At 32.4% G+C, this 144,179-nt stretch overlaps 4 protein-coding genes across 4 annotated transcripts; 3 read left to right on the plus strand and 1 right to left on the minus strand.

Annotated features, from left to right (window-relative positions):
* Positions 1–1,182: 1,182 nt before the first annotated feature.
* On the plus strand, positions 1,183–3,145 carry LOC143065199 (alpha-L-fucosidase-like). Its single transcript, XM_076238623.1, has one exon. It carries the CDS (start codon positions 1,212–1,214, stop codon positions 2,592–2,594), a length of 1,383 nt encoding a protein of 460 aa, XP_076094738.1. The 5' UTR covers positions 1,183–1,211; the 3' UTR covers positions 2,595–3,145.
* A 42,724-nt stretch (positions 3,146–45,869) lies between these two features.
* Positions 45,870–47,304, plus strand: LOC143065209 (alpha-L-fucosidase-like). The gene has a single exon (XM_076238634.1). The coding sequence runs from the start codon at positions 45,876–45,878 to the stop codon at positions 47,244–47,246; it is 1,371 nt and encodes a 456-aa protein (XP_076094749.1). The 5' UTR covers positions 45,870–45,875; the 3' UTR covers positions 47,247–47,304.
* A 10,048-nt stretch (positions 47,305–57,352) lies between these two features.
* Positions 57,353–99,033, minus strand: LOC143065213 (brefeldin A-inhibited guanine nucleotide-exchange protein 1-like). Its single transcript, XM_076238646.1, has 41 exons — positions 98,789–99,033; positions 96,422–96,452; positions 92,650–92,788; positions 91,980–92,126; positions 89,970–90,149; positions 88,416–88,496; positions 88,058–88,130; positions 87,481–87,561; positions 85,741–85,995; positions 83,775–83,940; positions 82,265–82,499; positions 81,730–81,829; positions 81,285–81,407; positions 80,648–80,773; positions 80,028–80,217; positions 79,632–79,743; positions 78,877–78,911; positions 78,046–78,216; positions 77,252–77,336; positions 76,726–76,891; positions 75,755–75,909; positions 75,284–75,412; positions 74,721–74,879; positions 74,227–74,353; positions 73,923–74,060; positions 73,516–73,685; positions 72,826–72,977; positions 72,381–72,553; positions 71,531–71,581; positions 70,582–70,742; positions 70,171–70,301; positions 69,175–69,319; positions 64,981–65,004; positions 63,620–63,894; positions 62,999–63,080; positions 62,591–62,708; positions 62,092–62,234; positions 59,543–59,717; positions 58,878–59,016; positions 58,337–58,454; positions 57,353–57,710 (listed from the first exon to the last, which is right to left on the minus strand). The coding sequence occupies exons 1-41, from the start codon at positions 98,910–98,912 to the stop codon at positions 57,576–57,578; spliced, it is 5,520 nt and encodes a 1,839-aa protein (XP_076094761.1). The 5' UTR covers positions 98,913–99,033; the 3' UTR covers positions 57,353–57,575.
* Positions 99,034–101,533: 2,500 nt separating this feature from the next.
* Positions 101,534–111,098, plus strand: LOC143065220 (COP9 signalosome complex subunit 5). The gene is made up of 8 exons (XM_076238661.1): positions 101,534–101,742; positions 104,358–104,592; positions 105,214–105,342; positions 105,979–106,044; positions 106,847–106,932; positions 107,641–107,752; positions 108,166–108,314; positions 110,768–111,098. The coding sequence occupies exons 1-8, from the start codon at positions 101,609–101,611 to the stop codon at positions 110,853–110,855; spliced, it is 999 nt and encodes a 332-aa protein (XP_076094776.1). The 5' UTR covers positions 101,534–101,608; the 3' UTR covers positions 110,856–111,098.
* The last annotated feature ends 33,081 nt before the right edge of the window (positions 111,099–144,179 follow it).

Below are 144,179 nucleotides of genomic sequence, written 5' to 3' on the forward strand. Positions count from 1 at the left end.
AAAAAAATTTGAGGAAATAAAAATTGATGAAAAAAAAAATTGAGGAAAAAAAATTTTGAGGAAAAAAAAATTTTGAGGAAAAAAAAAATTTGAGGAAAAAACAATTTTGAGGAAAAAAAAATTTTGAGGAAAAAAAATTTTGAAGGAAAAAAAAAATTCAGTTTGGACTTGTAATATTTTCAAAATTTGAATATCGAAAAAGGAAAAAGGAAAAAGGAACCAACTTGTGTCTGGTGGGACTGGTATGCTCGAAATATGAGCTTTAACACCTGTTCCGAGACTGGTACTAATTTCATGGAATTGTAATATAGAGTGCACTGACGACGCAGGGGTCGATCCAGCCATCTTCAAACTGGGATTCCAACCCAAGATAAAGGGTGGAATCAGACCATATGGGCCAATTCAAAAGCATTGAAGAAAAGGGGTGTTTTAACCCCCGGAACAGCCCATGATCTCTCAATGCGACGTTGTTTATCTATTATCTATCTGTTCAATTGATTGTTAGGAATAAACAATGCAATTAGGGTAGCAGGCGAGAAGAAATTGTTAAAAAAAAATCACAATCTATTTAAGTCGGCAAGGCAATAGTTGCGGATACAAAGTTGTAATCGTGCATAACAAAAACGACACCAACATTACTATTTCAAATGAAACAGTTTGTAGAGTATCCGTGACATTTTTTTTTGCTGGTTTTTGTATACTAACCATTGCATTAAAAGTACCCTGTTTCGCTTGGAAAGTCTGTTGCTCCTGCTTATAATATATATATCATACATCTATCTACACCTTTTGTCCTTATAAATCCTTGTCTTCAAATATTCGTCGTTGTGCGGTCCTGATGGTAACTCCAGAAAAGCGGCGCTTCGGACACATGAAATTTAACGTGTTGCCTGGAACTTTTATACTAGTATAATAGTTAATAGTCCCACTATTATACTAGTATAATAGTCCTAAGTATAATAGTCCCAGGTGTTGCTTACATCTTCTTTTTTATGTTATATAGAAGACAACGTTTTCTATTTTGTATCTGTATTTTTGGTTTGTTTTTGTATTTTGAGATGGCCCCTTGTTTTTGTAACCTGTAACCGTAAGTCTAAAGTGTAATCCTAGGTATAGACCTAGTTTCCGCAAATGTCTAATATTACAAGCATAGAACATACACATACACACCGGTTCGTTGACTTTACGGGTCGATAACTTCATTTCATAACATGAATTTAAACATGGCTGCTCTATATTTGTTCCTGCTATTTCATTGCACTTTGTCAACGTTCGGCCAGAGATATCAACCAACCTGGGAATCTCTAGAAAGCCGACCCCTTCCGGACTGGTACGACGAAGCAAAGCTTGGCATATTTATGCACTGGGGAGTTTTCTCTGTTCCCAGTTACAGTGCAGTATGGTTCTGGAATTATTGGAAAAATGGACACCGAGACATTGTCAACTTTATGAAGCGGAACTATCGCCCTGATTTTACATATGCGGACTTTGCAGCAGACTTCAAAGCAGAATTTTATGATCCCAAAAGATGGGCAGCAACATTAGAAGCATCTGGAGCTAAATATGTTGTTTTAGTTTCTAAACATCACGAAGGATTTACCAATTGGCCGTCTAATTATTCATGGAACTGGAATTCATATGACGTCGGTCCACACAGGGACCTGGTGGGGGAACTTGCTGATGCTATTCGCAATACAACAAACCTGCGATTTGGACTGTATCATTCTCTGTTAGAATGGTATAACCCGTTATATCTTAGAGACAAAGCAAACAATTTTACAACACAAGATTTTGTGAAATTTAAATCAATGCCAGAACTATACGAGCTTGTGAATAGATATAAACCCGAAGTAGTTTGGTCGGACGGGGAGTGGGAAGCACCGGACACATATTGGACGTCAAAGGAATTCTTAGCTTGGCTGTACAATGACAGCCCAGTGAAGGACACGGTTGTCACTAATGATCGTTGGGGCAAAGGCGACATGTGTCATCATGGCGGGTACTTCACGTGTCATGATAAATACCTTCCTACAACTCTCCAGAAAAGGAAGTTCGAAAATTCATGGACAATAGACAAAAACCATTGGGGGTTTCGAAGAGATGCTCGAATAGAGGACTTTTATTCAACACGAGAACTTATTGCAACGTTTGCACAAACTGTAAGTTGTGGAGGTAATATGCTTATGAACGTTGGACCAACTAGTTATGGGACTATACAACCAGTTTATGAAGAAAGACTTCTACAGTTTGGAAAATGGATGAGAATAAATGGCGAAGCCATCTATAGTTCTAAACCGTGGACAGTTCAACAAGACAATGCTACTCAGACATGTTGGTATACAATGAAAAAGACTGAAACTGGTACAAATGTTTATGCAATTATACTGGAGTGGCCAGATACAAATTATTTGTATTTAAAGGCACCGATCTCAAGTAGCAGCACATTGATAACAATGCTAGGGTATCAAGATTATAACTTTAGTTATTCAAAGGTGCAGCCGTCTGGTGTGAATGTAACAATGCCAAATATTTCTTTTTCGAAGATACCAAGCACTGATGCTTGGGTTTTCAAGATGACTGATATAGCGAATTAGTATGGTTTATGCAATTGAAATAGTAGTAATACTCATGTACGAATCAACTTCATCAGAGGAAATTGTGCAAACAAACGCGTTCGTGTCAGAACAGACTGATAAAACGAAGTTAATCACATGACTTTATTTTTATACTTTTTTATTTCAAAAATGTTATTTTGAACCATTGACATTCATATTTTTGTGCTATGCTTGAAGTGAATCACATTTTTTGTACATGAGACTGATTATTGACATTGTGTAATAGTGGTCACAGCTGGGGACGACAAACCAAGAACTAGAGTAGTGTAAAATGAATCAATTGTTGTTTGAATAACTATAATTTCTTTAACTGTTTTCACTGTATAAGTAAATAATCATAATGTTATAAACGTGTTGATCGGAAATGTAACTTACTTTTACAATGTTTTTTCGATGATTATATTTTCCATCCAATCATATATACATGTTGTACATGAATTCATTTATATATATATATTTTTTTTTACCTTGGTTTACATTATAAACATTTGTTTAATATAACTAATAAAGTGTCACAATTCTGTTAATAATACCAACCTGTATCACTCAACCGGACATTTCTGTCATATTTGATTTTCGTTTATTGTTTTGTTATAACTCCAGCCGTTGTTTTTTTCGTTTGTTATTTTGTCATGTCGCGGTGTCTTTTATATCCGACCACACGGTATGGACTTTACCTATCAACGAAAGCCATACAATGTCTTGACGTAGCTTATAGCAACGTCATTTGCTTTATTCTGATATTATTTGATTGGCAATTAACCATATCGGTATCTCCGTATTTTTATATTCTATTTCACTTGTACTTTTTGACAAAACTACTTGTATTGGTTGCCCTTTATGAATTAGGCATCGATATCAGATCTTTGTTAATATCCATTGGATTCATTCGGAATTGTCTAGATAACCTAGTGTTTAATTGATTGTTGTGCTTGCTTTACGCATATCGCTTAACCGTTCCGGAGCACCTGAGATCACCCCAATTTTTTGGTAGGTTTCACGTTGATTAGTCTTTAGTTTTCTATGTTGTGTCTTCTGTACTATTATTTGTCTTTTTCATTTTGCCATGGCGTTGTCAGTTTATTTTATATCTATGAGTTTGACTCTCCATATGGCATCTTTCGTCCCTCTTTTGCAAGTGGTCGAGGATGAGAAAATATCAAAAATTTGAATAAAAAAGGAATTTGGACAATTCTGTCGAGATAAAGGCCAGAAATTGTGACTGTCACTTGTGAGTGAGGGTATAATGGTTAGGGCAAATATTTTCCTTTGGAACAGGTCACTTTAAATGTTATGGTCCATACAAGAACTGTTGCAATAATTCTGATACTTTATTCTTGATGCGACTAATCATAGGATATTGGATGTTATTTGCAACACGACGGGTGTTACTAGTGGAACAAGAAATGTTAACCGTTACAGTGCAGCTAATGTATTTATAATTTAAGTTTAATTTGCGTTGATTTTGTGCTGTTTGTATGTTACATTTTCCATGCACTGATGTTTCATATATTCACTAATTTATTTCGGGACTTACAAGCCTGAAACATCTTCCTATCCACTCCAGGATGAAGTCTCGTCACCGACCTACTATACTTGAACCTGATAAACACGACATGTGTCTGGTTGAACAGTGTTTGCGTCCGCTATTCGTAAATAGCCTTCGGAGCTGATAATGTAGTCGAAATGTAAGATACCATATAGGAAAAACTCCATAACTCACCATCCTCATCAACCTAAATCACACATATGTACCAAAAGAGAGTCGAAAGATACCAGAGGGACAGTCAAACTCCTAGATCGAAAAAAACTGACAACACCTTAGCAAAAAATAAAAAAAGACAAAAGTACAAATAATAGTACACATGACACAACATAGAAAACTAAAGACTAAGCAAAACGAACCCCATCAAAACTGGGGATGATCTCAGGTGCTTCGTGTTGCTCATGTTATAACACCCCGGTAAATAGTATAATTCGATTGGTCACATTCATGGAAAGGGACGGGGATTAAAGTTTCGACGTGAGGAACATATCCGATATCATCTGTGGAACGGTTATTCCATAACGGTAAACCAACTCGTGATGGCGTCCGTAAAATTGACGACGGGATGATATCAACTTCACCATTTGGAACTCTTGGTTTAATAGCTCCCTTGTGAGCAGATACCCTCTATCAAGGAAATCATTGTAGGAAATACACGCACAGGAATATCGTATCAATTTGGAGATATACTAGTATACTCCGTATACAGGCGCTGCTGGAATGTTGCTACTTATAGAAAGGGAAAGTTCACAATTGGGAAGCTGAAATCATCTATTTTGTCATAAAGTCAGTTTGTTTTCAACCGACCATCATTGCCTATTTCTAAATCGAAATATGAGGTCGACGTAACTGTATTTCGTAACTAATGCCCTTTAATCCGCGTAAAATACTGTTAATAATATATCTAGCCAATTGTGTAGGGTTCACCGTAGGGCACTTTGATTTTGTTCTTATTCGATATTCAAGAGCTTGCAGCTCCTACTCAGACTAAAAAATTCTGTTGTATCCTTTATCTCTAGTTCAATGGGATAAATGCGTTCAACAGTGTCACCAAATATTGAATTATTTATTGAGAGAACACGGTCTATGTATCGGAAAGTAAAATTAAAGGATATTGCTAACTTCTTATCTTTCTTCCTAAGAAGTTCATGTATGAAGTCAGCCGCATAAAAATAAAGAAACAAGTCGACAAGAAGAGGGCACAATTGGATCCCATTGGAATGCCGACAGTCTCTTGATAATGTCAGTTTCAGAGAACTTTTTGTTTAAATCAGAGTGAGCCTTCAAAAAGTAGGACACGAAATTTGTATCTACGTTTGCCATTCATTTTTATGAAACAGAGCAATACCAACTCTTTCAATTTGTCTTTTAGTTTGGGGAATACTTGCGTAAAGTGTAAAAAAGTCAAACGTTTTAATACTATTGCAAGATGACAGAGTCTTAGATTGTATGTACTCTGAAAGATATTTGGAATTTTTTAGTCTCCACATCTGATTCATTTTCTTATCCCAGGAATATATTACCGTAGCCGTATTTGGCACAACTTATTGGAATTTTGGGTCCTCAATGCTCTTCAACTTTGTACATGGTTTGGTTTTATACCTTTTTTGACCTGTATGTTACGGATCAGTCTCATGTAGACGAAACGCGCGTCTGGCGTACTAAATTATAATACTGGTACCTTTGATAACTATAATCACGACACCTCTAGAATAGGCAGTTTCACAATAACTTTGAAGCCCGGCTTTGATTGCTGATAAACAGATGTTAATAATTTGGAAAGAGGTTTCGTGGAGCACTTGGAAAACCCAGTACTATGCCGTTGTTTGTAAGGACACTTATGTAGTTTAGATATCCAACACAGTGATTGAATCCAATACACCAACATGGTGCTACAGTACATAAATTCTGGGACACATTAAAAAAAATGTATGCCAACTTGAATTAGTGTCTTAAATGTTTTTTTACAACAACTGGTTCGATGCTACAGCTGGTGGACGCTTCGTCGACCAAGGTATCCCTAGCCCAGTAGTCAGCAGTTTTGTTTGCCTTATTATAAAATATGAAATTTGAACCATGTAGATTTTCTACCCCTCCCATAACTTATATTAGTCGTATTTTACTACGGTATTAGGTACACAGAATTGTGTTCCTCAATCACGTATTTGATTTGACTTTTGATTCGTGTGTCACAGGTGGGTATTACGTATACGAAACGTGCCTCCGACATACAAATTTATAAGCCTGGTATCTTTGAAGATTTTTTTTATATCATAAAAACTCATCTGCTCTAAATAAAGGCAACAGTAGTATACCGATGTTTAAAGGGAGCCTCTCAAAAGTCATAAATCGATTGAGAGAGAGAAAATCTGGGTTACAAACGAAAACCGAGGGAAACACATCAACTAGAAGAGGAACACAGCGAAACAAAAGAAACACCGACGTACACAAAATAAGACATTGCAACATACATAGAAACGAACCATTAGATAACTACTGCCATATTCCTGACTTAGTTCATGACATTTTAAGAAAAAAGTTATTGGTTGAACCTGTTTATGTGGCTAGCCAAACCTCGAGCTTTTTGACAATGTTAAATTTACCGCTAAAATGACAACATTACATGACAGGCATATGCATACAGTACAAATAAATGCAAGAACACCCAGGACAGAGAAATACATATAAATAAAATAGTACATTTTGACATGTGAGTCACAGAATAACAACGAATACGTAAAATGATTTAGGACACTACACAAAAACAACATAATAGAAATACGAACTGTCCGTTACACGAGGGTATCAACGCAACAAAAAGTTGCTTTGGATATAAATCAAGATTAGGTTTCTAATTATGTTATTTGATGTATTATACAAGAATATTAATTATAGAATTGTATAAGTGATTAGATAATTAATTGTATTATCTAGCTATGTCGATATTTCTTCTAAATCAAACTGTAAAACAAATAAATCGTGAACATATAGTTGCTTCAAACAAAACCATCAATCGAAATCAACGAATTAAACATCGTATAAATTATGCATCGTATAGATTACGGACGCCATCACGAGTTCGTTGACCGTTATGGAATAACCGTTTCACAAATGATATCGGATATGTTCCTTACGTCGTAACTACAATCCCCTTCCCTTTCATGAATGTGAGTCTGACCTACCGAATTAGACTATTTACCGGATTTGTTATCACATAAGCAACACGACGGGTGCCACATGTGGAGCAGGATCTGCTTACCCTTCCGGAGCACCTGAGATCACCCCTAGTTTTTGGTGGGGTTCGTGTTGCTTATTCTTCAGTTTTCTATGTTGTGTCATGTGTTCTATTGTTTGTCTGTTTGTCTTCTTTCATTTTTAGCCAGGCGTTGTCAGTTTATTTTCTATTTATGAGTTTGACTGTCCTTTTGGTATGTTTCGACCCTCTTTTATACACTTGGTAACCTCCTATCTATATTTAAAAATAATGGTAGCTATATATAGGCGTCCTTTATTTTGTAAACTGGGTCAATTACCAATTAGTAAATTACATGATATTTTCAAGGAGTGTGACATCATCTCTTTCTTCACCCCATTTTATGAATATTCGTGTACAGCTTTTTGTTACCATAGACTGTCTCCGCGTATCGACGATCTGAAGATCATATAAACGGCACTTTCTGAAAATTAAATATATTTACAGAGAAATGGATTTTATTAACTTATCGAGCATTTTTAATGACTATACCGTTCAAATTTTATACCGCCCTATTTTGATAACACAGACCCACCTTTTATTTCGTACACATACAAACAAAACACAGCAGAAGTTTAATTTTTAATTGTACGTCGGTAACAATAGACGTCAATGTAGAAAATAATACTCCTTTAACTTGTAACTGTGAATCGTCGAAGTTTAGATATGATCCCTATGACCGTGTTATTACGGGGGACATCAATATCGTCCAGGACAGAGAGGTTTAAAAAAAAAAAGGAAAAAAAGGATCAAAACATCGTTCTCCATCTAAAATAGATTTGAAACAGTGTCGTCAGGTCACTAAATACGCAATTTCCTCGTTTTGTAAACATTGGTGTAATCGGGAAAAATCTGATAAAAATCTCTTAAATAAATGTATGAATGTTGTAGATAATATAATATAACATTTTGAAAAGAATGCTAATACGCCTATTTTTAGAATAAGAAATTAACTTCCAAGAATTTTCAAAGCGGTTTGTGTTTGTACCAGCCGACAAAGCAGCCAACAATGTAGTCCAAATAATTATGACGTCTTGAAAGAATAATTATGACGTCTTGAAAGACGTCATAATTATTTGGACTACCAACAATGTTGTGGTGATATGCCGTAAATACTACACGGACGGTCTTAAGAATGAAATTTTAAATTCATCTACATTCAAGTCCGTGCGCTCAATAGAGAGTCATAGAGTAAACAAACATATCATAATCACATCACAGCTTGAGGCTTCTTCTGAACATTTGAAGGTCCCTACTATTTATTGGTTACCTAAACTACACAAAAAAGACCAGAAACATATCGTTTCATATCGGCCTCTAGAAAGTGTGCTACAACTAATCTTTCAGTGCTTTCAACAATTTCCTAAACTACTATCAAAGAACTTATCATACACTATTGTAATAAAAATGAAAATAATGGAATTAACATTTTTTGGAGTGTAAACAATTCTTTGGATGTTTTACATGAATAACGGGCTTCTGATGATCTTCTTGATTCTACTCTTTACACTACACTTCCACATAATCTTATCAAACAAAAGTTTTCCTATTTAATTAAATGGTCGTTTGGAAAATCTGAATGCAAATATATCTGCTACAATTCATTTAAAGACTTCTTCTCTAATGAAAAGCTAAATATGCTAGATATACTTACTGGAGGTGTGATGAGATGATTGAAGCTGTTAATTTTCTCCTTGATAATATCTATGTACGTTTCGGCAACTAACTTTATCGACAGGTTGTAGGTATCTCAAGAGCCATTTTAATATCAGACTTGTATTTGTATTGTTATGAATCACAGTTTATGACCAAACTTAGTAAAGACCCGTCTATATTGTATTTAATTGATGAATTCAACAAACCTTACCGTTATCTAGATGATTGTTTTTCGTTAAGTACAGCTCTTTGTAAGAACCAGGCAGGGTATCATATACATATGATTTATGAGGGTTTCAGATTTTATCTATAAATGGCCTAGAAGAAGCAGTAACTGAATACTGCTCAAAAAATTAATATGAGTGGGGAAATACGAGTGGTTGCCATGGTAACGGACACTCTATTTTTTGGTTGTGAAGCATAGTAAAATCTTCCAAAAATCAGCTAAATCACTACAATTCAGAGCATGATTAGGAATAGAATCAAGCATTTTTCATTAATTTTCAGATGTAACATTGATACAACTTGGTTTTAGAATCATTTTAGTTCAGATTGCATGTAAACCAAAGTTGTGAAAAAAATTTAAAAAAAATTGCCAAAAAATGCATATTTTCAACTTTTCTGAATTTTGGATTTTTGCGAAATTATCAAATTTTCTGTGGTGTTTTTCAGAAAAAAAACAACTGTGTATAGCATAGTTAGCACTTTAGTTATGAAGTTTGGATACTACTTTACCAAATTAAATAGAAAAAAGCGTGGGACTTTCTTTATTTTTTTCACCATAGCAACCGATTTTTTCCTTGGAAAGGGAGTTATTATTTGCAGAATATTGCAGTTTTAGAGCTTTAATGTACTGAATTGTTCCATAACTGATAAAAAATACATTTAAGCATAAGCTTACTCTAAATTACCATCGTTAATAGTTGCTGACTTCAATAGTTACCATGGAAATACATGTTACCCATAGTAACATCTATTTTAAAATGTATCAATAGAAATTTATGTAAAAAAATACATATATTATATATAGACGGTGTTTATATTCATATTGGAATATGACTGCATGCTTTACTTCACTCACAGTCTTGTCTGTATATAATATATAATGAAACATTGAGGTTAGAACCGAAGGGAAGGGAAAAAAAGGGGGTAGGTTTATTTAAAAAAATTCATACATGTAGATTCTTGAAAAGATAACGTTTGGTCGGAGAGCCTGATTATGAATAGAATAATGATAATGAATAGAATCAATTTTATTTTCAGAAATTTCATATGCATGTATAACATCGGTATAACATGGTTTTAGCTTCAGAGCTTAGTTAGTATTGGAGTTCAACCCCGACTTTTAGATTTTTTGCTAAAAAATACTAAAATACATTCATTTTTTTCAAAATCATGAAGTATTGTGAAATTATCAAATTTTCTCGTGTGTTTTTCCAAAAATTGAAAATATGTAAATCATAGCTAGCATTGTAGTAACAAAGTTTTAATACTACCTGACCAGAATAAATAAAACATTGCGTTGTGCTCTCTTGAATTTTATCACCATGTTAACGTATTTTCCCCTTGGAAACAGAGTTATTATTTATTGAATTCTGCGGTATGGGGGAATTCAATGTTCTCAATTGTTTCCAAACCTTTATGAAAAGACATGCATTGAAGCATATATAAACTCTAAACTGCAATCGTTAAGTATTATTACAACAGTTGTCATGGTGACATATATCACCCATAACAGTCAATCAAATGATATATAATATATAGTTTATGTAAAAAATTACATATAATTATGTTTATAATGTTCATTTTTCTAATGGGAATATAACTGCATGCTTTGCTTTGTTTCACTCTCAGTACTGTCATGACTTTCTTCGCTCATTGAAAAGACTCAACAAATTTAAATATATACACTGTTGTATTTTGGGGGAGGAGTAGAGGTTGGGTAGTTTTTGTTTGAATCTTTCATAGATCAGGATCATGCACAGCTAAGGTGTGCATTAACTACCTCAGATATACTGCAAAGTTCAAATGTACTCCTAACTGATCATAGACTTTGAAAGGGGTGTAAATCCATAAAAAAAAATAGTTATGATTTTGCATACACATTTATGAAAGTACACCAAAATGGAACTAAAACTGTAGGAGATGTAGGTTATACGTCAATAACACAGCAATAAAACGAAAAAAAACCAACTAATGACATTTAGCAGGCAACATTAAGATTTCAACAATACTAGTAGTTATACATGTTTTTTATAATAAGATTAATTTTTGAGTTTGTCCTTTGGCATTATGAGGCTTGTCTCAGGGGAGTCCAGGCGAAGTTTGACTTTTAATAAGCCAATATACCGTATCATGTGTTTTGTAACCATGCCGTTTGTAATAACTTCAGATTGAAAAATGAAAAAAAAAATCTTGATCTCGTCGAATTGAAAATGTCTGAAACCGATGATTCTTTCATTTTCTCTATATGTAAATAATTTGCAGTGTTTCAATTTGCAATGATTGAGCTTGTTACTCGTACCATCAACTATTATAAATATATACGTTGATTTGCATTTCATATTTTTTTTAGTTTTTCGTTTAAAGTCGGACAAATCCTTGCACGATGGAGGTTGCATATTCAGATGCAAGTCTCCGCAATATAGGTCAAAAATAAAACAATGAAGTCAATCGTAAAATTTAATCGGAAATTACGGATTTGAAGTACCTGTGTAAAAAAACATGTTTTATTAATTATTTTTACTTTATTCGTACCCGAACTGATATACAGATTCTAATTAATTTATGGTTTTTTTTTATTAACAATAGCAATCAATAAGTATCAAAAGGCTATTAGAAATAAATGCTGAGTGTGACGAAATTATAATTATTTGGACTAACACAATATTTTATCCATGCAATGTGAAAATTGACTCGACTGTACTGACAACTAAGACATAATGTGAAAAATACCGCAAAAACAGAATTCAAACCACAAACAATCAGACATAACACAATATCCAAGCCAATCCAAAATAGAAATAACTAAATACATGAATGTTGGATCTATTACATTGTAATACAGAGAGACGCCGTATAGCATTTGTAAAGTCACACACGACAAAACAGTCATATTCGGGAATAGGTCAGACAGACGATATAGATGTTAAACCACTATTTAAGACGCGATTAAAATGTCGCTAGTTAGTTTAGACACAAACAAAGAATAAGTAGTAACCTTAATTTCAATTTCAATGGGATATATGAGATGTAAGTACTGACTGAAATATAGGGTTTTCAGTGATAGCACATCGTCAATATGAAAACAAAATTAAAGAACTTCTCAATGTGCTTTTTTCATTTTGTCATTTGGATGGTTGTAAATATATTACCAGTTTATTCGCTATGCGTGTGAATAAAGTTCTAGTTTTAAATCAACGCAATCATACAAAATTTTTAAGACAGGGATTGGTTACCACACTATTAGTTACATAGTGTGCTAGTGACCTAATACGGTATATATGGGGTCAGTAAATTCCATATGGGGTGAGAGCGAAGCTCGAATCCCCATATGGAATTTACTGACCCCATATATACCGTATTACGTCACTAGCACACTATGTAACGAATTTATCTTACCGACTATCTTAACGTGTGAAATTAAGACTAGTCATTTTCAAAATGAGCAAGTCTTCAACACTGTAAGCATTAAGAAAATACTTCCATTGATCATATGAAAACAGATGACAACAATAACGACTTGCATAAACGTTTAAATATGTTTTATGAATTTATTTCAATCTTAATCGTCAATTTCTTCGTCTGTTGGAACTTTTAAGATTTTTTCTCAGTACCGTTTGTTTTTATAGAGGGACATAACACCATTACTAACCGTGTATGAAATAAGCGCCGCCCCTTCTTACCTAATATGGAATATAAAGGGACTTAACTCCACTACTAACCGTGTATGAGATAAGCCCCGCCTCCCTACTAACCTAATATCAAATATACACGGTTTGCACGCGGACGCTTTTAACCAATCATATTCCTGGAAATGTATAGGAGGTAAGATAAATGACTTTACACTCCCAGGCATAGATTACCTAAGCCGTATTTGGCACAACTTTTTGGAATTTTGAATCCTCAATGCTCTTCAACTTTGTACTTGTTTGGCTTTATCACTTTTTTTATCTGAGCGCCACTGATGAGTCGTATGTAGACAGAACGCGCGTCTGACGTACTTAATTTTAATCCTAGTACCTTTGGTAATTATCTACAACCTTTGTATATTCTCTCAAAGATACAAAGATTAAGTTTGGATATTCGATTGTATGTGTAGAAATTTTACAACAAATGGAAAATTGCATCCTAATTTTTGCGGTGATTTTGTTTATACATTCATAAATAAAGTTACGATTCGTTTAGATCTATTATTTCTTAGAATACAGCCAATCGTTAAGTGTATTTTTTTTTAATTGAAGTAAGATCTTTTAACAATGATGGGAGTGTTCAGTATTCATATTGGTTTCATATTTCATAGTCAATAAAAATAACAAATACGTTTTGCTATATATAAAAATGAAGATATCCACGTATTTTAAACACTTTTATTTTATAGATACTAACATTTTGTCATTGCATGTTATAAAGTCGTTTGACTAAACCTTTTAAATGGTTTACTCTGAAACCCTTTGTTCCGCTTGAAAACGACGCGAAACTCAACCCATTACAATTGTTTTTTTAAGTATCATGCTCAATCTTGTCCACTTTTAATCCAATGCCTTTATTATGTACATTAATCATTACTTTAATGTGCATGGAATTTATTTGTGCTAGAATAAGAAGTTATAAAGTCATTTTATTGCTCAATTCAAAAGGCATCTTATTAAAGGATCGTGCGTATAAGACAGTCTCCAGTCAAAACAATACTCTAAAATGACATATAAGATCAACAAAAAGATTGTATCACCAGAAAGGTGTTTATTCAAAAACACAGCATCTTATATCGAAACATATCTTCCAACATTCGAAGGAACACGGTAAGATTAGACAATAGGTGTGACTGAATGACACGTTGAGAAACGAACAACAAGAATTCTTGTAGAAAACAAACACGATACCATGGATATAAAAGCAGGACATCAATAATAACACAAATTATATATTTAACATGTGTGCAGGTACTAAAACCTGACTAGAAATCGAAAATATACCGTCATACATCAACATAAGTATATGTATACACTTACAGGTCGTTGCACATAACACTTACCTTTAATTTGAATTCGAAAACTCGAAATTGATCTCTTAATTATAAGCGAACGCTAATAAATCGATAACAGATTTTTCTGTTCAACTACAAAGTTTTATTTTTAATGAAATACCAGATGGAAAGGATAAGAGGTTAAGAAATTCCGGAAATGTTAAAATGATAAATCCTGATGAATCGAAGACTGAAAAATCACGACTGAATCAAATCTACAATAAATATTGAAAAGGATACTTTAAAATACCGAGAAATACGACCGGATAAAATCTGATAATATCAGTACCTAGAACTCGACACATGTCGATTGATTACATCTACAACTGTTGCATATACCCTTTTACTTAAGTGGTATGCATAAAGCATCTATGATTGATTCATATGTATATCACCATAAAATGTATGCTAAAAACATGAATGACCGATTCATAAAAGTATTATATATATATTAACTTAAGTGGTATATATAAATAATCTAAAACTACATGTATGTACTTCCTTAGTTATGCCCGTGTATCTTAGTGGTATGCATAACATCCTTTCAACCTAGAAAATACTCAAGGGAATACGTTGTATCCCCTTGCCTTTTATGAATGTGACCTACCGAATTAGACTATTTACAGGATTTGCAATCTCATAAGCAACACGATGGGTGCCACATGTGGAACAGGATCTGCTTACCCTTCCGGAGCACCTGAGATCACCCCTAGTTTTTGGTGGGGTTCGTGTTGTTTATTCTTTAGTTTTCTATATCGTATCATGTGTACTATGGTTTGTCTTTTTGTCCTTTCCATTTAGCCATGGCGTTGTCAGTTTATTTTCGATTTATGAGTTTGACTGTCCCTCTGGTATCTTTCGTCCCTCTTTTTTTTTTATTTATTATGTTCATGTAATAAAAAAAATAATAAAAAAAATCCTATAGAATTCAGTGGTATTCCTGTTGTATATTGCATTTTTATAAAATGGTCGTTTTCTAAACCATTACGTATAATTAACAATGTCTTAGATTGCTGGCTTGTGATTGTTTCGTTCTGCATTATATCGATTTGTCTCATACTCGACAATTATATAAGAAATTTTGCTAAGCTGATAAGTTAGCTTATATTTTAAAATTAGTAAGATATACAATAAAGTAAATAAGATATTTTATATAAGTTGTTGTCAAAAAACGTTTGGTTATGTTTCTATAACTCTCTTCTTTTCAAGACTGTTTCTAAAGAAAGTGCTACAAATAAGGCAGTATTACTATTCTTTAAAGTTATAGTATTCATAACCTTATAAATGGATCAACTTTAATCCTAAATCAAAATAAAACCAGTTTTTTTTAAACCCTCTCAAAATGGCGATAAATATACTTACCTATGGGTTTTAAAATATCTTTCGATATAGTTAAACACTTTTCATTTTATATATAGATCGTATATATTCATCAGGTTGAACGGATATTCATAAGGTAGATGTGAATTGCCATCAATGCACATATATTTAAAATCCCAGTATCATCAGTATCATCACCATATAAGAACATAGAAAGAAAAAAAGAATATTTAGATAAGATGGAAGTTTAGTAGCTTGTCTGATTTCGCCAGCTTCAGAAATTCTCATGTTGATAATATTTCTGCCATAACATTAATAAGTTAGTAAACAAATATTTCAATTGAATTGGTTTGAAAAAAAAGTGTTTACACCCATAGCTGCATTAACATATTAATCATATAACCTACTACTAAACATCGTTCTTCTATTTCTTATTTTAACTATTCTGTGTACTACGTTGTATTAGGGTTATAAACATCACAGTCTAGATTCAAATATGTTAATGATAACTCTATTTAATGAATAAATGTAATATTTTTCTGTCTATGAAGAAATAAAATAAAAAATGAGGTGCACACTGAATAACCTGCAAAGAGGGTTATTCTAAAGTGTGCACCACACTTTTTATGTTATTTCGAATAGACAGAAAAAAATATTACAGTCATTTCTTATAATTCAATTCTTAATTCCATTTTAAAACGGAGTAAACGATGAAAAAACGTTGATAACGGCATGGTTACATGACAAAATTGTGTCTATGGGCTGATAAACATGACGACGTCAGCCAATCAGAAGACGCGTTACATCCAAAATTAAATTATTGAAATATTACGCTTGTTTAATGGAGTCTTTTAAACTTTTTTGTAAAGCCTTTCAATCTTTGTAGCATATGTCAAACGTATATTTTAAAATGAAACAAGCCTTTCGGACAGTACACAATTCAAAGTGATTACTGCATTTTGTAAACTGATGCTAATCATACTGACCTCAGCATCATGACCTTACGCAATAGATAACATAATTGTTGATCTAGTACTATTAATTTTTGTTAGATACGATCAGGGTTTACTTATCGAACATTTAAATAAAATTGTTCAAAAGTATTACTTTGAATGAGATCTTTTTTTTTACAACTGAATGAGATCTTTGTATATTATTGGTATGAACATTTGTGTTTGTATCACTGAATTAAAACGTCACTTAATATTATTGATATATATAACTCGTCTAAACATCAACCCAACAATGTTAGATCTGTTAATTTGCTTTCGCAATTTTTTTGTTCTTCCCTGGACGGGATTCAAACCCATGCTACTGAGATGTCGTGACACCAAATCGCCTGCACTGCCTCGTGCCGTCCCGCTAGACCACACGACCACCTTGGCTTCATAAAAATGAAGCTTTCGGTGGCCGGGTGTTTTCTTTCCTCGTCAGTTTTAATCTAGCGTCGTAATACAGTACATGATTTATAAGGCATGGAGATGTTATAGTTACAGATCAGCTCAATTATCTATAGTAAAGGACTCTACAAATTAATGCAAGATACCGTCACATATATGAAAGGATTCAAGAACAAATATAATACTCATTAAAAGTGTCTATCTAGCTGGGTTACTCAGTCAAAACTATATTGCTTTTGCTGATATTAAACTGGAATGCAAGACATGTATTGACTGGTTCAACCTTTTGTTGTTCGGTATCAATTACCAGATTACGGTGTTGTTCAAAAAGATATGTTGAATATTCGAGTCTCTCAATTTTGTGTCGATTTCTTACTTAGCTTGCTAAAATTCATTAACCCGCGGTTGATCTCATCCTCGAATTGCGATTCTCGATTAAGCTGTCGTAAAATTTATTTCTTTTTATTACATTTTTGTCATCGCCTTATACATTAATAGTACCTTTAAAACAATGACGTAAGCAACGTTATAATTAAAACAAAAACAAACAAAAAAACAGAAATGAAGCAAAATATTTTTTTCATTTTGAAAGTCCATTTAAAGGTTTGAGGCTAAAACGTAGAACTTGAGTTCCCTTTTTCATTCTTGTAATCTCAATTCATTGTCCTTTAATGCATCTTAAAAATTCAAAAGATCTTATAGAGTACATACAAACTAAGACTCTTTCTTCATCTTGCAATAGTATTTAATATTTGACTTCTCTACACTTCACACAAGCATTCCCCATTCTAAACTGAAATACAAAATGAGTTGGTATTGCTTTGTTTCATAAAAAAAAAAAATAGCCAACGTCAATACAGGTATCTTGGCTTTAGGAGGGATGAATCCTACTATGTAAAGAATTACTCTGATTCAAACACATTTTTTTCTGAAACTGAAATTATCAAGATGCTTGATTTCTTGATTGACAACATATTTGTAACGTTTGGAGGACTGTCGGCATTGCAACGGGAACCATTTGTGCCCCTCTTCTTGTCGACTTGTTCCTTTAAAGTTAAGAGGCTAAATTTATTTCGGAAAAAAGATAAGAATATGGCAATGTTCTTTAACTTTATTTCCACTATCTAAATGATTTTCTCTCACAAAATATGCAAATGTTGGTGACTATATAGAACGCATCTATCCCACCGAAATAGTAATAATTGAAACAACAGATACAGGTAAGTCTGCCTCATACATTGGCTTACATTTTGACAATGACAATAATGGTCGTTTGAAAACAAAATTTTACGACAATAGAGATGATTTCTGCTTCCAAATTGTGAACTTTCCATTTCCATGTAACAACATTCCAGCAGCGTCTGCATACGGACTATATATCTCCCAATTGATACGATATTCCCGGAATTGTAAATATTATCATAATTTCCTTGATAGAGGGTTGCTGCTCACAAGGAAGCTGTGAAACCAAGAGTTCCAAATGGTGAAGTTGCGATTAGTGCTCCCTTCGTAAATTTTACGGACGCTATCACGAGTTTGTTGACCGTAATGGAATAACCGTTTCACAGATGATATCGAATATTTTCCTTATGTCGTAACTACAATCCTCTGCCTTTTCACGAATTTGACCTACCGAATTACACTATTTACCAAATGTGTAATTACATGAGCATAACGACGGATGCCACATGTGGAGGCAGGATCTGCTTGCCCTTCCTGAGCATCTGAGATCATTCTCAGTATTTAGTGGGTTTTGTGTTGATCAGTCATTAGTTTTCTATGTTTATTATTTGTATATTTGTCTTGTTATTTTTTATCCATGTCAGTTTATTTCCAATCTATGAGTTTGACAGTCCACTTGGTATCTTCGCCCCTTTTTAAAGTATCGATTTTTAATTTATCTTAAATAGAGCGTAACATTTCCAAAAAATTGTCACCCTCTGAGCCATGGGATAGAGTAAATTATCTCCCCGTACTAGCCAATCAATATTTTGCGTTTAAAAGTGAAGTTTTATAAATTACAATGTAACTTTAAATATGTACAAACGTTACGGTCTCGCGTGTCCGTTTAATTGGTGAATTTAAATATATAAATACAAGACCTTTTGTTTCACTTTTGTATATTTTATATTTGTTTCACTGTATAGGCTGATTCATTATGTTTCCTTTTCCCATTATCAAGCCTCATTCGTTATCCTCGGAATGACTGGTAGTCATTTTTGCTCCACTTGCTTGGTTCCTTTTTGATCTAATTTGTGTCAGATAACTAATGATAATGAATTTTGAATTCAAATTAGAGTTTCCATAAGCGAAAAAGATTAAGATTAAGATATTATTTTTCATAATACACTAGCTACTTTTAGGAGAATAAATTTTAGCAAAGTGGAAAGAATCTTCTTTTGAATGGAAGACAGTGGCTCATTGAACCAGGTTATGCTGCGTGTAAACCCTCCCGATGGTATGACAGTAATTTTTATTTCAATATATAACATAGATTGAAATTAATATCTCAAGGATTCTAAACGTAACGAAAAAGATGTGCGTGATTTGCCATTTATACATTTTGCAGGGTAAAATTAATTAATTAAACATCTACAGTTAATTTGGACTTGGTTGTGTATTCATACATCCCGCATAGCCAAACACACCTTCATTGGCAATAATAGTTGTAAAGTACATGTACAGTCTCGAATTATATTTTTTTCGTTTTTAAATAGAAAACAAACATTTACTCAAAACAAAATATCACAACGTCTACATTCATTTGCGACTGTCATACTAGTGAGAGGTTTAGCTAGCTATAAAACCAGGTTCAATCCACCATTTTCTGCATAAGAAAATGCCTGTACCAAGTCAGGAATGTGACAGTTGTTATCCATTTGTTTGATGTGTTTGAGCTTTTGAGTTTACCATTTGATTAAGGACATTTGGTGTTGAATTTTCCTTGGAGTTCAGTATTTTTTGTGATTTTCGTTTTTCAATGAAAAAAATATTTTCTAAATTACTTTAAAAGAGGGACGAAAGATACCAGAGGGACGGTCAAACTCATAAGTCAAAAATAAAGTGACAACGCCATGGCTAAATATGAAAAAGACAAACTTTATACTTAAAGTGATCATACAAATAATAATAATTTTATTTTCAAAATACACCCATATGGGTCAAGCAAACACAAATACAAATATATATATTACAGATAGACAAGTAAAAAACTACAAATGTAAACATAAAACAATACAAAAATAAATGGTAATGTAATTTTTGATGGACATGGACATCACGTTCGCAAATCTAAAGATTGCTTTATAAAGTCGCCAACTTCTACCAAAGGCTCATCTTTAGGAATCAAGAGTTGTTGCTTAAACGTTTAAAGTGGATGATAATTTATACGATATATATCAGTAATGTACAGAATTATTTTCATACAACAACTAAAGGGTGCTTCAATAGGACTTAACACAAACTTTCATCAAAATCATCGATGCAAAAACATCTGCATTTCTCATGTTTTTATTATATTTCTGAGAAGATTTCTCTCCGTTATACAATAACTTGATAATTTTGTTTTATTTCATTTGTTTTATTTTAGACGTATATTTTTTCTATTTAACTGGTTGCCAAATTTGACGATCTCGTTTCCTAAAGAATCTCTTATAATATTACTGTTAGTCTGTTTTATTGATATCCATTTGACGTGACTGTGTACCGTCATTGTGTTTTTGTTCTTTAATTTTTGTATACTTATTTTTATTTTTTGCTAATTTTCTTTGTTTATACCACTTTTTGTGTTTCTTTGATGCATAATACGTGGCTCTGTACGTATGGATCCCGCCATTATGTTATTGTTATATGATATTTTTTGTGTTCTTGTCTTTCATATCTGATAATGCTTTGTATTTATGCACTTTTGTGTTACTTTGATAAATAATGACGTGGCTCTTTTGTTTTAGAAGAAATTCACAATAAGCATACAGACAAGTGAAAGAAGGACAAGGACACTTTTTATTTAGATTCTGCAGAGACTATGCCTTTAAGCTGGGGTCACACATTCACGATTTTTACTGCCGTCCTTGACAGGACCATTCCCGATTAAAATTTGTCAAAAGTCTGATCAAGATCCTGTGAATCGTGGATGGAAATTCGATTTGTATCTTTCGCCAGGTAAAATTCGACCGAGTCTGTCACGACTGCGTCCCGATTCTACCGAATGTAATCCGACAGAGATCAGATAGTGACAAGACAGTGAACCGACGCTGACGGAAGTTATCCGTTCGAAAACTGTCGGCATAATCGGGATGATCAGGTACTGTCGGAACGTGATCCTATCACGGTCCGCTCTATCGCATTGCAAACGGCTTTGTCTGGTCTCAGTCGTATTGTATTCTGTTATTGTCGGGACTTCTCCGGATCATTCCCGTTTCACAGGACACCGTCCCGAATACACAGACCATTGTTAGGAATTCGATCCGATACAGCAGAATCTGTCACGACATAGGCACGATTGTAATCCGACTAGACAAAATCGGCTGAGTTTCCCCGAATGTTACGGGACGCACCTAACTGTCGGGGTGCTTTGCCGAACTATTCGGACCCTTCCCGACCAGTAGGAATTTGTTACGAACTAAAACGACTGCGTTCAGACAATAATAGGACATTCCAGATAATTGAGGATACTAATCCGACTTTTTCACTTTTCGTGTCGTATCGCTGTCTGATCTCAAACGGGAGCAATAATCGGCAATGTGTGAACCCCGCATTGCCTATGTCGTGACAGATTCTGCTGTATCGGATCGAATTCCTAACAATGTTCTGTGTATTCGGGACGGTGTCCTGTGGAATGGGAATGATCTGGAGAAGTCCCGACAATAACAGAATACAATACGACTGAGACCAGACAAAGCCGTTTGCAATGCGATAGAGCGGACCGTGATAGGATTACGTTCCGACAGTACCTGATCATCCCGATTATGCCGACAGTTTTCGAACGGATAACTTCCGTCAGCGTCGGTTCACTGTCTTGTCACTATCTGATCTCTGTCGGATTACATTCGGTAGAATCGGGACGCAGTCGTGACAGACTCGGTCGAATTTTACCTGGCGAAAGATACAAATCGAATTTCCATCCACGATTCACAGGATCTTGATCAGACTTTTGACAAATTTTAATCGGGAATGGTCCTGTCAAGGACGGCAGTAAAAATCGTGAATGTGTGACCCCAGCTTTAATAACTATATATTATATTCTGTTCAAGTTTGAACGACAAAATTATTTTATATCTACCTGTGAGACGTTTAAATGCTGATCCACTGATTAACGTTAAACGAGCGATTCTACGACAGAGTCTAAGTTCTTAAAATCTTTCAATCCTTTATGGGTGGATTTCACATAGATAAATAAAATCGTATTATGAAAAAAAGTTGTTAATTTTTATATATGCCTTTTTTCTTTATTTTTTGTTACATATTTGTTTGTTTTTGAAGTGATTAAGATTATAACTCAATATTGACTGCTGTTCCCCTATTTTTGCCATTTTTTTATAAAGCGAGACTACAACTGTTCGTTAAGACTGAAATAAAATGAATGTAAGCAATTAAAGCCAACTTAATAACATTCATCAAAGAGAAAATGCTATTCCGCATTGATGGTTAATTAAGCACCAAACATAAATGAAACATGAAGAAAACTAAAGGTCTTATTTATAACAAAACAATTTTAGAAACACAAGTATTTCAGACACGAAAAAGAGTCCTGGAGGTCGTCAATTTGATTCCAGCCCGGGTGGATATAAATTTTCTGTATCCTTGAAGTTTTAATCTAAATACTTGCAGTGACAATTATTTTTTTTTTAATTGACTCGTGTTTACAGCATTTTTTCAATTCCCTTTTCAATTTTACATCAAAATAACAATAAATAAAAGGATTAACCATGTGATTAATAAAAAATAGCCGTGCTATATAAAACCAAGCAAATGTTTCTCCTCTCGATAAAGTTATAAGGTTAAAACTACCAATTGCGAATCTAAGAATTATACAGACAATCGTAGGAATATAAGAAACAACGTAAACAAAAATTATAACAAAAAACATAGTTCTTATTCTTCCTTTCACTGAACTACTCTTTGATTTGGAAGACTCCTTTAAGCTTTCTTCATTTTCTTCTTGTTCAGTACTTGAATTATCCGTTGCAGAAGATATTTGCACTGCATAAGTAAGAGGACCCTTATTTCTATTTGCATATTCGAGTTCTTGATTCGAAACAATATTATGAGTGTTACTATTTCCGGTCATTTTACTGTTAGCTGGTGTTTTAATAACAGATAATACCTCAATACTTGATGTCTTTTTCAAGCTTATTTCCAAAACTTCTTGACCAGATATGTTTTGTTCCTTATTATTAGGAAAGGCAATCTGAATCTTTTTCAAGATTGGTATGCACAGGACTGTGGTAATACCAAGATTTAACAGTATTATTAGAGCAAGAAGACCAAAGTAAATAGTTGTCGGTATTGAGTGTACTGTCGACAATCTACAGGTTGTTGTATTTATTGTATGATTTAGAAAAACGTCTTCGGATGTATTTGTTCCTGATATTCCTAAAAGTGGACAGGAATACAATACTGTAAATAAACAGGCACCAGCAACCAAAACTCTTTTCCAGAAAATTGTCATCTTTGGTCCGAAAGGTTTGCATACTAAAAGGTATCTTTGAACACTGATGATCAAGATAATGTGGGCCGACAGTCCGGTAGCAAACATTTGCAAGAATGTTGTGACACAACAAAAGGTGTTACTGGGAAAATCAAATAAATATATATTATTCATAACATGTTTTGTCGAAATAATTAAACAAGCTATGAGATCTACGATTGCTAATATAGGAATGAAATAACGTTCTCCTCGTTCCTTAATCCGACAGAAGTAAAAGGCGATAGTTGCACAATTTCCTATAACCCCTATTACTGTTCCAATAACAATCAGAACTGTTTGACTGAGAAAAATGTCGGAATGTCTGTCTTTCAGAACTTCATTGTAGTCTATAACGGTTGCCATTCTGCAATTTAAATTACAAAATAAGAACTGCATGGTATCAATTAGGATATTCATGATACAATTTATAATAAAGAACATTAAAATTTCGATGTTTTTAATTATTAACTTAAATCTTTACTATCTAACCTTATAATATAAACCTTAGTAGCATTGGTTGTTTTCCTTTTTAAATGTATATTTTTTTTAAGTTCGAAAACAATTATTCACAAAAAAAAGAAAGTCACATTTTATTGCGATTTAACAACAGTCTTTACCTCCTAAAAACTCTACGACAGAGCTAAAATGATAGACAAATGTTTCCTCTTTCCATGTGTAGATTTTTCATAGTGATGCAAATCAGTCCATTAAACTCTTAAAATGCATTTTTTTTTAATTTGTCACTGCAGTATTTGAAATTTACCTTTAAATAACTTCTAGTTCACACGTGGGCATTTATTTTATGTCCATTATATCATGATTTTTAATCAAATTTTAATACGATTGCTTTTAGGTAAATTTCTTCATCAAAATTATATATAAGTGTAATATACGTTCGTCAACACCAGAAAAGTGTCGATTCATATTTTCAAAATTCGAAGGAGGAAGCTAACATGTTTGAATGGAAATAGCACGTGCAGAAAATACCATAAAATTCCGTTTAGAAAACAAACACAGTTTCTTATAATCAAACCGGTTAAATAAAAAAAAAAAACATCGATATAAAAAGAAATCGTTTAAAGATATTCAGAATAAAAGCTGAAAGTGTACCTTTTAACACTTAAATAAATATGTTCATACACTGCAAATTGTTCACAATTTACCTTAAATTCGAATTAAAATTCCTCTTTACTCGAACAACAACGAACCAATATTAGATTATTTACGTACCGCTGCACAGTTTGTTTGATGACACATTGAAAGGAAGGGATAACGAGTTAATGAAATATTCAACTTATTAAACAACTTACAAAATAATCCTAAGCATGTTCAGTATAAGCCGTGGGAAAACCGATCAGAACAATAGGGAAAAAAATCCGATGACGCGATAACAATTTCAACAATAGAAAGGAAACTCTTCATATGAAAAACTCGACAAAAAAATAATATAAAGGATATGCCTGTAACCATTCAAAAATTATTTCGGGACAACAATTTTAAAGGAAGTATTTGTTAAACACTGTTTGTTTCATTTTTAGATAATTGAGTTTAAAGTTTATAAATCTTGGGTGAATTCTATAAAAAAAATTGACAAACTATGTTACATACAAAATCTAAAACGCTCTCGAGTCACTTATGTGTGGAGTATTCTTTCTAGTACTTAGCATATTACAAATTCCCAAGGTATTATACCGTATAGTGGGTTATTTTCGCAGGGTGTAACTTTTCGTTTATTTTCGTGGACAGAACATAATCGGCAAAATAAATCTCGCCAATTAAAAGTCAACATGCAAAGGCATTGATAAATGTTCTGAATTCTCCAAAAAAAATTTGCGAAATGTACAACCTCGAAAATAACCTTTATACGGTACCTAATTCATAAAACTTAATTTAGGAATACGCCAATCTACTCATTGTCACGTGTACTTTCAACATAGAACTATTATTTTTCCATAAATACATGAATATAACGAATTACACTTTGTGAATTTGCCTATTACGAAATTCAAGACACATATTTATATACATGGTAGGTTGTTCGTTAGAAGCTTTTAAATAATTTATTTACAATTCTATAAGCACAGGTCGTCTCAATTGTGGTATTCTCAATGTATTCTCATTCAATGTGTACACCAGAGTAGGTATGTTTGAATTTGTATAGTATAAGTTGCTTAATTTAAAAAAAGTTAATCTTTGCGTCATATTAATCGATTCTGTAAGCATGTTTTCCTTAGCTTCTTTGATCTACTTACATTCATATATACGAATTACTGTCAACTTAGTTTTTAGCACTTCGGTCAATTCATTTCCACAAGCACTTTGATTATGCAAATATAGGCTTTGCGGATATTTGATAAGACTGTCATACAAGTGAGAGGTTTAGCGCTATAAAATCAGGTTCAATCCACCACATTTTACATTTAAAAATGCCTGTACCAAGTCAAGATTATTACATTCGTTTGATGTGTTTCGTCATTTGATTTTGCCATTTGATTAGGGACTTTCCGTTTTAAATTTTCCTCGGAGTTCAGTATTTTTGAGATTTACTTTTATATAACGATTTGAAAGTTATATTAGTTCGGGTTCAAACAATAAAGGAAACTATTTTTTACTTATTTTCACGGGTGGACATTGGATGTGGGAGACAACTCTGCCACGTGTATTTGAAGTCACTTTTGCATCATTTCACATGGAATGCCTTAAATAACACTATTTAGTAATGCACTGAGGAGTTCTGAAACGGATATAATGTCATGTGACATAATTTAGATAATATCTTTAAAGGATTTGAAAAATATAATAAAAAATAATAAATTGAATAATAAAATATATGGTTTCAGTGATAAGCTATTGCATGTATTGGTAAATAGGCTAAACTTATATGGGCGTTGCTCATTGTTGATTGTTGAAGGCCGTACGGTGACATATATTTGTTAATTTCTGTGTCATTTTGGTCTCTTGCGGAGAGTTGTCTCATTGAAAATCATACCGCATCATCTTTTTTTATAAACTGTATATCTGTGGTTTTAATGATCTGAACATCCGTCCTAGAACAAGCTAGTGTTAATATATATTCTTCATTAGCACAAAGCTAGTTCGTAGACTGTCATAACATTTAATTATGATAGAATCTGTTTTTTGAAGACAGGGCATGCTGTTTTGTAGTCTGGGGTGAGAAACGAATACATGAAGATGATATGTAAATTTGTGTCAAGAACTTCGTCTCATACTGTTTTTCCTCATAAACTTCATAACAATTCTTATTGAGACAATACAATTTTGACTTGTGCGCATGAAAAGAATACAACGACAGCTTGTAGAACGTTTATTTGAACTACTTCTACTAGTTTTACTTTTTTTTATTGTTATATCCAGACACTCGGCGAATTTCTCTTAAAGAAGACAAATAAACGTGTTTCCATCTTGCTTAGAATTGTTTAATAAGACGGACTCTCTTTTTTGCTTGATCATTCATAGTTTAATGATTGTTTGTAAAATCAGTCCTATAACAGTCTCTATCATTTGTATGTAATGGATACCGGAAATATTTAATTTGTCTTCCATATAATAGATTCGACGAAATAAGCGGCTCTAGATCGGCAATGTCCGACGATATATAGGCGGTCTTTTGTTAAGGTTAGCTTCTATTTCCACAACTAAAGTCAGTACTAGAGTTAAATCTATACATGCGCGACCAAGAACCACATTTATGCAATTCGTCGTGAGTACAACAGTCTTCCCCCAAAACGCCGTACCATGGGGCACGTTATTGCATGAATTTTCATGTGGTTCTAAATTTTCTGAATTTGTCATGTAAACATTCAGAGTCAGTTAGCTTACGTATTTCATCCACGGCGGCAAACACATATTATAGCATTGTCTGATATCAATGAATATGAATCTTTGGAAAGCTAGCATGAACGATTTTTTAGTCATATCTGGAACTCTTTCAAGATGAATAGCTCGAATATTGGCACATGTAAACAAGCATATATACACTTTACAAAATAGTCCATTGTCTCTGTATGTTACAAGTGCACCACTGAAATTGACGCTGATATAGTAAATGGTTTTTCGGACGATAATCTATCTTTTGGTAGTGGTGGAGGATCTGTTGCTTTGTTGGCAACTCTATTTTTCGACAACCTAAGCATTTTCGAATTACGCATCCAACTTGATCACGTATCTTAGCGATATGCATAAAATCCATTCGACCTCGAAAATACTAGTTGTTGAATAAAATATTCAAAACATATGTCTCCCGCTGACATATGGGATACATTGGATATAGTAGATTATCTCCTGAGTATTAGCTCTTTATTAGATAAATAGTTTACGTTTTAGCGTGAAGTTTAATATGCTCAATAAATTACAATGTTACTTCTAAAATATTTCAAAAGTAACGTTGTCGCGTGTCATGTTTTATTGTTTTTAACTGTCTAGGTTAATTCCTCAGAACGAATGGTGCTCATGTTTGCTACACGGGCTTGATCCCTGTTTGAAATAATTTGTGACAGATAACTAATGATAATTAAACTGAAATTCAAATAAGAGTACCTAAAAACGTATTGATAGAATTAAAAAAAACTAAAACTAATATACGTTTACTTTTCTACATTGGGTAGAGACATAGGGGAGGGTTGAGATCTCATAAAAATGTTTAATCCCGCCTCATTTTTTCGCCTGTCCCAAGTCAGAAGCCTCTGGCCATTGTTAGTTTTGTATTATTCTTAGTTTTAGTTTTTTGTGTATACTTTGGAGTTTAGTATGGCGTTCATACTCATTATCACTGAACTAGTATATATATTTGTTTAGGGTCAGCTGAAGGACGCCTCCGGGTGCGGGAATTTGTCAATTCGTTGAAGACCATATTGGTGACTTTCTGCTGTTGTCTTTTCTATTGTCGGGTTGTTGTCTCTTTGACACATTCCCCATTTCCATTCACAATTTTACTAGTAACTATACACTTGTTATTTTTGGGGGAATATTTCAAGCAATGCTTATAGAAACAGCTGACGATTAACAGTCAAAATACTGAATTTTGGTAGCTGATTGAACCAGGTTATGCAGCGTGTAAAACTCTCCGATTGTATAAAATAAATGTGATTGTGCAGTTATACATCTTCCTGCAGGGTAAAATTGCGGCCTACGAGCAAGCGTAGGTATTGGGCTTTCCTCATCTAGATTGCCTGGAATTCGCCCACACATTAGTTGATTACACATCTATAATTTGTTCGGAAGTGGATGTATATTTACACATCATACAAAGCCAAACCCCCCGTTCTATTGTCAAAAGTAGTTTTAAGGTACTGTTTCGAACATTTCCTTGTAATGTCTAGTACGAAATATTAAAAAACCGTTGCTATGTGGAAAACTGTTATTGAAAACAAAAATATAGCAAAGTCTAACTTCACTTCATTAATTTTATTGTTAAAAGATATTTCTCAATTTGTCATTAAATTGATAAGTAATAAAGCAAACTTGATGTTACTATTCAGAAAAACATTTCATATATTTCTTTTATATTTACGGTATTATCGTTGTTCATCAAAAAGTAAAACAAAAAAATACCTACCGAACTCTGGGGATAATTCAAAACGGAAGTCCCTTATCAAACGTACAAATCAAAAGCTCAAACACATTAAACGATCATATTCCTGACATTTTAAGATTGTCAACTTTCTGCTAAGAAGCTGGTTATGTTTTATAAAATCTTAGTAGCAGCTGCAAACACTTTCTAATCAGTTATCAAATATATTTCTCATATGCAGAGGAAGTTAAAGTTGGTATATTGCTGCTAAAGATAAGGTAGGGGTTTATAGCTTCAAGATTGAATTCGTCTCGTTTGTTATAGATTCTGGTTCTGCGATGACCGGTTATATCAAATTGGAAGTATATATCTAAAAAGGAGACAGAGACACATTTGCCGAGTATGTCCTAAGGATCAACTAAGATCAGGAAATTTAATTAAAAAAGAACACAGAAAAAAAAATTATCATCAAAATATTTCACAAATTAAATGAGATTATGATTACCATGCTAACGAATAAACATAAGATCGAATGGTGAATTTTTTGTCAAGATTGCTGAATTTAGCTGAATAATTTTCTCTATCTAAAAACGTTTCCAACGAAACCTTAATTCTTTATTTTTGGCCCGTGTGTAAAGCACGTTTTCAATTCCCTTTTCAATTTTACATCAAAAGAACAATAACTAAAAGGATTTGCAAGGTGATTAAAAAAAAACGTCCTATAAAAAAACAAGCAAACATTTCACCTCTAGATGAAGTTGTAAGGTTAAAACTACCAATTGTGTACCTCTATATTACACAGACAAGCATTGGTATATAAGAAATAACGTAAAAAGTTATTATAGCGAGGAACATAATCCTTATTCTTCCTTTTACTGAACTACTCTTTGACTTTGTAGACTCAGTTAAGCTTTCTTCATTTTCTTCCTGTTTAGAACTTGAATTGTTGTAGAAGATTTTTGCAATGCATAAGTAAGAGGACCCTTATTTCGATTTGAACCATATGCGACTTCTTTGAAGACTAATGATCAATATGATGTGTTCTGACATTCCGGAAGCAAACCTTGACAAAAATGTAATAACATAACAAACGGTTAAAAAAATGATTGCTAATAAAGGAATAAAATAACGTTCTCCTCGTTCCTTAATCCGACAAGAATAAAACACAATAGATGCAATATTACCTAGAACCCCTATAACTGTTCCAATAATAACGAAGACTGTATGACAGAGTAAAATATCGGAATATCTGTCTTTCAGAAATTGATTGTTATCATTTACGGATACCATGCTACAATTTAAGATTAAAAAGAAAATAAGAAATGCATAGTTTTCATAACTGTTTTCATGCCAAAAAACAATTAAGATTCGATGTTTATGAATAGACTAAAATGCTGTTTATACAATAACTATCATTGTGTTCCTACTACTCAATATTCAAAATAATACCAGATTCTACGTTATGTGTGTTGTTTGTTTGTTTTCTCTTCAACAAACACACCATTACTCTCCGTATCCAAATGTTTTACGATATTTTGCGAATTTTCCTATTTTGGCCAGTGGTGTTCCGTTGGTACTTTTTTTACGTGAATATATTTAACAACGTGTTTGCTTAGGAGTATGATTTCAGACATTGTAGTAAACTCTATGAACTTTTTAATACTCAGTAGGTTATTATTACTGACATCGCATTTATTGTTCAAAGTAAATAAGTTAACACGAATAAGTTTAGGTAATAATTATTGTTATCCATGTATTTACACTCATGTTCCTACATTCTGTCGATGCCTATATGTTGCTAATAGATAAAGATTCTTTATAAAAAAAAGAGGTAAATGCATGTCTAAAAACTCAAACTCATATATGCTCATAACAAACAGTGTAATGAAATAGAGAAAACAATGCTTTGGAAACATTTTTCAATCCGGAGTCACAATCTGACAGAAATATTTTTTACCCACATAGATCCACATCATTCAAAATTTGAAGAGAGCCACCATTCCATACAAAAAATCCTGTTAACATCACGTTTTATTTTAGTTTCATAAGATGTTGGTGGATGAAATGATTTGTTCAGGTATTTGAAGTGATTTTAATTTAGAGTTACAATTTTACGGAACAAAGACACGTTTGTGATCTCTTATACTTTAATAATTGATTGCATTTTTCTATGCATGTATCTAAATTAAGAAATAATTCATGGAAGCCGTAGATTTGTTTTCATTTAACCATAGATTGGGCATTTATATTCGACTATTTACCATGAGCGTAAAATAACAAAAATTATCAAACTCAAAATTTAAGTCGTTTCATTATGGAATAAATGGTGGATTAAAACCGGTTTCAAAGCTAGCTAAACCTCTTACTTGTATAACTGTCGCATAAGATTATATTGACAGTAATTTGAAAACAAAACAAAATGACATAAAAATTCAAAAAGTCAAAAATTTGGCACAGCAGTCAATATTTCAATACAATCTTAATCACTATAAAATGATAAAAGAAACATATACGTAAACATCGAAAAAAAAAATGACATATGGACAAAGATCATATCAAACAAAAATCAAAGACTAGCACAATAGGTGAAATGTACAAAAACCTATCGACGCCAAAAGGATATTACCAAACATGAATTTTAAAGTAAGGCTAGTGATTCACGAAGACAAATAAATGATCACCATAACAGCGATATTATGATGATAAACAACGTCAGTATTTTGAATCCAAACTTTAAGCCCATCTTGTATTATTCATGCGTTATTTGTAAATATATCCTCCAAAGAACCTTTGTTAGAAAAAGAACATAACCCTGGTTCATCAAACTTTTGCTTTGACAGTGACAACGTTGTATTAAGTGTTTGTAGCAGGTGTTACATGTTGAACACAAATTGAATTTGGAAATGTATATCTCATATGTATTGAAAGTTTGTATATTGCTGCTATAGCTAAGGTGATGGATATTAATAATTTCAAAATTAAATCCTAACAAAAAAATATGCAGGTATGCTGGTTTAAAGTTAAAAAGTAAAATCACAAAAATACCGAACTCGAGAAGAATTCAAAACTGAAAGTCCCTTATCAATGGCAAAATCAAAAGCTTGAACACACAAAACTAATGGATAACAACTGTCATATTAAGGACTTGGTACAGACATTTTCTTATTTAGAACATGAGGAATTAAACCTTGTTTTAATACAATGTTTATAATTAAGTTTGTTTTTCAGATGGGGTCAGTGATAGATTAAATATGTGTGGTTTATTGGATGTAAATGTATGCCTGTTTTCTCATTTTCTAGTTTGAAAGTACGGACTTCAACACCGAACAGCACGCTATAACGGTCCCCAGATGTGATAAGTGTAGAAGATTAGTTTTCTTGAGAAGGTTTATATCTCGGATAGTAATAGCAAACAGTTGACTGTATTTTATGTATAAATGAAAGACAGGGTATATATGTATCTAATATGGTTCTTATAACATACACCTCATTGCGATAGTTCCCGGGCCTGTATTCCCGATCATGATTTCCTTGATAGATGGTTGTTGCTCATAAGGAAGCTATAAGACCAAGATTTCCAAATGGGGAAGTTAAAATCATTCCCTTCGTAAACTTTACAGACGCCATCACGAGTTGGTTGACCGTTATGGAATATCCGTTTCACAGATGATATCGGATATGTGCCTTATGTCGTAATAGCATTCCCGTTTTCTTTTCACGAATGTGACCTACCAAATTATACTATTCACTGGGTTTGCAATAACATGAGCAACACGATGGGTTCCACATGTGGAGTAGGATCTGCTTACCCTATTTGAACACCTGAGATCCCTCCTAGTTTTAGGCTGGGTTCGTGTTGCTCAGTCTTTAGTTTTCTATGTTGTGTCTTCTGTTCTACTATTTGTCTGTTTGTCTTTTTCCTTTAAGCCACGTCATTGCCAGTTTTTTTTCGATCTATGAGTTTGACCGTACCTCTAGTATTTTTCGCCACTCCCTTCGCTTATGTTATACCAGTTGTGTAACTCTTTTCCTAAAACAATTTATCATATGAACCGATGACGTTGGGGTTGTCTGTTTATTTTCGACATATATGAGTTTAAATGTCCATATGGTATCTTTTGTCCCGCTTTGACATGTTTAACCTACTGTTTTTGATTCTTTTGGAAGATACCTGATACTGCCTGGTTATATTGCATCCGTACCCAAAGTATGTGTACTAAGAAACCAACTAACATATGTCGTCTGTCAATGAATATCATTTCATGTCAAAGAAAAACAAACTATACTTCAATGAGACGAAAACTGAACGGAACACAGTCACGTCTCCTTGTTTCCGATGGCGCTTTCGCGAGACCATCAACTGTATCAAAGTTCACACAAAGGTACGAAAAACTAAGTACGAAAATACCGACCGGGTAGAATACATGTTAAGAGAAAACTTTGTAATAATGGCACAAAGTAATAATGCAATGCCATGTTTCATAACGGTTAACCAACTCGTGATGGCGTCCGTATCAAACTACATTAGCGGACTAAATGCAAGATCTAGAAGAAAACGGTCCGTCCTCAAATTAAAAATGTAAATATTTTTTTTTGTTCAAATCAAACCAAATAAAATTGAGAAAGGAAATGGGGAATGTGTCAAAGCGACAACAACCCGACCATAGAACAGACAACAGCCGAAGGCCACCAACGGGTCTCCAATGTAGCGAGAAACTCCCGCACCCGTAGGAGTCCTTCAGCTGGCCCCTTAAAAAATATGTATACTAGAACAGTGATAATGGACGTCATACTAAACTCCGAATTATACAAAAGAAACTAAAATTAAAAATGATACAAGACTAACAAAGGCCAGAGGCTCCTGACTTGGGACAGGCGCAAAATTGCGGCAGGGTTAAGCATGTTTATGAGATCTCAACCCTCCCCTTATACCTCTAGCTAATGTAGAAAAGTAAACACTTAACAATAAGCACATTAAAATTCAGTATAAGAGAAGTCCGAGTCCGATGTCAGAAGATGTAACTAAAGAAAATAAATAAAAAGACAATAATACATAAATAGCAACAGACTCCTAGCAGTTAACTGACATGCCAGCTCCAGACCTCAATTAAACTGATTGAAAGATTATGTCTTCATCATATGAATATCAGGCACAATCCCTCCCGTTAGAGGTTTAGTATCATACCATCATAACATATATGAAAAGAACACAACCGGTGTCATTCCAACAACTGTTTTTTTTTTAAATAAATGTGTTTAGTTTTTTAAATTTTGATTTTTTAAATGTAATTTTAAATTTGCAAATTCTCCTATTATCACGCAGTAGAATGTCCAAGGGCGAAATGGGAGAGAAAAATTTAGCGAGTATGTCTATATGATAACATTTAGCAGGGTTTATTTCAGTTTATAAAATGTTATGACAAAACATAGAAATAGATCAAAACAATTATTCCAATGTATTATTTTAGGAAGTACACGTAGGAAGCAGTCAGGTTAATTTCGACCTACCATGTTGCAGACAATTAACACTGTAACCGCAATAAAATAAGACTAGCGCGACGATGTTCTTTCAAATCAGGATTTATCTCGGAATTATAAAAGATTATTTACTTGATCAAGAAAACATTGCTAATGCTCTCAATTATAATTTTCTATTAATTTTTTTTTACATAAAATCACGTGAAGCTTACTTAAAGATAAATTAACGTTAATATCAAAAATATATCAGTATACTTTATTTCAGTTGTATTTATCGTGCAACAAGTTTGCGGCATAATTCCGAACACTGTATTGCGCATTTGCTGACTACGTTCAAGTTTTAGTCTCGATGCTCTCCCTTATTTACTGCCTGACATGGTTAAAAAAAATGTAACTTCCACATGTAATGCTCAAAACTGTTTGGGACTTGAATTGTTCGTTTCGTTCTTTTCCCCTTCAATGCCTTTGTGAGCATGAAACTTTCATCTAAAAATAAATATCTTTCTGCTCGCAAATCAATGTTGTATATAAGTTATATTGGAAAACGTCACAGTATTCGAACGTCATGTAAAACCATCGCACTTCGCCGTAAACCTTCGCACTTCGACGTAAACCTTCGCACTTCAGCGTGACCATCGCACTTCAGAGAGACCATCGCACTTTAGCGTCCCCATTGAACCTCCGAGTCCTACATATATTTGTTTGTTTGTATAGTGATTACGATTATAACCCGATGTTGATTGATTTACCCCTGTTGTTACATTTTTACCTTTTATATCTGTTTGTTTTGTTCACACATAGTCGTCAATATAATGGAATTTGTTGCTTGCGCCTCTCATTCAAGTGAGGAGTTTAGCTAGCTGCTTTAAAAACAGATTTAGTCCACAATTTTCTACATTAGAAAATGCCTGCACCAAATCAGGAATACGACAGTTGTTATCCATTCGTTTGGTGTTTTTTGAGCTTTTGATTTTGACATTTGATTTTGACTTTCCTTTTTGAATTTTCTTCGGAGTCAGTATTTTGGTGATTTCACGTTTTACATATCATTTGTTTCAAAGTAAACACAACACTGTTAAATCTGATAATTAACGATATCAAATCTGTGCGTCACGGATGAGTTTCATGTAGACGAAACGCGCGTCTGGCGTACTAAATTATAATACTGGTACCTTTGATAACTATAACCACGACACCTCTAGAATAGGCAGTTTCACAATAACTTTGAAGCCCGGCTTTGATTGCTGATAAAATAGATGTTAATAATTTGGAAAGAGGTTTCGTGGAGCACTTGGAAGACCCAGTTCTATACCGTTGTTTGTAAGGACACTTATGTAGTTTAGATATCCAACACAGTGATTGAATCCAATACACCAACATGGTGCTACAGTACATAAATTCTGGGACACATTAAAAAAATGTATGCCAACTTGAATTAGTGTCTTTAATGTTCTTCACAACAACTGGTTCGATGCTACAGCTGGTGGACGCTTTGTCGACCAAGGTATCCCTAGCCCAGTAGTCAGCAGTTTTGTTTGCCTTATTATAAAATATTAAATTTGAACCATGTAGATTTTTTACCCCTCGCATAACTTTCATCAGTCGTATCTAACTACGGTATTAGGTACACAGAATGTTCGTTTTTTTGTGTTCCTCATTCACGTATTTGATTTGACCTTTGATTCGTGTGTCACAGGTGGGTATTACGTAGACGAAACGTGCCTCCGACATACAAATTTATAAGCCTGGTATCTTTGAAGATTTTTTTTATATCATAAAAACTCATCTGCTCTAAATAAAGGCAACAGTAGTATACCGCTGTTCAAAGGGAGCCTCTCAAAAGTCATAAATCGATGGAGAGAAAAAAATCCGGGTTACAAACTACAACCGAGGGAAACACATCAACTAGAAGAGGAACACAGCGAAACAAAAGAAACACCGACGTACAAAAAAAAGACATTGCAACATACATAGAAACGAACTATTAGATAACTACTGCCATATTCCTGACTTAGTTCATGACATTTTAAGAAAAAAGTTATTGGTTGAACCTGTTTTTGTGGCTAGCCAAACCTCGAGCTTTATGACAATGTTAAATTTACCGCTAAAATGACAACATTACACGACAGGCATACCGTACTGTCCGTTACACGAGGGTATCAACACAACAAAAAGTTGCTTTGGATATAAATCAAGATTAGGTTTCTAATTATGTTATTTGATGTATTATACAAGAATATTAATTATAGAATCGTATAAGTGATTAGATAATTAATTGTATTATCTAGCTATGTCGATATTTCTTCTAAATCAAATTGTAAAACAAATAAATCGTGAACATATAGTTGCTTAAAACAAAACCATCAATCGAAATCAGCGAATTAAACATCGTATAAATTATGCATCGTATAGATTACGGACGCCATCACGAGTTCGTTATGGAATAACCGTTTCACAAATGATATCGGATATGTTCCTCACGTCGTAACTACAATCCCCTTCCCTTTCATGAATGTGACCTACGAAATTAGACTATTTACCGGATTTGTTATCACATAAGCAACACGACGGGTGCCACATGTGGAGCAGGATCAGCTTACCCTTCCGGAGCACCTGAGATCACCTCTAGTGTTTGATGGGGTTCGTGTTGCTTATTCTTTAGTTTTCTATGTTGTGTCATGTGTTCTATTGTTTGTCTGTTTGTCTTCTTTCATTTTTAGCCAGGCGTTGTCAGTTTATTTTTGATTTATGAGTTTGACTGTCCCTTTGGTATCTTTCATCCCTCTTTTATACACTTAGTAATCTCCTATCTATATTTAAAAACAATGGTAGCTATATAGGCATCCTTTATTTTGTAAACTGGGTCAATTACCAATTAGTAAATTACATGATATTTTCAAGGAGTGTGACATCATCTCTTTCTTCACCCCATTCTATGAATATTCGTGTACAGCTTTTTGCCACCATAGACTGTCTCCGCGTATCGACAATCTGATGATAAACGACACTTTCTGAAAATTAAATATATTAACAGAGGTATGGATTTTATTAACTTATCGAGCATTTCTAATGACTATACCGTTCACATTTTATACCGCCCTATTTTGATAACACAGAACCACCTTTTATTTCGTACACATACAAAAAAAAACACAGCAGAAGTTTAATTTTTAATTGTACGTCGGTAACAATAGACGTCAATGAAGAAAATAATACTCCTTTAACTTGTAACTGTGAATCGTCGAAGTTAAGATATGATCCCTATGACCATGTTAATACGGGGGACATCAATATCGTCCAGGACAGAGAGGTTAAAAAAAAAGGGAAAAAAAGGAACAAAACATCGTTCTCCATTTGAAATTGAAACAGTGTCGTCAGGTCACTAAATACGCAATTCCCTCGTTTTGTAAACATTGGTGTAATCGGGAAAAATCTGATAAAAATCTCTTGATTTTTTATTCAAATAAATGTATGAATGTTGTAGATAATATAATATAACATTTTGAAAAGAGTGCATAATACGCCTATTTTTAGAATAAGAAATTAACTTCAAGAATTTTCAAAGCGGTTTGTGTTTGTACCAGCCGACAAAGCAACCAACAATGTAGTCCAAATAATTATGACGTCTTGAAAGGCTATTATAATTTTTTAAAGCGTCAAAGAAAAAAATTATAATAGCCTTTCAAGACGTCATAATTATTTGGACTACCAACAATGTTGTGGTGATATGCCGTAAATACTACACGGACGGTCTTAAGAATGAAATTTTAAATTCATCTACATTCAAGTCCGTGCGCTCAATAGAGAGTCATAGAGTAAACAAACATATCATAATCACATCACAGCTTGAGGCTTCTTCTGAACATTTGAAGGTCCCTACTATTTATTGGTTACCTAAACTACACAAAAAAGACCAGAAACATATCGTTTCATATCGGCCTCTAGAAAGTGTGCTACAACTAATCTTTCAGTGCTTTCAACAATTTCCTAAACTACTATCAAAGAACTTATCATACACTATTGTAATAAAAATGAAAATAATGGAATTAACATTTTTTGGAGTGTAAACAATTCTTTGGATGTTTTACATGAATAACGGGCTTCTGATGATCTTCTTGATTCTACTCTTTACACTACACTTCCACATAATCTTATCAAACAAAAGTTTTCCTATTTAATTAAATGGTCGTTTGGAAAATCTGAATGCAAATAATTATATTTGCTGCAATTCATTTAAAGCTTTCTTCTCTAATGAAAAGCTAAATATGCTAGATATACTTACTGGAGGTGTGATGAGATGATTGAAGCTGTTAATTTTCTCCTTGATAATATCTATGTACGTTTCGTCAACGAACTTTATCGACAGAATGTAGGCATCCCAATGATCCCCTTTAATATCAGACTTGTTTTTGTATTGTTATGAATCACAGTTTATGACTAAACTTAGTAACGACCCGTCTAAATTGTGTTTAATTGATGAATTCAACAACACTTACCGTTATTTCGATGATATTTTTCGTTAAATTATCAAGAATTTTCTAAATATATTGTCAACAATTACCCAGAACAACTTACTTTAAATTAATCAAATTTAAACAGAAATAACTGTCCTTTCCTAGTTTTAGATATTCGGTTTTACACGGGGAACTCCACACTAAAAATACCGTCAAAAGGGACGATTTTTCGTTCCCTATTATTAATTTTCTCTTTTCGGGTGGTAATGTTCCTTTGGCATCATCTTTCGATGTTTATATTTCAAAATTAGTTTGCTATGTCTATGTCTGTTGTGACGTTTTTTTATTTTGACGAACGTAATCCATGTATTACTGGTAAATAGTTATCAAAGGTACCATGGTTATAATTTAGTACGCCAGACGCGTTTCGTCTGCATAATACTCATCAGTGACGCTCATATCAAAATAATTATAAAGCCAAACAAGTACAAAGTTGAAGAGCATTGAGGATCCAAAATTCCAAAAGTTTTGCCAAATACGATTAAGGTAATCCATTCCTGGGATAAGAATTGTTCACACTATACGGACTTCATATACAGGAGTGTGCTACTTACGCAGAAACTTCTCCAACAAAGTTATGAGGAGGACAGATTAAAATTGACACTCCCTAAATTTTATGGACACCATCACGAATTGGTGGATCCATACGATGTGTGTTTAACCAAACTAGCTAAGGACATTTTTACCACATGGTAGATTGTGGTTTGTCATTATGTCGTCTAATCTTTTAATTACCAAACGTGACTTATTCCCGATTGTGACTGTTTTGCTGAGTGTGAATTCGCATTACTATAAGACGTGTTACGGTACTTGTCTATCCCAAACTCATGTATTTAGTTTAAATGTTTAATGTTATATTTGTAATTCTCATTGGATTTTGTCAAATGTGTTGACGTCTTTTCTATTATATTTATGTGTTATGGAAACAAAAATTAATCACCGCCGTCATTTATTAGATTTAATTTTGGTCAACATAATCTGTACGATAATTTAAGTTTGAAGTTGGATTCATAACAAACTGCACATATACATATTATAGTTAATTGCTATTAATAAGTATTGCAATATGCATTGTGTTTAAATGCAATATCAGTATTTAGTTCTATTTTAATCTTTAATCAATCCTAATTCTATCTTACTTTTGAGATATAGTTTTTCATATGTGACGTAATTTTTCTGCTGTTTCAGAAATTTCATATGTTCAAATTTTTAATGCCTTTTAACCATCGTATGTGACGTAATTTTCAATGCCTTTTCACCGTCGTATGTGACGTCATTTTCATATTTACTGCGTTGAGGCCTGAGGTTGAAGTCATAAAACTTTTCTCGGTGCTCGGAGCACAAAAATCATGCTCGAAACATGAAATCCAGCATTTTGATTGGTTGATTCTTGAGTCTGAGTACAAAAATCGTGGTCGAAAGTTTTATGACCGCAAGGCCAGGACTGAGTCGGGTGTGTCTATTCTGTGTTGGTCATTCATTATGTATTCGTGTTTGTTTTATGTAATGAGTTAATACTTCAGTTTCATTATGTATATCTGTTATATTCATTTGATAAAATTTACTGTTTGCAATAGCATTAATTGTTCTAAATAATTAGGATGTTCTTATCCCAAGCATACAAACTTAGCCGTATTTGGCACAACCTTTTTCAACTTTTGATCTTCAGTGCTGTACAACTTTGTACTTTTTTTCGCTTTCGATCTTTTATATCTGGGCGTCACTGGTGGGACTTGTGTGGACGAGGCGCGTTTTTGGCGTATTAAATTTTAAACCTGATGCTTTTTGTTATTCATTAATCATGTGTTTCTTTGTCTAATATGTTTTCCTATTTATTTGTATTGTAGTCCTGTAATATTATGTTGTCATTTCTATGTTATATTTAACATTGCCATTAAAGTGCGAGGTTTGGCATGCCACAAACCAGGTTCAACCCACCATTTTTTCCTTAAAAAATGTCCTGTACCAAGTCAGGAATATGGCCATTGTTATATTATAGTTCGTTTCTGTGTGTGTTACAATTTAACGTTGCGTCGTTTGTTTTCTCTTATTTTTGAGTGTAAATTGACATTGCGATAAGACGTGTCACGGTACTTGTCTATCCCAAATTCATGTATTTGGTTTTGATGTTATATTTGTTATTCTCGTGGGATTTTGTCTGATGCTTGGTCCGTTTCTGTGTGTGTTAGTTACATTGTAGTGTTGTGTCGTTGTTCTCCTCTTATATTTATGCGTTTCCGTCAGTTTTAGTTTGTTACCCCGATTTTGTTTTTTGTCCATGGATTTATGAGTTTGAACAGCGGTATACTACTGTTGCCTTTATTTATAAGAAAATCTTAGTTTTTCGATAAATTCAAAGTTTTGCAAACAGGAAATTTATAAAAATGACCACATGATTGATATGCATGTCAACACCGAAGTGTTGACTACTGGGCTGGTGATACCCTCGGGGACGAAACGTCCACCAGCAATGACATGGACCCAGTGGTGTAAATAGTTAGCAAAGGTACCAGGGTTATAATTTAGTACTCCAGACGCGTTTCGTCTACATAAGACTCATCAGTGACGCTCATATCAAAATAATAATAAAGGCAAACAAGTACAAAGTTGAAGAGCATTGAGGATCTAAAATTCCAAAAGTTATGCCAAATACGATTAAGATAATCCATTCCTTGGACTAGAAAATCTTTGTTTTTCGATAAATTCAAAGTTTTGTAAACAGGAAATTTATAAAAATGACCACATTATTGATATTCATGTGGTAAATTATTAAGCCAGATATTTCGTTATACAAATTTTTAAAACTTTCACTGATTTCTTCCATAGAAATAACGATTTAGTTTTGAAGTTTGGTTGTACCTGTAGAAATCTTAATTCAAACAGGATATATAGCACATCCTCATTTTTACGGAAATGTTGTTTACCGTTCCCGGAAATTTAGAAACGAACTTAGGAAACTTATCGATTCTTTAAATAAACTTTTTCTAAAATTCAACACTCTAATAAGATCATTGATTGGTATTATTATCAATTGGTTATCAGTAAATTAAAAGCAAACTAAATATTATTGTTATATACATATACACATTCATGGATCTACAATCTGTCGATACCAGCTGTATCTTGGCATTGTATAAGGTCATGTTTTTCTCTGACTGTTTATGATGTTTTTATACTAAATCCATTGGATGTTGGATGTTTTCTGATTGATAATTTAGTCTTAGATGCATGATTTTTTAACAGTTGTTAGTGGCTTTGAACAAGCTGTCAGTAACTTCGAGTATTCTCAGATCAGTACTTAGCGTCTTTTTGTTGTTGGGATATACAAGTTGCCGGTCACGTCCACTCTGTCTTTTTGTTAGATGTATTTCTAGTTGTGTCCATCTGATGAGTTCAGCCTTTTTCAACTGTTTTTTTATAGTTCGCTCTTATGTTGTACTGTTAAATCATTGTCCTAGGTTAGGGGAGGGTTGGGATCCCGCTAAAATGTTAACCCCGCAACATTTTGTATATATGTGCCTATCCCAAGTCAGGAGCCTGAAATTCAATGGTTGCCGTTTGTTGACGTGTTACATATTTGGTGTTTGTTCATTTGTTGTACATAAATAAGGCTGTTGGTTTACTCGACGTTTTAATTGTTTTGCATTTGTCATTTCGGGGCCTTTTGTAGTTAACTACGTGGTATGGGCTTTTCTCATTGTTAAAGGCTGTACGGTGACCTATAGTTGTTAACTTCTGTGTCATTTGGTCTCTTGTGGAAAGTTGTCTCATTGGCAATCATATCACATGTTCTTTTTTTATACAGTCTATCAATACACAACGAAATCAAGACTACAGAGAAAGCTAACAGGCATGCTTAAACTATGGATAATACATAAAAATGGCATGTGAAAGCTTAACTTTACTTGGAGAATCGTAACTAGTAATGTCTCCAATAGCGTATTTTTATACTGTATTTATGCTACGAATAGCACTATTCTAACCAACACTTTATCTTGGAATATTGGCGTTTTTCAATAAAAGCGTTCCTTTCAGACCTATAAAAAATGGAAAATCAACTAGTCTAAAATTTATTTTCAAGAGTTATTTTGAATACCTCTATTATAGAACTGTTTGTAAACAAAAGTGCAATCTTAAATACTCTTTAAAATGATATTTTTTTCATAATTTGTGTACTGTTTCGTAGGGGACAAAAACGAAACTGCTTCTTAACACACATATCTTTGCAATTTTAAATGTTTCCTATAGACATTCCAGTTTGTTTACTTTATATACTAGAAAAATCTCATTTTTTTCTGAATTGGAGAACCATTTTTTATCAATAAAGATTAGACAGTACTTCACATATGAAGGTACAACTCATGTTACGTAGTGGACGGACATTTTGATGCGTTTCGTAGTTGACAAAACCGTTTCGTAGTGGACAAAAAGTTTTGTAGTTGACATCAACCCTATTCTATGTTAATAAAAACATAATAAAAATTACATGAAACTAACCATTGTTATTTGCTTTGCACGAATATAATTAAAAAAAAGAGTAAAAAAAGACTGCATGGTAGTGTTAGTGTCCCCTACGCAACGTTCTCCCAAACTTGTTTCGTAGGTGACCGTTTCGTAGGGGACATATTCACATGTTTTATTTTTTTCTCACAACCCCTATATTGCAATAGTAACAAGACTGACTGTATTCATCAAAGCATTATTAAGCTGTACACTGATATTTTTTTCATAATTCTAAAACCAGTTACTGAAGGAGATTTGACCCGTTTCGTAGTGGACATTTACAAAAATACGGTATAACTCTGGTCCATTTGATGTGCTCAATTTTTCTTACCAACAATTTAATTGCCGTTATAAAAGCATCACTTCTTTTGTAAGACCCTAATGTTTATATTTCTTGCTAACAAAAAATTACATTGATTTTATAAAACTGTTTATAAGCAAGTTTTAATGACTTCGTTTCGTAGTAAACATTGTGTTAGGGTCACACCTTCTGAAATAAAAAATCCTATGTTAAAAGCTGTTTATTTAAATATGTTGGCTCTAAACATACTTTTGAATTATTAAAGAACTTATATTAAGTAAAATTAATATTTATTTCTACATTTTTTTACGATATTTTAGAGTATGAATGTTGAACAGGCGGTCTAGGGACATGCCATTTTGTTGTTTTGGACCATTCAGGAATCAATATCTTATCAATCCCTCTAAAAAAATAAACTGTTTCTTTGCTTAAAAATGTTATATATAATTCAATGTACTGACTGCACAAAAAATTACTTGCAAAGATCAAACATATTTTTTTTTAAAGCGGCTGGGACAAGAAAGTACGTTTTTATTGAAAAACGCCCATATATCAGTTGATACGAAGTGTATGCTTTATGGATTTCCTTAATGAAGGCTTCATTGTTGCTAACATGACCGATACTGAACAATTGATGTTTTTTTTTTGTGGTTTAATTTTGTTTTCGCTTAAATTGAATCAATTTATCTTACCATTATTGAAAATACATGCAGGTGCTGTTTGGTATGGTCAACAATTTGCATATCCCTCTAATTTTGTCCCTCTGGATCGGGTAAAACAAACCTGATGTTATTAGTATGCAAGCCACTCATATATACAACGTTGTAAACAGGCTTAAATGAATGTCAATTGCCCTGGTCAGAGATTGCGTCACCACAAATTAACTAAAATTTACTAAATTCTTTCATAGACGGAAAGATTTCGCTAGAAAGTTTGGCTGTTCCTAAAGAATTCTTATTTAAACAGAATATCACATCCAAATTCTTACGATGTTAACTCATTCATCCCTTTAAATAAACACACCAACCCTTCTCGAGCTAAAACATTTATAGACACACCATCGAATTACACCTTATACAAGCTCAACAAGGAAGTGCCTGTAAAAAACTTTATCGTTTAACCATTTGCTCGAGATTTAATGGTTTACCAGATGTAGTTACCAGATCTTCAGAATCCATACTCTCAAAGTCCATATTACGTTTGGTTAGAATATTTTTTTTGCCATTTTCGTAATATTTAAAATCTGTCAAGATATGAAATGGTAATCGTGTTTATTAATCTTAAAATCATTTGGACACATGTAAAATACACGTACTCAAAACTTCAAGTCTGTCAAAATTGTACAAAATATAATGAAATGGTAGTCCTATTGGGTAATCTTTAAATCATTTGGACATTTGTATATCTTGTTTACTACACGTAATCAAAACATAAATTCTGTCAAAATTGCATAGGCCATTGAATTCAAATTAGGTCGATTTTGTAAAAATAGATTTAAAATGAATTAAAAGGAAATAATACAGCATATAATTTCTGTTAACGACCTGTGCATATAAATAAGCGGTCACTTTGCATCCAGAAAAGCGCTTCGGACGCAAGAAATTATTAAACGTGTTGTTTTCAACTTTTTGCATCACCACACTGCAGTGGTCTTTTAGAACTAGTTACATGATATTATAATAAACTTATCATCAATGACAGAGACATTATTTGCAAACATTTGTTTTTATTACTACCTGTTTATTTCAAGAAAAGAACATACACATACACATCGGGTTCGTTGACTATACGGGTCGATAACTTCATTTCATAACATGAATTTAAAAATGGCTGCTCTATATCTGTTCCTGCTATTTTATTGCACTTTATTAACGTTCGGCCAGAGATATCAACCAACCTGGGACTCCCTAGAAAGCCGACCCCTTCCGGACTGGTACGACGAAGCAAAACTTGGCATATTTATGCACTGGGGAGTTTTCTCTGTTCCTAGTTACAATGCAGTATGGTTCTGGAATAATTGGAAAAATGGAAACCGAGACATTGTCAATTTTATGAAGCGGAACTATCGCCCTAATTTTACATATGCCGACTTTGCAGCAGACTTCAAAGCAGAATTTTATGATCCTAAAAGATGGGCTGCAATACTAGAAGCCTCTGGTGCTAAATATGTTGTTTTAGTTTCAAAACATCACGAAGGATTTACCAATTGGCCGTCTAATTATTCTTGGAACTGGAATTCTTATGACGTCGGTCCATACAGGGACCTGGTGGGGGAACTTGCTGATGCTATTCGCAATACAACAAATCTGCGATTTGGACTGTATCATTCTCTGTTTGAATGGTACAACCCACTATATCTTAGAGACAAAGCAAACAATTTTACAACACAAGATTTTGTGAAATTTAAATCGATGCCTGAATTATATGAGCTTGTGAATAGATATAAACCCGAAGTAGTTTGGTCGGACGGAGCATGGGAAGCACCGGACACCTATTGGACGTCAAAGGAATTCTTAGCTTGGCTGTACAATGACAGCCCAGTAAAGGACACGGTTGTCACTAATGACCGCTGGGGCAAAGGCGACATATGTCATCATGGTGGATACTTCACGTGCACTGATAAATACCTTCCTACAACTCTTCAGAAAAGAAAGTTCGAAAATGCAATGACAATAGACAAAAACCATTGGGGCTTCCGACGAAATGCACGGATAGAGGACTTTTTTTCAGCACGAGAACTAATTGCAACATTCGCACAAACTGTAAGCTGTGGAGGTAATATGCTTATGAACGTTGGACCAACTAGTTATGGAACTATACAACCAGTTTATGAAGAAAGACTTCTACAGTTTGGAAAATGGATGAGAATAAATGGCGAAGCTATTTATAGTTCAAAACCGTGGACAGTTCAACAAGACAATGCCACTAGGGCATGTTGGTATACAATGAAAAAGACTGAAACAGCAACAAATGTTTATGCAATCATATTGGATTGGTCAGATACAAATTATTTGTATTTGAATGCACCTATCACTAGTAGCAGCACATTGATAACAATGTTAGGGTTTCAAGATTATAACTTTAGTTATTCAAAAGTGCAACCGTCTGGTGTAAATATAACATTGCCAAATATATCTTTTTCGAAGATACCAAGCACTGATGCTTGGGTTTTTAAGATGACTGATATATCGAATTAGAACGGTCAATATGATTGAAATATCAATAATACTCATATTCGAATCATCTATATCATATGAGTAAGGGACGACATCAAAAGTTCAATGAAGGATAAAAAACTTAATTCACATAGTTTTTTTCACTGACCCCCACACCCCCTCTTAACTTAATTTGGGAAAAATTGATTGACCAATAGGGATATATGTAAATTCGATTTTAGATAAACAGAACTTGCAGCAATGTTGAACCCCCCCCCCCCCCACCCCCAAACTATTTGATTTAAGTTTTTTATCCTACATCGATCTTTTGATGTCAACCCTAAGTTATGCAATTGACGCTTTCCTGTCAGAAAAAAACTGATACTATGATGTTATAAACAGGATATTTGTTTAATTAAAAAATGTTATTTTGAACCATTTCCATACAGATTTTTGTGCTATGCTTGAAGTGGATCTCACTTGTTTTATTTTCTTTTTTACATGAGATTGATTGTTTGGTTATATTGTGTAAGAAGAGGTCACGGTACGGGATAACCAACTAAAGAACTAGAGTAGTGTAAAATGAATCAATTGTTGTTTGAACATGTTTGAAAATTCTTTAACATTTTCACTGTATACGTAAATAATTATGAAATTATTAAGGTGTTTATTGCAAACGTGCCTTACATATATGTGTATGAATTCATTGATATATTTTTTTATCATGTTATTAATTATAATATTGTTTTTATATTACGAATAAACTGTCACAAATACGTTGATAATATTTGAATTATCTGTATATTATCTATTCAGCCTGTATTACTCATCCGGACATGTTGTTAATTTCTGTGTCATTTGGTCTCATTTGGAGAGGAGTCTCATTGGCAGTCATACCACATCTTCTTTTTTTATATATCTGTCATATTTGGTTTTCAATTATTGTTTTGTTATATAACTTAAGCCGTTGTTTTATTCGTTTGTCATTTTGTCATGCCAGTGTCTTTTACAGCTGAACACACGGTATGAACTTTAACTATTAACGAAAGTCATACGATGACTTGTAGTTGCTTATAGTAACGTCATTTGGTTCATTCAGATATTTATTTGATTGGCAATCATACCATATCTTCTAAATTTATATTCTATTTCATTTGCATTTTTTAACACACCTACTTGTATGGACTGCCATTTATGAATTATGCTTCGTCAGCAGATATTTCAGTGTTAGCCTTCGTACGATTTCATTCCAATTTCGTATAAATAACTTTGTGTTTAATTGATTGTTTTGCTTGCTTAAAGCATATTGCAAATGTTTAATGCGATTCCAGGATGAGAAACAATAGAAAATATAAATAAAAAGTTCTGGAAAATGATCATAGAGAGATGACGGGCAGACATTTGAACAGTATGTCACTTGTGAATGATAATATTATGGTTAGGACAGACATCTTCCTTTAGAACAATTCAATTATGGTCATTACATGTCATAATGGTTAAGATCATGTATTGTAATGACAGTTACTTAATGCGACTTATAATTGAATATTATATGTTATTTGCAACACGACAGACATGTTCTACTAGTGGAACAGTACCTATTCACCCTTAGATCTCGTACACACCTATTTTACTTTAACTTCATTAACATGACATGTGTCTCTAGTTAAACAATGTTTGTGTCCACTACCCGTAGATCGATGTCCTTTAGAACTGATAACTTAATCGTGAAGTAAAGATTATAAAGCAATAATTCTATGATAAAAGTCACCATCTTAACATTCAAAATCACACATATGTGCCAACATGGCCCTACAGAACATGAATTCTAAGATACACTGAAAACAAATCCCTGCGAATATAGATGAGTTTCTTCTTTGAGTTTTTTACAACCACTGGGTCGATACCACTGATGATGGACGTTTCAGTCTCCCAGTGTAACACCAGCCCAGTAGCCAGTTGTTAAGTGTTGACAATAAATAGCTTAGGGTTTGTCGTTTTTTTTATCACCGTCTCTTTAACATAGTATTTTATTTGACCTACCAACTGTTTTGATTGTCGCATCACTGCTGGGTGCTGTGCAGACGACGAAATAGGCGTCTGGTATATCAAATTATAATCATAGTATCTTTGAAGAGTATTTCATAACATCAAAACTAACCCGCTCTAAAACAAGCCTGCAATGCAAAAACAACAAAATCTGGAAAATGTTTAAAAAGAAAACAAGGGTGTACCATTAAGAAAAGAGAGCCAAAACAGAAGAATGCAAACGATAATTCAGGAATTATTGAAGGGTCTACATAAATACTTTATTTTTGGAAGGACTAAAAAAATATGAACAACAAATACTAAACTCCAGTATAAATTAAAACAGGAGAGGTCCATATAAACAGGAAAAATCAAACATTAGACTTCATAAGTGAACAGACATAATGTATACCAACTGCCATATTTCCTTGATACAACAACAACCCAATTCCCTTCTGGAAATATGTACAATTCCGAAAAAAAACAGATTAAATAGGTACGTTACCTTTGAAAAGCAAACACCGTAAAGTAAACGACAGGAAAAGAATTGCAAAATCACTGCTAAAATTAAAATCAGCATTTACCAGAGAAGAAAACGAAAATCAGCCAACACAAAATAGCGTTAGATCCACATACCAAATAAAATCCCAAGGGTGTGCTATAAACATCGATATAACAAAGTCCATAAACACTGCCAATGCAGTAACTGACTAATCGATTACATTTCAAGAGTATTTAAGAAATAAAATAAATATACGACAGAAAACTACAGAACAAATATCATTAACCTATGTAACCGTGTAAGATACTGTACCACATATATAAAATCACCTGCTAACTCACAAGAAAAGCAGCAAGTAGCAATAGCATTTAACAAAAGAGTTATGTACGACCATTTACGTGAAATCCAAATCAAACTGCATGACTTAATAATTCATGTTTCTGGTACACAAAACTGAGGTCGCAATCCTTGACTCTCAAAAGCACACAACACCGTACCACACAATAAACTAATCGAATATGGTGTGAGAGGAATACTCAATAAATAGTTCAAATTTACTAACACCGAAGAAAATTCAATTCCTTATTGATGGCAATGTACGAGAAGCTACGGTCCACGCGAGAGAAACACATGGATTCTTCCTCTGTCACACCTGGGTCTCTTAATTAGTATAATAGTCCCAGATCACACCTACGACCTACCAGATGCAGTTATATCAAATGGTACTAAGAAAAAAATCAAACTCAACATTCGGCCCTCAGATGTTACAAACGAATCTGATCTAAAGATTTCGTGGAAACATCTTATATATCATATTTTTAATTACAAGTAACATCTAGAATGGAATATAGGGGAAAAGTATACTTTAGGATATATATACACATCAACCGATATAAACCAACACAAAATAGCTATGGTAGAATCAGATGACCTGTTGTACAAGCCAGTGGCAGGTATGCCTGTACAGGGTGGTCGAGGGTTTGGTTTTATCTATAAACACTCAGTTTCTTGTCAAGCTTAAACCTAGATTTTTTCAACACCTTAAAGTTACAATATAGTGAACAATCAGAAAAGAACAACTAAAAGGCACCTGATACAACTCCGTATAAGATTGACAAATACAAGAACTTTGTTTTCGTATCAAAAAGTGGCAAAAGATACCATGGGGCATTTAAAACTCATTAGTACAGAGAACTTACGATGCCACGACAAAAACTATGATCCATTGGAACGAGCTGGAAAAAATATAGTTGTTAATTTCTATGTCATTTTGGTCTCTTGTGGAGAGTTGTCTCATTGGCAATCATAGCAATCATATATTTATATTATATCATGTCGAGTTAAAAACCAGAATGGATACCTTCAAACAAAAATTTCTCTGAAACTTTCATTATCAAGATACTTGATTTCTTGATTGACAACATATTAGTTTCGTTCGGAGGACTTATTCTTCAAGAAACAATCGTCATCCCTATGTTAACGGATTGTGCTCATCTCCTCGCGGACTTGTTCCTTTATTCATTTAAAATGTAAAATCACAAAGGCATTGTTCATACAGAAGCTTCTAATGAAGAATGTAAAGAAGCTAGCATTATCCTGTAACTTCCATGTTGAACGCATATATCAAATCAAACTTGAAATAATAGACACAAGAGGCACAATTAAGTCTGCCTTCTATCTTAAATTACTTCTATAAACTGACAATGAGGATTGATTGAGAGAAAAAACTATACACAAGAGATAAATTAAGCTTGTGAATTATATTTCTATGAAGCACCATGCCAGCAGCGCCTGCCTGTGTCATACACTTTCGAAAGGGATGGCTTCCACTTCACTTGGAACTCTCTTTGATAGCATCCATCAAAGCAGGAACCACCTTATCATGGATATCATGATAGGAAACAGAAGCTGAGAATTATCATAAAAATTGAGTGACGTAAGGCCCCTAAATAAAAGTAAACAAGTTTCAACGCAATATCGATATGCTAAGTGGCAGAATCTTTCCTCATAATGCCATGAAAAGATTTAACTACTTTAACCACAGCAAATAATATGTTTTATTCAGAGACCTTCTTATCAGACAACCCCTTGTTTATTGATATTGTAATGGTGAACAAATATACTTACGTTTCAATGATCTTTTCCTTGTTTTGTGGCCAAAAGGGTATCAAATTTTAAATAGTATCAACCCTGTGGAAAAAAATCAACAACATATAAAGCGATCTTTTAATCGATTAAAGGATTGGGTAAAGGTTTTGCATTAATAACATCATGCAAAAGTTTGGGGTCGATATTTAATCTTAGATGCCAGCCACTATGTGCAATAGACACCTGACAAAAACTGACAGTTACCTTGGAAAAGAAAACCTGAATCCCCGGAACAGCACAGTTTTACTGACTGGAGTTGTGATATGGTTGTCCCGCTAAAAATGGTAATCAGAATCCGATCTTAAATTAATTATTTTGACCCCAAAAAGGATTATAAAAAATCAAAAAATACTGTATATCCCAGCGGCAGTTATGTTCTGCCTAAGAATGACTGTTCACAAATTTAAGTGATATTGGCAGTCTTTTAAAACGTTAACCTGGACTGTGTGTCTGTGAGTGACTAATATTTACCAACTGTAATATGTTGTCTTCTTTCAAATACTGTCAATGTTGAATACAATCTTGGACAGACAAGGTAAAGTGATGAAGAACTGTCTGTATTTGCTCAAGTAACTGTAATATGCGTGTCTCAGCAGTATCTTAAGAGATAATGGTAGTCCGACTTGCATGTTTGCCATAAACTATGGTTTCAGTCTTTAATCTGGGGGTTCGTAGTCCAAGCATTGACATAATTGTAGAACAGAATGGCTATCAAGAGCTACATTTGTAGATCACTATAATTCATCATGGTAAAACTAAGTTGTGAAAAGACATCAAATGACAAAAAAAACATGAAGAGAGGCTTAAGATACCAGAGGGACATTCAAACTCATACATCGAAAAAAAAACAAACAACACTATTTTGAGATATGACAAATTACACCTCTGACTAGTTTCCCAACTTGAACAGGTTGCGGGGCCGACTTATCAAGTTTTGACAGCCAATTAGTAATTCATATTACTATAAAATTACTGTTAATATAAATATAGGAAGTTGTGGCGTGAGTGCCAATGAAACAGCTCTCCATCCAAATAACAAATTATACAAGAGCTGTCAAAATGACAGTAAACCGGATTCTTTAACATTTATTTGTGTTCTGGAATTTATCAATATTACAAGGACCAAAACTCCTAATAGGTAAAATTTATGATTATCAATATCAAACTTGACTTCTATGTTGTCAACAATAACAACATATAAACTAGATAGAAAATGACCCTCTAGCAGGACAAACTGTGTGCCCTTAATGCATAAAGTAAGAAAAAATTACTAAGTCCACCTACCTAGGATTTAGGATTTCATTATTGAACTTGACCTCCATTTTGTTGTCAGTAACAACATATTAAAATTTTAAAAGGTTCAGTTGAACAGTTCATGAGTAAATGCACGGACACAACATTTTTTAAACTTTCAAGAACAGTAACTCCTGAACGGTAAAAGTCAAAATCGTCATTATTGAACTTGACCTCCATTTTGTTGTCATTTACAACATATTAAAATTTTAAAAGGTTTGGTTGACTGGTTCATGAGTAAATGCACGAATACGACATTTTTTTAACTTTCAAGAACCATAACTCCTGAACGGTAAAAGTCAAAATCGTCATTATTGAACTTGACCTCCGTTATGTTGTCAGTAACAACATATTAAAATTTTAAAAGGTTTGGTTGAACGTTTCATGAGTAAATGCATGGACACAACATTTTTTAAACTTTCAAGAACCGTAACTCCTGAAAGGTAAAAGTCAAAATCGTCATTATTGAACTTGACCTCCATTTTGTTGTCAGTAACAACATATTAAAATTTCAAAAGGTTTGGACGCTTCATGAGTAAACAACATTTGGTTGCCGCCCGCCGTACATCCCCAAATCAATAACCGACATTTTTGACACAAAAATCCGGTTAAAAAGTAAACCATTATAGGTCAATATATGGCCTTCAACACAGATCCTTGTGTAAATGCGTTTCTATCAGATTACTGGTAATAACAAGAAATATTTGGTCTTCCTTTTTATTAAAGGTTCCCCACTTGGAAATGAGTTACAAAATGTTCAACACTCATGCACAACTTTCAAATTACTGACTATGTTATAATGTTATTTACAACCATACCATTTAATTTGAAATTAATGCCATGTCAATAAAAAATAATAACAAACAGAAATTAAAAGCGTATTCTTATGGTGATACTTAAATTAATATAATTTAAAGAGCCAATGTTATAACACCAAATTAAGCAACACCAAATTATCATTAAATACATAGTTATCATACACCAAATTCATCAGTGAAATTATACACAATACAAATATGCCAACATTAACAATTAAAAGTAGTAAGCTTGTGTTTAAAATACAAATTGCTTTAGATACACCTAAATGCCTTAAAGAATTGCAAGAAAGAGAGGAGGTAAGATCCTTATTCCTTAGCATATTTGTATATTACTATAGAACAGTATGAAAATGTTAGGTGTTCATATTTGGGATTAATGAAAGATAAATGAGTTATAAACATGGCTAAACTATTTTTGCCACTAATTAATTGGGAAATAAACAGTACCTTTGAAGTTAGTTGGGGCTTTCCATTTGAAATTCACCTTAAAGTTTGGTATTTTTCATTATATCAAATTTTCAGTAATCAAATACATCACTATTAAAAATCCCTGAAGAGCTTGAACCTAGTAGCATGAATAATTAATAGATCAGGTGAAAAAGGTATTTTCAGATCATAATTTTTTTACTAAATGAGAAATTCTTCCTTCATTTAAACTACAAACTTCTCTACAGACTTAACTAATTGTGTAACAACTCAAAACTAACACAAGACTAACAGATGGTGAATCAGAATTTAAGGGAAGACAATCCATGGGAATGGTCTCTTGTTATAACAGTGGAATTGAGCTTACGCTATTATTTACCTACAATAAATCTCTACTAACATACACATACACATGTGTCTGCATGGAACCCATAAGCTCTGGTTAAGGCTTTTAAACATATATATGAAAGCAATTAGCTGATTAAAATAACAAAAATATACTTTTATGTATAAATAAAGTTGTCAAAGATAGAAATAAACCTTATATAACAAATAAATATAATTAAATATGTACAATTTCAATTCTATTTACATTTATTATGACAAACAAGTTTAAGGTGGGATAGTTATTTCACTACAATCTTTTGCATAGCACACTTATTGACGCCAAAATAAAAATTAACATGGTATGCTATAGCCTAATTATCTACATTCTAAGATATCTAGTGTGCAGCTATATGGTAAATTTATGTTTTTACTTATTTATGGTCTGTGTTCTTTAAATGAAGAGACTACAATTTGATAAGTTCTTCAAAACAATACATATAACAACTAAAATTAGAATAATGTTGACCTTTCAATTCAACTGAATAGAAATCAGGAATAATTGATTTCCTATAATGGATTCTAAATTTATATGCTGATAACCGCTAATGTATTTCCACATTTTGTATAATAAATGAAATGGTTGTGAATTATATGTTCAGACAATCCCAATGTAAAACTAATCTGGTATTAACCAAGCACTAAGAGTCAATATATGCAATTGCATAAAAGAAATACTTTTAATTTTAAACAAAGGTCTATACTTTGAAAAGTTGTTTGTGTCCCTGATCTTGAATCTGTGAAGGGTCTTTACAGATATTTTTTGTGACTTCAAAAAGTTAAAATTGATAACAAAAATACATATTAAAACTGCAGAATCTATCAATGTATGACCGACTCCTTAGGATAGTATATAGGAACCTTATAAGTCTTTCTTAAGATAAGGTTTTAGCAAAAAAGCATGCAACTGCCCTTCCTAGCACTGCAATATGCATTCAAGCATTGATGACGTAAAATAGATTCTAAATCATGACAAATTTAACAGGAATAGGAATTATTTTGACATCTGCAAGTGCACGAACAGTGTTTCTTATTATTCAGCAGATACATATTTCACATGGCACTAAACATATTGTCCTAAAAAATAAAAAAAATATTGGAACTGTTTGATAAAATTGTTAAAAAGACCTTTTTCAAAATTGCATCTAGAATTAAAATAATAGTATGTCATATTCACTTTTGCTAAATGGCAATTGCTGAAATAAATATTTGAGTTAACTGCACCTTATCTACAAATATTGTTAAGCTTTAGCACTGCTGCAGAGAAATTAGGAACATAACTTGAAACAGTTAATTTTCATTTTTTTCCAATCTATATAAATTAAGGAAAGCTCTCCGCAATATACATCTGTAGGACTGATTAAGGAATAGCCATTTAATTTTTAAAAGACCTATAAAACTTACATGGATAGTTTCTCCCAAAGAAAACAAAAACATGTAATATTAAATAAATAAAATCCATCAGGAATGGCATTATCAGCTTTCAGTATCTTCCTTACTTAAAATAACTGTGTTATAAAAGTACTTTGGTTAGCAATCAGAATATACTGTTTCCCTGGGATAAAATAAACAATGACACCTGGTTAAGGGGAATAATATCATTGTGCCAAAATAACTGTAGCATTACACAATAGATTAAGAACAAATATTGCACTAGAAGCATCAATAAGTTTTATTACAATGTTCAACCTGTAGAAATACCTTTGAAATGCACAATGGAACAAATCTTAAAATCTTTGATCAGTCATTCATTACATACAGATATAACAAACAGCATTTACACATACACATATTTATAAAACATTTATGGAATGTTAGGTTTATACACTCTTACATTTTGTTTTTAAAAATGTGAATATTTTTCTAAATTTTTCCTAGGCGATTAAAAGAATTCTTTTAAAAACTGATATGGTTTATTTATTTGTTAGTCTGTTATTCAAAAATAATGTCACAGGTTTATTAAGAATTGACTAATTCACTTATAACTTCAATAATTTTCAAAATAAGATTTACTCTCGAGTTTCCATACAACTTTTAACAATGAATTTAAAAATTATGTGATGCCATTTTCCTACAGAGATTAAAAACTCTTTAATCTTGTGAAATCAGTGGCTAAGTGTTTTTCAGTTGATGCTAAAGATCTTTTTCTATATACAAAACCCTGATAAAAATACTCCTCCTTGTGATGTTAATTGGTGCTGATATTTTTACTGTCAACCAACAGTTTGTTTATCTTTTAATTTTGCCTAAACAAGTGAGAAAATGTGCAATTTTATAAGCTATAAAGGAGACAAAAGTTAATATAAGTACTAGGTGCTGGCTTCTGAATCCTATTTATCACTTTGTTTATTTATATTGTATAAGATGTAATTTAAATTGTATACAGTGTAATTTATATTGTATACAATGTAATCTATATTGTATACAATGTAATTTATATTGTATACAATGTAATTTATATTGTATAAAATGTAATTTATATTGTATACAATGTAATTTTTGTTGTATAAGATGTATGATTGACATTTCATAATAAACATTGTTTACATTATAAAATGCATTTTATTGGTTCAAAGTTTACAACAGACTTAAACAACATTAGTACAATCACATTCACAAACAAGATACTTGTATACAACTCTCTCGTCAATTACTCAATGTTTAAAGAAATGAATGAAGCGATCACATTGACAGAAATATACATATATCCTCTACAGAGATAAATATCACATGATTTTAATATCACAACAGGTTGTTAAAACATATTTTTCACTAGCTGGAAATGATACTGAAGGTTGGTCCATATCGTAAAAAGAATTTCTTCAGTGTTGTTTTCATCTCTAGTTTAAAGTCAAACATGAGTGTTTCACACATAAATGGAAAATATGCTGAACCATGGATTCGAAACTAAAAACAAAATTACAAATAATAGTTAAATCTTTTACACTGAAAATACAAAAGGCATAACACATATATCTTTTTGATTTATTCACAACAGGAGCAACTGATGTTGTTTACTGAATCTTTTTTATTAAAGTTGAAATTTGTCAAGTTATTTAAATTCAAGGGTGAACAGCAGAATTGAAACTCATTGTCTCAAAGTTTTTTTGTTGTTGTAATTTATGGAATTCCCAGTTGATGGCAGTCTGGTCAGTTACTTCACAATAATTTTTAGACATGTGCCATTTGGAGCTTGACTTATTATATTATATATATACACTTGTCAATTGTTGACTTTAATATGTTGTTTTTTGTGTGATTATTGGTTGCTGTTTCATTTAGACACACCACACGTCACCTTTTATTCATCAAGAAAAACATTACGGTAAGTGATTGATCTACACAAAGTATGTCTACTGAACTTTTTTTTTAACACAACATTTGCCACACTGGTTTTTTTTTTTTGTTATAGAAAAAGGTTTAACTAAATGCATAAATTGAGCAGCAAAAGAATAATGCTCTAAGAATTAAAAACTATGAGATAAAGGGACATAACTCTAAACTTCAAAGGATAATAATTCAGGAATACGTACCCTATCATCACTCATCTTTAAAAGACGGTTAAGTAATAACAACAACAAACTATTCCACGCGTCTCTGTGACTGTCTGACTCTAATGACAGGAAATATTCTAAAGACTCTTTACATACACTACAAATAAAGCAATTATGAATACAAAATGACTTGAAAACTTATTCTCTGCACTGTTTAATCAAATTGCTGAAAAACATGTTAACATATATATTACTTCAATTAAGTCTCTTAAACTTCCAATATTCAGTTAGGTAAAAATTATAAAAAATTAGAAGTTCTGTTACTTTAACCAAGGTAAATTGTTCAGATTGTAGTCTGACTGGTATTTGAAAAATAAGTCCTTCAACTTTCTCAGTTGAAACTCTCTCCTGTTTGACCTCTGAACTAATTGGCACATCAAGCACTTTTAATGTGTGAGGAGTCAACAATGTTGTCTATAATATTGCGTCACAGATATGTAATATCTTATTACATTGTTTTACTATAAATATCTGACATAAAAAATGGTTTTGAACAATTAAAACAATCAATGCACTTTACCTTATAATTTTATTTTCTATCTGACTCCATTCTCCTCTTCTTGCATCATCATTATACATTCTAAATAATATTCTGAACACACACGCTAAACTTTGGGTTTCTTGCTTCAATAAATTGGGTTTTGCTTTACCTCGGAAACCTGAAAACAATAAAAATATGTACTTTTTTCAGGATGCATTGATTGCATAATATTTTTTATTTCAAAATTTTGAAATAATCAGCTAACAAGAATAAACTGATATCTTAAACTGAAACTCAAGGTAAATCTTGCTTTGTTGACTGGAATTACTAAGCTAGTCAGAAAACTTTTTCTATTTTCAAATATAATTAAGAAATAATTTATGCAGCAAAAAATTAGAAGTAACATTTGATTTTTATCCAGTTTAAATTGACCTGTTGATACAATTTTATTGCATTTTTGCTATTTAATCTTTACTTATTTTGAGATATATCTCATTCCACAAAGGGCACATCTTGAAAAACAAGTAAATTATGATTCAAAATATAAGTAAATAGAGTTATTTGATTTAAACATAGCTTATACCCTTGGCGGATAGTATCTGATTTGTGAAAGATGTTCACATGAATGGACGGACAAACTTATTACTTTATACTATCTATGATTAATCAGCGAGATTCTAATAAAAAATTTCACATTATCTTACCAGCCTTCCATAGAACGTTTCTTTGTTCGTGATTAGAATTAAAGTCTTTAGCAAACTTATGTGATTCTAGTAAACAGTCTGCCAACATGAGTAACTGTTGACTACTGAGAAACTGATACATCCCCTGGTCTTCCTGCTGGCTGGTGTCCATCTCATAGGGGGCGTCTAAACTATGCTGAAATATTAAACAACAAGAGTGCACACACAGAAATGTCTCGCCTTCTTTACTAATCATTGATATTATGTTGATACTCCTAAATCTAAAGCTTTATTATGACTGTCACATAGACTTAACATGAATCATGAAAATGAGGTCAAGGTCAGTTGAACCATATGCCAGGCAGACATGTACAGCTAACAATGCTTCCATACAACAAATATAGTTGACCTATTGCATATAGTTTAAGAAAATAGACCAAAACACAAAAACTTAACACTGAGCAATGAACCTTAAAAAACCAGGTCAAGGTCAAATAAAACCTGCACCACTGACATATAGATCACAAAATATTTCCATACACAAAATATAGTTGACCTATGACATATAGTATTAGATAAAAAGACCAAAACTCAAAAACTTAACTTTGACCACTGAACCATGAAAATGAGGTCAAGGTCAGATGACATCTGCCCGCTAGACATGTACACCTTACAATCATTCCATACAACAAATATAGTAAACCTATTGCATAAAGTATGAGAAAAACAGACCAAAACACAAAAACTTAACTATAACCACTGAACCATGAAAATGAGGCCAAGGTCAGATGACATCTGCCTGCTAGACATGTACATCTTACAATCATTCCATACAACAAATATAGTAAACCTATTGCATAAAGTATGAGAAAAACAGACCAAAACACAAAAACTTAACTATAACCACTGAACCATGAAAATGAGGTCAAGGTCAGATGACATCTGCCCGCTAGACATGTACACCTTACAATCATTCCATACAACAAATATAGTAAACCTATTGCATAAAGTATGAGAGAAACAGACCAAAACACAAAAACTTAACTATAACCACTGAACCATGAAAATGAGGTCAAGGTCAGATGACACTTGCCAGTTGGACATGTACACCTTACAGTCCTTCCATACACCAAATATACTAGACCTATTGCTTATAGTATCTGAGATATGGACTTGACCACCAAAACTTAACCTTGTTCACTGATCCATGAAATGAGGTTGAGGTCAAGTGAAAACTGTCTGACGGGCATGAGGACCTTGCAAGGTACGCACATACTAAATATAGTTATCCTATTACTTACAGTAAGAGAGAATTTAACATTGCAAAAAATCTGAACTTTTTTTTCAAGTCGTCACTGAACCATGAAAATGAGGTCAAGGACAATGGACATGTGACTGACGGAAACTTCGTAACATGAGGCATCTATATACAAAATATGAAGCATCCAGGTCTTCCACCTTCTAAAATATATAGCTTTTAAGAAGTGAGCTAACACTGCCGCCGCCGCCGCCGGATCACTATCCCTATGTCGAGCTTTCTGCAACAAAAGTTGCAGGCTCGACAAAAATCTGTGTTAATATATCATGTACTATAATACCAAATGCACTGCTCTAAAGATGCTAATTATTAAAACATTGTATTTTATACAAATTGAACTACAGAAAATGCTTATTGCGATAGCATGTTTGCATGAAGTTTGATAACAAATTGCAGGAAGCTCTAATAGGTAGTTCCTGGGGATAATGTATCAAAAATGTAATAGATTGGACAAACAGGGGTTATAATTTGTATACTCCCTCCTTTCAAGCAGGGTATAATGCCAGATGAGTATGAAGATATTTAAGTATACAATCATGGTTTATTTGTGTTTTTTGTTGTGTCTGTACTGATTATTTGTCATTGATGGATACTCCATAATGTCAATATCCTTTCTTTTCTATAATAAGGATAAAATGTAAAATAAGTTTAAATTGCGAGCTACTGCTCACTGATGATAACCCGACGCAAGTGGATAATATTAATTGTGTAAAAATATGCAAGTGTTCGGTAAACAGGAAGTTGTCGAGTGATGAATCTGAAAACGCATCACACGGTATAGCTGACTTATATTAACGAGAAAAATGTGACGAAAAATTTTCAACTTGGCTATCATGAATAAAATCAAACAAGTGTTCGGTAAACAGGAAGTTGTTGAGTGATGAATCTGAAAATGCATCACACGGTATAGCTGACTTATATCAAGCCTGAAACCAAATTTCAGAAATCCTGGTAGTGCAGATCCTGAGAAAAATGTGACGAAAAATATTCATGGGACGGACGGACTGACTGACAGACTGACAGACTGACGGACTGATGGACTGACGGAAGGACAGACAGAGGTAAAACAGTATATCCCCTTTTTTTCAAAGCAGGGGTATAATAAGTTTAAATTGCAAATAACAGATGGATTTGAGTAGGAAAAACAGTACTGTTCAAATGATTTTACTCCCTCAGTAAAACTGTATTTCCGACTGTCAAACTGACAAGGCAACTCTTTAAATACAGTTACTTGTATTCCTTAATTATATACCTGTGCAGCAGCTAGATATTCAGCATCTTCCTTCTTACTGGTTGTTGGGAAGAAAACAATATCATCTATGGTTTGTATCAGTTCTAACTGTACAACACACTTTATTAACAGTCCTTGGAATAACTTCTGATCTGGAGAAACTTCTACAAAATATGAAACAAAAAACTTCTAAAAAGTTGAACTTGGGTATTTCTCACACATGCTATAAGTATTTGGTAAACAGGAAGTTTATTAGAAATGAAAAAAAAAAAAAAAAAAAGATTCACACAGTATGGCATGCACATATGGAAGTTGATTCCAGATTTAAGAAAGCCTTCATTTGTAGTTACATAGAAATATTTGATGAAAATTTCATACATTGAAATTATGTGTAAGAATGTATATGTTACATTATAAAACATTTGAACCAAACAATCAACCCCATGTGAAATGTTCCTATAAAGAAGGATATATCTCTGATACACCACCTATAATATTGTTGAAAGAGTATCCTACTTACTTGACCTTGGGATCTTATGTTCCCTGGATTCCTGAGATACAGTACTATATACACTATGGTTACTATCAGCCCTTTTTAAAGATCTGTTTTCATGGGTATGGTCTGGTGACAATGAGTCCTAAATTAGTAAACATAGCAATTTCAGCTATAGATTGAAAACTCTTTTTATTAACAATCCTCTTTCTTAATTTTTGCCTTTTTCATTCGAACACCAAAAAAAAAAGGTTGATGTCTAATGTCTATTCACTTTTTCTATTTTATAAATGTTCATGCCATGATACATTTTTAAGTTACCATACAATTCGATCACCAGTATCAATATTCTACATAAATACTGTTAGGTTATTTTATTTGAAGTTTCAAATAACAGTCAACATGCCAAACTATGAGTACATATTGAAAACTTACATTTAATTCTTCCATAGATTCCATCTTATTGAATGGATGATTTTCTGGAGAGTTATCATGTTCTGGACACCATGCTAACAAACTGAAGTAAATCATTGTAAATGTAATTAAAATAAGTAGCTGAAGTCTGTAAAATATGACAAAGTAACTTCCTTAAAAATTATAGTATTATCAAAATGACTTTTTGTTTTTTTAATTCTGTATTTTAAAGTTTGTTTATTCAATAAAACTCATCAATAGCTGGAATTGTTGTCATACATTGCTAACTCATTGACAACTCCCAGTGTGTTCATATTAACCACAACAAACCCCAAAACATAAATCAATGATGATCGATAAAGTCATTCTGAATGTTACTCCTTTTAACAAGCACTATCTTCTCTACATTTTTAAAGATTTAAATGTACAAAGAATAATGCCTAATACAGACTTTGTTTGATCCAATGGACTCAAAACAACCACCCACATGCGCAATATAAACAAGTGACCTACAACTCTTGAGATGACAAATAGTTTTTTTCTTTCTTTAATAGAATTGTTAACAAGAGGTAGATAAGAATTTTAGCAACTTAAATATACTATTATACGGTTAACATACAATATATAATAATGCTATCTTACCTGGTAGGAATAGTATCTTTGAATATATCTAACATAATCACACAGGTTTTATGCCATACATCTGGGGAGAACTTGGTTCCATTAGAAATAACTAGATTTTCTAAACAATTAATTCCAGATCTAGCTAATTGTTCATTATCTTGTTTGACACACCAGTGTAACTGGTTATAGAGTTCATCAAGTAACACGGTGTGAAGTACACTATAGTATTGTGTAAATACATCAACAATGGCGTATAGAGCATGGTTACAGGTGGTTGTCATCCATTCCGCTTTCTGAAAAAGGTAAAAATAAAAGAAAATGTATTTCTTTTTAACATATTACTTTCTTTTCAAAAGTCTTCTTGTTAAGTTAATGTTTCTACGCTACTGACCACTTTTTTTATACAGGTTACAGGTTGATATAAAAATCGTTATTTTGCACCAGTTGAAAAAACAACATGTAAATTAATGTTTTTTTTTCATCATAACAAATACCTTCTTCTGTAATCAATTTCACAAATAAACAGTACATGTATTTATTGTTTTATCTCAAAGCATCTGAAATAATTTCAATATACTTGAATAAAACAATCTTTTGTCATACAAACATATCATTTAAATTCAATGAAATATTTAAATAAGGGGATGTAATTCACAGATACAAAGAATACTAAATGCTAATTCTACTTCAAATGTCAGATAAGAAAATATCATCATTTACTTTCGTGGATCGAGATTTATTTTTTCATTCTTGTGGATATTTCATGTTGTGGTTTTTGTCACTGTCTATAGCAAGCCAGTAGAAAATGTGTCATTCATTGAACATTTACATGAATTCCCATGAATTATAATGAATCCACAGTTATCTAACTCAAAGCAACCTAGTTCTAAGGAATTCTTATCTAAATCCCATTTAACAAGATTTCCTGTCTAACACTTTTCATAGGTGTATAATATTTCCATAATCCTGAATATATCAATTACCACTTATATAAATAAATATATATAGAATATGATTATGAATACTGGTGCATCAATCATCAATCAAGATTCTAATTTTGGTAAACAAAACTTATATTGGAACACATTTCTCTTTTTCAATTCCTATATTTAAAGTATCAAAATCTCACTATATTAAATCATTTTTATTTAGCAAGCTATCTAGATTATATTTATATCATAAGCATGCAACTGCTAAACTGCAATACACTATCTGTCAATAACATGCTTTATAATTAGTTCATATTTACACTTTAAAGTAGCCTACACAAAGCATATTGTTTCCACACTTAAGCATATAATAAAGTTTCCTAGCATAAGTGTATATTTGAAGAAAGGTAGGATTATATATATGTATACTGTATAGTTTGTAGTTCTTACAAATCTTTTGTGAGCCACAGTACACTGAAATACCACGAAAGTTATATTTAGTCTACAAGCTGGGAAAATGTGAGGACAGGTCCATGTAAACCTACATGGCACTCACTAAAAGAACTCTCATGTAGGATTTATAAATAATTATTTAAAGCTGTTATCCTAATTCTAACAAGTTATTAAGGTTTGGTTGACTCCCTTGCTCTGTTTTTATAAATGTTTGCTTAAGCATAATAATTGAGATTGACATCTGCTATCAATAGATAGGCATGGCTTCAGCTTGTATACCTTATACTTGTAAATGTTATTGGAAGTTATGTATACAAGCTGAAGCCCGCCTACCTATTGATTACAGATGTCAATCTTAATTACAATGCCTGACCAAACATTTATACAAACAAAGCAAGCAAGTCAACCAAACCTTTAACTTGCTAGCATTAGGATAACAGCTTTGATGTAAAACTATTTAAGGCTGAAAAGTCATGCTTACTGAAACAAACAAGCATGTGTGGTCATGCTAAGCATACCCCTCTTGTAATGAAAGTATTGGAAAACTGGAAATAGGTGTCGAACAGATCTGAAAAAAGGTCACACAATACGACTTCTCATTGTCAAGCTGCTGGTCAAATATGAAGTTGTTCTGTTCGTTATTTTCTGTGACAAGTGTGAAAAGAATTACTGGACAGAAAAAGGATACAGTGATTGCAATATAACCCCACTTTTTTAGAGTGGGTTATAAAAAGTGCTATTTTGAATGACTTTCACAGTGCTTTCTGTAAGAACCATGCTTTTTATTCAAATGGAACATACTTAAATTATTCAACTCTGTCAAGGAGATGCAACTAGATCGGAAAAGTATGTATCTCATTCCAGCTGCTTGTAAATTTATATGGTTGTACTTGGTCACAAAAATTTCTTTATATGCAAATTTCTAAATTGTACAAAATAATGTGACATACTGTGGATTGATTTAATTTCGTGGATACCAGTTTTTGTGGATTGAGGAAACATTACATTTTCGTTGATATCTTATTTTGTTGTTTTGACAAAGTTTGCATAAATTACTTAAGAAAAATTGTAATTCGTTGAACATAAAAATTTATGGTTCCCCTGTACACACGAAAATTTGAATCCAACGAATAATAATGAATCCACAGTAAATATTTACATATTAAGCAGCAAAAAGAAGTAAAACATAGATTGTACTAGAAGTGATAATTTGTGAAGGAAAAACATATTTCTTACTGTTGAGGAAATATTCTGAACTTTTTTATACTTAAAACTTGAAACATGTACCACCATACTAAATATTACAAGAATGGAAGCATATCATCGTCAGGTTTAATTTATCATAAGGTCAAGGTTTCATTACAAGGAATGCACAAACAACAAAACATGCAAATGTTGCATAATACAAAGAAGCATGTAAAAAATTAGTTGTATTGTCCGTTAGTACATAAAAAACCCTGAGAGAAAAAACAAATGACATAAAAAACCATTCCCATGACAACTACTTAAATTACCTCAACTTCCTGGTGATTTAACAAAATACCAATATAAAATATTACGGGAATGTACCAAAATGTAAAGAGTGAGTAGTGGAATTCTGTTTAGTATTTACATTCCATTTCTACAGGCAACCATTTCTAGTGAATACATTTATTAACTCACCCAAAAGAAAGGCTACATTTTAATTGCAAAAATGAACCAAAATATACTACATTTCAATGTTATATCACACAGTAATGTTTCAGAAGCTCATAATTGAAGTTGATTCCCATTCTCATCAGATATTTAATTATTTGTATTTCACATTGTGTTCAACAATTTGAAAACTTTGTAATTTATTCCTTTTATCTTTAAATATAAACAACCGTCAATATTCATAAAATTTAATTTCTAAAGTCTTTGAAAAGATCATAAATTTTCAAAATAACAACTTCTCTTCATTCTTTTGAATAATTAAGTTGCATGTTTTATTATCAATGCATATTCTTTTCTCTTCTTTAAATTGAGCTACTGAAGTCACACAATTAAAACAGTGTTTACTACATAAGGAAATAACATCTAAAGTACCAATATGAGTATAAGTTATATACTATATAATTAAAAGAATATGAAAGGAAAAATAGTAAATCAAAGCAAAATAGAAATAAAATAAAATGGCTACAATAATCAGATTACTCTAAACGCAACAACTCAGATAATCTAGCAACTGTTTCACTGTGACATAATTTACATGTTGCTGACATCAATATTTAACAATGACAAAAGTTATGTAAGAAATAAATGAAATAGGCGTTTTGATTTTACACATTTAAAGTATTCAAGTCATATATTTTGTCCAGTTTGCTAGATTTTCTGTGTAAAATTTGTCATGCCATCAATGCCTATTAGTATAATTTGGTAAGTATCATATTTGAATAAACTGTATACTAACTATTATTTAATTTCATCACACAGGTTACAAAATTATACAAATATAAATTGAAAATATGTCAAAAGTGCAGGGTTTCCGCTGGCGGTCGCCATTTTCGCAATTTGCGAAAAAATAATAATTGTGGCGATAAAAATTTGTCATTTGCGAAAGAATTTGGCGAAAGAAATATATAGAACGATTTATTTTCCTCCAACTTGTTTATTTACTTTTTTCGAGTTTCTCGGACTTTACCCGATCAGACAATACTCGGAATTCACCTTGACCTCATTAAGATTTGGACAGAAAATCAATAATCAGCTGATTGCATTTTATAGCTATCGACAACAAAGGACTAATTAATAAAGGTGTTGATTGAATTGTTTGACAAAATGATATGGTTAAATGGCTTCCGCTAAATGTCACATACCGAATTTATTTACGACTTTGCGACGCACGTGTTTGAAGCAAACTTTTGACGTCTCCTCTCCTTTTAAAGATAGTTTAGAAAAGAAAGCTGTTGTTGTGACGAAAAATTATCAAAAGCAAGAAAAATCTCCGATTCAAAACTTTAATTATCCTTTGACTTTAATATAGGTAATTGATTAGGGAGACTACTTTAAAGTCGTTTGAGTGGCACATGTGTTTCAAGCATAGTTTTAGTCTCAACTTTTTCATTTACGATGGTCAAGAAAAGAAAACTGTCGTTATGAAGAAATATATCCAAAAGGTTGGGAACAACCCTTCAAATGAGAGTAGCCCTTCAATGTTATGACTACACATGAAATGAGGGATCAAAAAATCATGTGATAAAAGCTTTTGTTTTGTTGTAAAAACCACTTCTTAGTACAAAAGGGCACATCAATATTTTTCTTTTAAAGAAACTTTCCCTACGAACTATCCTGGTATTATATAATCAAAACATGTCCATTAATTTTGTTGTATTCCAGGACCTATATCGTTTTTTTTTTAAATTAAAAGTATAGTGGCCCCTCATTTAGAAAAGTTGTTTAAAATACAATGAATATTTTCCCCTTTTATGTTAAAAACAAAATCTGTTGTTTTAAAGTAAATGTTTAGTGTTTATTCATTATATGTAGACTCTAAAATAAGTTTGACAGAATAATCATAGACACAATGGGGCAAAATCACCTTATTTAAGGGAAAAAAGGGGGGGGGGGGTAAGAAAAAAAGGTAAATTTTAAACGAAAAATATAGTTATGTAACTTGGCGAAAAAAATAATAAAGTGGCGAAAAATATATTGTTTTTGCGAAAGAGGTGGCGAAAAAAATAATTGACCCAGGGGAAACCCTGCAAAAGTGGATCTTCTCATTTATGAAAACATTAACAAAGTAGGAAATTTGTCGAACTACCACAAAATTGACTTAAAAGAGCTATACATGAAAAAAGTATCAGCTTAAATTATTTAGTTTACAGTTCTCAAAAATAAATTCTATTCCTGTTCAATTAAAAATATTTGCAGAAATGACAAAAATTTCACATGTTGAACAGACATTTCTTAACAAACATAATACTTGAAAACTATAATTTCAAACACGGTACTGTAGCATCAAATTTGATATATTATCATATATCTTTCCATTCATGACAAGACAAAAAGATGAAAATTAAACTTACCAAAATAATAGAATGGTTAGTACCAATGTCTGTCTACATTGTGAGTATCACACAGATTATTAGTGTGCTGATAATACACAGCATCTATAAAATAGTGTGTAAGTAGTACACAGCACATCTAGAGTCTTACAAATTGCTCACTTACAGTAGTAACACCAACCTCATTTTGTTGTTCGGGTAACTTCATATTGTCAAAGATTCGGAAAACAACTTGGAATAAATCAGCCCACCAATGGCTGAGAAACGTGTCACCATACGTTTTCATTATCTCGAACATCACAGTTAGACCTCTGAAAACCAGGAATTAAAATATACGGTTAAAAAACTCAAAATACTAGAATTATTAAGGGTAACAGCCTAACTCTCTTTATCTGAGCATGTCTTCAACCAATTCAAAAACATTCCATTAATTTTTTCCCCATAAATGAAATGCATTGTTTATTGATAAAGATAATTCAATCATTTAAAATTTGTCTGCTTTTAAAGGTAATCAGAAATGTTCTTGATCAATTTTGATATAACAAGAATGTGTCCAAAGTACACGGATGCCCCACTCGCACTATTATTTTCCATGTTCAATGGACCATGAAATTGGATAAAAAATATACTTAGGCATTAAAATTAGAAAGATAATATCATAGAGAACATGTGTACTAAGTTTCAAGTTGATTGGACTTCAACTTCATCAAAAACTACCTTGACCAAAAACTTTAACCTGAAAAATGCACTGTCATTTTCTATGTTCAGTGGACCATGAAATTGGGGTCAAAAGTTTAATTTGGCTTTAAACTTAGAAAGATCATATCATAAGGAACATGTGTACTAAGTTTCAAGTTGATTGGACTTCAACTTCATCAAAAACTACCTTGACTAAAAACTTTATCCTGAAGCGGGACAGACGGACGAACAGACAGACAGACAGACGGACGAACGGACGCACAGACCAGAAAACATAATGCAGCTCTACTATCGTAGGTGGGGCATAAAAAAAAACCTATTTAAACTGAAAATACATCTATATGTAAGCTATCAATCTTTATATTACAATTCATTATTATTCAACAACTCAAGATTTCAAGAACCCTAACAGTCATCTTTTATTTTGTTCCTTTTCGTCACTGTTAAACTGATGATTGGTTACCTTGTCCTGACATCCAGTTTACATCTGTTTATTACACAGGACAGCTCAAACAGAACAGGGAACCATCCTCTGACCCAAACACGATCTTCTTCTGGTACATTAATCTCATCACCACCATGGTCTCGGAACATCTAATATTTAAAAAAATAAACCAAATAAAATAATCGTATTTTTTTTAATCAAACTATACATTTAACTTAGAAACTACAAATATACATACGAAAATGATAAGTCTTCCCTCTTTCTCAGTTGACCTTGGAGAGTTTTAAGATCTAGGATAACAAAAACTTGTAAAAGCATGAAAAATAAAACCCCTGTGGACAGGTTTGGTCTCAGAAAACTAGATATTTTAACAACACATAAATAAACAAGAATTAATTTTTCAGTAGTTGACTGGATTTAATAACTCACTGTTGGTTTCTCTGCTACATATTTAGCACAGTTTCTGATCAGTCTGATAGCCTCCATGCTAGTGTCTGGGAAAGCAGCATTACATGCAAACTCCGATAAACACTTTACTGCATCTTGGAATGAATCAATAATAGCTGCAAAATGCTGCTCAAATATATTTACTGAAAAGGAAAACATTTTGAACATTTATTTAAATATTCTAAACCAATTATTCCGACAATGAAACTAAACAGAATAAGTAAAATAAATAAATAAATATGGTATATAATAAAAAAAAAAAATAATAATTAAAAAAAATAAAATCTGCATTCTAAAGCATATAACTTAGAAGCTAGAAATATACATATGGAAATAATGATATATGTTAATGTAAAGCAAACTACCCACAAGCAACATATATCATAAATGTAACAAATTTAAGGTCATGATTAAACATGACATGCTGATATTATAACTGTGGCATTATGGTGGATATATTGTGAAAAACCTTTGTCTAAAGAAAAACTTATCTAAATGGTTAAACACATGATAAACTATGAGCTACCTTGAACTACAAATAGGTATGGAGGAAAGACTGTAAAAACAAAATTAAAAAAAAATTAAAAATAAATATATATATATATCAAGTTTAATATGTAAATTTAAACAAAAGAAAACTATAAGAATTGCTACTCAATAAAGAAGAAATGAAACAGTTAGATAAATGAGGTAAATAAATTAAGACTAGGTATCAGTTATGTAGGATTCTAACACAAAACCACACCAAACTCTATATATACAATTCACACAGTGATACATAACCCAGAGGAGAGAAAGATTTATCTCCCCTTTCTAAATCGAAAAATACTAATTACATTGTCTGGTATTAGTTCCAATGTAACCTAAATGAATGAAAGAAATTCCTATAGAATATACTACAGCAATGCAAAAACTGTGCTGAGCAGCTAACCTTTATCTACAGACCAGCTAAACAGACCTTGTCCGTGAGGTGTTGGAGTCACTGAAAGTGTACCAATTTCATTTATACTTTTTTTTTACATGAACATTTACCTTTTCATGTGAAGAAAGAAAGGTACAACTTAACAAAAATTTTTTTAAAAACTTTCAAAATTGATAAAGATTATCTTTGTTTGTTCCATAAATATCTTTGAATTTTATGTTTGACAAATTCTTACATATTTTTTTTCAAAGTATAAGTATGGTTCATTCTAGTAATGAACATAGCCTAAAGGTAACATCATATTCCATGCAGAAAGTTCCATTTCCATTTTCAAATATTCAATGTTGATTTGATATATTCTATATTCAACACTTATAGTTTAAATGTATTTATTTATAGTGGATTGGGGAAACAAGTTTCGCAACTTATATTAATCCCTTTCCACTTTGTGGGTGCAAGTGCTGCCTTGTAGCGGCATTAGCCTACTCTTTTTCCAAATCTACAAGGGTGTCTTTAACGTGCAAGAGATATGGAGTTCTCTCAACACGAGTCAGCCATTTATCGTCCCCTTCCGACGGACTATCATCGTTTCCTCAAGACCATATTCGCAAATGGTGTCAACACTTATAGGACTTATATCATAATTGTTTTAAGTTTTCAAATATTTCTTCCATGCCAAATATTATTTCAATTAACTTCAAGATCACATTTAAACACTGCTACTTGCTGTGTGATTTTTTTTTTATCAACAACAAAAATATAACATTCGTAGCAACCATCAGCATTGGTGACTAAAGAACACTATGCCACTGTTATTTAAATGAAATCATTATTAAATGAAATTATTAAATATACTCACATATGATTTTCCCCGTTGTTTGGAATGCCAGTTCTACAATAGCCTCATCATGATCTGATGCAGCTAAATGAAACACACTGAATATATTCTTCCAACCGGACTTAATGTTAGCTGCCTGTGAATTTACCATCTGGGCTACACATCTCACAACCATGTCTCTTATTGTAGGAGATCTGTAATATATACAATTAAATTAATTACAAGTCATACACAAGTTCTGTGCAACACATCTCACAATCATGTCTCTTATTGTAGGAGATCTGTAATATAAACAAATCAGTTAATAAAAAGTCATGTACTAAGCAACTGCTTTGATATTCATGATCTTAAGTACCTATACATTAACAAAATATATCTTTAATTAACATATTTATTATTCATAAATGCATTTACTGTAAGAAATAAAATTCTAGATGTTAGCTTTAACTATTAAAGTAATTCTAACCTATTTCTTTTCATGATATGTTCAAAAGGTCTAAGGAAATCTTTCTGGAATCTGAAGTTTGAAAATTCTCCTTTCTCCAAAAACTTCATAGACAGCTGTCTAAGAGAATCCACGGCAAAAAATGCAATGTCTTCATTGGGGTTACATCCAACCTTAAATAAAGTATAAAATTCTTACATTCCAGGAATATAGGACAGGAATTGAACATCTATAATGTAAATAAACAGTAATATTCTTGCACAGCAGCAATATATGACAGAAATTAAAGAGCTATACATTTTTCTGTTAGTATTTCTATAACAGTTATAAATATAGAACACAACTTAAAATGTGTTAACATGTTTGTAAATCATACTTTTTAAATTATTTTCATACAAAACATGAAATAAATTGAAATAAAAATCTATCTAATGAGAGAACTAGAGATATTATCAGAGAAAGACAATAAAAGAGAGACAAAACATTGAATGTACACATGTATGTTTGTCTGTGTTGCATTCTTAATAGTAAATATTGTTTTGCCCATCAACCCATACAATATATATGATTTTTTTTTGTCACTTTGAAAAGCCATAGCTGTTGGAATATTTTGAGATAGAACATTTTATTACTGTAAATGCAGAACATATACACCCGTAAGAGTTTGTGTGATAGAGCTTGTAAACATGATTAATAAATTATAATTATTACCTTATTAAAGTGGTCACCAAGAATCTGCCATATTCTAGACCACTGCAACCTAATTCTACCCATATTATAATAGGAAATCTCCACTATCTTGGTCAAACTGAACATTCTAGGATGACTGACATGTGCTAGCTCATCCATGGACACTTGGCATAAAGCTTTCACAAATTCAACTGAAATAAAGTAATGCTATTAGAATAAATATGCTGGATGATGTATTATGTGAATGGTCACTAATTTCAAGGCTCTGGTTTTCACTTAAACTTAAATTTTGAGTTTTCATTTTTATCATATATCATTAAATAATATATTTCTTTTAAACGTTTAATTGCAAATTCTAGTTCCCATTGTGACAAGGCTAACAGTGGGTAATCAAATAATAATTGTCTAAATTTGAACAAGAGACTAACCAATAGCTCCTCCATCTAATTTGACAGATCCTGTGAATATCCTGTCTACAGCTACAACCACACTTTGTGAACTGGTTTCCCCCATCTGTTCCTGTAGGTTAGCTAAACGTTTGGAATCTAATCCACCTCTCGCAATAACTGGAAGAGAGATAAAATCATTTTATATTGATGTGATAATCTTTTGAAAAATTGTGTGAGTTTTAAAAACACACTTTTTACTTATTTGAAGAAGTCAAGTATTTGACAAATTATTTATTTTAGTTATTTTACAAAAGCTATATACATATATAAATATATGACATACCTTCAGGATCAAAGGCCTCTATTGGGTGTCCACCATGCATATCTCCTTTACCTGGAGACTGTCTGCTAGGTTTTACACCTGTACCTATCAACTGGGCTAACTCTAGCTGGGATATGCATCTCAAGATCTGAAATAGATGTGTCATTCTAATCATTTCTGCACTTTGTGAGGGTTTTTGATTAATTAATGAAAATGCCAGTACTTCAATGTGTGAGTGTTAAAGTTTTAATTATAACTAGAATTGATAATAAAAAAAAAATTATAACTGTTCCACAAGGAGAGAATATGTACTTTCATAGTTACCTTGACAGTCAGGGCCTGATTATACATTTTTAAACTGAACAACAAATTATAATGCCATAAAAGTGTATAAAAATAAAATTGAATTAAAAAATACTCTCAGGCAATTTTAATCTAGTGAATAGTACAATATCAACGTCAAAATAACTTGATTACAAACGAATTTAAGATAAATAATTATGTTTGTTAATTACCTCCAGCCAAGATTTTCCCAGATAATTTCCGTCAGTATGAGCCACTGAAATAAGTGTTTTGATTGTATCTATGTTTTTACTTTTCATCTCCGTCAAGGGTGACGCTGCTGTCAACAGTGTAAATCTAGCTAAAGCCTGAACATAGGCATCTCTCTCAAGCTGGTAAAAGAAAAATTATATTTTATTCTCATGCACTGAAACAGGAACTAAAACCTTAATAAAAATTTCATTGTTTTTCATTTGTACTAAAAGCTTGTACAAAACAAAACTCCATTGTAATTTTGGAAATTTATTTGAAAATTGCGACAGGATAGGTTTTCAAAATTCCTTTTACTCGCATTTCAAACTTTTATTGCATCATTTATATGAAGCCTGTTCTCAATTTGTAACAGATTATCTCACATTTTAGTCCATTGTTAAAAAATTGTGATAACCAATGCATGCACAGATTTCTGACTTTACAGTACATGCATAATTTTCTATTTAAACAAAAAGTTCGATAAAAAAAATCATTTGTTTTAAACATCTGATATTGAAATTGAAAAGGCAATGTTTGCACTCACCTCCATACGAAAAATACATGAAATCCGTATGGCACATCTGATGCCATCCAAACAAAGTAAAGCAATGTTAGCATCATCACAGTCCTGTAGACCTACACTGAAAGCAGCCAGGAATGGGGTCCAAGCCATCTACAACATAAATATTTTGCATTATTAAATGATATTGTATTCTGTAGTTTTGAATCCTTATAAAGGGGTTTCATTAAAACAAATTAATTCCTAGATTTAAAACTTATAATCTCTCAATACAGTAGGTATGAATTTTTACATATTCTATTTTATTTTTTCTACTGGCTAAAACAAAGAAATCAAGAAATGAAGCATATTCTATAAAAGAAGTACTTCTTTGCAAAATGTTCCATTTTACTTGAATTTTAATGCTTAAAACTTACAAAACCAATATTCGATTTATTTTTATATGAAATGCAATTCTAATTCTATTCATTCACTATGTAGCATACAATTAGTTACCTTAAACATTGGCCTGACATGTTCAAAATGTGTAGCACTTGTGAAAAAAGAATCAACATGACTAACAGACTCCATCAGTGCCTTAGCTGTGGCAGCCATGTTGTCCATTTCTACATTGTACAACATTCTTCTCTGCTTATCACTGGTTATGTCTTCTGAAAATACAAATTAAACATTCATTGATCCAATCATATTCTTTTGCATTTCATTGTAATTGATATTGTTGATTTGAAATTTTATGCCCCATTTAGGGGCATTATATTTTAGGTCTGTGCATCTGTTTGTCCGTCCATCCGTCTGTCTGTCCCGCTTCAGGTTTAAGTTTTTGGTCAAGGTTCAGGTAAAAGTTTATGATTAAGTTAGTTTTTGATGAAGTTGAAGTCCAATCAACTTGAAACTTAGTACATATTTCCCAATGATATGATCTACATAATTTTAATGCCAAATTAGAGTTGTTTTTTTTTTGTTCAATTTCAGGGTCCACTGAACATAGAAAATGATAGTGTGAGTGGGGCATCCGTGTACTATGGACACATTCTTGTTTACTCTGATTTGAACATACTTAGGATGGAATTCTCACATTATTAATTATCAAAGTTACTAAAATTCACTTTGCAATTAACATTTTCTTGAGTCCAATTTTAAAAACTACTGATGAAATTACCAGCAATATTACATAAAAAAATTCTATGGAATAGAAATGTTGAAGTTTCTTAATTAAGTATATATTTTTCAAACAAGTTAATTGCAACTTTATGATCAATTTTTATTTATAAAACCAATACACATCATATGTGGTGCTAGAAAATGATAAACAATAACTGTAAATTCAAAAATTATAGCCTGCTTTTATTATTGTGATTTTGAAGAATGAGAAAAAAGTGATTTTTGGAAAACCTACATAACAATAAATGTATTAAATATAAGAATGCAACCTGAATTTACAGTTATTAATTTGGTATCTAACTTACTTCCTTGTTTATTTGGTTGTTTTATGACAGCTCCTACTTTCATTTTGATTTCATTTCCTGCAATCTCATCATAAATGGCAGACAGATATTCCTCTGGTAAATCTTTACTATCATTTATTCCACGATTCATTTTTATGTACTGCTCTTTTGTCATTTTGTTTCGGACCTTCAGAAAAACAATTAAATAAATGACCTTAAATATATCCACAGAACTTGTTTATTGATTGTATAGTATATTTTTTAGCATAAAGCTGCTGATATATAAGGAAATAGGTTATTTTTGTCAGGTTCAAAAACAATTCTGCCCATACGAAAAAGCTTCAGGATGACTTCACCATTCCACATTAGCTGTTTTGTTTTCAATTCCTGATAGTTTATTTAATTAAAACTTCATAAAATCAAAATTAAATGTACTACTTTAAATGATTAAATATGTACTTAGTTTTAAATTCAAAATTTAGGTAATCAATTGTTTATTTCAAAACAAAGCACAAATATGATGTAAAGAAACTGAAGTAAGTTTTACCTGAGAACTGTGCAGATCAGTAGTCAACATGATGATGGAATAAGCCAATACATAAGCTGTGTCTGCACTAGCAAATACTTCATTACTGAAAATATATAAAAGTATCTCTTGAGTATTGGGGTAATTCATCACCTTTTTACTAAATCTTTTTAAAATACATTTGCTAATTGTGCAGATAAAAATTTATTATTACTAATTTTTTTAAGCCTGCTTAACTGCAAAAGCAAAATTTTAGAATGAGCTTACTCATATAATTTTCATGCCTATCATAACATCAATTCAGGATGATTCAATTTTTTTCATATGAAAAAGTTTTAGCAAATTTGAGAAAAAAATAATTTTATTGGATACTTGATTTTTGGTGGTTCGAAAATTCTGCAGAAAAGCTTAAATAAATTTGTATTTTGATGAACACTTGAATTTGTGGGTTACCTTTACCCACAAAATTATTATATACCCTACCAATAACTATGAATCCACAAAATGTTGTAAACTGTAAGAGGAAATCAACAAACCCTATACCCAATTATTTAGGAAAATTCCCTAAGATGGACTGATTTCAACAAATGGTACTTCTGTAAAAAATATATCTTCAAATGTTTTATAAACAAAAAAGATTCTATCTTTTGAACTGTAATAGAAGCTTGACAAAGAATTATATATCCTTTGAAAGGACGGACAGACTAATTGACAGGGGCAAATTAATATACTCTTCTCCTCTGTGTTGTGGGTGGGGAAAAAAAGAAGCTAAAAAAATGTTTGGAGGTAAATTACAAATTTTCAAATATACTTACTTAATATTACAAGAGAAATATCTGGAAGCAAATTTTTCCATGAGCCTGTCTATTTTCTGAGATTCACCAGGCAGTCTGAACCCCTCTAGAAATCTTCGTAGAGCTGGGATGAACTCCATTTCTGTTAGGTCAAGCTTATCTACATAGGCATACATTACTTCTTTGTTTATCCTAAGAATGACAAACATGGTAAATGGAAAATATTCTAGGTGTGAGACCTACCATTTAATAATAACTGTTATATATTTACAGCTTAAATATGATACAAAATGTCAATAAAGTATGAAACTTAAAGTGGCACCAACAAGACTAAAACCAGGCCATATAGATTTCTTACAAATCTGCTGGTTTATTTTTAATATATTGCCTAGTAACAAATCATATTGGACTGATAATCAATAAGGATATAATAATTTATGTTTTGGAATACTTGGCCTTTATGAAAATCATATTACAGCAATACTTAATAATATTTAACATTGCTACAAATGTCGTTGTTTGAAGAAAAATTATATTCAGGTAACAATGAAAAATAAAACTGTTCTAACATTTCCTAAATACCAATCTTTTATCTAGCAGTATTAAAAGATGTTGTTTCTTTATGGTGCATTTTAGATTCTAAATTTTTTCCAATTATTTTTGTATGTAGAATATGTTTATGTACCTGATCAATGACAACAGTAATTGTTTCCAATAACATGTATTCCCTTTCCACATCTTGAGAACTTTCAATCAATCATCTATATCTTTAAATCATAATTATTTTGTGGAATAGAAGTCAATTGTTCAATTCACCTATAATGATGCATTCTATCCTTATAAAAGACTTACTTCTCATTCTCACCAAGAAAATCTCCAACAACTGCCTGTAAATAAAAGAATACGATTTACTTAAGAACTTGTGACCTTGTTTAAAGTTTTCTAGCAATTTAAACAGAAGATCCATTAATAAATACATTGAATATCAGTCACACATTCTCGAATTATCTTTTTCAACATTATCATTCTTTTGGAGAAATGAAAATCTAATTGTTATCATCACTTTAACAAACCTTACCAAATGAAAAATTTCCCTATTTTTGGTTAATACAATTTTCTATATTCTTATACATATTTTTTAAAGTAATTTACCATTGCAGTTATGCTCACACTGACGAAAAGATCTTATTGATCTTGCTGCAGATAAGTTGTATAACTCTATGATGTGTATTCAATAATCCATAATATTTGTAAAGAACTTTGTGACATGTACATATGAGCTACATCGGATATAAATCGACCTTATGCAAACGAAAATCAATACCTCTATTAACCTATTTTTGGTTGAAATAATTTCTATGGAAAGTCTTTAATTGTTCCAAAAGTAGGTTTTCATAAGAAGACAACGCTTTAAAACGTACGAAAATGCACATCTTTTATATCTTAATTATTCCCCAATCGATCAAATCTGTGTACATGCACTTGCATAATGTCGATTTCTATCCGACGCAGCACATATATAGATTTCTTCCATATTCGCCTTATTATATAGAAACATAACTATATCTATATCTTTTCCAATCATTAACAAAATTGTTTTTTTTTACCGTGTCCATTCTGTCATCACTATGGAACCATTCAGCTAGATCATCTGGCGTATTACCCAGAAGTCCTTGTTCCTGTAAATAGGCTATACCTTTCTTTGGTTTCTTATTGAATCTGTTCAAAAAAATAATCAATTGTGCTAAGAGAATTCTAAGTATGATTTCTCACAGAAAACCTTGCTGTAACTTTTAGAATTAAGAAACCTTTTCTGTTAGTTAATGTCTAGAGTATATTATCTTTAAATTCATGTTGAGTGTAGCCCTTTATCTTTCTCTTTTCTTATTAGTATTTCTATGCTCTATTTTTGTATCAGTTGAAGCTATTCTGCTGGTTATAAAAAATCATGACTTATACAGATAATGGATCTTTTTCTTTCAACTATGTTTCTGTAAACTTACAATTCAATGCCATGTTCCCAAATTTCCTTTTGTTGTTTTAATGTCTCAAACTGCTCTGGATTATCTAATGGCTGACTGCTAGTGAGTTGTGAGCTATTGTTAGAGCTGAGTGAGTTAACACTGCCATAACTTGTCATTGTACCTTTCCCAGAGTCACTATCAGTTTCTGTAGAGGGCTTATTCTCTTGACCTACAATGCATACATAGAAAAGCAAGGTTTTTACTTTAATAGTTCCATATTACATTAGAAGAGAACTTTCTGTTTGAAAAACACTCCAATAAATTGATTTTCAAAAATAAGACAAAATGGCAACTTTAAGACTCATTATTTCCATTAATTCAAATCAATTTAACATATTTTTTCAATGTTGTATGGTTTTAATATCAGTTTAAGTTTTGGCAAATAACATATCAGATGTGAAAATCAATGGTATACAATCTGTTAATTGAACTGTTTCTTATAAACTATAGCATAAGCATTAAGTACTACTAAGAAATGTATGCGATGTAAAATTACAAATTTTGTTAAAATAATTTAAAGGTTATCCAGCAATCAATGTTTTTTTCACCTGAAGATACAATGCATTATCTGCAAAGTTTTATTCCATAAAAGAACATACCTAGATTAGACTGTGAATGAGGATTAACATACAAATCTTTACTCCATTCTACCAAGCATTTCATTATAGAAACTAAGCATTCTAATCCCTTTATTCTCATACTTCTTTCCTGGTTGGGAGTAGCACCTGAAACAGAAAACTTATCATGATCCAACCGTAAACAAAAATATCTGTCACTTTTTAACAACATTTACAAAATTCTTCATTCTACATTAATTTTCGCCAAAGTATCCAACTGTGCCTGATAATTACCAATTTATGAAAATTAGGCAGTCAGGTATTCATAACCATTTCTACAACTTCAGAGACATGCTCTGGAATTCCAAATATCTTCTACAACTTCAGAGACATGCTCTGGAATTCCAAATATCTTTTATCTTTATCTAGTTTATTAGCTGGTTCTACAGTTCTCAACAGACATGTTCTTCAAAGTCTCTTTTGCCTTTAATTTTCATTATTCGTTTACTCTAATTATAAGTTCTTTTGAAGATCTTGTGCAACAATAAATTAACAGAAAATCTTGGGAATTATCTTTCAGTCAAGATCAATCATATGTGTTATACAATTACAGGAAACTAAAATGAAGCATGACAACAATGTGCAAGTATCCAGATTATTCATAGGTTTGTATACTTACCAAGAGCTAAAGCATGACGACCTTGTGCAAGTTTAGAAAGGTCATTTACAAGTCTTTCAAATATATTTGCTAATGCTAAATCACAGTCGTAATTCAAATAGATGTCAACCACACACTGTGCATCTACAAAACAAAATAAAACTTCATAAAATTTTATCCTATCCATATCTGAAAAATAACACACATTTTTAAGAAATGGTTATTTTTATTGTGTAAATATCCCATGATTCTAAAAAACCTTTTCAATGACAGCAGCATAGCAGGAAAAAACACAAAAGGAAAATTGTTCATTGTTTTCTTAGATTTCAATACATGCACTTTCTTTGAACAAGAATTAACACAAACCTACCAAAGATCAAACACACAATGCCAAAGATGACAATTAACATTGAAATATTCCAAGATTAATAAAAAATCAAAACGTAAAATATTTTGTTGTCATTACCTGCACAGATTCTGGTTAACACTTGTATGACCATCCATTTATGTTCAAAAGAACTACTAGGAGTCTCTAGTATATACAGGAATATTTCTTTGAAGAATACCTGCAACAGACAAAGATTATTTATAATTTGGTAAAAAAAATATATTTTAAAGATGATTAGTAAAACAATTATAATATTTTTGATTTTTTTTTACCTGAACATTTTAACAACATATTTGAAATCCATTTAATGTTATTGTATTTACTTTAGTTTGCAGTAAATTTAGAGTACATATTGATCTAAGTAATTTTTCGATATTTTCATTACAGGTAACTAAAGTTTTGTGAGTTTTATAGGTTTCTTTGTCAACTGAAAAAAATTACCATTTTAAAGTAGTGCTTTAAAACATATTCTAATACTTTTATGGTATTTTTATGAAGAAAAAAATGAATAATAAGAAACAGATATTAACATTGTATATCCAGATTTCCCTTTACATGTAAGAAGTTCATATCAATTTATTCCATTTATCAGGGTTAAAATATATATTCTTACCTCAATCTGCATTTTGAGATGTTGTTTAAAGTTTGATAACAATGTTAGAAAGATGGCTAAAGACAGCTCAAACACATCAGGAACAGAACTAACTCCATTCTTAGACAAAGCTACACATAAATATTGTTTAATGGCATTGATAAACATTTCATTTGTCTTAAACACTGGTCCTGCATTCTGAAGTATGGACAGTAACAACTGTAAGGACAGAATCTTGGAGCGCAGTTCATGTGATCTGAAATAGAAAAAAGATATTTTTACTTCCCCGTTACCAAACAACTATTTTACCGCCAAGTAATATCATATGTTGAGCTTTCACACCATAAACTGTTAACAAAGATATGCGTTGTCTGAGAATTAATCAGAACATAATAGCTATTGAGACTTGTGACAGGCAAGATAAAAATCAAAATTTAAAACTGTATTTCAGTTCCATAAATAAATTCAAATTCAATTTGCAAATGGACAATGTACCAGATGCCTTTCCTCCTTAAATATACACTTTTAATTGAATTTTCAAGGTTAGATTAACTTAAATTGTACATCTTTTATCTAATGAAAATAATATTCCTTCAATTTGCCAATATAAAGGTAATGAACATTTCACTTTTTTAATATATTGAGAGAAAATAGAGAATACTGGTGTTAAAAAAACAGAGGATAAAGCAGTTGTCAGTTGTTGATAGTGTCTGCAACTGTGGTATATGGATGAGGAGGCCCTTTAGAGAGAGGGAGAGAGAGAAATATAAGGTGAGTAAATAGTTAATTGTGTCTACACATATGATATACATACTTTGTATCAAGAGGGAGCCAATGGTTTCATGGATAATTTACACAGACTTGTAAAGACAAGGAGAGAGAGAGTGAGAGAGTTAACTGTGACTATATTTGTGATATACATACTTTGGATCAGGAGGCCCGTCAGCCAATGGTTTCATGGATAATTTACAGAGAGAGAGAGAGAGAGAGAGAGAGAGAACTGTGACAACACTTGTGATATACATACTTTGGATCAGTAGGCCTGTCAGCCTATGGTTTCATGGATAATTTACACAGACTTTTGAAGACAAGGAGAGAGAGAGAGAGAGTGAGAGAGTTAATTGTGACTACACATATAATATACATACTTTGGATCAGGAGGCCTGTCAGCCAATGGTTTCATGGATAACTTACACAGACTTCTGAAGACAAGGAGAGAGAGACAGACAGACATATTTTGGATCAGGAGGCCCGTCAGCCAATGGTTTCATGGATAATTTACAGAGAGAGGAAGAGAGATACATACTTTGGATCAGGAGGCCCATCAGCCAATGGTTTCATGGATAATTTACACAGACTTCTGAAGACAAGGAGAGAGAGAGTGAGAGTTAATTGTGACTACACATATGATATACATACTTTGGATCAGGAGGCCCGTCAGCCAACGGTTTCATGGATAATTTACACAAACTTCTAAGACAAGGAGAGAGAGTGAGAGACTTAACTGCGACTACACATATGATATACATACTTTGGATCAGGAGGCCCGTCAGCCAATGGTTTCATGGATAATTTACACAGACTTCTGAAGACAAGGAATGCATCTTTCTGTAGGATATGACTAAATACACCTTGGGCCATGTCTGGGGATTCTGCATTCTCCAGGCCTTCAGGTTCATCATCTAACTTGTTCAACGCTAGAAAAAGAAAATTAAAAACTTCAATATTTGTGATAAAAGTTACAACAGTTTAAAACCTGAATTAATAAAAAAAAAAAAAAAATAATAAAAATAAAATATTTTGAATTTTCCTAGTTAATAAAACTAGAGGCTCTCAAGAGCCTGTGTCGCTCACCTGTTACTGTATTTACTGTTGTCAGCCATCTTGGTTGGCAGGCAGGGTCATTAGACACTTTTTTAAAATAGATACACTTGTAATGATTGTGACCAAGATTGGTTAAATTTGGCCCATAGTTTTAGAAAAGAAGATTTTTGTACAAGTTACAAAAATGACGAAAAGTTGTTCAATATTGACTATAAAGGACAATAACTCCTTAAGGAGTTCTCTGACAATTTTGGTCATGTTGACTTATTTGTACATCTTACTTTGCTGAACATTATTGCTGTTTACAGTTTATCTCTATCTATAATAAAATTCAAGATAATAACCAAAAACTGCAAAATTTCCTTAAAATTACCAATTCAGGGGCAGCAACCCAACAACCAGTTGTCCGATCCATCTGAAAATTTCAGGGCAGATAGATCTTGACCTGATAATCAATTTTACCCCATGTCAGATTTGCTCTAATTGCTTTGGTTTTTTTGAGTTATAAGCCAAAAACTGCATTTTACCCCTGTGCTCTATTTTTAGCCATGGCGGCCATCTTGCTTTGATGGCCAGGTCATCGGACACATTTTTTAAACTAGATACCCCAAGGATGATTGTGGCCAAGTTTGGTTAAATTTGGCCAAGTAGTTTCAGAGGAGAAGATTTTTGTAAAAGTTTACGGACGACGGACGACGGACGCCAAGTGATGAGAAAAGCTCACTTGACCTTTCAGGTCAGGTGAGCTAAAAAAGAAATGAAATTTAAAAAGATGTAAAATCTATCTTTTCTAATTAATACTATCCCTCTAATGTCTAGTTAGCATTAAATATTCCACAATATACACATAATAAAATATCTATAGTTTTCCTGTTTTAAACCTACACATGTACTGGAAATAAATAAATACCAATCGTCTTATTTTACCACATTAGTTTGTTTTTCTAAAAACATGTTGTATTAACTAATTAATTCAAGTTTTAGCATTCATATAACAAGTAAGAAAGATATAAATATGGGTTTTCATGCTCAGTGATAATATTAATCTCCGAAATAACATTCATTAAACTATGCCTCATTTGTTTCTGAAAACTATCCTTGACATTCTACAGGTAGCTGGATTGACCAGATACCAATGTTGCATTAAACTTTATTGAAATATTTTCTTAAAACAACCAGAATTATATATAGCCTTTCTTGTGATTTTTAAAAAAACTAATGGTCTCTTTTGGTTATAGCCTTGATTTTGACAAACAAACTTTTGAAATTATCAAATCAAATTACTATTTGTAAAGAAATTTTACAGTTTACTGAATGAATTGAATCTATTGAAATAGTTAGTTCTAAAATGCATAAAATAGCAATTATGAGATAAATATGGGTTGTCATGCTTAGTAATAATATCCCTAAACAAACTAACATATTCTTAAAACTATGCTCTGATTGCTTCAGAAAACTAGTATTTCCAATTCATATAAAGCAAGATTAACCAGTTTCTATTTATTTACCATATTTCAACAAAATGTGACCTTAACCAAAACAGAACGCTGCTTATTACAATAGGAATTGTGGATAGCTTTTTAGGAGTTCACACACTCAGATTTTGTGTGAATTCAGAAACAAATCTTTTGTTTACAACTAACACAACACATGTACACACAACATCTATTTACCATAACCACTTCCACTTCTGCTATGTGAAGACTGAGAAGTTACTTCCCCTTGTTGTGAAGATGCCATAGAGGTTGTCTCCCCCTGGTTTGAAGATTGGGAAGTTGTCTCCCCTTGCTGTGTAGTTTGGGAAGTTGTCTCCCCTAGCTGTGTAGTTTGAGAAGTTGTTTCCCCATCCCCAGTTTCTACTTGGGGAGAGGAAGAAGCATGAGTAATGGGCAAGGAACCAGCACCTTCCATGCTTGTATTAGGTTGCTCTAAAAATTCAACAAAATACTGTAAGTATCAAAAGCACAAAAAAGTTTAAAAGTTATAAATATAAGCATTAAAAACAAAATTAATACTACTGAAGTGTCAAGTCTAATTAAACAGGCAATACTACAATCAAACTTTGACAACCTGTAAAACTTTTCCTTTAAATTATATAATTTACTTTTAATCTTTGAAACTGTGAGGTATTCTGAGATTAATTAATGTTTTCTAATTTACAATAAGTAGAAAATTACTATTTCAACAAATTAGAAGCATTCAGTTGAAAATTTTAATAAATAACAGAACCTACAAATTTCAAATATCCATTACTTTACTCAGTACTAATAAAAAATAATATTTAAACTACATGGCTAACCTAGTGGTGTTGACCAATTATGTTTCAAATCATTTTTGTAGTGCCTGCTTCCTACACTTGCACTATCTAGAGTGGTATTAACCAAATGTTCATACAAAGGGCATGAATTTAAAATGCAGTAAAAACATGTAAACAATGCATGTGAATATATAATAATATACATATACTGCTGATATATCATCAAATCAAAAGATTAAGCTTTCTGTAAATACATATAAATATCTAGGAAGAATTACATGGTGAAAATAATACTGGTATGATATTTTGGTTACATGTATTAGAAAGACAAATTTTGGCATATACATCATGATGTACTGTTTGGTCAACAATCAAAAACAAAGTACCAATGTATGGTTTAGATATTTCTACAATTACTTCTAGCCTATAATTATAAGATTCACAATGTATATAAATCCTTTTTTCACTTACAATATCAATGTTTACTTCTACTCTAATAGCTAGATAGTTTTTGTTCTTGAATTTATTTATTGACCACAACTATAATGATGCAATAAGATGCACATTCTTTTCCAAGATTCATTTCATACACAAAATGTCGTCTTCTATACACATACTTCATATCTTTATTTTTGTTTGTTTTATATAATGATTTTTTAAACAATTTATATTTAATTGAACATATTAATATGAGAGCAAAACTAAAACCAATTAATTAATTTTTCAGCTCAAAAAAACCTGCAGCAGAAGAAATATTATTTTTGTAACCCAATTTTCAGAGTTTCTGAAGAAATATGGAAAATACCATAATGTGAGAATTTTTCTTTATATTTTTTTTCAATCAAGCTATTAAAATAATTTGGAAAAAACAACCATGTAATTTGTTTTAAAAAGATCAGAATCATGTTGAAGAAAGTGAATATAACACCTTGTGAACAGGTTTGAACCAAGATATAAACAAGTTCGAGCTCTCCAAAAATAAAATATTTTACAGTACATGGTTTCACACTTGGCATAGAATAAACTAAACTGAAATTATGAACTTTTAGCACTTATCAAATTCTGTGATTTCCATGAAACTATGAAGACTGGTATCTAACAAATATCACAACTTTTTTAGCATCTCCCGTAGAGCATTAAATACTGGTGACAGTACCTGTACAAACTTGATCAATTAAATCCTCTATAACACCATTTACTACAACTTCTGTAGTCTCCTCTCCATCTATAGCTTCATCTGTCAAATAAACAAAATATATTTAATCTGTATGCAGCATTAAATGCTTTTTTTCTTTTTATATCACGGGATGGGATTATCTCCCTTCAACTTGTTTATATCAAATAAGTTTGCTTAAATGAAATAAAGAATCTCTTACGGCAAGTTATTCCTTATTCCTAATAAAGAGAGGTAAAAAGCTAGATTATCTTATTATAAAATTGACCACTGAAAACTTAGTATTTGATGTAATTGTAAAAGTTGCTTGTTAAATTTAAAATTGTAGGATAAATCTTTTTTGTTTTTATTTTAAATACATGTACATTGCATTTATGTCAACTTTCAATGTTGAAAGTTTTATGCAATTCACTATATTGTGAACAAGATTGATTAAAAACAACACTATATTTACCACAATGTTGTTAACCACATATGGTATACACTTAAAACAACAACTTTTTGATATACATGTTAGCATAATTACTTATTCAAATTTAATAATTGTCTGTCATCTTACCTGCAGTAGCATGACCATTATTCTGGTTGCTGTCTGTCTGTCCATCAGTTTGTTCTACATCTCCATTCATTTGCTGAAATTATGGATAACAAAATAATAGGTATTTGTCCTTCAACTTTCAGAAAGGTAATTCCATAGTATAAAAGTTGTTTGATTAATTAATGAGATCTATGTGAAATTTGAATAATGCTTACTTTACTTTTTTGCACGTATTACTGTTATATCATTATTTCTGTACATTTTTTAGATTTAGTAATTATTATAATTTCAGCTCAGATATTCCAACTCTGTAAGCATTATCAATTTGCTAAGGCTTGTTTCTCTTATTTTTTTCTTCATTTTAATGGTTTACACTTACATTTTCTGGTACATCTTCCGACTCATCCGATTTTTTGGATAATTTGCTTGAGCTTCTGTCTCTTTGTTTCAAGTCCTGTGCCTAAATTGTTAATATAAACAATCAATTCAATCTTACACCTATTCATAACTACTGTATACTGAAACATTTCTGCATCATTTTGATGTTAGGATTTTCTTTTATACCTTTATTTAAATTATTTTTAAATTTGTGTTTTTCAAAATATGCTACATATATAAGTAAAATGTTTCATGAGTGTTTATTTTTGTAAATTTTAATTTTCAGAGATAAGTTATCATAACAGAATAAAACCAGTGCTCTAGCTAGAAATCAAAAGGGGCAGGGTGCCAGTGGAGGGCAGGGCACTTTTTATGATAAGAAAAGGCACTGCTCATTTTTTTGTCTACGTTTCTGTGTGTATCACGAGTGAACAAATCTCTTTTTTATTTTTACTGTATATGTTGTTTTTTTTTAAATAAAGATGCTTTTCAACTATAGTCTTTATTTCATTGTTTGTGTAGTTATGAATGATATAGTACATCTTTATCAACATATTATGTTTTTACAGTTTAACTTCACTCTACCCATTATGAAAGAATATGTGTGGTCAAGCAATGATCTGATACTAAGAGCATTACTAATTTAACAATGTTTAGAACATGGATTGCTAAAAGTATAATTATCAAGTAGAAATTGCAATATATATTTTTTAATATGTTCAAAGACAGTTAATATCTTTAAGGTAACATTATTATGTTATTATATATTCAATTGGTTATTTATTCCTTTTTTTGGTACTGGATAATACTTTTAGAGCACAAATTTGTAATAAGCTAAAACAGGGGAAGTAACTCCAAAATCAAAATCAATCGGTTTGGGTTAATTAAAAACTGTGCTTGTCGCTAACAAGTTAAGATGGAAGGCATTTCTGTAAAGGCATAGTTTTATTTTGATGACTTAAATTCAATTCTAAAGTCATGAAAGTCTTCATTTATACACTCTTCCATTGTGACTTGGAGATCGAAAATGCCTACCCAAGCTAAACACACTCGCTGACACATTCATCAAAAGTATGACAAAAAGATACATTGTCCTAATTAAATTACCTAGTTATTAACACCTTTGAAGTCTTTATCATTGTAATTGATTGTAATGACATGATTAACCTGGGGGCAATCACATAGGTGTCATATTTTCAATTAACTTGGAGATCAGAAATCGATGAAACAAAATTTTACCAAAACGGCACAAGATAATTTTGGAAAAAGACGTCAGGGCAGAAGGGCGCAGATGAAGGCACCCAGGGCGCGGCTGAGGGCACCCAGGGCGTGGCGCCCTTCTATTTTGGGCTAGCGAGACCACTGAAAACTGTAATAATTATTTCTCCATTTATTGTAGATTCAAAAGTAACAAGAACCAATATGACGAAAGAACTATTCAAGTTTATTGTCTTTATAAGTAAACTCTGGTATAATGAAGTTTTTTTCTAAGATTCTAACATACACAAATTAACGGTATTGTTTCTAGTTTCCTTGTCATTCTTTTATTACTTACAGCCTGCAGTTCCATTCTTGAGAAGATGACATTTAACATCTGTGTGAGGGTAGCTTTAGCTGTTGTTTGGTTCACTAGGTTTTTACTAGCTAGATAGATATTATAACAAGTCCTGACAGTTTGTAGAACTGTACCCTCATGTATTTCTACTGTATTTGATGTAACCACTGTCAATAGAGCCTGTTAAAAAAGGAAAATACTGCAAATTGACAAGTTTAGTCTTTAAGAAATCTTAAATCCTCATTTTAAATCATGTACATCTGTATATTTTTTTCAGAACCCCTTTTAAAACTACAAGTTACAGTATAGTCAACAATAAAGTATTTTTTTGTTACTCCAAATGGATTTTAGTAGCTAAGTAAATGCTTACAATATAATGGCAGATTTTACAATAAGAAGGAAATATTGTTTTTTTGTATCCATCAAAAAAGCAATTGCTGAAACTGTGAAACAGACTGTGTAATGGAGTAATGCATTATGTTATTGAATAAAATGTGTCTTTCTGAGTAAATAAAAATAAAAATTACTCTGTGTTTGTGTTTTTTGTTAGAATTAGAGGGTTTTCAATTTCAAAATATTGGACATGGAATAGACATCATGACCTACTTTACTGACATCCAGCTTATTTGGAGTGGAATTTTGAAGTATTATTTATAAGTGGAGCCTAATAACATGGACATATATTTTAATAAAAAGTCTTCTTTTGTGTTTTAATCATAACTTTAAGGCAGTTTTTTATTGGTAAAGGCTAAAAAAGGTAATTTAATAATATTGTTGCTAACGTCACGTCTTTTCCGTCCATTGTGGTATGTCACGATCGCAATTTTCTTGATGGTTCTCAGACAGCCCATTGTAGTTATTTTTATCCCGGGTTTTATAAATAATTGAAAATAGCAATCATATTAAATTTGGATGACGTAAGGGGTTCAAAGGACTTGAGGAATCAATATCATTGGCTGTTTTATTTTTTGCGAACGTTACTCTCGACGTTTCCGTCCAAATCAGTGTCACGTGAGCAACATATATTTAGATCTGTAACTCTCCTGTATAGGAGTTACGATATCGCCCTTTGCAGAAATAGATTCGGAGTCAGTTCCTTCACATGATGGGGAAGCAAAGATGGTAAGTTGTATGTGATATCGTTACAAGAGGACCTTAAATGTATTCCGTCCACCAAAAAGATGTTCGCAACAAAACGTAATGTCATGATAGTAGATGTTGCTAATGTTACTATTACCAATTGGTTTCTTGTGTATTCATTTGATATGAAGTACACCTGCAAATGACATTCTGTGTATTTAGAAATTCTAAACCAGACTGTACAATTTTATTACTCCAGGCGTATATTAAACATCACTGTGTGCATACATTTTAACTTTTAAAGATGTTGTTGCTCATGTGACATGTCCAAATGTCGCTAACGTTACTCATTTTTTGGTTTTTTGTGTATTCATTTGATATAAAGTACACCTGCAAATGACATTCTGTATATTTAGAAATTCTAAACCAGACTGTACAATTTTATTACTCCAGGCATATATTAAACATCACTGTGTGCATAGATTTTAACTTTTAAAGATGTTGTTGCTCATGTGACATGTCCAAATGTCGCTAACGTTACTCATTTTTGTCTCTGTCACGTTAGCAACATGAAAGTAGGCGACAGAACACAATACTGTAAAATCTGCCTATTATTTCCTACGTATATACAACAAACAGAAATGCAATGTGAGAGTATTGAGAACTAGATTTGATTATATTTTACTTTAAAAGTATTTTTATTAACACAATATTTTTAAAATTGTTAATTTCCGTAATGTTTTAAAAGTTGGTCAACATCTGTCTAAATGAGAATTCCTTAATACAAACAGTAAATCAAATGGTTGGATAATTAGAAGTGGCAATTTCAAAAAAATGAATAAGATCTCATTGGTCTCCAGGTCAGTTCACAAAACCTGTTTGCACACTGGCTCTCAGGGGTCAAGTTTAGAACTTTGTATTGAAACAAACCTTTATAATCTGTAACTGTACACCTTCATCTGTCTGTGGTCCATGGAAACATCCACATATTGTCTCTACAATGCGATCTATCAACCTTTTACCAGGAGAAGTAGTATCTACGGCATTTCCAGTCAGATGACCATAGGCAATTAATTTCTGTAATCATTAACAGTAATACAATTCAATTTCAAAAGGAAACCAAGAAATAGTGTATAATTATGTCTATCATCAGTTGAACTAAATGCTTATTATTAGTAGAACTTTTGTTACAAAATATACTTCATTTTCATCTCAGAAAAATATTTACATAAGTGAAAAGTTACTTCTTTCCTTCTTTAAATTTCTTAGAATTATGTCACTTTTGCATAGTAACAACTGAAACATTTGATTTTGGGACAAAAGTGCAAATGACTGGTACAAGTGCCAAAACCCCTGTTATACTAACGCAGTCAACATCTGAAGGATTTAAAAAACAATCTTGAGAGCTTTATATCTGACAATCCTCAAAGGATTTGGCAGAAAATATCAAATTCAAAGTATATTGGTGTGTCACATGGCAATGAAGAAAAAATAAAACAAGAGAGAACTTCTCTGTGTGCTATTTTCATGAAACAAAACTTTTTGTCAGCAATAATAATTGTGAATAATTCTCATAATATTGTACAGAATGCTAGCTTACCTGTAAGCAGTCTAGTGCTACATTTACAATCCTGAAGCATTTGGATTGACATGCTAGTTCAAATGGTAAGAAGTATTTATCTGCTTCCACAAAACCAGCTTGTTTAGGTGTAGGTAACGCTGATGATGACTGGTCTTCACTAAAATAGAAACAACAACTTATATATTTGAACAATGTTTCAAGTTTCTCTTTGCTTTTTAATCATACTTATTATACATACATCTATATGAAACAATTTTATGGTAATAAAAACTTTTGTCACTTAATTCTAAACTACATGTATAAGTGATTTTTTTTTATGATTTACTAATTTTGTAGATTTCTTGAGGAAAATTTCACAACACTATACAATGAATATGTTTAGTGTAAATATCAAAACTCCATTATTATTGTTTGGCAAACAACAACCAGATGCTCCGCAGGGCGCAGCTATATATGACCGCAGAGGTTGAACCCTGAACAGTTGGGGCAAGTATGGACACAACATTTAAGCTGGATTCAGCTCTAAATTTGGATTGTGATTAAATAGTTGACACAGCATAGGTTTCTGACACAGAATGAATGTGGTCTAATGAACTTAAAATATTTTTTTTGCCTTTGAGCAATTCACTATGCTGTTGAATATTAATCCTCTCAAAAAAATGTTTGAAGAAATTTTCTTTTCATTTATGAAATCTGAAATGAGAAAAATTTAACCCCCCCCCCCCCATTTTTTTTTCACATCCCCCTTTCCCTTTTTCCAAAACTGATCTCAATTCAAATTCCTAATGGAGTTTGCAACAATAACTACTCATTTAAATACATCATAAAATATTAAAATGCAAAATAAAGTGCTTGTTATCACTGAATGGTAAAGATTGTTTTAATTTATCAGTTGGTAGTAAAAGTGAATATACATTGTATATTGTATAAAACAATGATTTAAGTTGATTCAACTACTATTCTGGACAAAGAAAGATAACTCCAATTGAAAATTTCTTGCTATTGCACAATATTGTGCACTTAGATATTTCTTGCTATTGCGCAATACTGTGCAATTGAAAATATTTGCTATTGCACAATACTGTGCAATTGAAGATTTCTTGCTATTGCGCAATACTGTGCAATTGAAAAATGCTTGCTATTGCACAATACTGTGCAATTGAAGATTTCTTGCTATTGCTGAATACTTAATATAATAATTTTGGAACCTGATTTGAACCAACTTGAAAACTGGGCCCATAATCAAAAATCTAAGTATATGTTTAGATTCAGCATATCAAAAAAGCCCAAGAATTCAACTTTTGTTAAAATCAAACTTAGTTTAATTTTGGACCCTTTGGACTTTAATGTAGACCAATTTGAAAACGGGACCAAAAATTAAGAATCTACATACACAGTTAGATTTGGCATATCAAAGAACCCCAATTATTCAATTTTTGATGAAATCAAACAAAGTTAAATTTTGGACCCTTTGGGCCCCTTATTCCTAAACTGTTGGGACCAAACCTCCCAAAATCAAACCCAACCTTCCTTTAATGGTCATAAACCTTGTGTTTAAATTTCATAGATTTCTATTTACTTATACTAAAGTTATGGTGCGAAAACCAAGAATAATGCTTATTTGGGCCCTTTTTTGGCCCCTAATTCCTAAACTGTTGGGACCAAAACTCCCAAAATCAATCCCAACCTTCCTTTTGTGTTCATAAACCTTGTGTTTAAATTTCATTGATTTCTATTTACTTATACTAAAGTTATTGTACGAAAACCAAGAATAATGCTTATTTGGGCCCTTTTTTGGCCCCTAACTCCTAAACTGTTAGAACCAAAACTCCCAAAATCAATCCCAACCTTTCTTTTGTGGTCATAAACCTTGTGTCAAAATTTCATAGATTTCAATTTACTTAAACTAAAGTTATAGTGCGAAAACCAAGAAAATGCTTATTTGGGCCCTTTTTGGCCCCTAATTCCTAAAATGTTGGGACCAAAACTCCCAAAATCAATCCCAACCTTCCTTTTGTGGTCATCAACCTTGTGTTAAAATTTCATAGATTTCTATTCACTTTTACTAAAGTTAGAGTGCGAAAACTAAAAGTATTCGGACGATGACGACGCAAGACGACGAGGACGCCAACGTGATAGCAATATACGATGAAAAATTAAAATTTTTGCGGTCGTATAAAAACTTGTACCGTCCTTTTCCATTGTTTTTCGCATATATATATCTAGCAAACCATTTCTTGATTCCTGATATCTTCAACCCACTCCCCATGAAAAAAAACTTTCAAAACCCAGCAATATCTGTTCTATGTGTTTAAATGCAGAATATAATACGTATGGTGCAGTCAAAGACCATTTTAGTCTTTAAATGGTAATATACAAATAAATAAAACTTGCATGTCTTTGAGGCACAAGATATTACCTATGGCAGATTTTACAATAAGAAGGAATTATTGTTTTTTGTATCCATCAAAAAAGCAATTGCTGAAACTGTGAAACAGACTGTGTAATGGAGTAATGCATTATGTTATTGAATAAAATGTGTCTTTCTGAGTAAATAAAAATAAAAATTACTCTGTGTTTGTGTTTTATGTTAGAATTAGAGGGTTTTCAATTTCAAAATATTGGACATGGAATAGACATCATGACCTACTTTACTGACATCCAGCTTATTTGGAGTGGAATTTTGAAGTATTATTTATAAGTGGAGCCTAATAACATGGACTTATATTTTAATAAAAAGTCTTCTTTTGTGTTTTAATCATAACTTTAAGGCAGATTTTTATTGGTAAAGGCTAAAAAAGGTAATTTAATAATATTGTTGCTAACATCACGTCTTTTCCGTCCATTGTGGTATGTCACGATCGCAATTTTCTTGTTAGTTCTCAGACAGCCCATTGTAGTTATTTTTATCCCGGGTTTTATAAATAATTGAAAATAGCAATCATATTAAATTTGGATGACGTAAGGGGGTCAAAGGACTTGAGGAATCAATATCATTGGCTGTTTTATTTTTTGCGAACGTTACTGTTCGAGGTTTCCGTCCAAATCAGTGTCACGTGAGCAACATATATTTATATCTGTAACTCTCCTGTATAGGAGTTACGATATCGCCCTTTGCAGAAATAGATTCGGAGTCAGTTCCTTCACATGATGGGGAAGCAAAGAAGGTAAGTTGTATGTAATATCGTTACAAGAGGAACTTAAATGTATTCCGTCCATCAAAAAGACGTTCGCAACAAAACATAATGTCATGATAGTAGATGTTGCTAATGTTACTATTACGAATTGGTTTCTTGTGTATTCATTTGATATAAAGTACACCTGCAAATGACATTCTGTATATTTAGAAAATCTAAACCAGACTGTACAATTTTATTACTCCAGGCATATTTTAAACATCACTGTGTGCATACATTTTAACTTTTAAAGATGTTGTTGCTCATGTGACATGTCCAAATGTCGCTAACGTTACTTATTTTTTGGTTTCTTGTGTATTCATTTGATATAAAGTACACCTGCAAATGACATTCTGTATATTTAGAAATTCTAAACCAGACTGTACAATTTTATTACTCCAGGCATATATTAAACATCACTGTGTGCATACATTTTAACTTTAAAAGATGTTGTTGCTCATGTGACATGTCCAAATGTCGCTAACGCTACTCATTTTTGTCTCCGTCACATTAGCAACATGAAAGTAGGAGACAGAACACAATACTGTAAAATCTGCCCTATGCAAATGGCAACAAAAGTAATTACAATAACATAAAAACTTATCTTATGTTACCTTTGAACACTGCTTTCTTTCTTTAGTTGATCTGAAACATAAATAGAACATTAAAGGTAATTGTCATCACATTCTTATGAAGATTAATTTTCTAAAAATCAGAATGTTTTGATGTATGCTCTTGAGTAGCAAGAACTGCAAGTGAAAGAAAAATACTTCATAAAAACTTGTTTTTCTAAGAAATAACATCGGACCAATTTCTAATGTCAATGCTTTTGCCTCTTTTTTATAGAAATAAATTGTCCGCCTTTAAATTTCTTTATTTATAATCATCGACTATGTAAATATGGAATATTGCTGATAAGAAAAGAGACTGTTGTGAACACTCAGGCAACAAAATATTGCTTTTGACAGTAGGGAAAGTGAATGTAGTGACAGATGTGAAAGCGACTTCTGTCTCCAAGTAGTGAAGTAGCACCAGCCTTGAGCCACAACCAGACAAGCCAGTGAACTGCTAGCCTTTAGCAAATAGGATGCTATGATTGTTCTGATAAATACAAAACCCCAGGCGTTGCTTGAATGTACCTTAATTTTTCTAGAAGTTGAAAAATTTCTGAAATAACAAAAACCACAGTCGCGAAAAAAAGGGTCAGTCATGTAACTGGAATCAAACATATATTTTATTTTGGTCTTGCACATAAAAGAAGTGTACAATTTCCAGCAAATTTGTAAACATGTATATATCTGATACACCTTATCGCTATTTGTCCGCCATTGCTGGATATCACACAGGTTCCCGTAAAATGTTGACGTCATAAAACAAAATGTCTGATGCCACAATGAAAAAGTGATTGTTGTATGCGTCAAAAGTTCAAGCGGCCGGGTCAGCCGGGATTAGCAATCTATCTATCTATCTTCATATTTCCGCACTCAGTCACAACTTTGACTATTACGTGCCGTTGCATGCGTGGCTTATTTACAATTTAAAAGAAATAAATTTGCAGTAATATTAAATTACATTGCATTGGTGCTTAGAAAAAAAAATAAATAAAGTTAAAATATAACAGTGATTTTTTTTTTTTTTTGGTGGATTGTTATCCTATGTATATTTCTTGGTAAAACTATGTACATGTTAAGCAGTTTTTTAGAATATTTGTGAAAGAGCAGATATAGAGATCTGCTCTTTGAAGCCGTCGACTGTTGTACAAAGGATTGCTGATGTAGGAAGTAGGTTCCATTGTACTATTGTATGTGGATAAAATGAAAACTTGTAAGAATCTTTATTTGTTTGAATTTGTTTAAAGTGGTTGGTAAGTTTATGTCTTGTTCTACTGTCTGATTTAACGAGAAGATCTTTAGGGTAAATTGCTATGTGTTGGTGTATGATCTTATAGAATACCAATAGTCTTGTTTGTATTCGTCTCAATTCTAATGTAGGCCACTGAAGGTGATGAAGCATATTTGAGACAGAGCTGGTATTGTGATATCTATTACATGTGTAGCGAGCAACTCTTCGTTGGACCATCTCAATTTGGTTGATTTGGTTTTTGGTGTGAGGGTCCCAGACGCAAGAGCTGTACTCAAGCTTAGGTCTGACTAATGACATGTATGCCTGTTCTTTGATTTTTTGGGATGAGACTTTAAGGTTACGTTTTAGAAAATTAAGTTGTCTGTTTGCATTAGCTGTTACATTATTTATATGTTTCAGTGTTCTAGGATTCCCATTACCCGTTACCCGGGGTAAGTGGATTAGGACAACGGGTAAGTCATTTTTTAGCCTTTGTCACCCGGTGGTAAGTCAATTTTCAAGTTCGGGGAAGCCGAAAAACTCTTGAAATTTCCCGGTCCTCTTCAATTTTCCCAAATCTGCTTTTTATTTTTATTAAATCACGAGAAAAAACTTTGATAAAAGATCGAAGATTTTGTCGATGTCTATCGGCGCTTTTATTCAAGCACTCGTTTACTAGGTGTAATCAAGCGCAAAAGAGACCACATTCTTCTATCATTCTAAAAGTCGGTCACGGTGTCGGTAAAATCGGAAAATCCGGATTGATAACTGGTGCTTAAATCGGGACATAAACGATTTTTTTTCTTGTCATCGGAGGAAAATAAACTATCATAGTACTATACTACACTATTGGTTGGCGGATTTAACTTTTAGATGTGGGTAAGTAATTTTTTTATTGATCTTACCCGTGGTAAGTCAAGGTGCCAAAAAAATCCTAGAACACTGTGTTTATTCCATTTTAGATCAGATTGTATGGTTATGCCTAAATATTAAGGTGTATTGATCAACATGATCAAAAGTACATGATGATGTCACAGACAAGTAAAATCCTATCTTCTACTTCTTCTTCTTCATCATAACAAATAAGCATCGTAGACGTTAAATGACCCAAAATAGAATTCATTATGTGATTCACTTACCTAGTGCCACCTCACAGGCTTTTTTCAGTTGGGAGTGATGAGCTTTTTTTATTTCTTTGTCGCTCAAGATTTTCTCGAGAGCTCTTGTAAGGAACATTTCGTTTGGCCTGTTGCCTTTACGCATTATGCCAATCAATCGACATATCAAATAGAAAGGTTAAGTTATTTCTGTTGATGAACAAATGTTTCGTTGGAATACGGAACACCTGTAACAGTTGTCCACCATTCAAATCACGTGACCAAATGCCGACGATATATTCTGGTACCCTTTTCAGTCCAAAATAGATTAAGTTATATAAAGAATATGTCCGTACAGAACTATATAAGGAATGTCTAATAACATAAAACACCTAAAGAGAACAACATACAACAACTAATGTTTTTTTTTAAATGAAAAACCCACGTTTAAAATTTTAATATTTGTAAAAACGGTACGAGTGAGAAAATATAAAGATTCCATCACTACATCAAAATTATTGATAAAAACAGAAGGTGTACTAAAACTTTAACAAAAACTTAAATCCAAACAAAGTAGCAGGACCAGATCATAAATAATTCAAAGTTAAACCAAGACTTAAAAAAGAACTTTCACATAAATTGCACCGATACTTACCATCATATGTGTGAAGTCAGTTTAAACAAAATGTGTACCAGGCCGAGAGACATAGTCGAGTCACAGGTGTCAGATCTTGGCGACACTTGAAGTCTTTTCCTGTACTTGTATTATATGTCTCTGCCTGTACTACATAAACGATATTCGGGCCTAATTCCAACTGGCCTTACAGTGCGGTTATTTGCAGATGACCATAGTTTAATTGGAAATGAAATCAAATTCTGATGCATCTCTATTACAAAAAGATCTTGACAAATTGACATCATGAGAAACTACGTGGAAAATGGCATTCCACCCAGACAAATGTAATGTTATTTCAGTAACCAGAAATTAAAAAAAAAACACACACACAAAAAAAAAAAAACCAGTCCCAAATTCGTGACTACACATTACGCAGTCATTCTACAGTTATTCTTTAGAACATGTAACAACAGCAAAATATCTAGGGGTAACCACCTGCCTGCATGTCATATAAATGACTTAAACTAATACTAGCTAGTAACATGATGAAACACCTTGAAACAAATAAAATATTAAATGAACTACAACACGGACCCAGAGCAAAAAGATCATGTGAATCGTGATTAATATCTCTTATACACCAAACTAGCTCAAAACAATGATAGAAATATACAAACTAATCAAGTAATCGTGGATTTTTCCAAAGCATTTGATAAAGTGCCACAAACACACTTACTTTACAGATTTAAACACTATACGGCATTTCAGATCAACCAACCCAATGGATCAAATCATTCCTGTCCATCAGAACTCAAACAGTCCTACTCAAAAACTCAACATCTGAAAAAAATCCAATACATTATACTCATTTATATCAACGACTTACCTGACTACCTAAAACACAGCCAGATAAGACTCTTAGCAGATGACAGGATTATTTACCGGTCTATTACCTGCCAAAACGATTGAATAAAGCTTCAGAAAGACCGTGAAAGTAGCAGCTATAAAATGGGAGAAAGACTGAATCATGTCTTTCCACCTGAACAAATGTTAATGGTCAGAGTTTGTTTGACTGAAATAAAAACTCATCAAAGATATTTGTTGTAATAAAGTAGTGATTTGCTTAAGTTGAGTTTCTTTGTTATCCGGAGAAATCCGGAGTAAAAATTTTATAAAAGATATATATGAGGGTCTAGATGAGGTCAATTCTGGCTTTTATTCAACAGACAAGAGAGACCTATTGACGGTGTTGGAGAGCTGCCGCCGTGAATCTCTCAACCGTATTTGGGCCTCGATTTGCGCATACAATATTGTCTTTCAGTTTGTTCCAATGTATTATGCTCTTGACAAAACTCGAAAACTAATTAAAGTTTAGGTTTATAATTTGTACAAATCAGATATTATGTACAGACTCTATTAGCAATTACTTTATACATACCAATTCTCATGTGCATAGGAAATTACATTATTAAAGGTTTAGAAATAAGATCCAGATGTAAACAAAATATATGAAATAATATAATAGTTTATTGTTATAACATTTAATATAATAGTTATATAAGACACATGTTGTGTCAGGCTCTGATCCTGTCCATAACGTTATAGTATGGTATTAGTTTTCTTTTTTGCTTTTTCCGATCATATTGTGTTGTAAAATGATGCCCTTTATGGGTTCTTGATTAGATTATCTTATCTTATCTTATATACAATGTAGGCAACTGACTTTCCTCATAAAAAAAAAAATAAATAAAAGTACATTCGTCTGTATTTTTATCTGTATTTTATTTTTCATGTACATGTTGTACTGTTAAATCAATCATCCTTAATCAGAACGATAGTTATATGTATGAGTTCCGTATGCGAGTGGGAGAGAAAGGCTTTTTATTTTTACTTTATGTGATTACATGCTTGTTATGAGCCCTATGATTAGGAAATAAAATATCTTTATCTTTTATACCCATGTGATGTGATTGTCCAAACTTTACATAGGGTTTTACTGTCAAATTAATTCAGAATGACACATTCTTTTGTTATGTTTCGTTGTGGTGATTTGTTGTTTGAAATAATGGTGGTTTAACTTTATCTTAAATGGTATCATAAGAGAACAATCTTAAAAGACATTAATTTACATACCGTATAACTTACGGAAATCAGAAATATACAATTTTGAACCAGTATGTTGTGACTTTTGTATGGTTCCTTGTTTCTGAATTGACATCAGAATCACGAATCTTAAAAAAATAATCATGGATGCGAAAAATGCATTTAAAACTTGGGAAATGTCAAACAATGTTGAGAACGTTAACAGTATGGACGAAATATATAGATACGATAAGAGACAACAACAAGATATTCTTACAGCAAAGCCATGGGATAAAGAGTAATTGTCAATAGTCTGTTAAAAATTCTTCAAGTCAGCCAGTAATATTGGGGAAATTTTAGTGATAAACAATGCAGATTTAATCATAAACATGCTGATATTCATCCCTTTTTCAATTTCAGAATAATTTGATTTTAGATATAAATATGATAAAACCAATGTACATTACTTTGAATGAAAATCATGACGCTTCCTAACAACTTACTAGTGTCTTATTTTCCTTACATTCTATATATCATGTATATATAGACTGCATAACAGAATGGACCTTATAGCTATTTTCGGGAATCTGCGACACTTGACCTGAGAATTGGTGACACTTGAACTATTATAGGATTAAACGCCTTTTTAAAGGAATTTATTGGTGTATAAATTCGACCAATTCACTCACAAACAAATAAAAGTCTGAAGGACTTTTATGTTCGAACTTTTATGATATGTTTGTGTTAAGGTGTATTATAGTGTTAAGGTGTATTATAAACATTTGGAATGTTTTTGTTGACATTTTTGTGTGAGACCTTATAACTCTTTTGTTAACCTGATTACACAATATTGTTCTGGATTCAACCAAGAAGACAATAAGTATAGATTATCGGGTTTTCTACACATTGATATCGTAAAATATCAGCCGCGAGCCACAATGTGAACCTTTTTGGCGAGTGAGCGTAGCGAACGAGCTAAAAAGTTTCACATTGTGTCGATCGCCTGATATTTTACGATATCTATACGAAGAAAACCCGATTATCTTTTTATCGTTCTTTTACTGGTTGTTTCTTTCTCCCTAAGACAGTTTTACGCTTGACAAAAGCAAGCTTGATCAGTACCTATTATCAGGTTGTCTGCATGTTGATATCGTAAAATATCAGCTGCGAGACATAATATGAAGCTTTTTGTCGAGTAAGCGCAGGGAACGAGATCAAAAAGCCTTCATATTATGTCGAGCAGCTGATATTTTACAATATTAATATGCCGATAACCTGATAATCGATTTATCGGGCTGTATTTGTGTCTTTTGGAAGTATTGTCTTAGTTTCGCCAGCAACCTGGAAGTTGACTTGATAAGTTCGGGTCAAACTTATCAACGTCGGTTCAAACATTATGACGTCGCTGATATGTCCGGGTCAAAGTTATTAAGGCCAGGTCAACGTATTTGACGTCACAAAGCCGTGATATGGAGTTTTATTAAGAGCTGAGCAGATTGATATAGACAGTTGGACGACCGATAACGTCTCCTCTCGCATTGTGACGTCGCTGATAACTTTTCCTCTCACATTGTGACGTCGCTGATAATGCCTGGTCTCGTTTTGAAGTCTTGATACAAGAATTACAGAGAAACAGAGCAGGGTGATATAGGCGGAGGGAAGGACGATAATGTAGAGTATTTTCCATTAAATGTATAACTAAATATAACAATGTCATTATGATTGGTTTTGTAATGTCATTACATCTACGACCCTGTAAAATACTGAATTTGTCATTGTTTGTGGAATTAGGAATAAAATTCATATTTATTTTATATATTTAAATAAAAAAATAGAATATTATTTTAAATAGATTCATTGTTCAAAATACAGACTTAGTTCTCTTTCACATGAAGCTTGCACATTGTTCAAAATACAGACTTTGTTCACTTTCACATGAAGCATGCTGCACCTGACTCATATTGCTTGCTAACCATAAGCTATTTAAAACTTTTAATTACATTTTAAAAAGCAATTGACTAATGATGGGTTTATTATATTGATAGAGCAGCTAAACGTAAGACTTATTACTTGCTGTGAAGTGATAGCAGATATATTTGTCCATAAATAACTAACCTGATAAGTGACAAAAAGGAGCATATTTGGAGTTATTGCTTATAATGTGTAAAGAAATCATGAAAGCCATATTTTTTATTTATTTTGATAAGAAAATGCCAAGAATGAAAAATTTTGTTTGATTGCCTATTTTCATATGTGCATATGAGTAAGCTTTTGATTCAGGTTGCAAATGTTTCAAATGCTGTAGGAATATATTTTTATTAGATGCAAAATTGTCAAGTGTTAGACTAGAAAATGTGAGACAGATAAAATTTGAAATTGGCAACATAGCCCAGTGACAGTGTGGCCTCTGAAAAATAATTTGTAGTGTTTCAGTCTGAGATATCCGCTTTAGTTGATAGTGGATTTTTTATATTTTCAATTCAACCAATTCAATGTGTGCTGTTTCTGGTGTGGACAGTGTCAACAGTTAGTGATATTTGGTACATGTATACAGTTTTATTAGTTTCAGCACATTTCATTTCCATAGATATTACTTGACTCTGCCTTCTCAGTTATTGTTCATCATGTTCATTGACTTTAAAAAAAATTCCAGAATTTCCAATATACTATCAAAATTACACACAGGCAAGCAGGATATATCTCTGTGTCAACATTATACTGAAATAAATCTACTGAAATAAATCAGCAGATCAATAGCCCTATATACTAGGGTAATCCTCAGGGTACCAGTCATTCATACAATTATACTGCATCTTATTTTATAATGTAGATGGTCCAACACAAGTCCTTAACATGTTTATTAAAGAATAAAAGTTAATACTATAAATATCTACCTACCTTTTTTATTTTCAGTCCACACTACTTCAAACACATCAAAGTTTCAGCCCTAGCTTTACTTAAAATGGTGATGCATGCCCGGTCAGGAGGTAATCTTGAAATCATGGGCCTCCTGCTGGGGAAAGTAGATGGCAGCACAATGATTGTAATGGACAGTTTTGCACTGCCTGTAGAAGGGACAGAAACCAGAGTTAATGCCCAGTCACAAGCTTATGAATACATGGCTGCTTACACAGAATCTGCTAAACAGGTAACCAATATTAAGGATATTGCTTTTACTTGACCATGTGACAATATGAACTCTTAAAGTCTTTGGGATATTTGCTTTGATCTTGATCATTAACCTAAAAAGCTCCTGTATTGTGGCTAGCAGATGATACTTCACAATATAAATATATGCAGAAAAGGTGTTATAATAGTTACCTACCTGTGTTCTGTAAATGAGGTTATTGTTTGGTTATTGTCTGTCAGTGTTTTATGTTGATCTCCAGTTCTATTCCATGTTGCTCTATATAGTTTTATTGTTTATGTTAATTTGTGATAAGGTTTTTTTAATTTTAACTTTTAATTCAGGAATCAAATTATTGATTGGACAAGAGTAAAATTAACATTTGGACCTTGGTTCTCTAATTTGTATAGATAAAATTCATATATATATAATCTTTGATTTTAAACTGCTTTTAACGGTCTAATTTTAATATTGCAGATCTAGAGTTGCAGATAGTTTTAATAACAGGCAATAAATGAACAATATTTTGATATTTCAATGTGTATTAAGTTGCAACTCAGTTAAGGGTGTTTCAAAATATTCTGTAAGATCCTTAAAGTAGTGATGGTAGTTATGTTATATATTTGATTGTATACATTACAGGTTGGGAGATTAGAGAATGCTGTAGGATGGTATCACAGCCATCCAGGATATGGTTGTTGGTTATCTGGTATAGACGTCAGTACACAGATGTTGAATCAACAGTTTCAGGAACCTTTTGTTGCTATTGTGGTAACATTATTATTTTAATTACCTTCATCCTATAAAAAAACCTTTGGGACTTGCATCCTGACTGTGATGATAGTTACCATTGATGTGCTACATTTTTCTTTTTGGCAGGATGGTACTATATTTTATTCTGTGCAAGTATCTTTTTACATGTTGTATAAAATATTATTGTGCCAACTTTTATGTGAAAACTGAATTTTATCATATATATTCAGTATTCATGATCTATATTTGTTAATATATTGAATATCATATAAAACATATAGTTTTCCTAAAGTTTTGATTGTATTTCTTAAAATCAGATTTTCATAAGAATCAGCTTTGAAAATAATCAACATATAGCTAGATGACTAGTGGTTTGCTCTTTTGAAGATTTTAAACATATAAAAGAAAGGTTCCAAAACATCTCCATCTCATTAAATAATTGCATCAATCCCTAAAGTGTTGTTGTTATAACTGCTTTCACATAAAAGAAAGCATATAGGCTATAATACACACCAACACAAACTATTGCACACACTTCAAACTACAAAACACCTATGGTTTTGTGGCAAAAGTAACCAATTATAATTACAATGAGTTTACAAGTTATGTGAAAGCAAACTTGTGACTAATTCACATCTTTATTTATTTCAATAGATAGATCCAGTTAGAACTATTTCAGCAGGAAAAGTCAACATTGGTGCATTCAGGACATACCCAAAGGTAATACTTAATTGTCATAAACAAATATTTTTATCGTTATTGAAAATAAATACATACTCAGTATAATGATCATATTCCTAAAAAAGACTATTTTCAGGTTGAATGTACTATAGACAATGTGAGATGATATGAAATAAAGACTCAAAGAGTAGATTTTCATTTACCTGCAAATGTGCTAAAACAAAAAGAAATATTTTAAAACTTATATTGATTTTAAAGTTGTTTAGAACTGATAGTAACTTTGAGTCATTTTGGTAGTAAGATTTTTTTTGTCTGCTTGACATAAGCTAGAGGTTACACTTAGATAATTGGTGATGTGTCTAACACAGATACAGTATCCCACTTAATTTTGGCAATGGTATTAGATTTTTCCTCACAGTAATTGAACATACTGCATCCATATCATTGCTGTGATTAATAAAAATATATATTCATAATAAGACACTGAAAGATAGGTACATATGTATATTTTTTTAATATCAAAACAATTGTTAGTCTAACTATGCTTTGTGATGTTTGAATGACAAATGCAATGTAGGAAAAAAAATCAGTTACAAAACAAAACTATTGAAAAAAGTGTTAACAAGAATGCAATTCTCTTTTGTATCAAGAATTAATGAATAGAAAATAGAAAATTTAAATAGATTCAAATAATTTGAAATAAAATTTTATTATTTTACATATTCAAAGAGGTAATAGTGTTGTTCGTGAAATTTCATATTGTCAATATTTTATAAAATGTTTTTGATTTTATGTTCCCCTTACAAATTTTTCACTTATTAATTGATTTGTCTTTTTTCAGGGTTATAAGCCACCAGATGAAGGTCCATCTGAATACCAGTCTATACCGCTCAGTAAAATAGAAGATTTTGGTGTACACTGTAAACAGTAAGTCGCTACTTTGTATCTTAAATTTTTGAAAAGTATTTTTTCAATCTGCTCAAAAGAAAAGATATATTGGTTGACCTCTGTTTATCCTTCTGTTAGATATACATTTCTGTCACATTTTCTCAGCAAACATATGTCATAGGTTCTTGATATATGACACCAATCTTAATCTGGTTATGCCATGCCATGTGATACATTTTCAGTTACTTCAGTATGCCACTTCCTTTTTGCCTGAAACTTGTATCTTTAAAATTTCATGCACATACATGAAATTTAGTTCACACTTTTCTCAACAATAACAAGTTTTACATTCTTTATATATGCAGGGGTATAATTTTATTATCTTACAGTACATCTTGTTTGAAAAACAACCAGTAGTTACAAGAATAGGAAAAAATTGGAATTAAGCTGTTTTGGTATATCTGACAAAGTTTTCTTGATGACAAATTTTCAAAAACATGCTTAATCCATTATATTTTATCAAACTGTCTTCATCAGCAATGTGAAGAGAGGAATAACAATTTTATGATTATATGAAAAGTTGTTCTAAAATCTTAAAAGGTTATTATTTAGAACTTCTCTTAAGTTCAAATTCTAGTGTGTGTCACAATTATCCAAAAAAAATATCATTTTATAAGGTAGTACACAGATATCTTTGTCACAATATGTTTTAAATTATCTTTATACAAAGTTTATTTTTAATTTCAGGTATTTTTCATTAGATATTTCCTACTTCAAATCATCATTAGATAGAAAGTTATTAGAGTCACTGTGGAACAAATACTGGGTTAATACACTCAGTTCTTCAAGTCTTCTCACAGTAAGTTGAATTTTAATGTTATGATAAACTGAGTGTGTCCTTAATTGCAAGGTCACTTTTATTATTCAAGTGTGTTGTTATTTTCCTGCTAAAAAGGAGGGTTAAGCTGTTTTACCTCTGTCTTATTGTCTTTCCGTACTGACCTTCCATTTGTACTTCTGACCCAAAAAATTGTCACATTTTTCTCAGGAACCAAAAATTAGAGCTTCCTCTAATTTGCTATCAATTTTAAAAATTTGTCAGTTCAAAATACATTATCATTAGTCCAATTCTCGTTTGTGTGAGACATTTGGACTGACTAGGTTACGACATTTTTACAAATTTTTACCTGTCTAATTCAATTTTTTTTAAATCATGATTAATATTAAAATTACCATTATCACATGATAACAGTTAATATCTATTTTGAATAGAATAGTGACTATACCACAGGACAGGTGTTTGACTTGGCAGATAAATTAGAGCAATCAGAGGCACAGTTAGGGAGAGGAGGGTTCATGTTAGGGATGGAGAATCATGAAAGGAAATCTGAAGATAAACTGGCAAAGGCTACAAAGGATGGGTATGTAATATTATAAAGCATTACTTTTATGTTTACTTCTATTAATGTTAGGGATTCACCATCCTGTAAAAAAACCTTTGGGACTCGCATCCTGACTGTGATAATAGCTACCCATTGATGTGCCATATTTTTTGGCTAGATTGTAAAATAATTTATTCTGTTTAAGTATCTTTATATAAAACATTATTGTGCAAACTTTTGTTATGACCACTTTGTAGTTGAAGGGACATTAAGTTTTACCCTTGTCCATCTGTACTTCTGTTTTTACATCAGTTTGTCCATTCGTTCTCAAATTGGTTAACATTCTCTTACTTTTGTTATCCTCTATCAATTGTTGTGAATCTTATACACAATGCTTAATACCACAGAACACAGATCAAGTTTGAATTTGGGTGACCTCACTTTTACCTTTCTAGAATTATGTCCCTTTACAAAAGGGAAAATTGTAGAATTTTTTGTTTCTGTAATTTAAGTTTGATTCAATGGAATGTTATGAAACTTATACACAATGCTTATTACAACAAAACTCAGATCAAGAATGAATTTTTTACTGTTCTTGAGTTATGTCCCTTTATCATGTTATATGCTAGGGGGAACATCATCTGTGTCCCATGGTCACATTCTTCATTTATTTTTAAGTCTCCCAAACAAAGTTTGGAGACTTATTGTTTTTGCTCAGTTCTTATTATTTTTATTATTCTTCTTCTTCTTCCTCTTCTTCCGCCACTTTAAAAATGAACTTGTCCGCAGCGTTTCTCCAAAACCGCTTGTCAGATTGACCTAGAATTTCATAACATGGTAGACTAATATGTCTAGGTGAGCCATCAATCTTTCGTTTGTGCATTGGGGTCTATTAAGGGGTATTTTGGGGGGTAGAAAGGAGGGAGGGGTTTACTATAGAACCCTATGGGATTTTATTTTCTAAAATTTTCAAATGAATATAACTTGAAAACTGTAAGTGATAGATACATGCAGTCTTCAGAATTGATTATAGGACAATTAAACAAATCACATGAAATATAGGGGGAGTCCCTGGGAGTTCATCCCCACCCCCTTCAATTTGAGAATATGCTTATATCTTGTAAATGGTCCAGATCCCCACCCCTAAACCATATATATTCTTAAATGGGACGATAAAACAAATCAAATGAAATTAAAGGGAGGTCCCCGGGGGTCATCCCCACCCCGTTCAATTTGAGAATGTGCTATTATCTTGTAAACGGTCCAGATCCCCACCCTAAACCATATATATTCTTGTAGGGGACAATAAAACAAATGAAATGAAATTAAAGGGAAGTCCCTAGGGGGTCACCCCACCCCCTCCTGTTTCAAAACTTGTAATCGGTCAACATCCCCACCCCTAAACCATATATATTCTTGTAGGGGACAATGAAACAAATGAAATGAAATTAAAGGGAAGTCCCTAGGGGGTCACCCCACCCCCTCTTATTTGAAAACTTGTAAACGGTCCACATCCCCACCCCTAAACCATATATATTCTTGTAGGGAACAATAAAACAGATGAAATGAAATAAAAGGGAAGTCCGGAGGGGGTTACCCCACCCCCTCTTGTTTGAAAACTTGTAAACGGTCAACATCCCCACCCCTTAACCATATATATTCTTGTAGGGGACAATAAAACAAATGAAATGAAATAAGAGGGAAGTCCCAAGGGGGTCACCCCACCCCCTCTTGTTTGAAAACTTGTAAACGGTCAACATCCCCACCCCTAAACCATATATATTCTTGTATGGGACAATAAAGCTAATCAAATAAAATTAAAGGGAAGTTCCTGGGGGTAGCCCCACCCCGTTCAATTTGAGAATGTGCTATTATTTTGTAAACGGTCCAGATCCCCACCCTTAAACCATATACATTCTTGTAGGGGACAATAAAACAAATCAAATGAAATGTAGGTAAATTTCCTGGGGGTCACCACCACCCCCTCCTGTTTGAATACTTGTAAATGGTGGAGATCCCTACTCGTAAGCCATATATATGCTTGTATGGGACAAAAAATCAAATCAAATGAACATGGGACCATATGAATGGCGAGTTATGGGAGCTTTGTTTGGGAGACTTCGTAACAGCATCCTGTTACAATTACTTCTTGTTTTAAATCAAATTGGCCAAGCCAGATTACAGCATTTAGAATAAGTTGTTATAAAATAATAAAAAATGTCATATTTGACAATTCCTGTATGTAGTCCTAACAATTTGTCCCTTTTAACAATTGGGATATTCAGTCCTATGCTTTAATGGTCTAGAGGATTATGTAATTTTAAATGATATCAGTTGAATAAATTGTGGTTTACTGCAACTTAAAAGTAAATATTAATTTGAAAAAAGAAGGAATGGATTTTTATTTTGTCATGGCATAAAAGAAATAATCTGAGTTATAATAAAAATTTTGTTTAAACATTATTTAATATTATTTGTTTATTATTTTTCAGGTGCAAAACAACTATGGAATCTCTTCATGGACTTATGTCTCAGGTGATCAAAGACAAACTATTCAACCAAGTTCATTTAGCCAAATAATGCTATAGTTTTAATATTAAACATTCAAATTTGTTCATGTGTCAAAAGAAATGTTCCAACAGGTCAACATTGTAAGATAATATTTGTATGGTAAGAAAATACACTGGATACCATTTATCTTTCAAAAACAATGTTGAAAAATTAAATGTCTAATTGACATACATCCTCAAAATACGTCATGTCATGTGATTCTAAGTTTTTTATTTGTTATCATGAATATATACATAAATGATTAGAAATGTGGATTATTTGTTTTTCTGTTTATAACTGACAAAGGAGAAATTCTAAGATGGTGGTTCTTTTTTAGTTCAACTGACCAATGGATTGGAGTGTCTACCTTCACTTCATATGGTCTTTCTATAACTAGTTTAAATATTTATTCTCTTATTTTGGGCATCAACTACATATGATGATTACGATAGCTAAATGGTTTGAAGAAGTAAGAGACGTTAACTTTTATGATAGGAGGATATACAATAACTTCTCATTGTAGAATTTGTATCACAAAATGAGCAACCAGTAAAGCTGATATGTTTCAGATTAAAAGTAGCATCACATTTAAACAAATAGTTTTGGTGACTATTTTGGACCAATTTAAAAAGATAGATTCTTACTATATGTATTGATGGCTATAATATGAAAGTTAAAGTTTCAGATCACATAGTGACATATAAAGAATGAGCAAATAAATACAGGCATTCAGAATCCTAGCTAGGAATATCTTTACCCTGTGAATGAAACAGTGGCCGATCTAGAAATTTTCATAAGAGGGGGCCCACTGACTGCCTAAGGGGGGCCAATTCCGCCACGCTTCAGTGATTCCCTATATAACCAACCAAAATTTTTCTGAAAAGGGGGGGGGGGGGGCTGGTCCCCTGGGGCCCCCTAAATCTGCCTCTGTGAAAACTAGAGTTTGATCATAAGTCTTTTGGACTTTGTATCTATCTTCCTTTAGCAGGGATAGTAATAAATGAGTAAATTTCAAAAGTGTTTTCATTTCAAAGTAATAGATTTGCTATAGCAGTTGCCTGAAAGTGTTTAATTTAAAAAAAAAATAATATTTCAGCTGACCCCATGGTTCATGTAAGCCAAACATCTGTGGTGTTAACTATCACACAAGTATATTCATGTTAATATTAGGTGTGGTTTGTTTGCCAATGAGACAACTATCCAACAAAGTTCAAATGAAGTGGATTTAAGAAATTCTATGCAACCATATGACCTTCAACAATAAAAACAATCATACTGTATAGTGGCTTAAAAAGACCCTGACATGAAAATTGAAACAATGCATATAAGAATATGAACTGCCTAATTTCGAAAAAACATATATGATGGACATGAACCAAGGATAAGAACTGAACTACAGGCTCCTGACTTGAGACAGGCACACAAAGAATCGTTGGACTAGGTTACGGGTGCCAAACCCTTTCCCTTACCTGGGACAGTGGTGATACAGTACAACAAACAATAAAAATCTGTTGAATATGGCATTACTCATCAGCATTTACAAAGCAGTAAACATCTAATGAAAAACAGACTGGATGTGGCAGCGTTTCTATACATCCCACAACAAAAAAGTCACTTAAGTAAAAAATCATGTATCGTAGACTAAGATATCAATGATAATCAGCACATATCCAACATCCAATGGATTTAGTGTTAAAAGTAAAATAACAAAAATACTACATCAAATGTCACAGGAATAGGAAAACATGACCGTGTGTAATGCCACAATATAATTATGGAAAGATTGCATTACCATGAATATGCATATGTGTATAGCAATAATATTTTATTTACTTATAATTACATTAGATGTATGTTTCATTATATTACGATATTCTGATTGGTTAACTGCTTATCACGTGTTATTCCTTAAGCAATTGCTTTACACAATAAAACTTATTATTCATGATAACACATGTAAGACGAGGTCCCACAATAAAGTGCACAGGTGGATTAAATAAAAAAATTGATAAAAATCGTGTTTTCATGATCCTAGCTAAATAATGTAATTATAAGTATTGAATGCTTCTTTTTGTAACTTCATAGTGCACACTTTTTTAGAACGAAGCGTTTCCGCGCTCCATATAAAATGTACTTCGGTCAACACTTTTACACCCCAATGAAGTTACAAAAAGAAGCAGTCAATTCTTAAATGTCACAATCAATATTTATAACAATTAAACAATACTCAAAGATAAAATTACAGTGTTGAATTGGTGACATTTTGGAATAAGTTTTGTTTAAAGGATTGATCTTTCCTCCACTGTCTGGAGAACTGTAGTGTTGGGTATGGTAACCCAGCACGTCATAAAATATTTATATGCACTGTCCCACTTTTACTACAATACTAAAATAAAGTATATGTACCCACTAAGAGCGGGGTGGTCCCTACTATGTTTCAATCACTCAATCATGATAGTATGATAAATGTCAAATTAAATCTAGCACACTATTAAGCAGGTTACTTGTAATGATATTCCAGAGCTGTACTGCGTGCTATATGTAGGGCATAGCAGAGTCCTCGACTTAGACACTCAAGTCTGTTGTAATATTGTGGTTGCACAAACGGGCTAGACGAGCAGTCAAGTATCACTTGCTTAAGCAGTAGTGGATCAGATGTTATCTGTTGATGTAGATCTGGTAACGTTTCCTGCATAACAATATTCAGAGATTCCATAAATGGTTGTCGGACTGTGGCAAGATGTTGACATAGGACAAGAAAGTGAGTTCTGTCCTCTGGTCCTTGTTTACACAGTAGACAAGATGGGTCTACCTCAAATTGGTTAAAACGATGTCTGTTTGCTTGTAATGTGTATTAGTTTACTCCAAGTAGCATTCTACATTTTACTGACGCTGTTATCGCAAAGGTATCAGAACCAGCACTATTCCAGATCAGATGTGATTTGCCAATTGAAAGACGGTCAATGTCTATGAATTTTAAGGATGACTTGGTTTTTGCTCCCAGCTTTAGTTTTTGTTCCCATTACTGTTCACAGTACTTTTTCACAAGGTTTTTCCAAGTAGATTTTCCTGGCAGATTTTGTAGTAAATCATAGCACGAAGGTAGATCATACATTTCCAGCAAAGTTTTCACCATAATAAACCAGCTGTTTGATGAGTTTGATTTCGTAGCAAGTTGATGCCAAGCAGGCTGATGTTCAATATAGTCAAAATTTCTGAAAATATAACCAAACGTGGTGAATATCCTCCTATGTATTTCTGCCTTGATAGGTGGTTCACCAAGGAGCAAATAACTGGCGGAGTCTGCTGCTTTGTCTGGTAGATGTTGTAGTTGTTTTAACAGTCGCTTGTGGTATTTAGTGATTGACGTTAGATCTTTCGCTGTCAGTCGAATGGATTCAAGGTCATATGTAAGACAAGGAACAATGTATATACGTATCAGGTGAAGTGAGACACACAGGTTGAGGCCATTTGCACCATGTAGTCCTGCAACCCAGCATTGCGTAGGTTGCTCTGCGGGCAGTGCCAATACTCTCCTGTACAACAGTACCTGTGTCAAATCTAGATTTACTGTCTCTTGAAATGCCTAGGTGTGTGGCAGTTTCTGATTGTTTGAGTTTAGAACCATTTAGCATGAAATCATGGTTGTCCGACTGATTGCCAGTTACAAGAACTGTAGACTTAGTTTCACTGATTCTATAGTTCTCCTGACAAGCATAGTGTTCTTGAAATCTAGCATAGCTTGCAACTCATTTGGACAATTTGATACCAAGCAGATATCATCCGCAACATTGGTGTTCCACAATAGATGGAGCCGATGTAACATCCCAACCCATTCTGTTGAAGCTGGTTCAGTAATGGAAAAAAGTTTTAGGAACTTTGGTCCTCAGTGCTCTTGAACTTTGTACTTTAGACGAAACGCGCGTTTGGCGTAAATAAAAAAAATTAATCCTGGTATATATGATAAGTTGATATACGTTGTATTGATCTCCAAAATAATACGATTTTCAGGGTTGTATTTCCTGTCATTGTTTTCGTGAAAGAGGGTTGCTGTTGCCAAGTTAGCTATCGAACCATGAGTTCTAAATGGCGAAGTTGAACCATCCCTACGTAAATTTTACGGACGCCATCAAGACTTAGTTGACCGTTATGTGATGATGTCGTATATGTTCCTAGTGTTGTAACTTCAATTCCACCCCCTTTTCATGAACCTGATCTACTGGATCAGAATTGTAACAAGGGTTTGAACTAACATGAGCAACACTACAGGTGCCACATGTGAAACAGGATCTGCTTACGAAGAGACAGTTTTTTTTCTATTTATTATCTACATTTTCTAGTATTACTTATAACATTATAAGAAGAAATTAAGCAGCTGTTTTAAGACAACTCAAAGTTATAACACCAAATATCCTAACCTCGAAGAATAACTGTTGATTGATTATTGTTCATAAATAACGAACAACTGAAACCCTAAACAATCGGAGGATCATAATAACAGTGCAGAGAGTTATTAAATTGATTCACGACAAACATAACAATTTGATGTTACTAAAATTGTCTCCATCTGTGCTGAACATGCATCATAAATAAACTGAAATACTGATGAAATCGAAGTTAAAGTATTGTGCTCCGACGAAGTAATCTCTCCATAATGAGAACATCTTTTTTGGGGTTCACAGAAATAGTAGTTGATAGTATTGTATAAGAGAGGGACGAAAGATACCAGAGGGACAGTCAAACTCATAAATCGCCATGGCTAAAAATGAAAAAGACAAACAGACAAACAATAGTACACATGACACAACATAGAGAACTAAAAAATTAAGCAACACAAACCCAACCAAAAACTTAGGGTGATCTCATGTGCTGCGGAAGGGTAAGCAGATCCTGACTTGGTACATGTATTTACACCACTTATTGCGGACCTGTTGTCGAGCCTGCAACTTTTGTTGCAGAAAGCTCGACATAGGGATAGTGATCCGGCGGCGGCGGCGGTGTTAGCTAACTTCTTAAAAGCTTTATATTTTAGAAGGTGGAAGACCTGGATGCTTCATACTTTGTATATAGATGCCTCATGTTACGAAGTTTCCGTCAGTAACATGTCCAATGTCCTTGACCTCATTTTCATGGTTCAGTGACCACTTGAAAAAAAAGTTCAGATTTTTTGTAATGTTGAATTCTCTCTTATTATAAGTAATAGGATAACTATAATTGATATGTACGTACCTTGAAAGGTCCTCATGTCTGTCAGACAGTTTTCACTTGACCTCGACCTCATTTCATGGATCAGTGAACAAGGTTAAGTTTTGGTGGTCAAGTCCATATCTCAGATACTACAAGCAATAGGGCTAGTATATTCGGTGTATGGAAGGACTGTAAGGTGTACATGTCCAACTGGCAGGTGTCATCTGACCTTGACCTCATTTTCATGGTTCAGTGGTTATAGTTAAATTTTTGTGTTTTGGTCTGTTTTTCTCATACTATATGCAATAGGTCTACTATATTTGTTGTATGGAATGATTGTAAGGTGTACCTACCTAGCGGGCAGATGTCATGTGACCTTGACCTCATTTTCATGGTTCAGTGGTCAAAGTTAAGTTTTTGAGTTTTGGTCTTTTTATCTAATACTATATGCCATAGGTCATCTATATTTGGTGTATGGAAATATTTTATGATCTTTATGTCAGTCGCGCAGGTTTTATTTGACCGTGACCTCATTTTCACGGTTCATTGCACAGTGTTATGTTTTTGTGTTTCGGTCTATTTTTCTTAAACTATAAGTAATAGGTCAACTATATATGTTGTATAGAAGCATTGTTAGCTGTACATGTCTGCCTGGCATGGTTCATCTGACCTTGACCTCATTTTCAAGGTTCATTGGTCTTTGTTTAGTTATCTTGGTTAATGTTAAGTTTATGTGACAGTTGTATTAAAAAGCTTAGCTTTATACTTAGGACTATCAACATAATATCAATGATTAGTATAGAAGGCGAGACATTTCAGCGTGTGCACTCTTGTTTTTGTATTGCTATGAGTTACAATTTATGACAAAAATCAGCAAAGACCTATCGAAACAACATCTGATACACAAATTTAATAAGACTTTCAGATATTTGGATGATATTTTGGCTCTCAATAATGACGACTTCAGTATGTATACTAAAGAAATTTATCCTGTTGAACTTACTTAAAATAAAGCTAATACTAACAATGACCACTGCCCTTTCCTCGATCTTGATATATATATCACTAACGGAAAGCTTAATACTAAAATTTATGACAAAATAGATGATATTTCATTTCCTATCGTTAATTATCCATGTATTACTGAAAAAATATTACACCAGGGTTTTCGATATTACAAACTAATCAAAACATTTTCTAAATCTTATCATCGGTATAAAGACATCATTCGTAAATAAAGCTCAACATGCAGACGTCTTATACGTTCAGGTATTTCACATCCAATTTTTTATGTAAATATTCTTTATAAAGCACAAAAATGTCAGTATTCACCTCAGAAACTAACACAACATTTAAATAGACTTATTAAGAAGGAATATAGTTACGATACTGTTGTCAGGTCATTAAAGATTGCATATTTTGGCGTTAATATGATTCACTTATAGGGGTCTTTGCATCGGAATTAAACACAATATTATGAAAAAAAACAGTTGTTGGTATGCCACGGGTTATATGTTTTGATGGTATGATACCAAACCCCTAACGGGAAGGATTGTGCCTGATATTCATATGATGAAATCATAATCTTTCAATCAGTTTAATTGAAGTCTGGAGCTGGTATGTCAGTTAACTGCTAGTAGTCTGTTGTTATTCATGTATTATTGTCATTTTGTTTATTTTCTTTGGTTACATCTTCTGACAACAGACTCGGACTTCTCTTGAACTGAATTTTAATGTGCGTATTGTTATGCGTTTACTTTTCTACATTGTCTAGAGGTATAGGGGGAGGGTTGAGATCTTATAAACATGTTTAACCCCTGGCCTTTGTTAGTCTTGTATTATTTTAATTTTAGTTTCTTGTGTACAATTTGGAGTTTAGTATGGCGTTCATTATCACTGAACTAGTATATATTTGTTTAGGGGCCAGCTGAAGGACGCTGAAGGGTGCGGGAATTTCTCGCTACATTGAAGACCTGTTGGTGACCTTCTGCTGTTGTTTTTTTTTTCTATGGTCGGGTTGTTGTCTCTTTGACACATTACTCATTTCCATTCTCAATTTTATTATCTTTGTAAAAAATTGTGCATAAAACCTGGTATTATAGCTAGCTAAACCTCTCACTTGAATGACAGTAGCATTACATGCCGTTATATTACGTCATTTTTAGTTTAAATTACAGATTCAAAACGAAACGCGTTTATTCAAGAATTAAATGCTTCTTTTTGTAACTTCATTGGGGTGTAACATTGTTGAACGAAGTACATGTTGTAGGAAGCGCGGAAGCTAAAATGTGCACACGGTCAACGCTTTTACAACCCTATGAAGTTACAAAAAGAAGCATTTAATACATATTATTACATTTTTTTTTAGCTATGATCATGAAAACACGAATGTTATTATTGTTTTATTTAACTCACCTGTGCACTTTATTGTGGGACCACGTGTTATTATGAATGAAAAGTTTTATTGAGCAATGCAATTGCTTACGGAATAACACGTGATGTGCACTTAGTCAATCAGAATAAAGTATCATAAGGAAAAATACATCTAATGTAATTCTGGTATATGTCATAATCATACCAAAGGTTAAGTGGTAGAGCTAATTCCTCTGAGTTTATTTCACACTGGATCATTTTTATAAGTCTCCAAACATCCTCTAAAATTACAATATCATTGAATGAAGTTTTTAAACAATGTTTAAGCGAAATTTTGAAAAAAAATGGCAATATTATTAATGCATAAAGACAAATTAAAAGCTGAAATTAAAACATGTTTACACTAGTAATTTTGGGGCCCTTTATAGCTTGTTGTTCGGTGTGAGCCAAGGCTCCTTGTTGAAGGCCGTACATTGACCTCTAATGGTTTACTTTTTTTAAAATTGTTATTTGGATGGAGAGTTGTCTCATTGGCACTCACACCACATCTTCCGATATCTATTTAGCAAATTTTGTTATGTTTTGTAAAACAAAGGAACAAGAAGGCAATCCTTAACCCAAACTAGATTTCTATGGAACGTATATTTGTGTGCTATGTATGCATAGAAGTTAATAAAGTTGATAAGAAATGTCCTGCGAAGCAACATAATAAAAAGAAACATCTACGACCGTAGTGTATTTTCTTTAAACTAGAAGGGGTTGTTACTATTATCAAAACGGCTCAAAGATCAGCATTACTTTAAAAAAAAAAACAGAAAAAAAAACATTTTGCTTCAAGGAATGTCTGGTTGACATGAAAGGTTATAATGTGATGAGGTTGTTCATTAGGCGACATATTACTAGATTTTGTTTAAAACACGGGTTTTGTAAATATTAATAAATATATCAATACGTTTACAAGGAATTCATATCGTCATAAATAATAATATGTTTCATGGCCAATTATACAGCTTCTTGTTTCTGTCTTGAAGTTCTTAAGAGTAATGACATTAATTGACCTACTAAATGGAGTCTTATATGTTATTGCTGAAAAAATGAATTGAAGATCTAATAATAGTATATTATTCTAAATAAACGTTACCAATTAGACTCAATACATTAAAGGGAAAACGGTACTATTTATTCTGCCATAGGCGACAATATTAACATTTTCAAAATTTACCACTTTTTAAGATAAAAGCCTGGACAAAACAGTTATATGTTGTGTTAGTACTTTATTTTTCTTTTTTAAAAATTAAAGCCAAATAGTATCATGACCAACTTCCAACGGAGCTTGTTTATGTTATCCATGCCCACCGTCATTTTGCATTAATATAGTTAATAATGAACTCCTAGCATAAAGTTTTATATCCCTAGCCGTATTTGGCACAACCTTTTTCAACTTTTGATCCTCAGAGCTGTACAACTTTGTACCATTTTTTGACTTTCGAACTTTTATATCTGGGCGTCACTGGTAAGTCTTGTGTGGACAAGGCGCGGTTTTGACGTATTGAATTTTAAACCTGATGCCTTTTGTTATCTATTATTCATGTTTTTCTTTGCCTAATACGTTCTCCTATTTATTTGTATTGAAGTCCTGTATTATTATGTTGTCATTTTAATGTTATATTTAACATTAATGCCATGAATGTGCGAGGTTTGGCATGCCAAAAAACCAGGTTCAACCCACCATTTTTTTCTTTAAAAATGTCCTGTACCAAGTCAGGAAAATGGCCATTGTTATATCATAGCTCGTTTCTGTATTGTAACATTTTTACGTTGTGTTTCCGTTGTGTCGTTTGTTTTCTCCTATATTTGAGTGTGAATTCACATTACTATAAGACGTGTCACGGTACTTTTCTATCCCAAATTCATGTATTTGGTTTTGATGTTATATTGGTTATTCTCATCGGATTTTGTCTTAGTCTGTTGCTATGTGTGTTACATTTGAATGTTGTGTCGTTGTTCTCCTCTTATATTTAATGCGTTTCCCTCAGTTTTAGTTTGTTTCCCCGATTTTGTTTTTTGTCCATAGATTAACTATTTTTTAACAGCGGTATACTACTGTTGCCTTTATTTATATCAGTACCCATCAATTTGACTTATAGTGATGCATCAGCACTTTTCTCAACACAGTATTCTTAGTGAATATTTTTTATTCCTTGTGATAAAAATCAAATGTACTAATCAAAAGCCTCAAAATAGTCTAACATAACTGAAGTCTGATGCCCACTGTCATTTTACACCAAATTTATGAAATTTTGGAAGTCATTTCAAATAATTGTCTAGAAAATATTTCAATAGGTTTCAAAATGTATATTGTAAATATACACACTGCAGTTATTCATAGATAAATAAATAATATACCAATCATAGCGATCCTAATTTGACTTCCTTCACCTTCCTTGGGTACATAAAAGGCCAACCTAATGCTGGGAAACTTTAATATTGCCGTTTTCCCTATAGCCGTGTCCGTATTTTTGGTAACGTAATTGTACATCTAAAAATGATTTACGGATATTTTGGCCATTCTAAGGGTAACATCCTAGCAACAGGAATCACTCCTCAGTTAGAAAGTAAAAATAAAAGTGACATACAAAATATTCAATCAAATTTTATTCCTGTCTTTGTAATACATTCAAGGGGCCTCGGTGGCCGAGTGGTCTAAGTAGTTACTACTGTAATCACTAGCCAGTCAACACTCGACTCCAATCTCAATTAACTAGGATTGTCAATTTTCCTATCGAAGATCGGTGTTTTTCTCCGGACACTCCGGCGTCCTCTACCAAAAAATACTGACCGCCCCGAAATAGCCTAAATGAGGTGCTTAAAACTGGCGTTAAAACACCACAAATCAAATCAAATCGAATATAATACATCCAGCCAACAGTTTGTGTAATATATTTAATTTCAGAATGATAAAATTTTATTCCATTTATGTCAAACCATAAAAACACCAGACGTCGGTAAGAAACTTCTATAGTAAGGTCATTCTGTTATGTTGTTGTTACTATCTACCCCAATGTGGCTTCTGCAATATAATTGTACATCTTACAACTTTTGTTTCCATTACAATACATTTATTTACCATGTATTGCAACATGATGAATGAAATTGTCACATATTCCCTATCCCTCCAATTTGGTCCAATCTAGTATTTCAATCTCTTTGATCTATACCTTTTCTGAAACTATTGATATTAACAAATAAAAATTGGGGGTGTTCTTGGATTTAATCCACCATGTTACATGGATAATCGCTTGAACAAGTCAGGAATATGACAGTTGTTATCCTTTCGTTTGATGTGTTTGAGCTTTGTTTTTAATTTTTCCATTTGCTTAATGAATTTTCGTTTAGAGTTTTCCTCGGAATTCGGTATTTTTGTTATTTTACTACTTCCTCCTCATTTATTCGATAAATCGAATTACTTAGTTCATGCGACAAAAATATGGAAATAAAGGAAACAGTATGAAACCGCTTTTCAAAAAATCATTAAAAACATTACAGACACGGCCATATCCCCTTTAAAATAACTCGTTATATATATATCTTTTATTTGTCTTTATGAATATTACTGTTTAGTCTGTTTTCAGCTCTGAACTTATACATACTGTCACTTTGTTATTGTTCTATGATAATTATCGTATTCCTGTCTTTCATTTTTGCGTATGTGCTTTGTCTATATGCAATAATGTGCCTCTGTGTTACGTATGACGTGACATTGCACTTATATATTCCGATATTGTGTTATTGTGCTATGGTGAATTTTTTTATTCTTGTCTTTCATTTTTGCGAATGTGCTTTGTATATATATATACCTTTTTGTGTTTCTTTGTTCCATTATTGTTAGTTTTTATAGTGATTAAGATTATAATACAAAGTTGACTGCTGTATCCCTAAATTTGACATTTTTACCTATTATGACTGTTTTTTTTTTGTTCACACATCGATGTCATTACAATGGAATTTTCTGCAACTGTCATACAAGTGAGAGGTTAAGCTAGCTGTCATTATTTACCTTCATTAACATCTCCATATGGAGTGAACAGAGCCCAATTTAATTTGTACCTTCGTCAGAACCTGCATATTGAGGATAATGAGGATACATATCATATTGATGCATTTCTTCAAATGTCTCTTCAGGGATGCGCGAAGGCAAACAATTTGAAAATCCATATTCTATTTACAAGATAAAGAGCTATAATTATACATTTATGGTTCCCAAACAAAATAAATTGCTTTTGATACACAACATTGGTTCAGATAACACATACTTTACACATACAGTAAGTTCAAATATTGTAAAAACTATTTTACAAATTTTTATATGTCCAAATAAAAGATCCATAGAAGTCACAACAGTGAATATTTTTCATGGAATCTATGAAAAAGAATCGATTATCAGTCAAAGCTGCTCTTACACAAATATCAATGGGCACTTTTATTTTATTCAACAACATTCCATTTTTAATATACAAATATACATATTCTGAACCTATCAAATAAAGAAGAAATTTGTCTTTGAAGAATTTGATACCATGACAGTGGTCCTTTACTTTGAATTATTTTTTAATGATGTTTTCTTTTCCCATTTCTATAAAAGCGACCATTTTGCGTTCAAAGAACGTAACTGCTACAACACTGTCATTTATATGTACTACGCCCCAAGCCTCTTCGGGAAGTTTAATTTCACGACGATTAAACCCATTAAAGTCAGAGACGTGTAAAGCCTTGCGCCCTTGTACGATGTGAACAATCTGTGCATTTGGTAATAACGCACAACTTTCTGTAAAACAACATGTGAAGGACGATTTTATTTCAATGAAAAAATTATCTTCATCATCAATTGTTCGATGAAATAGTTGGGCCTCCGTCTGATCTCCTAATTTGAAGAAAATAGTTTGACATCCGCGTTTACTAAAACAGTTCCAAATGAATCCAAATGTTCAGTGAGAGAAGAAATAAATGGAGAAATGAAAAATGTCAGATTGATGATTCCTATTTGTTTGTTTTTTTGAAGTGACTCTAAAAATTCAATTTGTCTTTCTATTTCTTTCTGAATTGTTTGTGCGTGCAAGAAGGTTTGTAGTTCAGTGGCGTGGAGTGTCAATTCATTCATGTTTTCTTCAAGTCCCTTGACCCTTCTGTTATATGTGTTGCATTCCTTTAAAACAGTTTCAATTTTCAGTCTTTCCGTATTATATTCGTCAGTTAATTCATCGATAGCGGTTTTCTCAAGCTTGTCTAAACGTTTGTTGATCGATTTGCGGATGTTGCAGAATTCTTGCTCTATTTCTTCTTTTTGACCTTGCAGCTGAGTCAAATTTTCTTTTCTGTCGGTAGAAATTGTGAGAAAGTCGTCCGATAATTCATGAATCTTTTTTTGTAGATTGCTATAAACGAAAGACTCTTCTATGTTTTTTACATAAGCCTGAAGCGGCTGTATACCGGAGCATACGTGGTGATCTTCCGTCATACAAAGATAACAACACGTAGCATCGTGAGCGGAACAATAGAATTCTAGTTTCTCTTCGTGATCTTTGCAGTTAGTGTTGATGTCCCGGATAAAGAGTAGCACCTTTTTGTAATCTATTATCGGAATAATGCTGTGGCACTTCAATGACCTTATTTTGAGGTGGTTTGTTGAACATTCGAAACACAATGTTTGCTCACATTCCCAACACCAACTGAAACAATTTTTGTCTTCGTGTACGGCACAGGTTTCACAGTCTGTTGATGACATATCTTATCTGCAAAATAAAAAGAAATTGTTTTGAAACAATTTTCATACCTTGAAATCGTTAGCAAAGATGAACTTACATTCGTTGATTCAGAAGTAGAGGCATCGTTTGAAGAGTAGTTTTGATGGTTAACCTACACCGACAACAAACATGTCAACCCTGATTATGTTAAGAGATCAATTTTAGAATACAAAACAACAACATAGTAACGAAATATCTGCTGCAATATTGCAAAACAACACGATACAAACTATATTTTGACGAATGCTATTAGATTTGAAGTCTGATATAAGCGACTTCACTGTAAATATTTAAGATACAGAAATTATACAATGTAAAAGCTCAAATATATTTAGTTTTTGTTGGGTGTAATAAACCACACAAGTTACTGATTTCCAATATTAAACGTATCTGTCGTTTGTTTATGAATTTTTGTAGTCCAATGGTAATTTTCAACACTAAAGTAGTGTAATAAGAAGAGCAGTAGATAATCAAAAGAAGTAGAAGAAGGGCGAAAGATACCAGAAGAAAAGTCAAAGTCATAGATCGAAAATAAACTGACAACGCCATGACTAAACAGGAAAAAAGACAAACAGACAAATAATAGTACACCTGACACCACATAGAAAACTAATGACCGAGCAACACGAACCCCGCCAAAAACTGGGCGTGATATCAGGTTCTCCGGAAGGTTGAGCAGATACTGCTCCATATGTGACACCTGTCGTGTTGCTCATGTTATTACAAACCAGGTAAATAGTCTAATTGGGTAAGTCGCATTTTTTAAAAGTTAAGGGGATTGTAGTTACGACGTAAGAAACATATCCGATATCATCTGTATTACTGTCAACCAACTCGTGATGGCGTCCGTAAAATTTACGAGGGGATGATTTCAATTTCACCATTTGAAACTCTTGGTTTAATAGCTTTGTTGTTAGTAGCAACCCTCTATCAAGGAAATCATGATAAGAAATACAAGCATAGTTGTTACTAGTAAGCTGTGGTGTTTAGAAAGGTACTTGCCAAGCAAAGAGATATGGAATGATTGGTGTTTGCTTCACGCCACCTAACGCAAAAAGCTACTAGTATATTGCGGTGAGAGCTAATTTAAATATTTTTACAAAGAGCTAATTCAGTTATGACCTTGATATAAAGTAAAGCATTAGACCATATTTGAACGTCTTGAACGTGAACTCTCATCCTTGGAATATATCTCATAATGTTCAAAGCATTATCAATAATGGCACCCATCGTCTTGGTGTATGGGCTCGAATATTAATTTACCAAACAAATCAATTGTTAACATCATATCCAGAGAATTGAATCTGGCATAACATCTAGAGTGAAAACGTTGCGTAATCTACTTGACATTACCTTTTCTTATTGCAACTTTGCCCCCTCTATTTTACTCACTATTATCCATAAATATTACGGAACTCTTGTTATCATGAAAACCGCCACTGTTGATTTGGAAATTTTAGATTATGTACATACAGGTAGATTTATTCTACGAGTATTATTTATAGTATGTTCATTCAACCAATGTATCGTATTTATTAAAAAATATTTCAAAAGAGCTTTAAGGAAAAGAAAAGAACCTTTATCTGATTAAATTATTGAATTTCTGAAAGTAAGAACGTTTTAAGTTTGATTTATTTTTGTTATGATTGTATTCATATGTGATGTCCCCAATTTCCCACTTAAATATGCAAATGTGATTGAAAAATGTATGAATAGTTATCAAAAGTACCAGGATTATAATTTAGTAAGCCAGACGCGCGTTTCGTCTACATAAGACTCATGAGTGACGCTCATATCAAAATAGTTATAAAGCCAAACAATATAGAGGATCCAAAATATGAACCATTCTGAATTTGATAATAGTACTTTTCTTAATGAAATATTTTGTCCAATACAAATTAATTTGATAATCACAACAGTATTTGTATTCATTGTTTCTCTAAATCAGCTGACCTAAACTTCGAAGATCCATATAATTGCTCGATACAAATATAGATCTACAAACAAAATAAACGGTTTTTGAACAGATAATTTATAAATTTTGATAGAATTTATGTATCAGAAATTAATAAAATTCAGTACATCTGTTAGAGACATGAACTTGTACAAGTTAAATATTTTGCATTAAAACACCAATCAGTGGTATTGATTAAATTGAAAGCAAACTAAATATTACTAGTACGTTATAATTATATACATATACACATTCATGGATCTACAATCTGTCGATACCTGTAACTTGGCATTACACAAGGTCATGTTTTTTTTCTCTTACTGTTTATGACGTCTTTAAACTAAATCCATTGGATGTTAGATGTGTACATATTGATAATTTAGTCTTAGATGCATGATTTTTTTATTAGTTGTTAGTGGCTTTGAACTAGCTGTCAGATAACTGCGACTACTCTCAGATCTGTTCATAGTGTCTTTTTGGCTCACGTAGAACCAAATTGTTATTTGACAAATAGAGTGATACTCAGCACTTTTCTATTACCTTTCATGATGAAATCGCAAATGAACAATATTCAAAGTACCTTACATGTATATAAGTATAGTACATTTGATTTGTTTTGTGTTTATTCATGTAAGATCTTGAGATATTTTTTTAACTAAATTATTAAAGGATTGTGTACGATATTCGTTTACCTGCCCTACATTGGCTCCTTTTTAAGGGCATGTAAAAGTAGAGGATAGAACCCTTATTGTTTTTACAAAACACCACTATCACAACTATTTAAAGTGTATGTTTGTTTGTTTCGAAGAGATTCAAATTAGTTTTTTGTTTTTTTTTAAATGAAACATGGTCTTATTTAAAATAAGCTCGGGATCGCATAAACATTTTTTTGGTAAATATATCTGCAGATGCCGATACGTCAACGTATACGATACGGTTGATACGATTGTGAATGACCGACCTCTATTATAAAAACGTACTTTTGTAGGTTACTAAAGATAAGGCCTCAACTTAAAATTATCTGTTAACCGCTTAATCCGTCAATCGATTATCCGAATAACCGGTATGCCCGCGTCACACTGTCCCGATTTTTATATACGATGGACACCCGAATGCGAAAATTGTAAGTTCGTACGAAGTTGGTCCCGATCTCGTTAAAATACCCAAAAGTGACCGAAGCAAGTACGATGAATAACGAAGTCTATACGAGGGTGCCGAAAGTATATACGATAGCAAAAGATGGACATACGAAGGTTAACCGAAGACGGTATCTAAGCTTCATATCTCAGCCGAAGCCTACAAGATGGATCACGAAGGCTACACGATGGTTTACGATGATGGCGCGATGGCCATACGATGTCTAAAAGACGTCGTGTACAGCTTACGATGCATTTAAATTATACGCCGAAGGCATCACGCGTTTTAAATTGTTTGATCAATATTGAATATACATTATATTGTACATTTAATTTTTGGTTTAATCATAAGACGGAAGACCAGTTACTGACTAATTTGGTTGATTTCTAAAAAAATAGTTTATGTATCAAATATGCGTATTCACCATTTTCTGCATGTGTCATATACAAATATAGTGTCCATATTTGTCCCCAATATGTTACATACGAGGGGATGCCACGCTCGGCATTGCCTTGTTTGAACTGTTTAATGTTTGCACTAATCTGAATAATCACCCATAATTATGCCCATGTTTACTGATCTATCTTAAAGGTACGGTAATGGGTTCGTTGATCCCTTTTATTCAAAAAGAGCTCTTTCCAGGAGAATATCATAATAATATAGACTAAAGGAAGGATGTTGGGAAAGCAACAAATGCGGCAAAATATGACATATAGAAAACAAAATGTTTATGGAGTAAACATTCGTGTGACAACAACTCAGACGATACATAAAAAATCAGAATAATGAAGAAAAAGTTGGTTTCCCTATATACGTGTACCTGCAGTGTTGGTATTCGAGGCGCGTTTATGATTTTCATTATGTTATTTGATATGAAAAATTGACAAAAAATAATATTTTATTTGTAAAAGTAAATCCTGAGCCTGTAATACCTGCTCTTCTTGTTCCATTTGAATTAATAGAAACAACGCTGTCGCCTTTCTTGTTCTCATAGAATCATATGATATGAGCTCCATGTTTTGTGAACGTCTTTCTTAACTGTCGTATTAGACTGACCAGTGCATATCGCGCATGACACTTTAAATGTATTTAAGCGCGAAAATTAACTTACATTTAGCTGGATTAATTGCCGTCGTAGTTCCATCTTGTCACCTTCGTACTTTTATTCGATGGCATCACGACGGGATTACGAGGTCTTCACGAAGTCGTGTTGCCATCGTAAGACCTTCGGGTAGCTTCGTGATTCATTCGTGTAGACATCGTAATGTCAAACTACCCGATGGAAACGATGGAAACACGAATGCAATACGATGTTCAAAGATGCATTCCCGGTGACATTACGATGGTGAGGATGGTGATACGAACTCAATACGAACCCTCAACATCGGACGCACCTTCGGGGATTTTTTAACATGTTAAAAAATTTAGAACCCTTCCCGAAGTTGTCCCCGAAGGCTAGAAAAAGTGGCCGATGGTTTTACGATGGTTAAAGATAGCACTACGAATAGTCCGATCTGGATACGATCAGTCCCGATTTTGAAAATTTCCATAATCGTGTTGCCATCGGCGTAAAAATCGGGACAGTGTGACGCGGGCATTAAGCAAAACTGTACGATTTGACAATATAAAAAAGAAGATGTGGTATGATTGCCAATGAGACAACTATCCACAAAAGACCAAAATGACACAGACATTAACAATTATAGGTCACCGTACGGCCTTCAACAATTAGCAAAGCCCATACCGCATAGTCAGCTATAAAAGGCCCTGATAAGACAATGTAAAACAATTCAAACGAGAAAACTAACGGCCTTATTTATGTAAAACAAATGAACGAAAAACAAATATGTAACACATAAACAAACGACAACCACTGAATTACAGGCTCCTGACTTGGGACAGGCACATACATAAATTATGTGGCGGGGTTAAACATGTTAGCGGGATCCCAACCCTCCCCCTAACCTGGGACAGTGGTATAACAGTACAACATAAAAACGAACTATAAAAATCAGTTGAAAAAGGCTTAACTCATCAGATGGACAAACCCTACTACTGAGGGGGCAAGGCCAAATAATCTCAATTGGAATGAGATGTGTCAATGCTATTACAACTGCATACCAAATATGATTGACCTACTACCTGCCGTTCACCATAAACTAGACCTAATCACAAACTAATACATTGTTGACGCCGTCGCCGCCGACGCCGGAAACAACATACCTATGTCTCGCGTTTTGACTCCGTCAAGGCGAGACAAAAAGGAGTACAGCAGTAAACATTGTGTTATTGTCTTAATCATTATGAATACAAACAACTATGACAAACAAAGCAAAACAAAAGGCCATATAGTTACTACTGCTGGTGGAGATTTATTTCCCCGAGGGTATCACCAGCCCAGTAGTCAGCACTTTTTGTGATGACATGAATTATCATTGATATGGTTATATTTATAAATTAACTGTTTACAAAATTTAGAATTTTTGAAATACTAAGGCTTTTCTACCTCAGGCATAGATTACCTTAGCTGGATTTGGCAAAACTTTTAGGAATTTTGGTCCTCAATGCTCTTCAACTTCGTACTTTATTTGGCCTTTTTAATTTTGTTTTGGATTCGAGCGTCACCGATGAGTCCTTTGTAGACGAAACGTGCGTCTGGCGTATATTCAAAATTTAGTCCTAGTATGTATGATGAGTTTAGTTACAACCACCAGGTCGATGCCACTGCTGGTGGAGATTTATTTCCCCGAGGGTATCACCAGCCCAGTAGTCAGCACTTTTTGTGCTGACATGAATTATCATTGATATGGTTATATTTATAAATTAACTGTTTACAAAATTTAGAATTTTTGAAATACTAAGGCTTTTCTACCTCAGGCATAGATTACCTTAGCTGGATTTGGCAAAACTTTTAGGAGTTTTGGTCCTCAATGCTCTTCAACTTCGTACTTTATTTGGCCTTTTTAATTTTTTTGGATTCTAACGTCAATGATGAGTCTTTAGTAGACGAAACGCGCGTCTAGCGTATATACAAAAGTCCTGGTATCTATGATGAGTTTATTTATTTACTATATAGATAAAGCAATTACGCAAAAATAACAGACAAGAATAAAAAAAAAATGACCATACCACAATAGCACAATGCCAGAATGAATATAAACCAAGCCAAGTCAAAAGGATATTGCAAAAATAGAATAATCTGTAAAGGTTAAAATATACAAGGATAAGTAAAAAAAACCCCACTATAACACGTAATTAAAATCTTTGCTTTTGTTTTTTGAAAAGTGTCTGAAGGGACCCATATGGAAATAAAAAGAGCTTACATTTTAAAATAACAATATAAGTTACTGATTTGAAAATCATGCAAATATCAACACAATTTTCACAAGGTAAGTACAAAACCAAAATCAGTGCCACTTGTTGAAGAAAGTCGTTCATGGATAGCATTCTTACATACTTTACGACGAATGAGATAAATTTAGCTGCCCAATTGTGAACTTTCTATTTCAATTTAGCAACATTCGAGCAGCGATTGCAAAAGTTGTATTTATCTCCAAATTAATTCGATATTTCCGGACTTGTATTTCCTATCATGATTTCCATGAAGGAGGGTTGCTTTTCTCAAAGAAGTTATTCAACCAAGAGTTTCAAATGGTAAAGTTGAACACTCCTTCGTAAAATTTTACGGACGCCATCACGAGTTAGTTGACCGTTATGGGATATCCATTTCAGAGATGATATCGGATATGTTGCTAATGTTGTAACTACAATCCATTTTCACGAATGTGACCTACTGAATTAAATTTGTTACCGAGTTTGTACTAACATGACAACACGATAGGTGTCACGTGTGGAAAATGATCTGCGTACCTTTCTGGGAGCACCTGAGATTACCCCCACTTGATGGTGGGATTCGTGTTGCTTAGTCTTTGGTTTTCGGTGTTGTGGTTTGTGTACAATTGTTTGTCTGTTGGCCTTTTTCTTTCTTCGCCATGGCTTTGTCAGTTTATTTTCGAGCTATGAATTTGAATGTCCCTCTAGTATCTTTCTGTTCTCTTTTGATTATGCAAAATTCTGTTTAAACATAAGATAATATTGTCTTTTTTCATAATATAAACCAAACAAATACAACGAGCATAACAAACAAAAACGCAAATCTATATTAAGAATCTAAAGACATGTCGACTCGTTCGTGTGAGGTGCGTTTAATTCATGCTCGTATGCTCTAACTAAAAACTGTCATATATAATTATAGAAACGTCAAAATGCAATTCGAATTTCAGCATTTTATCACAATTGATAATATAATATCATGCACCGTACCTGGTACGTACTACATCAGGAAACCTCTAGTATACGTCTGATAGTTCTAACTAATTATAGATATAATTCTGACCTTACTCATAAGATGTAATGTCAATGCTGACATAAATAATGTCTACTTAATTAAGTTTTATGTAATGATACAAAAGAAATTGCAGATCAGACAGTGCTTTCAAACATTACACGAAGTATGCATTGGATGCAAACATTCAGTCAATAACGTCAAGTAAATAATGTAACACTGCGAGATTTATTGGACTGTATCAAATAAAAAGACTTTTTTCTAAAGCATGCTAAAATGTTTAATTGGAAAGTGTTGTCAAATATTCATTCAGGACAACCATACCTTTGTAAAATTAAAGCATTACCATGTTTTTGGTACTTCTAAATTACTATAACAAGTACAAAAAGTGTATGATAACTGTACGTGCAATACTTTTTGCTGCGAGAAAATTCAAACATGTACACTACAACTATTGATTGTTACAACCTTTTTGTTCTTTTCAAATTAGACTTTACAAATTTCCTGTTAATTTCTACGGACGGAAAGAATTTGTTCCATTATTTTTTGCCTGTTATTTCTGTTTGAATGTGTGACATTCTATAACAGAATCTAGTTCAAATGACTCCCACTTGAACAAAATGTCTTGGTCATCGAATTATTCAATGACTTCACTAGAATAATAAACTAGGTATATCACATTAAATTAACTCGGACCAAAATAGATATATGAGTGATAAAAGGGTAACCTTTATTTGCTACATTGAGAAACTGGCAGATTAATTAAGGTTCAAGCGTAAGATTTCACAAAACATGTGCTGAAAATAAAGATAAACGTCGACTTGTGGTTTGCATTTTCATACGTACTCATCTTTTGATCCCCTTAAAAATCGGAATGCCTATCTATATAAGAACACGCATTAATTAGTTTGTTTACAAATCAAGTTTTAGTGCATTTGTTCCTCGAGAGCACAACATCATTATGTGTAATCAGTCCAAACGAGTAAACAAAGAATACTAGATATTATACTCTCTGATACCATTTTCATATTCATTTTATGATATTGTATAGTACACAACTTCTTGATTTTAAAGAAGTACATGTTTGTTTTTGTTGACAACTAAACGCTGTCCATTTCGTATATGTATTCATGACGGATTTTGTCTGTGTATTTTTTTAACTTTTATTTTACTTTTTCTACGTTCAATTTATATCTAATCTTAATTTATAACAATCATACTTAACATTACCAACCATTTATTTGTCTTTGATATTTTATTTAATAGAAAATATTCTATCGTAAATTGTTTTGTAATAACCATGATTCTCCTGTAATGGGCACCGTGATTGGCATGATAAAGTCCCCACGTGTCATTGTATCTTTATACTAAAAAAATATTTATTCTCGAGAGCATTTCATTTAATGTTTAACTTTTAATGTTTTCTTGCTGCGTTCACAAACAATTGTAGCTGTGTTTTTTTTTTTGTGTATATATATTTGAGGACATCCAAGTTTGATAAATTCCCAACTTTATAAATTCCTGGTATTTCTTTCATTGCGAAATCAAAGCCACGAAACTAACCCAAAAGGTTAAAACAAATATACCGATTTCTATGGCTAATTACAAAAGGGGAAGTATTTTTTTTTCTCGAATTAACGTGCCATTCGACATTACATTTGCTTTTGTTAAGAAATAGAAAAACGCAAGATGCACATTTCATCTTCACAAAACTCGGCAGTTTTGAATCAAAAAAATGTAAAGGCAAAGGACGTTCGAAGCTGATAGCGTTGAGGACATAAGAAGAATGAAGAAATTGGTTTAGTGCATGTATAATATTCATACCTCTAGGTTTGCATTGACCCCTTTTGATTAACTGTATATTTCCAAGCAGATTTTATATGTGCGTGTTTGTAGTATCGTATTCAATGGGCTTACTATTATCATTATAAACATTTAACTTTAATACAGATATCGCTACATAGAAAAGTTGCACAACCGTTTTTCATTCGTAAAACAGGCGTTTTACGTATGTTTTTAAACATACGTAATGTAATGCGCATGTTGAGGACCGCGCATGTAAAATGCATGTAACAAACGTATTGATTACGTATGTTAAAGACGGATGTTGACGTAAAAAATGCGTTAAATGGTTATGTATAACGTCCATATAACGGGTGAACGCACGTAAAACCCTGTTAATTTCTGGCAAATCATGCGTTTTATTTACTTTTTATGTCATGAAAACCCATTATACGTATGTTTTCTTTTGTCCACAGCACCATAGAAATGTATGTATATTTGGCCCTCAACGCCAATCGTATGAATGCCTTTTCTGTACAATAACACAACACCTGTTTAACATGTTTTTTTGTGATCCACAACACCGAAATACATTATGATTTTTGTAGTTTTTTCCCTGGTTGGTTATGAATAAACCATAAATACTTGCCTTTTCTAAATGTACACACTAACGATTTTATATTTTATGACACACATGAATCAATGATGGCATTGAAGAACAGAATAGCATTGTCGTGAAAGATACCAAAGGGGCAGTCAAACTCATAAATATATAATAAACTGACAACGCCATGGCTAAAAATGAAAAAAGACAAACAGACAAACAATAGTACACGTGACACAACATAGAAAGCTAGGAGTGATCTCAGGTGCTCCGGAAGGGTAAGCAGATCCTGCTCCACATGTGGTACCCGTCGTGTTACTTATGTGATTACAAATCCGGTAAATAGTAATTTGGTAGGTCACATTCATGAAAGGGGAGGGGATAGTAGTTACGACGTAAGGAACATATCGGATATCATTTGTGAAACGGTTATTCCATAACGGTCAACCAACTCGTGATGGCGTCCGTAAAATTTACGAAGGGATTATTTTAACTTCACCATTTGGAACTCTTGGTTTAATAGCTTCCTTGTGAGCAGCAACCCTCTATCAAGAAAATCATGATAGGAAATGCAAACATAACTTGATTGCCCCATTAATATCTTTTTTTGGCAAAACATACATTTAGTGTATGCTAACTTACAATAAGAATAGATCCACAGTTTCAGTTGCAAAAGATGTTATAAAATTAAATGTTTTAGAATATAGTAGGTGATGTATTGCGCCCATTTCTAAACAGGCGTTTTACGTCCGTGTTTTTACAGCCATTACACGCATATGAGATAAAACATGCATATTTTATACTCGAAACGTACGTTTAACAGACGTTTTTTAAAACGTACTTATAACGTGCGTTGCACCTTTTACTGTGTAATAAGATAAGGACATACACTTATCTGATGTTTATTTGTTCTTCACATTATATTGTAGCATGTTAAATAAAACGAAACAAAAGCGAAACTAATAAGGAAATATATTTATGAATTATTCATTTAAATCAAGACAAAATTTGTAATGACAATGAAGACTCTTCAGATTATATGTTTTACTTGAATGAAATACCAAATCTAGTCAAAGGGATACTTTTTTTTATTGATTATCTATGGCTTTTTTTATTCAGTACTTATATCATCATAAGAAGAAATTAAGGTGCTGTTTAAAGGCAACTCAAAAGTTATAGCAACAAATATCCTGACCTCGAAAACAATTATTGATTGAATAATATGCTTTAGTAACTGACAACTGAAACTTTAAACAAAAAAGAAGCATAAATATAGTGTATACAATTATAATTAAGTGGATCTGTAGCCGCGTCAAACCAAAAGCAATTATTGCTAAAATTGTCGCCATCTGTGATGTATGTGCATTATTCAGAAGTAAAATTAATGGAATAGTAGTTGCTACTTTAGTTCAAATCAGAGTAGTCTATTTCTATCACTGACCATGTTCACCAACTAAATAGAATTGAACAATTTCATCGCCAAGAATAAAAATAATTAATTTTTAATACTAGTATACAAACTTAAAAGTTGATAATTGTGTTTTGGTAGTCAATCCAATATCTAAAATTGTCATAAAACAGATACATCAGAGTAAAATTGTGGCAAAAAGTAAAATCACAAAAACACTGAACTTTGAGGAAAATTCAACGGAAAGTATCTAATAAATGGAAAATCAAAATCTCAAACACATCAAACGAATGGATAACAACTGCCATATTGCTGACTTGGTGCAGACATTTTCTTATGTAGAACATGGGCAACGGAATCTGTATCAACGACCTTGGGCAAAATATAGTGTCAAATATAGTGTAATATTTCCTATATAAAAGAACGAGTCAATATTTAATACAGCATGTGCGGAATTTCAATGATATGTACTTATTCAATGACGTCAAATAAAATTATATATTTAAAGATTAACTGGAGCACAACATATGCATGATTTTTTTAATTGGAAAAAGTTGTCAAACATTCTATATAGACCGCCAGACTAACTAAACTAAAACATTTCCAATGTTTTTGTACACATGGATTATTTACGAAATATTACAAAAATGTCTATGATACTATTTCTGTAACAACCTTCATCATGTACGCTACGACACTAAAAATTCAAATGTTTCAACTCTTTTTCTTTATTCAAATAAAGCTTTTAAGAATTCTTAACTTCCGTGGACCGCACTTGACAACACAATGTGGTGTATATTTATTCTGTTTAGTTTCAATGCTATATCTAAAAAATAAAATAACAAGAATACCGAACTCTGAGAAAAATTCAGAACGGAAAGTCCCTTATCAAATGACAAAATCAAGAGATGAAACACACGAATGGATAACAACTGTGATATTTCTGACTGGGACAGATATTTGCTAATATAGAAAAAAGATGTTCTTCGATGCAACATTTTGAAAAGAAACATGTAAAAGTTTGAATAGAGTCTCATTTGCAACTTTACCACATCTTCTTATTTCTATATTGTAGTTCTAATGCATAAATGCATAATGGCATCAATCTTCTTGCAGATATTCAGTAGGAGTCATGAATTTTATTATGAAGCATCAGGAAGCACTTCACAGTTAGAAAATAAAATTAAGATTGACATACAAAATTGCTAATCATCTTTCATTTCTGACTTTCTAATACATTAAATCAACTGTTTGTGTCCAACATTTGCATATGTTTGTGATCAATATCGTCCATAGATTTGATTTTTAAAAGTTAAAATAGTGAAATATATTTACATTTCTGTGTATTAATGGCATAAAAAGTAAAATCACAAAAATATTGAACTTAGAGGAAAATCAATTCGGAAAGTCCATAATCACATGGCAAAATCAAATAACAAAACGCATCAAAAGCAATGGACAAGAACTGTCATATTCCTGACTTGGTACAGGCATTTTCAAATGTAGAAAATGGTGGATTAAACCTGATTAAATTCTTCAATTATTCATCATAAAACATTGCAAGATGATGCCTAAAAATGTCACTTAGGCCACATCAATTTAATTTCTTGTTCTACGGATTTTTGGACTCAAAAATTTGGGGCGAGCGAGCGATTTGAAAATTTTAATAAAAAAATATTTAATTTGCAAATTTTTGAGGCGAAGCTTGAAAAGTAAAGGCGAGCGATTATAATTTTTTTTGTAAACATAAAATAATAGGTTTTGACAATATTAAAACTTGATTTATCACTTGTACTTTGACATTTCTTTAATTTCTGAAGTATTTTTTCCCTGTTCACCAAGAAATAATTAAATCTGGTCTATGTATGTGTGACTGACAATGAGACAATTCTCCATCCAAATCATAATCAGTTTGGGGCAACCCCTTAATGTTATAAATATCCCTTTTACATGTTTTATGAGGGATCAATATAAGTTATAATATATTTGTTTGTACAAAAGGGCTCATATTTTCTGATAAAACTATATATATATCTGGTATTAAATGGTCAAAACATGTCCAAGAATTTAGTAATATTCCTGTACTTTAACCATGTTAACACATTTACTTTAACAGTTTAATATTATTCAAAATAAGTGGACCCCTCTTTTAGAAAAATTTGTTTAAAATATGATGTAACTCTCCTCTTTTTGAGTACAAAATTCTAAGTGTTCAAATGTTTTGTATAGAAGAACTATACAAATCCTTGGTATTTCTATTTTCTTTTCTACATCAGTAAAATGACCCCTTGTCTGAGGGAGGGTTGTTCTCAACTTGATAATAACAAACACAGGTCAAAGTACGGCCTTTTACACAGGGCTTTGATACAGACCAAACAGCAAGCTATAAAGGACCCCAAAATTATTAGCGTACACAATTCGAACAGGAAAACCAACGATCTAATTTATATATCCAAACGGGAAAATACCAATGAACAACATCAACAAACGATAACTGCTGAACGACATGCTCCTGAATCAATCAGGACAGGTGCATAAACATGCAGCGGCTATGGATAGTTTTGTTTCGCCAGCATACAATATAATTGCAGTTGAAGGCAAATCCTTCAGAAGTTCTTTGTACTTTATTCTAACAACGAACATTTTTTGATAGGGAATATAAGTAAGAGGGAAAGAAACCAATTTTTTGTTCTTCACGGAAATACCCGCTGTTATAACTTTTTATCGGAGCACTCCAGGTTTCATGCTGAAACAAATATTCTCACAGATATTTACACAGTGTGGTGGGGTGCTTTTATGTTTAAAATCGTTATATACAGGTTAGACTGTGATTTAACAAATGTTGACATCTTTTTATAATATTTACAAAAACAAAACGGTGCGGGAAATGGACATGATTACAATTCCGGATGCGGGAAGCGGGAATATAAAAGAAATAAAAAAATTCTGTTTTGAAAAAAATAGGTGCGGGCGGGTCCGTCGAACAAGGGATCAAATTGGTGTGGCCTTATTTCAAAAAATTTGGTTCAGACTAAAAATTTCAATCTTTTAGAGTTATTCCTTTTCTTAAACTATTGACACATTTTCTTGTAAATACATTAACATTTGGTGTCTTCCTCTTTTAGTTTTTCGTAATACCGAAAACATCCAATAGTATATATATTAAACAATCTTGATGTAACAGTAAATCATCTATGAAAAAAAGTCAAATCACAAAAATACTAAACTCCGAGTGAAATATTCAAAACGGAAAGTCCCTAATTAAATAGCAAAATCTAAAGCACAAACTCACTAAACGAATGGACAACAACTATTATATTTCTATCTTAGAACAGGCATTTTCTCATGTAGAAAATGGTGTATTGAACCTGGTTTTATAACGCTTAGCCTCTCACTTGTATGACAGTCGCAACAAATTCAAAAAAGAATAATATGATCTCTAGCTAATAATAAAACTGCACAGAGGCCAAAATGCAAAACCACTCACCTAATTGTGAAATGCTTTCTTAATTGCATGTCGTTATTGTGGTACATTTCAGCAGAAGCATTTTTGTGTTGGTCATGTATTGTCTTATGCTTTCAGACGAAGAACGACAGTATTGTAGTAGTCACATATATACACGTTAAATACTATCCTCAGATGACCAAAAAAAAATAAAAAATCCTAGATTACTTTACAAAGTGAAAATCCATTAAAACCTGACTAAAAATCAAACGCTCGACTGTATCAACAAACGGGTTGAAAGGCGATTCCTACGAATGTAAGATTTCCTATTTGGAACAGACATTTTCCGAGTATTATATACAGCTAAATCTCACGCTTGTATGACAATTATTTACAGTCCCGTTATATTGACAAAATTATGTGAGCAACACAAACTGACATACTAGGTTAATGTAACAATAATTGGGATCTAGGAGCCAACGTTGTGTAAACAAACATCGCAGACTTACCACACAATTAGCAAAAAACTAACATACAAATATATCTTATAATTAATAGATTTAACAAAGACGTCAAAAAAGTAAAATGTCTGTAGTGGATAGATAAATAGGTAAAATATATTTACACGGGTCAACAAAATGGAAAGAGTGTAAATCACTCTTTCGTCCGAATTGCACATATATGTTCATTTTCCGCAGGAACCCCAAAGCTAAACAAACCCGATTGCTGGATGTATACACACCTAGTAACGTCAAGAGTCAGATACCCTACATAGGTTGCACTTTGTAAATACAGCTGTTTCTGAAACCACGCCTCTTTTGGGGAGATTTAGAATATTCATAAAAGATTAATTTTGTTTACATACTGGTTCCCAGTTATGATCTCTGTGTTCCATCGCATAGAGACATAACTTGGGAATGTTACCAGTAAATATACATGTGCAATTTGTTTATCTTGAAATCTGTGGTAACCTTTTATTCGAGGTAGGGGTAGTTAAGAAAATAAGTGTTAGTTTAAACTATGAGAAGTTCAGGGCATATAAACGTTGAAAATATGCCGCACAGCCCTATAGTTTGACCGTTGAAAAAAATTGTAGTGCATATGTACTTTCAATTCTAGGATAAGATTTTATTCAAAACTTCATAGTAAAGTGGTACAGTTTTAGCCGTTAAAGGAGTTTCTATGGTAAATTGCATTGTCAATATTTACAGAAATGCAACCTTTAAGCACATAGAATGTACAACTAAAGACCAGTTTGTATTATTTTTGAAGTAACCAATGAATTTCCTTTTAAAGAAAGGACAATGCAAACAATGAGTATCCCTGGTTCATTCATTTTGTTCGCTCAATCACTGATGACGTATAATAAAGTCTGAGTAGCAGCTATAAGCTCTTTGGTATTGTATGAATTCCGAAGTGTACACTCCGTACGCGGGTGAAATTTGTGTATTACTGCTAAGGCGTGGAAATTCTATAATATCAAAATTGATTTCGTCTAGTAGATGCTAGAACTGAGATGACCGCTGTCTTCAATTTATGATATATGTAAAGAAATAAGTTGAATAACATTTATCTGTCATTTATGTTATTTCTATTCAAGAAGATTCAGAAGGATATATGTATGGAACCAAATCAGAAACGTTTAGATTGTTAATGAAATATACTTGTATTTGAAATTAAATTATCTTGGTTCTTTGATTTTGTTTTTACAAGTGTTTGAAAGTAATCCAACTCTTATGAAGATACGAAAAGGTCGACAAGGAGAGGCAAACAGTTAGTTCATAAGAATGCAGACAACCTGCTTTAAATACTACCTCCAAATTACACAAATACATTGTCAGTAGTAAACTCCAGCATGTTGACCACTTGTTCTTCTGTTAGCATGTCATATTTTTGGGCTCAGTAAAAAAACTATATGCTGAATTGTATTACAAACAATTTATTTGAAGCGTATGATTCTATGGAGAAAAACATTGAGTATTATTGCTTTTAAGACGGAATGTTCATTCCGCTGGTTTGATAATGTTTGAGTGTGTCAGATTCAATGGACTTTCCTTGTTTAAACTTTTCTTTGAATTTTGGTATTTTTCGAAAACCTAAGGATTTTCTTATTCCAGGAATAGATTACCTTAGCCGTATTTGGCACAATCTTTTGGAAAATTGGGTCTTCATTGCTCTTCAACTTTGTACTTGTTTGGCTTTATAACTATTTTGATCTGAGCATCACTGATGAGTCTTATGTAGACGAAACTCCCGTCTGGCGTATTAAATTATAATTCTGGTACCTTTGATAACAATTTGTTTTACTCGTTTTTCAATTTTTCATGTGTAAAAACGGTTTAAAGAACAAAGAACAAAACTGCTTATCTCCTATGTATTAAATCTATATGCCACTATACATCATGAACTGTATTACCACTCTAGTTGACGCCACGTGATATGCAATAACCCAGCAAAAGAAAGCTTAACTTTAGCATAATTTGCTAATTGGGGTAGTTAGAAATAAAAATAGATTGAGATGTATTTATTCAAAATAACGTTTATATAAGTTAATATTCATAATTCTATATAGATTCTTACACTGCAACAAGTGTATTACGATATTTCTCCACTCGAGACAGTTAAATTTTATTATTTAAAGCGCGAGGCTTGCCGAGCCCTTTAAATAATAAAATTTAACTGTCGAGAGTGGAGAAATATCGTAATACACGAGTTATAGTGTAGGAATCTGTTTCTCTAATGCTTTTTATCGTTCTTTTTCAAAGATTTTCAAAAAATTGTGCTCTTTATATGCGACGTCATCAGGCAAGGTCGCCTTTTTTCATGACGTCACAATAGGAAAATTGAGAAGAAAACAAAACATTTTGACGTCATAATCAAATTTCGACTAATCATTTGCCGAGAACAGATTTTTCACTAGTGAGGAGAAATATTTTTCTCACACCGGTCAGGAAATGTGAAAATAGCACAAAAATTAGAGAAATATATCTCTATATTAAAGTTACAAAATAAATGCAAATACAAGCAAGGTTTACTTTTATTCTTACAATGATACATTAAGGTTTACTTTTATTCTGACAATGATACATTACAAGATAGTAACAGTAAATTCATATATACAAAATGCATTTGAAAAAGCTTTTTTTCTTTAGAAATGCAATTCGGATTCTGAAAGTGTAAAGTCCAGATAAATTTTGTGATCCCATTGCCAATTATGATGCTGAAACATATATGTCATAACTGGAACAAATTCTCATCACATATATTATGCTTTTAACTATGTATGCAAGACGCTCGTGTAGTCTAATTTAGACTAACGAGACGCTTAGTTTGAAGGTGAAACCAAATACGAAATTGAAGAACATACAGAAATTGTGCATGAATACAATGCTGTAGTATTGAATATTCAAATAGACATTTACAATATTTTTAATAGGCAACGATACAGATATCAGAAACAGTAACTTGTGAATAATTAAAAATAAATGGACCCAAACCCCTGCTTAAACTTTGCATTGTTCAAATTTGAAAAGGGAAAAAGATAAAAGATGAGGGATAAATGACTAACATAATTCAGTGGTTTTCGTTTGTTTATGTGTTACATATTTGTTTTTTGTTCATCTTTTTATACATAAATTAGGCCGTAAGTTTTCTCGTTGGAATTGTTTTATAATGACATTCCGGGGCCTTTTATAGCTCACTATGCGGTATAGGCTTTGCTCATTGTTGAAGGCCATACGGCGATCTATAGTTGTTAATTTCTATGTCATGTTGCTCTATCGTGGTGAGTTGTCTCATTGGCAATTATACCACATATTCTTTTTTTATATTTACAATAACATAAACGGTGCCAATTTTTCTGCACCAGATGCGCATTTCGACAATCAATGTCTCTTTAGTGATGCTTGATGCCATATATTTAAAAATCCAAAAACTCTGTCTGCGTTAGGTAAACAAATATGGACGGACAGAACAACAGAAGGACGGACGACCAAGGAAAACATAGAGAGTTTGTGGATCGATACCATGTTGTAGGATTGAATATTTAAATAGATATTTACAATATTTTAAAATGAAACGATACAGAAATCAGAAACAGTAACTTGAAAGAACACAAATGCCCCCGCTCAAACTTTACATTGTTCCAAGTTGAAAGGGGAAATAACTAAAGAACAATAAATGACTCACAATAACATAAACGGTACCAATTTTTCTGCACCAGATGCGAATTTCGACAATCAATGTCTCTTTAATTATGCTAGAGGCCAAATTATTTGAAAATCCAAAAACTGTCTTACGGTAACAGAGTGCGGAAACAAAGATGGACGGACAGGAGAACAGAATGACGGACGGTACATGGTAACACTTAATGTCTCCAGCATACAAATATTTTTATAATCAACGAAAATGCAAAAAAAAAATCCATCTTAGGATCTAGATTTTGTCAATATTTTTTTTAAAACATCGATTTTACACATGACGCGCTCTTTATTTTCACACATGGTATAAGGACCCCCATTAAAATTGTAAGCGGATTTCCTACAGCAAGATTTATAACGTACCAAGTGGACGTTTGATTCAAAAGATTTAAAAAAAGAAATGACGATCACACTGCAGATAATTGATTTTAACATTTTTTTCAGATATATTTTTCAGAGTCGTGATGTAAAAAGCTCTCCTGCATAGTAACAAGTTGTGCTACTTAAAGGAAATGATAAAAAAAAAAAACAGCAAAACGTTTGCCATCATTTTTTCGTTGAATGAAACAATTGATTGAATGATGTTCTAGTAGAAACAACGAGGACAATATATACTAATAACCCGAAGAGTATTTCAAAAACAAATTACAAGATGGAAACAGCAGTAAACGCGCTTTTCCTCTACGTTTTGTGTTTTTCACTGTACACATTCTAATTGTCTTTTATGCATGCATATTCCATATCCTCTCTTCTCTATTACATGCACTATTTATAACTTTGATGGTGTAATACCTTAGCGTATTATTCATTAAATTTTTCTTATTAAACCGCTTCCGTTTATTTTGTTTCTTTGCTGAAAAATTCCAATTCAAAAACCTGTCCGTTGATCAAATCAAAACTTCCGGCACCTATAGTTAAAAGATAGCAGGTTTTACATCTATCAGTGGACAAATCGTACTGTAAATATCTGCACGACCTTTCCTTAAGACATTTGACTCCACACTGGAATACGGAGCACGTCGTTGAAGAACTGATAACGCGAAGATTGGTTGTTGGTGCACCATCACTGGAGTACATTCCCATATTTCTCTCCATGCATGCAGGAAAATCTAGAAAAAA

The sequence above is a fragment of the Mytilus galloprovincialis genome, chromosome 1 (genome assembly GCF_965363235.1).
Source record: "Mytilus galloprovincialis chromosome 1, xbMytGall1.hap1.1, whole genome shotgun sequence".
Lineage (NCBI taxonomy): Eukaryota > Metazoa > Mollusca > Bivalvia > Mytilida > Mytilidae > Mytilus > Mytilus galloprovincialis.

Bases quoted from the DNA above. Each gene is read 5' to 3' on its own strand.
- LOC143065199 (XM_076238623.1), top strand. From the start codon at position 1,212: ATGAATTTAAACATGGCTGCTCTATATTTGTTCCTGCTATTTCATTGC.
- LOC143065213 (XM_076238646.1), bottom strand. From the start codon at position 98,912: ATGCGTAAAGGCAACAGGCCAAACGAAATGTTCCTTACAAGAGCTCTC. The intron at 63,081-63,619 runs GTAAGATAGCAT...GATTTACTTCAG, and splicing joins AAAGATACTATTCCTACCAG to TTTGTTAGCATGGTGTCCAG. The intron at 58,455-58,877 runs GTAAAGTGCATT...CTTTATTTGTAG, and splicing joins ATAGAAAATAAAATTATAAG to TGTATGTAAAGAGTCTTTAG.
- LOC143065220 (XM_076238661.1), top strand. From the start codon at position 101,609: ATGGATGCGAAAAATGCATTTAAAACTTGGGAAATGTCAAACAATGTT. The intron at 105,343-105,978 runs GTAACATTATTA...TTATTTCAATAG, and splicing joins AACCTTTTGTTGCTATTGTG to ATAGATCCAGTTAGAACTAT. The intron at 108,315-110,767 runs GTATGTAATATT...ATTATTTTTCAG, and splicing joins GCAAAGGCTACAAAGGATGG to GTGCAAAACAACTATGGAAT.
- LOC143065209 (XM_076238634.1), top strand. From the start codon at position 45,876: ATGGCTGCTCTATATCTGTTCCTGCTATTTTATTGCACTTTATTAACG.